The sequence below is a fragment of the Gracilinanus agilis genome, chromosome 2, assembly GCF_016433145.1.
Source record: "Gracilinanus agilis isolate LMUSP501 chromosome 2, AgileGrace, whole genome shotgun sequence".
NCBI classification, from domain to species: Eukaryota; Metazoa; Chordata; class Mammalia; order Didelphimorphia; family Didelphidae; genus Gracilinanus; species Gracilinanus agilis.
Window position 1 is genome coordinate 274,116,660 of NC_058131.1, and position 144,179 is coordinate 274,260,838.

The 144,179-nt window shown below is 39.7% G+C and overlaps 4 protein-coding genes, 1 long non-coding RNA gene and 3 other non-coding genes across 12 annotated transcripts; 2 read left to right on the plus strand and 6 right to left on the minus strand.

Annotated features, from left to right (window-relative positions):
* The first annotated feature begins 9,621 nt into the window (after positions 1–9,621).
* On the plus strand, positions 9,622–49,695 carry DIPK1B (divergent protein kinase domain 1B). Its single transcript, XM_044661275.1, has 5 exons — positions 9,622–9,827; positions 17,058–17,192; positions 43,214–43,321; positions 44,475–44,651; positions 47,893–49,695. The coding sequence occupies exons 1-5, from the start codon at positions 9,765–9,767 to the stop codon at positions 48,703–48,705; spliced, it is 1,296 nt and encodes a 431-aa protein (XP_044517210.1). The 5' UTR covers positions 9,622–9,764; the 3' UTR covers positions 48,706–49,695.
* A 4,848-nt stretch (positions 49,696–54,543) lies between these two features.
* On the minus strand, positions 54,544–62,637 carry LOC123235185. 4 transcript variants are annotated; one of them, XR_006505372.1, is made up of 6 exons: positions 62,589–62,637; positions 61,346–61,398; positions 60,554–60,595; positions 59,010–59,132; positions 55,997–56,064; positions 54,544–54,832 (listed from the first exon to the last, which is right to left on the minus strand). It is a non-coding gene; the product is annotated as an uncharacterized LOC123235185 (long non-coding RNA). The 4 variants fall into 4 exon arrangements; XR_006505369.1 differs by having other exon boundaries at positions 59,010–59,163; XR_006505370.1 differs by having other exon boundaries at positions 59,010–59,163; positions 61,346–61,395; positions 62,589–62,612.
* LOC123238495 lies at positions 58,844–58,976 on the minus strand. Its single transcript, XR_006505658.1, has one exon. It is a non-coding gene; the product is annotated as a small nucleolar RNA SNORA43 (small nucleolar RNA).
* On the minus strand, positions 60,185–60,321 carry LOC123238494. The gene has a single exon (XR_006505657.1). It is a non-coding gene; the product is annotated as a small nucleolar RNA SNORA43 (small nucleolar RNA).
* Positions 60,696–60,828, minus strand: LOC123238502. The gene has a single exon (XR_006505664.1). It is a non-coding gene; the product is annotated as a small nucleolar RNA SNORA17 (small nucleolar RNA).
* A 10,374-nt stretch (positions 62,638–73,011) lies between the features above and the next one.
* MRPS2 (mitochondrial ribosomal protein S2) lies at positions 73,012–78,244 on the minus strand. Its single transcript, XM_044663941.1, has 4 exons — positions 78,185–78,244; positions 77,329–77,451; positions 75,855–75,984; positions 73,012–73,677 (listed from the first exon to the last, which is right to left on the minus strand). The coding sequence occupies exons 1-4, from the start codon at positions 78,222–78,224 to the stop codon at positions 73,098–73,100; spliced, it is 873 nt and encodes a 290-aa protein (XP_044519876.1). The 5' UTR covers positions 78,225–78,244; the 3' UTR covers positions 73,012–73,097.
* A 6,229-nt stretch (positions 78,245–84,473) lies between these two features.
* On the plus strand, positions 84,474–92,590 carry C2H9orf116 (chromosome 2 C9orf116 homolog). The gene is made up of 3 exons (XM_044663942.1): positions 84,474–84,617; positions 85,449–85,527; positions 92,053–92,590. The coding sequence occupies exons 1-3, from the start codon at positions 84,475–84,477 to the stop codon at positions 92,239–92,241; spliced, it is 411 nt and encodes a 136-aa protein (XP_044519877.1). The 5' UTR covers position 84,474; the 3' UTR covers positions 92,242–92,590.
* Positions 92,591–93,348: 758 nt separating this feature from the next.
* Positions 93,349–113,818, minus strand: PPP1R26 (protein phosphatase 1 regulatory subunit 26). 2 transcript variants are annotated; one of them, XM_044663944.1, is made up of 3 exons: positions 113,654–113,818; positions 106,212–107,692; positions 93,349–93,388 (listed from the first exon to the last, which is right to left on the minus strand). In XM_044663944.1, coding segments are annotated over exons 2-3 (1,419 nt in total). In that variant the 5' UTR covers positions 107,629–107,692; positions 113,654–113,818; the 3' UTR covers positions 93,349–93,386. The 2 variants fall into 2 exon arrangements, with proteins under 2 accessions (XP_044519879.1, XP_044519878.1); XM_044663943.1 differs by lacking the exon at positions 93,349–93,388 and having other exon boundaries at positions 103,732–107,692.
* Positions 113,819–144,179: the final 30,361 nt, after the last annotated feature.

Genomic DNA, 144,179 nt, shown 5'->3' on the forward strand with positions numbered 1-144,179 from the left:
GCTCTGTGTCCCTTCCCTGCCAGAGAACCACAAAAGTATCCCATCTGAGTAGTGGCATTGTAGGCAGATTAATTCCTAAAGGGTAGAGACTGACTTTATTATAATTGACTCTGCTAAAATGGAACAGTTAAAATGAGAGTGGGAGCTATAGGAAGAGAGAAAGAAAATGAATAGGAAGAGAGGCAATGGAGTCTTTCTTGTTACAGGATCCCAAATTTTGAGTTGCAAGGTACCTTAAAGAGTATCTAAGGTAACCACCTTATTTACAGCAGGAATCAATGAATAGTGTGCAAGGTCAGAAAATCAGGAAGAGAAGTTCAAATGCAGCCTCAGGGGTTTACTAGCGCTGTGATCCTGTGCAAGTCACCTTACTTCTCAGTTTCCTCAACTGTAAAATGGAGATAATAAGAGAAACCCCACCCAGAGTTTTGGTGAGGACCAAATGTGATATTTGTAAACTGCTAAGCACAATGCCTGGGACATTGTTGTTGTTCAGTCATGTCTGAGTCCTTGTGACCTCAATTGGGATTTTCTTGGCAAAGATACAGGACTAGTTTCTCATCTCCTTCTTCAGTTCATTTTACAGATGAGGAAACTAAGCCAAACAGGGTGAAGCAACTTGCACTTACACAGCTAAGAAGTGTGTGAGGTCAGATTTGAACTCCAGAACATGCCTCCAGCATTTAATAAATGTTTGTTTCCTCCCTTTTTCCCGTCTTCCCTCTTCTTTCTCTTCCTTCCTCCACCTTTGCCTCACTGCCTCACTTCCTTCCTCAACAATACACCATTCTGACTCTCACTACTTATAGCTAGGTGGTACAGTGGATAAAGCCCTGGCTTTGCATCTAAGAAGACCTGAGTGCAAATCCTATTGTACTACTTGCTCTTTGAACCCATGTTATTTCACTTACATTCTTTCAGCTCAGGTTTCCTCATTTGTAAAATTGGGATAATTAATCTCACCACTTCACTTAGTAGTTGTGAAGGATCAAATGGCATAATATACCTAAGGCACTTTGAAACCCTTAAATCTTATATAAAAGTTAGCTATTATTAGGAGAAGGCTTAGAATCTTTAATAGCCATTTGAACACTTCCATATTCATGACCCTATTCTGCTAGTTCTTCATACCTTCAATTAGGGCCTGAGGGCAAGTAGCTATCAAATTCTTCTTTTGTATCTTCCCCTAGTCTGGCACAATACTATACACTTTCATTTCTCCGTTCAATGGAATTGAACTTCAAGGCTTTGTACTTTTTAGCCATGATGGTTAAGTGGAGCCAGGGCCTGAGGGCCCAGAGACTGGCTCAGTAGCCTGGCATTATGGGAATTCCACTGCTCTTGCTGGGACCTGATTTTTTTTTTTTTTTAACCGCAGGCTATCTCCAGAGGGGCTGAGGATTACTGGTTTAGGTGAGATTAAGTACTGGCAGAGTCTGCTCTGGCTTTGATGGGAGAAGCCTCTAGTGAGAAGAGGAACAGCCTTCCCTTTGACCTCAGACCTTCCATCTCCTGCTGCACCTGGCCTTGAGGGAAGAAGAATAAAGTTTGTATGCTCTGGGATTTCCATCTCCTCTTGTATAGAGTTGACTGCCTTCTTCTCCAATACTTGTATAGGCGAACCTATGGCAGGTGTGCCGGAGGGGGCTGCTCTCCTCCCCCTCACCACTAGGCCTGAGGACATTCCCCACTTCACCCAGCAGCCCAATGGGTACACTTCCTCCCTCCCCTGTCTGGGCTAAGGGGGAGGCTCACATGCAACACGAAGGTTGCAGTTTGGGCACTCTGTCTCTAAAAGGTTTGCCATCACTGTATACTGTCTCCTGTCTAATCTCAGCCTTATAGTATAGTAGGGAAATTGGGAAATATGTTGATTAAGTACTGATAAGATAAGAACTTTAGGCAAGGGGTCTCCGAGGCTGCAGGCAAAACGTACTGCTGTGCATGAGATCAGAACTTGGAAGGAAAGAAACAGGCCTTCAGTCTTTCTTCTCTCAAAACTGTTCTCCAACAAAGCAGATATTACAGATTCTTCTCCACAATGATTTCTCATGTTAAAGAAGGTAGGAAAACCTCTTCAGATGGTTTAGAGTTCTCTCTCCCCTATGTACAGCACAGAGCAAGGTCTAAATTGTCTGTCTTCACCAGAAGCCAGAGAAAGAGTGAGTAACTCCCACAAGCTCCGACCACCAGTCAGAACTTTGCCTGTTTCCTTCCTTCCAAGTTCTGATCTCATGCACAGCACTCTGTTTTGCCTGCAGCCTCAGAGACCCCTTTCCTAAAGTTCTTATCTTATCAACACTTAATATATTTCCTAAGTTCCTTACTATATATAATTGGGAAGAGTAGTGCAATAGCGCCTCCCATTGGACCATCTGACCATATGTCTCCTCCTACATATGTTCTTGTTTCCTGCCTGATCCTCTAAGAAGGGGAGTGGTGCCCTCTACTCAGTGATGAAAATTCTGATATCTGCTCATACTTTACATGTGCCAGTGATTCTGAGCCCCTGAAAGTCATCATCCAAATCTCATTCCCCATCTCTCCAGGTTTACTGCAGTGCCTAGCATAATAGGTGCTTAATAAATGTTTATTGGCTCACTAACTATAGACAGCCATTAAAAAAGTGCTTGTTAAACAACCTCATCCTTCCCTGGAACACTTCTTTGAAGGAGATAAGGTTCCTAAATACCACAGAAAACATCCAGAAGAACGACTGGACCTGTCTTCATATTATTGGACTGACTCTAGCAGAATGTAAACTCTTTGAAGAATGGGACGTTTTTTTCTCTTTTGCCTTTATATCCCAAACAACTGGGGAAAGGACCTCCCTTGCTCATTGAATAAATTCCTATTATCCTGAATTTAATCTAGGGAGTTCTTGCCTCTCTGTCCTGTCTGGTCTATAAAATGGACTCACCCAACTGCTGCCAGTGATAATATATGAATTAAAAGATAGGAAAGAAAGACATGAGAAGACTTTCTAGAAACATTATTAACCTTAGTAGAATTGCGAAGAGACGAACAAACAGCATCTCAAGATACCAGGGGTAGAAAGAAAAGAAGACTGCTCAGAGGACAACCAGACGACCAAAAAAAAAAAAAAAAAGTGATATGAAAGGAAAAAACCTGGTAGAGACAGACAGGATATCCAGAGAATAAGAGACCCAGAGGGAAAGTGGGAATGAATATCAAAGAAGTTTAGAGAAAGGGCCAGTCTTCTAGGGAGGTGCCTCCAAGAAGTGTGGCCCTAATTGTGGTTGCCAAATTTTTATAGCAATTGTGATTGGATTAATTAATCATTCAGTGAAAACTGTTCTTCAGACATTTCAGCTTCAATACTAATCACTTAATTACTTGGCTTTTTGCTTCTGGAGGAGGTCTGCTCCTCCTAATTAGATTCTTAAACCCTGGATCCAGCAGTCACTGGTTCTCCTCATGGTAGTCTGTAGCTTGTCAGATCCTGGAGATGCTGATGCCTTCTGACTGCCTTCTGTTTGTTGTCACCTTTCATAATCTCTGCTGCTTTGGGACAGCCAATGGTCTAGCTTGTCTTAGGTGGTTTTTACCTCAGTAATCATGCTATGGATTTATTGAGGAGTGAATCACGTGATAAAATGAGTTCCTATCACAAGCCACAGGCTAGGAAGGAAAGGTCAGAGTTATATGATAGAGATAGTACTGTATGGGCCTTAGAGAACCAGCTTCCAGCCCAGGAAAACCAGAATTTAAAATCTGCCTCTGATACCTGTTGGTTTGGTGAGCAAATCATACAAATCATTTAAACCCCTAACTGTTCTAGGCAACTAGGTTTAGAATATAAGAAAAGGCACCAATCTACATTAGTAGAAGGAATGTCCTTACTAAGGAGGAATATCCATCTAGAGCAGTGGTTCCCAAACTTTTTTGACCTACTGCCCCCTTTCCAGAAAAAATATTACTTAGCCCCCTGGAAATTAATTTTTTAAATTTTAATAGCAATTAATAGGAAAGATAAATGCACCTGTGGCCATCACCGCCCTCCTAGATCACTGCAGCACCCACCGGGGGTGGTAGCACCCACTTTGAGAATCACTGATCTAGACCAAAGAAATCAAAGATTCTGTATCTCTTTGATAATTGGATGGAATGCAAAGTAGAAGGGAGTGAAATTCGAGTGTTTCTGTTACTCTACCTTCCTGGTCCCAGCTGAAAATGGAAAAGTACTACCATCACCACTTAAGAGTTTCACAGCTAAATGTAAAAAGGGCCTTGAGCTCTCCAGTGGGGAGGCATCATGTTGCCCAGGGTTAGCTATGCAAATGTATGTATGGACTTATTTTCCTAGGACATACCACGAGTTCATTAGAGCTGCAGTAGAAAATTCTTTGGGGGCTTTTCTGCTTCTCCATTGGTGATATAGGCTAGTCCCTGGCATGTTAAAAGATCTTTTGCTTCAGGCTAGTCAGAGAGGGGGATCTCCCTTGCTAATTACAAGCTAAATGCAGCCAGGCAACATGTACTGTGGTGCAGAAGGGTCTCCAGCCAGCAAGAACTCAGAAGAGTGTGAAAATAATGATCTTAGCAATTCACAGGTTTTCAATAACATTGCTTAGTAACAAGCTGAGTGTCTGCCTTGGTGACCTTTTTCCCTCCCTCCATCCCTCCCACTTCTAGCAGACAGACAGCTGAGGGGATTGTCTTTGGGGAGAGAAGGGAAAAGTCTAGATGTGATGTAGAGAGGAAAAGGCGATGAAAATTTGCGGTTGGTTTTTACTTTTAACTTGAGGTTAATTCAATTCCCACCCACCCCCTCTGTCTGTCTCTCTGTCTGTCTCTGTCTCTGTCTGTTTCTCTCTGTCTGTCTCTGTCTGTCTCTGTCTNTTCTTTCTTTCTTTCTTTCTTTCTTTCTTTCTTTCTTTCTTTCTTTCTTTCTTTCTTTCTTTCTTTCTTTCTTCCTTCCCTTCCTTTCTGCTAAAGGTTCTAATGTAGAAAAGAGAGAAGGATTAGACAATTGGGGTTAAGTGATTTACTCAGGGTCACACAACTAGGAAGTATCTGAGGTCAGATTTGAACCCAGGTCTGACTCTCTAGACACTGAGCCACCTCACTGCCCCTTATCAACTACCTTCCCCCCACCCTTTTTAAAAAGCCTAACTTCCCTCTTAGAATCAATACTGTGTATTGGTTCCAAGGCAGAAGAGAGATATGGGCTAGGCAATGGGGGTTAAGTGACTTGCCCAGGATCATATAGCAGGAAGTATCTGAGACCAGATTTGAATCTAGGTGCTCCCATCTCTAGGCTTGGCTCTCCAATTCACTGAACCATCAATCCCCATACCAACTACCTTTCTAAAGAACTTCTCTCGGTCTAGAAAAGGCTTTAGAGGAGAATATTATTTCTTAATGGTTCTAAAGAAACCAAGGATGTCTTTATGCTTCCACAGTAGTCATAGGATTCAGAGCTGGATGAGGCCTTCAGATCATCTATTCCTTTCTTCTTCTATACCTTTTCATATCTAATTAAAGAGGAACTCATAGCTTAGAGGTTAAGTAATTTGACAAATACCTCTCAGTTAAGTAAGTAGCAGATTCATTGTTGTTGATGTTCAGTTATGTCCAATTCTTTGTGACTCCATCTGGGTTGGCAAAGATACTGGAATGGTTTACCATTTCCTTTTCCAGTTCATTTTGTAGATGAGGAAACTGAAGCAAGCTTAGGTGCTGTATGAGACAATATGGCTTAAAGAAATGGAGACCATTTAAGTGAACAGAAGCAAGGTTTAATCTGTCTCATGAGAAGGGGTCACGCCCTAAAGGTGATGCTCAATGCATGGGTGCAGATACAAGCATTTTATAGATTCCTGATGCAAACCCCCACCCACTCTGTTCGATACCCATGGTCTGGGGTGGAACTTACAATCTAGGCGTGAAAGACTACCCAATCAGAAAGCAAAAACTTACATAGCATGAGTACTCCCCCACCCCCACAGCATGAGTCCCATCACAAGTTCTACCAGATTGGGGGAAGGGGGGGCGGTTATGAAGAGGTAGCTATGTCTTCAGGAGGGACTCTTCTGACTTCTAAAGGTCAGAGGAGATAAGGAAGCAGGTTATCCTAATGGTTTTCTTTCTTTGAGATAAGAGCTCTTTGAACCCACTGGGCTTGTGGCAATAACAAAATGTCCTTTAGATGCTATTCTGAACTCCTAAACAGATTTTCCTTCTCTAATGGAATCCTACCCTGAGAAGAACAAATTAATTCTTTTCTCTCCATGCAGGTGCCCTAAATAAGTAGCAGAACCAGAATTTAAACCTTGATCAGTCATTCAGTGAGCCAAAAATCATTTTTTTTTAAGCTCTTACCTTCTGTTTTAGAATGATCACTTCCAGGGCAGACGAGTGACAATAGCTAGGCTTTTGGGATTAAGCGCCTTGCTCAGGGTCACACAGCTAGGAAATATCTGAGGCCAGATTTGAACCCAGGACCTCTTGGCTTTCTATCCACTGAGCTAACTAGCTGCCCCCTCAATAAGCATTTATTAGATACATACTATGTGCCAGGCATCTCCCATCATAACATGCTACCTACATGCTAGGGGATGCTAGGGAATACTATGTCCTTCTTTTTTTTCTAAGGAGAACTGAAAAATACTACTAACCTTTTTCTTGTTAGAGATACTGGTGTGTACATATGGCCAATCCACTGTTTTAGACCTGGAAGAGCCCTATCATGCACTCTATCTATGTGGTGTGATCTTCATTGAATCAAACAGCTTGTTGCCAGCAGAAAACTGATTATAAAGGCATTTGGGTGGGTGGAAAAATACCCAAATTCTTCACCTCAGAATTTCTTTGAACCTGTCCTTGATTTAATAAATCAGAAGCTGCTCCAGAACCAAATGGGAATCTTAATAAAAGGGTATTACTACAATGACAATGGGTTTTATCTTCTGGAAAAACTGGACTATTAAAGTAGAGAATGTCAAATTAGAGCAGATATCTATGAGCTCTTCTGAAAACAAAAGAGAACCTATAGCCTCCTTGTCACAAGGGGATTTCCCAAAGACTGGAAACAGCATGTTTTGTTTTGTTTTGTTTTGTTGTGAGGTATATGTATTTCTTTAAGATTTTTCTGACCATTTGATTTTTTTTAAATTTGGACAAAGGGTTGGGATAGGATGTCATGCATAACTGATGGATAGTAATCTCTTTCTTGAGTCAAGCTAGAACCAAGCTAGAACAAGGTTAAGGTTGGAGCAAGCCTCTCTCCCACCTCCAGCTTTATCATGGAATCCAGGTCTTTACAGGACACTAGCCCTTGCTGGCCTGGCAGGTAGACAAGGAAGAGAATAAGATGCCCCTCGGAAAGACAAAGAAAATGAAAATCTCTAAGGACTGCAGGGGCAAAGAAGAGAGAACGGAGACAGGAACCAGCCCATGGCCTGTGGTCTTTGATGTAACCTCTCAAACAGTTTAGGCCAAGGATAAAAAGTCACATCCATTAAAATCTGAAGAGCAGGCACAAGGCATGAAAGGAGGAAGAAATGTACCACTGGTTCCTGGGTAGCCTACTTGGTCAATTACTGGAAAATACTCATCTTTAGGGAGGTCCCTGGAGAGGAATGGTAGAATGGGGTTTTCCAGAGAAGATTTTTTGATCTCTTCCTCTTGTCCTCCAAACTGTTAATCAGCCTCCGGGATTCCCCTGTATCTTCCACTGAGTCCTATATCCAGGCAGAAACACTGTGATATAGTACAAAGAATTCAGGCTCTGCTCTTCTCATTCACTAAGTAAGAGAGTAAATCACTTAAATTTTTGGAGTCTATTGCTTCCCTATCTTCAAAAAAGGGCTAATAACACTTGCATCATCTAACTCTGGGAATTGTGGAAGATTAAATGAATTAATTTGCCTGGGGGAGAACACTTGGCAAAAATAAAGGCCTCTACAAAGGTAAATCATTATTCGTTTTCCTTTATTATGGGTAGAGGTTGGGGGTTCAGGGAAGACTAGCACTTCTGGTCTGAGGGCTTGCTCAGTCCTTATCAGGCTGATTGTCCCCTTTTGGTGTCTACCTGTCACCCAACACTCATCTATGGCTCCAAGAAGCTGTAGCATATGCAGGGGCCATATCCTGGTAAAACTTTCTCCAGAAACAGACTAGAGCAGTGGTTCCCAAACTTTTTTGGCCTACTGCCCCCTTTCCAGAAAAAATATGACTTAGTCCCCTGGAAATTAATTTTTTAAATTTGAATAGCAATTAATAGGAAACATAAATGCAGCTGTGGCCATCACCGTCATCGGCTTTATCCAGGGACATCACCAATCTTCCTGACTTCTGTCCTGAAACTGGGATTTAATGATGCCAGAAAAGAGAATGAGACTGACAATTGTGTACAGAGTTGTCACTTTAATCTAATTCACAGACAAATCAAGACCACCCCATGATGTCACTGGCCCTCTTCCAAATGAAGGATGAATAAGTATGGGTAGAAGAGATACTTCTGCCATGAAAGGTCATAGAGTAGGTAGCTAAAGAGCCTAAATGGAACTCAGGTCCTTGGGCTCCAAATGCAGGGCCCTTTCCTTTGTGCCATGCAATGAACTATTAATGCCATTGTTAGTTACAGTAATGTCTATTCTTCTTGATAGTAGCCATTTACAACATACTGGTGGTAGAAGTTGCTCAGGAGAGGGGATTGGAGTAAATCTACTTGATATGATGGGGGTAGGGAGATGGGGCAGCATCCTCAAACTGGGTAGGAAGGAGGCTGTGGCTTATGCCCTATGCCTTTGATGAGTTGTAAGTGTCCTATGAAAAGGTCAGGGCTGATTGATCTTTCATGAGGACAACCAGCAAAATCAAAATTTGTAGGGATAAGGGTGAAGGTTTCATTAGCTAAGGCACCCAAAGAAGGATGAGGCCTGGTTTAGAAGCAGATAACTAAATCCTCACCCATTCTTCACCCCCCCCCACCCCACCCCCCGCACTCCCCACTCCCACCAGACAGCTTCCACCATCGCAACCCCACCGTCCCCTTTGCATCGGCAGTCAAAAAGTCCCGGCTGCCAAACGCCCTCCCCTTTAACTGGAGCGCTGCGCCGGGCTCCGGCAGTGGCTGGAAAGCTCTGGGGAGTCGGAGCATCCATCCCCTTGCAGTAGCAGCAGCAGCACCCGCGGCAACAGCGGCAGCAATAGCAGAAGCAAGCATCAGCTGCTGCTGCAGCCTCCCCCTCCCCGCTTCTCGCGGCCCGAGCCGGCGGCGTGCGCCCGGTCTAGGGGCCAGCGGGCAGGCTGAACGGCTCGGATGCGGAGGCGGGGAGGGGGCCGGCGTGGCTGGGCCAGGCCGGCGGGACCGAGCCGCTGACAGGAGAGCAGCACTGCAGCAGCCGGGGGGGAGCTGGGGACGCCGCGCCCGGCTGTGGGCTGCGAGGCGGCGCTGGCTCTTGCCTCGTCCAGCTAGTGCTCAGTGCCCGCTGCGGCCCCGGCGGGCGGCCGGGATGGAAAGGGAGCGGGGGCGCCGGCGGCTAGGGGCTGTCAGCTCCAACCGGGGCTGAAGGCTCTCGTCCCTCGAGGGGCTCCCCGGAGCGAGGGGTACCCAGAAAGATAGCAGACGGTCACAGGAAGAGAGGCGAGGTGCACCGAATTCCTCTCCCTCTCCCGTGCCCAGGGCCGCGCGGAGCTTCCCAGCCCAGCTGTGGGCAGCTCCCGAGGGCTCCGTGCCCCTTTATTGCCTTTCCCCTGCCCCCGTTGTCGGGCTCTGAGCCCCGGTCCCTGCCAGGATGAGGAGGTTGCGGCGTCTGATACACCTGGTTCTTTTCTGCCCACTGACCAAAGGCTTGCAGGTAAGGCTGGGCAAGAGGGGGCACACTGATGGCCAGAAGTTTGGGAGGGCGGGGGAAGGGTAGTTGGCCGGTTCCCAAGTGTGGGTCGGGGTCGGGGCTGGGCAAAGAGGGAAAGGTCGCCACCGCTAGGCAGGGACCGTCAGATGGGCTACTTTCAATATTTGCTGGGGCCACTCTATGGCGTGTACTCTGTGCAAAAGGAAAGTCATCAATCAACCATAGGATTTCCTTAGTTCTCCACCTTCCCAATCCACCCACTCCCCTCCCCCAAGTTGGTATCACCCGGGAGATTGGGTACGCCAAAGTTGTTTGTTCTTATTCCTTTCAGGAAGGGAAAATAAGGAAGGTACATTCCACACTCCCTTCTGCTCCACCCCCATCCGTGGCTAAGTCTTTGTACCCCCTGCCTTTTCCCAAGCTGTGTAGCCTTGTCAGTCTGCCCAGCCCCACCCCAACCATGATTCTTCCTCAGGCCAAGAAGTGAGGAGGGCAAGCCATCACATACGCTTTTCTGCTGTCCCCTACCTAGGAGCTAGATTCTGGACCCAAACAGCTGATGGGAAAGATACCTCAGGCCAAAATGGAAATCCTGCCCTCTGCCAGGTTAGACACCTTTCCCAGGCGGGGTAAAGGGCACAATTATTCATTGGCAGCCTAGAGTCCTCTAGGTTTTGGAGAGATGCTTCTTGCCTCTCACATACTTGCTCTCATGTTTCTTGCTTCTCATTCAGTAGAAATTCTGCTTTGTTTTTAGAAAGGGAATCTGTGTTACATTTCATCCAGGCAGAAGACTGGACCCTTAGCACAGGCATTGCACAACTCTAGCTCTTTCTTTCCCTCTGGATTAGCTTGTAAGTGGCATTGAAAGAACAGGTTCTCGAGGTGGGGGTTGGGGCAGGGAGAGAGGAGGGAACAGAAAAATAATTGCTGCCATTTGGTTACTTTTACTCCTAAAGACTGAGGTCAAGTCTATGTTGATAGGTGAGGAGGAAGAGAAAGGAAATGATTTGAGAAAATAATTGTGAGGTGTAAAGAGCACAGAAATTGAAGAAGTGTCTCCTACTTACCCTAAGTTTGACAGAGGGGTGGATTGTGTGTTACAGGGATCTGGTGCTTTAAATAGGCAGAATTCACAACCAGAAAGAGGGCAAATGTCCTTTAATATTTAGTGTCTTCCCACAAAAAGGGGTTTGAAGTTGTCTAATTTTTTATTCACTGAATCCTCAAGATAACTAAATAGTCAGAAATCAGTCCAACTAAGCAGGGTTGGGGGAGAATGTTTATAGGTTAGTTGCAGTGATAAAGATCAATCTAATATCTTTTGTATTATATCTCATGTATGATTGATACCATATTGCTTCCCCTTTCATTGAGTGGGGGATGGGTTGAAGGGAGAGAGAATTTAGAACTCAAATTTTTTTAAATGCTAAAAATAATCAAATGATAAATTATTATTATTATTAAATATAAAGATCAGTTTGGTTTTCTGACTTGGATGAAGATCTAAGACCATGGAGGAATGATTCTGGCCAGTAACAGATAGGCCTTCCTGGCATACACATGCCTACTGCTTCTCCTTCTGTTTAGGGAAGAGAATAGGGTAGAGATATAGTGGGATCCAAGGGCCCTTTTTTGTGCTCCAGATCTGGGGAGGGGAGTAGATATGTCTGAAGGCTTTCCCCTTCTCCATTTTACTGTTTTTTGTTCAAAGCAGCTAACATCAAATAAAATGTGCATTCTCATATACACTGTAGTAGAGAAGCAGAAGGAGAAGCAGACTTATACATGAAATTGTAAATCTTTATTATCTAGAGATTACTTTTCTTTCAAGTATATAATAAATTCAGTATGTAACTTTCAAAGCTGCCTTGCTTTATCAGTGATCCCTTTGTGGCCTTCCTTCTGTTTTCTTTCCACTTTTTTTTTTTTGGAAGAGCGACCTTATCCCTACCTTCCCTGTCCCTCCTGGTATCCCCCAATTTAAAATAAAAGGAAAATCAAAAGCTCATAATAAATCTGCAGTCAAGCAAAACAGAGCTTCATATTGGTCATGTGCAAAATAAATGTTTCATTCTGTATCTCACTGTCTTTGAAGGTTTTCCTTTGGAAAAATATCATGTTTATATCTATGCTGGGTTAATATATCAACAAGCATTTATTAATCACCTACTACATGTCAGGCATCATACAGAGCATTGGGGATATGAAGAAAAAGTCAAAAAACATCCCCTGCTTTCAAGGAGCTCACATTCTAATGGGGAAGGTGGCATGTACACAAATGGGTATATACAACTTACATAGAGAGTCTGTGGAAGGTCCCTTTAGAGGGGAAGATAACTGAGGAGACCTGGAAAGCCTGCTGTAGAGGGTACCCATTGCAGGAATGCTTTGAGGACTAAGGGAGAGGACCTGCCTGCTTATCTTCTGACCAGGAAGAGGCAGGCCTTCCTGGCATATACTTTCCCACAGCTTCTCCTGTTTAGGGAAGAGTTAGAGCTGAGTCTTGAAAAAGCTGGGGGTTCTAAGAATTAGATATGAAGAGAGAGAGCCAGGCATGGACAATGCAAAGGCACTGAGTGGAGAGATGAATTGGTATGTGTAAAGAACAGCTACCACCATTCTGGCTGTGGAGCAGGTAGAAAGGAAGAACATGTAAAAAGCCTGAAAGTACGGAATACTTCACACATTTTTAACCACAGCAGCCAAAATCTTGTCTGGCTCCAAGGAGAGTCAAAACTTCTCTCTAAAAAGAGCACTGAGGCTGATGGGCATTGAAAGCCTCATACTATGTCCAGGGCTGTAAAGGCACCAGGATACTTACTTAGGTAATTGAAGAGTCTAACAGCTTCTGGGTCCTGAGAGCCAGTGAGACAATTTTGATCGCCTATTTCTTATTTTTTTTTTCTACCAGCCTCTGAGCTGCCAACTGTGTAGCCTGAATGGCATGGAAGTGAACTCTCTTGGCATGTGTGTTAGTGTGCTTCATTTTCTCTTTGGTATTTCCACCTCCAGTCTCACCCCAATAGATGGGGGCTACAGGAAGAACTGTTTGCATAGGTTTGAGGACTAAGGGAGAAGACCTACCTGCTCATCTTTTTCCCTGGAAGGGAAGCTGTATATATATATACTGGATATGATTCTGCCTGAATTGGTAGCCCGAGACTTCAGGCTACCAATGACTCTTTGCCATATGAAGCAAGGACCTTGAAGGAGTTAAAACCTTATAATTTTCTGCCACTTTGGACACTGGCTTTCTGGGCCCCCCTGTGTGAGGCAAGAGGATTGTGTTCCCAGGCTAGTGTCACCTCAGTGATAGTAGGGCTGAGGGAGGTGGAAGGGTTTGGTGGGCTGATTATCCCAGGCTAAGCCTAATTAACTCAGCCTCTGCTTCCATAATGCAGGACTTATGTCCTGTCAGGGAGAGGCCTTGGGGATGCAAGAGAGTCAGCTAGAGTTTCTCATCCCTCGGGAAAAACCAGCAGATAAGGAAAATACATGTGCTACAGCCTGGGAAGCCCCCCACCCTCTCACCCCTTCCCATGTTCAAGTCCTGCCTCTGCATTTCAAACCTGAGAAGGCAGACAAGTCTGAGCCTAGCCTGACAGGTAGAAGAAAGCTGTGGTAAGAGATAGAGAAGAGACCAGCTGCCAGGAAATGCAGTTTGGTGGTATGAAAAAACAGCCATGCTCCCCTACCCCCATCTCTTTACCCAGTTACAAGTGCTCCCTTACAGCTGGCTGTAAACCGAACACTTACCTAGTGCTTAGTCACTCCACAATAGAGGACAAGCCTGAACCCTCAGGAACACCCAGATGTGCCTTTGAAGAAGCTACAATCCATGCATGCTAAATTCCCATTTCCTTTGGGGCTCTGACCACTGCCAGGACCTGAATTCCAGGCCTCTCTCTGGCCCCCCCAGGAGAAGGGGTACAGACCTAACCCATGTGAATCTTGACCCAGGATGGGATTTCTTCCTGGTCCCAGTCTGCCCAGTTTTGAATCTCAGCAGCCCTGGGGTTTTTTGCCACTTTCCTTGGAAGAAAGCCGGTCCCCTAATCAAATGGCTGGCTTTTCTGTCTTCTGGATCATTAGCCACCCCTTCCAATTCTTGCTTCATATCATGTTCTCCTCTGGCATTGTTCACAGTAACCACAGGGATGTTAGCTCAGCTTCTCTCTCCTTGATCAGTTTCCCAAACCTCCTGAATCTCATTCATTTGTCTAAAAGGCATCACCGAGTGCCAACGAATGTACAATACTGGATTGGTTTTAGAGAGGGTGGGGTATAAAGAAGAGGACTGTCCTAGTCCCTTAAAAACTCTGCCCACGTGCTTTGGTTTCAATCGCCTCCTTGACATTGTGCTCAGACATGAAGACGCAGGTCCTCTTTTACCCAGGATTGTCAAGATGTCCTTTGTATAGAGGTACATTTCTTTTGGATTCTGACATTAGGAAGTGCCACTGAAAATAGAAGAAATAAAAAGGATTCTTTCTCCTCCACATAAAATTCTGATTTAAGACTCTTCCCCACAGTTTCCCACTGATAATTCCCAGGATTCATCTGGCACAAGATTTGCCCAAAGAGACACTAACCAACAATGGACAACAAGTTATAGAGTTAGTTAATTGAATCCAATTCCCTCATCATATAGCCAGGGAAACTGAAGCTCAAATGGCTTCTCCAAAATCCTGTGGGAGGTTAGTAGTAGAGCCAAGAATATCTATGTTTTCTTTTCCCTGTCAAGGTGTCTTTTCTACTTTCACCTAAAATGCCAGGACTTTCAGAAAAGTTAAGTCAATAAGCATTTATTTAGTGCCTACTGTCTGCTGGGCCCTTTGCTGAGGATGCAAAGAAAAGCAAAAACTCTGCTCTCAGAATCTTTTGGGAGAGTCGGCACACCAAAGAGCTACGTGCAAATAAGATACATACTAGATAAATTGTACGTGTCTCTCAGAGGGAAGGCACTCAAAGAAGAAACATCTACTTGGGGATATGGAATCTGCTACATTCTGTTTTCTGATGTAACCAGAGGGACTTGATCCTTGACAGAAAATTCCATCCATTACATAGTGAGAAAGGATAGACGCATTGGTGTGCAGGAGGCACCTTGGAGATTATTACATTCTCAGTACAAGCATTTGCACTGTGGAAATAGGCAAATGCTACAAATTGGGGCATGATTTATTATTTTGTTGATTGCTTAGGCTTAAGAAAGTGATGGAGAAATTTTTCTTAATGTAGATTAATCTTAAAGGTATGTGGTTACATTCCCCACCCTGGAGATCCAGTTGTTAAATATTTACCAGTATGCTACTAGAGAGAAGGCATAAATATAAACAATATTAAAAGTCCTTAAAAACTATGAAACTTCAGGCAGTTAGTTCCCCACTCCACACCAGTAGCTCATTGTTTCGATTTTTATTAATGTTTTAAAAAACCCTTACCTGATACTATGGATTCTAAGACCAAAAAGCAAGCAAGGGCTAGGCAATTGGGGTTAAATGACTTGCCCAGGGTCACATAGCTAGGAAATGTCTGAATCCAGATTTGAACCCAGGTTCTCTTGACTCCAGGCCTAGTGCTCTTCCACTGTGCTATCTAGCTGCCCCAAGCTCATGCTTTTAGCCAATTGGAAGTCAGATTGTAATTCATTAAAAAAAAAAAAAAGTTTCACCAAATCCCAAAGCCTCTATATCTCTTGCTTTCCTGTTTTTCGAGAGGATAGGATCATGTGGAAGCAGGAATTAGTGCTCATGAAGATGGTGGGGTTGTTGATAATAATAAGCACTGAGTGTTGAATCCTAGTGGCATTTCTAGAATCTTCAAACAAGGCTGCTCCGTAGAGGACACACTTTGCCTTTGCTATGGGAAGCACACTCTGCTTCTGTTACCTACACACATCTTTGCTGATGCTGAGGGGGTGGGTGGGTTTGACTGCTAACATCCTCCCTGAAACTGAAAATAATACTGCTAGGGATTTACCTAGCACCTTTTCCTTAGAGCTCCTGGCACACACACACATATCCTGTATCTACAATCTCCTACATCCCCACAGATGTTGAATTTCAACCTTTGGCAGAGATGACTCAGCACCCCAAGAAGAAGGGGAGGAGGAGGCAATGATTCAATTTTCCCATAAGGCAGACACAGGAAAGGTTAAGAGACTTGTCCAAGGTCACATAGGGCTTGAAGTCAGATCTCTTGCCTCTCCCCCAACTGACTCATTCTACCTCTGGCAGGTGCACAAGAGAGAGAAAATAATTTTGATTGCAGGCTCTAATGAGGGGAACTGAAACCAGAATCAAGGTTTCAGGCCACCCAATGTTGGCCATCAAGTTATACTGCCTTCCCCAAAATGTCATTTGGGGAACTTTACAGTAGAAAGTGGCATCATCTTGCTTTATTTCTTCTATCTGCTCCTGTCATTTAGGCATCCTTAGGATTTAGAGATCAGGCCTGTGATTGGCAGGGAAGTCAAGCTCTGGGTTTATCAGAAGAGCAGGTAGGGCCCAGTGGTAGGTCAAAGAACTGGTGTTCCCTAGCCCTCTAGGGGGAAGCCCCAGCCTCAGGCATCATCAGAACATGATACTTTGGCCAGGTGCTGCTGGAAGAACAGAGGTGGTTTTTCTTTGGGACTCAAGTATTTCAGTCTAAGAAAGTCTGAGGCTTTTTCATTTGACAAGCCCTCTGTGTAATTAGATTCTCCCTTTGGCAGGTATCAGTCTAGGGCACAGTTTCTGGGATAAGGCTGGCCCACAATGGTATACAGTGATTTGCATGTGGGGACTTGGAATGAGCTTCCAGTTGGTTCATGATATAATTCCCCCAGGTCTCATGTATTGGGATGGGAGGAGGGCATCTAGTAAGTGGATACCCGATACCTTTACACAGAGAACAGATTGCTGGGAAACTCAGTTTGCCCTAGTTACTGCAGCAAGGAGGGCCTAAAGCTGATTTCCAAATGACGAGCTAATCCTGAAGGTCCTTCTTTTTAATTTCTATCAAGGACAAGCCAATCTTCCTTTCCCCTAAACCAAAAATTCCTTGAATAGGAAAAGTCCAGCACATTACAGATATTTCCCTTATGGGCTGGAGTAGTAGCTATCTGGGAGTTTGCTAGGGAGAACTTGGCTCTGATTCTAATAAGGCATGAAAAATCCATAGCCATATAGTAAAGAGTTGACTGTATAGTCCTGTATGTTCAAACAGCCATTTTTTTTCTTTTTACAGAATCGTCTTCCTGGCATCAAGGTGAAATACCTCTTCCTGGCATGGCTGGGCATCTTTGTGGGAAGCTGGGTGGTGTACATGCATTACTCCTCATACTCAGAACTCTGCCGAGGGCATGTCTGTCAAATGATCATTGTAAGTGCTGCTTTTCCCCTCTACCTTTGCAATTCTCCTGAGCTTTCTGTGTGTGATAGGCAACAAGGAAGAAGAGGATGGAACTGTGTTAAAAAATATTGGATCCATTTCACTTGTGTTCTAAATATAATTTCACCTGGTCTATAGGCAGCTGCCCTCCCTGGGAAGACAGATGATCTTTGACTATGGTTTTGTTCAGTCTCTTGTACTGGAGTGATTTGCCATTTCCTCCTCTGGTTTATTTTCCAAATGGGGAAATGGAGACAAACAGGGTTAAAATGACTTGCCCAGGGTCACACAGCCAGTCTCTGAGGCTGGACTTGAACTCAGATCCTCCTTACTCCAACTCCAGGCCAGGTACTCTGTTTACTTCACCACCTATGCATGGGGCAGGATCCATCATCATCATCATCATCATCATCATCTAGCTATGAGATCTTTTGCATACAAAAGGTTAAATAGAACTCTAGACATTGATTTTCTCACTTGAGAAATGAGAAAATTGAACAAAGGGACCTTTTTTCAGGTACTTCTGGATTCTAATATTCTATGAGATGAGACTGTGTTTTCAAGTCCTCAATCAATGAAAGCACCTCATCTTTCTTGACTGGAGAAGCAGCTGAGTCATTGAACAGTGTGTGGGGAGAGAGAGGAACAGGAAGGAATTGGATGCTATCAGGACTGACTCAAGGTAGATTTGGAAGCTAAACACTTCAGACCTGGAGGGACAGGATCAAGGGAGGGAATGAGTTGGAGAGAAAAGGAAAGAAAGAGAGGCAGAGATAGAGACCCAAAGAGACAGAGATACTGGCTCCTTCAAAATCTAGGCCAATGGACTTAATTTTAATTTCCGGCAAATTTCTAGCAGCTATCATTAAAAAGACAGTTTCTAAATATTTAAAAGGGAAGCAGAGAACTGTAAAAAAATGCATGGATTTATCCAAAATGGATCCTCTGTAGATAGAACATACTTGGATTTTGCTATGGAATTGAATATGACATCCACGTGGGCTACATGATCATAAAAGGTTGGTTTGTTTGTTCTTCCCAGACCAATGATTTCATTGGTTTAGGAAACTCCCAGAGAGGCAACTTTCTTTACTAAAGCAGATCAGCAACTTACCACAGTTGATCCTCTTGGTGGATTGCCTGGGGCACTGTGAGGTTAAGTAACCATTGCAGTACTCCTCCAGCCAAGTCAGTAACTCCAGCTTGGCATTTGAAAGCAATAAGGTGATTGTGGGCCATAAAATACAATAAAAACAACTTTACTTATGATGAGATTAAAAAGGAAGCAATTACTAATTAAATTCAAATAAAAAGCTGCTCCCCACAGCAGTCCACAATATTCACTTAGGAAAACATCTTACTGAAACTTCTGGGGCACCAATTTGCCATGGGCTGGCCCTTTTCTGTCTCTGGGGCCACCTAAGAGCCATTTTTCAGGGATGAACCTGTTCATATATGACTTTGATTCAAAGACTTTTGAGGTCCTTTTGAGGTTGGATAGTCAGGGATTCTGCTTACTTTTGCTATGAAGCCCCAGTACTTGAATGTTGTCCCTAGTCCGCTCCCGTCTCACATCATGTTCTAGGCTCTGTGTCCTGAAACTGAAGCTTTTCATCTACCTTTCTCCTCCCTAGAGGGGGCCAGGCTAACCCCTTAGAGAGGTAATAAGCATTCGTATAGTGCCTGTGGCACAGTGGATAGAGCACTGGCCTTGGAATCAGTAAGACTCATCTTCATGAGAGTTCAAATCTGGGCTCGGATACTTACTAACTGTAAGTTAGACCCTGGGCAAATCACTTAACTCTGTTGGCCTCAGTTTCTCATCTATAAAATGAGCTGGAGGAGGAAATGGCAAACTACTCTGGTACCTCTGCCAAGAAAACCCAAAAATGGCATCACAAAGAGTAGGACATGACTGAAATGTCTTAACAACAACTATGTGCCATAATTTGATGCTCCTGACAGTCCTATGAGGTAGTATTTCCAGCTTATACCTGAGGAAACTAAGGTAAACAGAAGTCAAGTGATTTGACCAAGATCACACAGCCAGTAGATGTTTGGGGTCACATTTGAACCCAGGTCTTTCAGATTCCAGGCCCAGTGCTCTATCCTTTGCTACACTTAACCTCTTACTGGATATTAATGGAAACTGCAGTTTAAAGAATGTTCCCCAAGCTCCAGCCTCTTGATAACATCATCTTTCGCCATTTAATTAAAGAAGCTTAGTCTAGCATAGCCTTCCTGACCCTCTTTCACCCACACAAGGAAGTGGAGAAATCTGAAGTCAGTTTGCCATTGCCCTGGCTCAAAGGAAGCTTTAGTTGACAGACAGAATCTCCCTCAAGTCTTGCATAGACTTGGAAAAGTGAGGGACCTGGAGGTGGGGTGGAAATTTTGTGGCTTAAGAGATTTAAATGGGCAGCTCCATGGCTCAGACAGCAAGGGGGTTGGGTTTGGGGCTGGAACAAGGTCATCTGATGTCAGTGCTTACCAGGGTCCAGCAAAGGAACACAGAGCAGTGCTAGGCTGAGGCACATGCTTACTGCAAGTTTTCTTGGTGTTTATTAATAGACATAATTACAGAGAACACTTAAAAAAAATCTTCCAACCCAGATGCTAACCAGCTCTTTCCATTTCCCCCCTCCCGCCCCCCCCCCAGCACTGCAGACTTCCTACCTGCTAAGGGCAAACCTACTTAGCATTCACCCCATTGCTGTAATTAGTGGAAAATCAGGGATTTCACATGGCATGGTAAGCATAAAGAAGACTGGGCAGTAATGTGATGCATCAGGCACAAACTGAGTGTTTGCTGCTGCTTCTCCACCCCCCTTCCCTCTCTGCCTGCTTTCAGCAGCCAATAAGCACCATAGAAATCTCTGTGGGGGACATAATGTGATGAGAAAAGCCACTCTGAGTACCTCGGGCTGTTGGAGCATGGGTATAGGGATCTGGGGGTGGGGGGATGCTATGCAGGTGTCCCCAGACACTAAAATGCAGCTTCTTTGATGAAGGTCAGAAAGTTGAAGGTGAGGACTTGACCACAGGAATCCCATAGTTACCCTCTGGCTCTTGGTTGTAACTTATGAGAACCTGAGTTAGATTAGGGATACCCGAATTGGAGTTGGGGGAAGGAGGGAGGGAGGAAGACAGGGAGATGGGAGAAAGGGAAGGAGGCTGAGCAGATTTGAGAAAATGTCAGAATCTGTCATCTGGCTGTCAAATAGAGTTCTCCATCTCAGCTGGGCAAGCCCATGAGCTGTTTAATACAAAGAGGGGTTGGTTAAGGGGAAAGAGTGAGAAAATGAACGCGAAGCTTTTTCCATTTAATTTGTTGGTTGATAAACATTTATTAAATGCTTACTGTGTACCAGGCAGTGAGCTAAGGGCTGAGGATATGAAGAAATACAAAAGACAGTCACTGCCCTTAATCTAATAAAAGAGACAATATGTAAACAACTTAGTACAAATAAGCTATAAACAGGATAAATACAAATTAATTAAGAGAGGAAAAGCACTAAATTAAGGGGAGATTGGGAGAGACTTCCTGTGGCAAATGGAATTTGTAAGGGGTAAAAAGGAGTTTTGATTGGGTAAATATTAAAAGGTTGGTCGCCAGGGGATTGAACAATTATTAGCCCCCAGTTAAAGAATAACCTCAAGTTAAAATGACTTTTATGGAAATTTATTTACAAGTGAGAAGAGGAAATAGAAATAAGGAAATAAGAGAGAGGATAAAATAAGATAATCTAACACAGTAGGTAATTTGCTCTGATCCCTAGTTCAATCCAGGTAGACCTAATTAACCCTCAGCCCAGGGAAATCTGGCCTTGATCCCAAGGTCGGGCCTCGAAGGCGAATGAAGCAAAAGCTTCAGCTATAGAGTATTAAAAGGAAGTTCCTTAAGAGAAGTTCAGGAAGATTCAATCTTAACACTCACCACATGGAACAGTCTCAACAGATCCAGACCTCTTCCAACTCCAGTCACAAACCAGAAGAAGAGAACCCAGCTGACTGAGGTCTCTTTTTAAAGGGGCCTCTTTTGTGTCACTTCCTGTGGCTTCCTCTTAGTTTGTGCGTCCAATCACAATGGACAATTTTCTTAGGCTTGCCCAGGAGGCAGTCAGTAAATTCTGATTTGTTACTCTAGCACACCTGGGTTACAGACCACCCAACTTGCTCGTTAAATGGAGATGTTTTCACCTTTGGTGATTAAATCTAAAGATGGGCAAGGTAGATTTAATCTTGTTATCACAAATTTTAGTATAGACTTAAAGGAAGCCAGGAAAGCCAGAAGAGAGATTTAATTATTACTAAATGCTAATAATCCCAGACTGCTTCGTTGGAAACCCAACTCAATCACCACTTTCTTCCTTGGTATTCCTCAACTGTTAGAGCTTCCTCCTCTAAAAGTGCCTGAATCTTGCATGCATACACACACACACACACACACACACACACACACGTTATTTCCTTTGTTAGCATATAAGCTCTTAGGAGTAACTAAATAGCTCAGTGGATAGAGAGATAGAGAGCCAGGCCTAGAAACAGGAAGTTCTGGGTTCAAATTTGACCTCAGATATTTCTTAATTCTATGACACTTGGCAAGTCACTTAACCTCAACAGTCTAGCTCTTATCACCCTTCTGTCTTGGAACTTATACTCAGTATTAATTCTAAGTCAGAGGGTAAGGGTTTTACCAAAAAAATTAAAAGAATATAAGCTCTTTTGGGGGAGGCTTTCTTGGTATTTTTCCTTGTATCTCCAACACTCAACACAGTGGCTGACCCATAGGAAACCCTTAATAAAGGCTTGTTGGTTGATTGAATTAATGTCCATAATTGCTTTGGTTCCCTTCAAATGGAGGCATGGCTGACAGTGAATTACTGCCCAGTTAGTTCAGTGAATAAGATGTCTAATCCTCATGTCATTATACTTCACAAGATTATATTTATAAAATTACAAAATCAGAGTTTTTGTCACATTTTCTAGTTGTGTGACCACGAGGAAGAAATTTAACTTCTCTGAGCCTCAGCTTTCTCATTCGAAGTATGAGGAAGAAAGTGCTTTGCAGACCTTGAAGCAGGAACCTAGATAAAATAGATCAAGTACCTGGCCTCTGGAGTCAAGGAGACTCATCTTCCTGAGTTCAAATCCAATCTCTGAAACTTACCAGCTGTGTGACCCTGGGCAAGACACTTAACTCTGTTTACCTCAGTTTCTTCTTCTGTAAAATGATCTGGAGAAGGAAATGGTTAACCAGTCCTATATTTTTGCCAAGAAATATCCAAATGGCAAAAATATGACTAAAACAACTGAAGAACAACAAAAAACCTTGAAGCATTTTCTAGAAAAACAAGCTATTAGTGGTATCTGGCAGTCCATTCCCAAAGCTGAGGACATAGCCCCATGTACAGTGATGCTCTTGGTAGATACTTGCCTCAGGCCTGTCCCAACTGGCTTCTAGAATGTGTGCTCTAAAGGAAATGCTAATCTTTGTTTTCCAGGACTCAAATACCATAGGGCCACTATAGGCCTCTCTCCTCCAGCAGAGCAGAGTACAAAATAGGTCATAGGAGGCGAATGAATGGTCAAAATGATAGAACTAGGTATTCTTAATTGTTCTGCCTTAGGTCTAGTAGGACAGATTTCCTGTCAGTAGAGTGTGTGGCTAATGGGTAGAGGGTTAGTTAAACAGGTGCTGATTGAAGAGAAGGAAGGGAAGGAGGGAGAGAGGGAAGGGAACGGGAAGAGAACATTGCCAAAGCACCCACCAAGGAGTCTCTGAGCACAATACAAGATATAGGTGATTGAAATGCTTTTAAAATCCCTCAAAATCCTCTCCTTCAGCTAGAAGGTGAAGTAGCCAGAGCGCTGAACCTGGAGTTAGGAAGCCTTGGGTTTAAATCTTGCCTCACACTAGGCTTCAACAGTCTGCCAAATGGGCTCCATGACAGTCCCAAAAAGAGCTAAAAATCCTTGATGTAGAGATTCTTCTCGAGTGGGTCAGGGCATGAGCACTCCATAATTAAGTCTCCCTTTGCTTCATGTCCAAGGAACAAATCAAGGACATGAGAATGAACCTGACTGGTGGTACAAAGAAACTATGTAATGGGTTTCCTAGTCCTTTCTGCTAAGCTGTTAAGGGCCCTATTTGCTTTGAATATATTTTGTATAATGCATCTGTGTTGTTTTCCTATTAGAATATAAACTCTTCTAGGTTAGGTACTAGAATACCTTGCTTTTATCTTTGTACTCATCACATGTAATAGATGTTTAATGGATGCCTATTAAATTGAATTTCAATCTGTACGGGTGAATGGGTGCTCACATCCATAAGATCACAGATTTGTTGGCATTTTGGAATATGAGTTTATTAGGTCCTTTTCTAAGGGCAGATTTTGATAGGGATTGGTGAACATCTTGAACATCTGAGGCAATGGGGTAGACTTCTTTATAGTTTTGCCTAGATCTGATCCTGAATTCCTTCTTGAGAAGAGGTCGATGGCCCTAGCTAGATTGTGTGTGTGTGTGCATGGCCACTAAGCAGAAAGAGGACAGTCCATCTGCAGTTGAGGGCATTTGGTGGATGGTCTTCCAGTCACTGAATTAATCAATCTGTAAACATTTATTAAGCATTACTATGTTCCAGATCGTGCTAAATACTAAAGATACAAAGACAGAAATAAAAATAGTTCCTCTCTTAAGGAGGATATGTTACACAAGAAATACTTGTGTAAACGTCATCTTCTTGATGGTTGGTTCCTCTTGAAAATGAAATCAGTGTTAAAGGTGAGAGCCCTTTTCTTCTCTCCTGTGGGCATCTGGGCATACCAAGGGACTAAGGCTCTTCTTCTATGGCAGCTGAAGGGTTAAGCACATTCATTTTCCTAATCCCTGGCTAGACTCTATTGGATGCATGTTGGCTGGCATAGACAAAGCCTCTGAAGACAAGGTTTCCTGCATGTTCCATTTCAGTGCCAGAAAAGTGCATTATGAATCATGGTTTCCATAAACACAGAGGGAATTCACAGCACTGGGGGAAAACATCGTCAGTTTAGTTTTCCTTTGCCCAAGGGTCATTTGGCGAGTCAGAGATTTAGTCTCCACTGATGTCGTTCTATATCCAACTTGGCAGTGTCTGTTTGGCCCCATTGGCTCCATTGGCTCCCTCTTCCAGGCCTTTATGGCACACAGTGGAAACAGGAGAGTGACCAAACCACTGATACCATGACACCAAAGGACAGCAGAACTCGTGCATTTAAACTTACTGCCATATCACACTGAGACAAGTGAAAGACTGGTTACATAAGACCCCGAGTAGGAGAATCCCTGGACATTGGATGACTGGCTTGGCCAGACTTGAGCTATCATGTCCCCATCTCAAGTGCCAATATGTTATCCATATATTCTAGCAACTTCTGAAGACGTATCTTCTTTTTAGTCATTCTTCTTTTTAGTCACTGAAGAGCTGTGATTGTATAGTAGAGAGAATATCTACACCTGTGAATCCATGAAGCCTAAAACAATTGAAGTATTGATGTGTGCCAAAGACTGGTTTTATTAAGAGGAAGTGAAGGGCAGGGGGAAAAGATACTGATTAGAAGTTTGAGGCATTGATGTAATGACGAAGTTTTCATACAACTTGATTTGTGACTAAAGGCAAAATGGCATAGTGGTTTGTTGGCAGTTGCTATTGGGAGCTACTTGAATGATTATTTTCTTTGGATCCCCTAGTATTAGTAAAGACCAAATCTGCTTCCTGCTTCTAGATAATTGAATTTAGCAATGACTTGCTTTCCTGTGATACTTGGATGGACTGATTCTAAGGGCTTAGAGTTGCTTCACTGTCTAGCCCTGTAAATCTAGCCAGCACCTAGCTCTGAAGCTGAGGTCCAGTCCCTGGGCTTTTGTTATTCAGTTGTTTCATTGGGTCTGACTCTTCATGACCCCATTTGGGGTTTTCTTGGCAAAGATACTGAAGTGGTTTGCCATTTCCTTCTCCAGATCATTTTATGGCCAACAGGGTAAAGTGACTTGCTCAGGGTCACACAGCTACTAAGTGTCCGAGTCTAGATTTGAAATCAGGGCTTCTTGAACCTGGACCTGGCATTCTATGCACTGTGCCACGTCACTGCCACCTTCTCCTTTATTGAAGCAGCACAAGGCTTGTCTCCCTCTCTCTCTTTTGACTTATTTCTTCCTTTCTCTTTCCTTAAATTCTGGTACTTTGAACAGGACATTTCAGTTCCAGAAACATGCCGTCATAGCAACTGCTGATGTCCATTCAGGAATGCACCTAATAATGCATGCTTCAAACAATAAACGATTTTCACCCAATGGGAGAAAAGAACACAGTTGGGTTTTCTTCTTCCCTCATCCCAATTCAGCCCTTCCTTCTGTGTGTCTAAGAATCACAACACAGACCAAGGAGGTGGGGGGAAGGGAACGGTGCAGCTGGGCATAGGAGAAATCAAAGATCAGGAGTCTTTCCTTTGCCAGCAGACCCCCATTGGAAGAGAAACCAGATAGCTGTGAGATGCCATTCAGAGCTTGGGAAGGGGTGCTAATTGTTTTCTAGGTCTTGATTTAATTACTGTTAAAAGTTTCTTCCTTTTTCTCTACCTTGGAGAAGGGAAAACTGAGTGACAGCAGGGAAGGATGTTCCTAGGGGTTATTCCATATTTTCTGATCTAAATAATATTGAGATAATAATGAGTTTATATATATATACATAATATATATTATATATAATTATAATGTACTTTGCAAACCTTAAAGTGTTATATAAATGCTAGTTATTATTGTTACTATTATTGAATATAGCTATTTATCCCATGAGTCAGCTTTGTAAAGAGTGCTGAATATGGAGTCACAGGACCTGAATTTGAATCTTGATTCTGCCATTTATTACCTTTGCAACCTTGGGCAAGTTACCTAAGATCTTTGGATCAGGAACTACCTAAGAAAGGCTGGGCTGGGTCTCAAAAGATCTTCTTCCCAACTCATACATCTGCTTCTAGGCATTCCAGAAAGCCTGACATGTTTTTAAATATTTCTAGTCATTACCTCCTTCCGTGACCTGATTTAGTGCCATTTTATCTCTAAAATGCCTCTAAAAATGTCCAGTGATGATGGTACTTAATCCACCATCATTAGGGCGAATAGTTTAGTAATGGGGTTGAGCTGTACAAAGCCATTTCTACTCTCTCACCCAATTCCCCTTATGATCTCTACCCCCAACCCGCCCTAGCCCATACCTTCTAAGACAGAAAAGTGGCAAGGGCTAGGGCAACAGTTAAGTGACTTGTCCAGGGTCACACAACTGGGAAATATGTGAGGTCGGATTTGAACCCAGGACCTCCTGTCTCCAGGCCTGGCTCTCTATCCACTGAGACACCTAACAGAAAGACAAACTTCACTGGCTTCTAGTCAATTAGCATCCTTTATAAACCAATGCCTGCAACATCCAGCTTCTCAGCTTCTTATGCAGTCAGTTAGTGAAACATTTAATAAGCACCTACTATGTTATGTAGTCATTGGACTAAGTGCTTGGAATACAAAAAAAGGCAAAAACCAATTCCTGCTCTCAAAGAGCTCATAGTATAATGGAGAAGACAAAACAAATGACTATATGCTATCTATCTGAATTTATGGTATGTTATATACATATAATATATATAATATTGTATACTTAGAAGCTTATGCTTTTGTCTAACCTATATCTCTTTTGCTGCTACTTGAACAGGGAGAGTTGAGAGTTATATCATATGATATATGTAATGCAATGATATCATATACTATTTCTACATTATATAGTATGATATGCTCCCAAATATCTCTATATGACAAATTGAAGATAATCGGTAGAGGGAAGGCACCAACATTAAGGGGGATGGGGAAAGGCTTCTTGTAGAAGATGGGATTTTACTGGATCTTAAAGGAAGTCAGGGAAGCCAAGAGGCAAAGATGTGAAGGGTGAGCATTTCAGGCAGGAGGGACAGCCAGAGAATATGCCTAGAGCTCAGAATTACAGTATCATATTTAAAGAACAGTCAGGAGGACAATGTCACTGACGAACAGAGACTATAGTGGTGGTGGTGGTAGGGAACTCTTGTTACCTTCACTCCTCTCCCATTTGAGCACAGTCCAGTCTCTTCATTTACTGGTAAGAAAAAAAGTCCAGGGAACTGACTTGCCAAAGGTCATAGAGCTTATTAGTAGCAGCACTGGAATGAAAAGCCAGGTTTTCTAACTTCTAACTCACAAGAATTTGGGGGGAAATAAGTTATACAAGTATTTTAATGGTAAATTATTTTGCTTTGTAATAATTTTAAAATGTTTCTCCCTTCCCTTCCCAAAGAACCATCCCATGTAAGAAAAAGAAGACAGTTAAGCAAAACTAAGCAATATAATATGGAGCCATATTCAGTCTCATATTCGATATTTCACACCCATAATCCTCTACCTCTGCAAAGAAGGGAGGGAGGTGTGTTTTTTTAATTTGGGGGAGGCACAAGTTTGAATTGAATAATTTCAGTGTTCAATTTCTATTGTTTTGTTGTTTCTGTTTCCTACTTTGTAGTCAATGTGAATATTATTTTCCTGGTTCTCTTTAACTTCATTTTGCATTCGTTTATATATCTTCCTATATTTGTTGTTTCTTTCTTTTTTTTTTTTTTTAAATAAAAATCCTTACCTTCCATATTGGAGTCAATACTGAGCAAGTCACTTTACCCCAACTACTTATCCCTTGCCCCTCTTCTGTGTTAGAACTAATACAAGGACAGAAGGTAAAGGTTAAAAAAAAAAAAAAAAGATTATACACCCTTTTGGTATTTAAACTGTGGAGTCCTTTTTGACTCATTTGTTCCATTCCAAGTAGATTTTTTTTTTTTTTGCTTAAGGTTCAAGAGTTGAAATCAGGGAGGCAAATTCCACTTGCCCTGGGACTTATCACCTAAGAAATAGCACTTTATTTTTAGCTTCAGCATTATTATCGATTTCAGGAAACTAACACCTGAGGAGCATGCCTGAAATGATAATCATGTTCATCATAATACTCAAATTGTATTTATTTCTGCAGAATTTTCTGTCCTAAGTGTGTTCAGAAATTTTTATTTAATATTAGGATTTTTTTTTTGGAGGAGGGGAGTTGGGGACAGAGACTGGATCTGTGACTTCACTAAAGGAAAGAATTCTTAATGTGGAAACAACCTCCTGTGATGTAGCTTATCATCTCTTCTACCATGTATGATCTTGGAGAGTTGATTGGGCGCCAGCAGGTTAAGTGGCTTGTGGGTGCTTGCACAGCTGATAGGTATCAGGACTAGACCCTACATCTTTCTGACTTCCACACCAGCCCTCTATTCGCTGTGTTATCATACTGCCGTCTTCACACTAGATCCTTTAGACTAGTGATGGGCAAACTTTTTAAAGAGGGGGCCAAAGGAAAGGAAATGCTCATCTGTCACTCTGTTTCTAAGGCAACTCTTTCGAAGTTTCATTGTATTGTATCCTACTCATTGTATTCGTCAGATTAGAAATAATGTCGTGGGGCTGGATAGAACATTTCAGGGGGCTGCATCTGGCCCTCAGACCATAGTTTGCCCATCGCTGCCTAGGCAATAGAGATATGGAAAAAGAAACCCTTGAACCCAATTGCTTAGTGTAGGGATGAATTTCCCTTTCTGAGAAATGAAGATCTTTTGTCTGTGCTAAAAGGGGCATCTCTTATCTTTTTTTGGCACCTGTTTCTACATTCTACTCTAAAGTTAAGGACTATCCTACTAGCTTAAATAATGTGCTCAATGAGGCATCTGTATTTCCCCTTTGACCAGTCCACCCAGTTTGATCAGAGTTAGGATTCCAACCACCCTGCACACTCTTATCCAGGCTAACCAGGGATGGGTAGCACATTTTCACGGACAAGACTTTCCATGGGATAGGAGGTGAAATCTGTGGCCAGGAGCTTGTATGAGTTTGTTGGCTCGAGGAGGATTGAATCTCTGCCTTTAGTCTTACCAGGATCAAGCAGGAGTAAGCCAGGCTTTTGTGGCTCTTTTCTGAACCCCCCATAGCATTCTATTATTACTCTTTTGGCTATCCTTAGCCATCTCCCTTGCTGCATCGGGAAAGATAATCTATTCTAGGACTCCCAGATGTCTTACTACACAATCATTTATATCTCAGTAAGTGAATGGCTAGCTATTAGGGCCAAGACTTCTTGGCCTGTGTCCCACCTTTCTACCAGTTCAGCTTTGTTTCTGTCAGGACTGCCCAGCTCTTGACCTTATGTTTTTTGGAAAGGAAAAAGAAGAGAGAGATTGATTTCTCCTTAGTTTAGCACTGTCTATGGATAGCAAGCTCCCAGAAGCAAGTACTTGTTAATCTTAGTAAAGGCAGTGGAAAAGCCCTTATATAGTGGTAGTTTTCACAAATAGAAGTTCTATGCCATAAGCAATTATTATTATTATTATTATTTTAAACCCTCACCTTCCATTTTAGAATCATTACTGTGTATTGGTTCCAAGTCAGAAGAGTGGTAAGGGCTACGCAATGGGGGTTAAGTGACTTGCCCAGGGTCACATAGCTGGGAAGTGTCTGAGGCCAGATTTGAACCTAGGACCTCCCATCTCTAGGACTGGCTCTCAATCCACTGAGCTACCCAGCTGCCACCTAGTTCCCCCCCCCCAAGCAATTATTAAACACCCATTATATACATGGTGGGCTTAATGGTAGAAGCTGGGCATTCCAAAGTAGAAACAAAATAGTCCATGGCCTCAAGAAACTTACATTCTACCTAGCAACAAGCAAAGTAACTTGGGGAGCAAGGAGGACACTGACAACTCAGGAAACTGATAAAAGCCTCTTGTAGGGGGGCAGCTGGGTAGCTCAGTGGATTGAGAGCCAGGCCTAGAGATGGGAGGTCCTAAGTTCAAATCTGGCCTCAGACACTTCCCAACTGTGTGTCCCTGGGAAAGTCACTTGACCCCCATTGCCTACCCTTACCACTCTTCTGCCTTGGAGCCAATACACAGTATTGACTCTAAGACAGAAGGTAAGGGTTTAAAAAAAAAAAAGCCTCTTGTAGCAGGTGGTGTGTGGACTGAGCTCTGAGGGAAGCTAGGTTTATTTGTCAGGTTCCTTTTGCTGATGCTCTGAATTTCTTCTGGGGAAGGAACATCTGTGTCTTTTAAAAAATATTTTTATTTTCCTCCCAATTACATGTAAAATTTTTTTTTAACATTTGACTTTTTAAAAAAAATTTTGAGTTTCAAATTCTCCCTCTTTTGCCCCCTTTCCCTTCTCTGAGACAGTAAATAATCTGATATAGATTTTATATGTGAAATCATATAAAACATTAAAAAAAACCCCTTACCTTCCATCCTAGAATCAATACTGTACTTTAGTTCCAAGGCCCAAGAGTGATAAGAGCTAGGTGATAGGGGCCAAATGACTTGCTCAGGATCACACAGATAGGAAGTCTGAGGCTGGCTTTGAACCTGGGTCCTCCCATATCTAGGCTGGCTATCTATTCACTGAGCCCCCTAGATGCCCCTCACATAGAATTTTAAGGGAAATCCATTTGGAGAATGACTTTGTGCTTGTGCCATCTCAAGCTATTGTGCATCTCGAATGACTTTACAGCTAAAATGTCCAAGGCTTGGGCAGTAAAGATATCACTTGATTTCTGATCTTGTCTTTTCTCCTCTCTGTAACACCTGCCAGTTTGGGGTTTTCAATTTGCTGTTGTATGGTTGCTTAGGAAAAATGAACTGATAAAGTTTAGCTTAATGCTAATGGTACTTAAAAAACAAACCAACAAACAGGCTAGATAACTCCATAGCAGGTACGAAGAAAAGCAAAAAGAACTTAGTTTTTTAAAAAGAGCATCTCACCATAGGCCAAAACTAGAAGCTACTGTCATTTATAAAGATTTTCATGTTTTCTAGTAAGAAATGTAAGGCAGCTCACTGAATTTGGAGCCTGGTGGTTCCCTGGGTTTCATCATTTAGCTTTCTTTTTCTTAAAGCAGCTATAGGGAAGGCTGAAAAGAAAATTAAAAGGTAATTTTTTTTAAGATGGGAATTGAAATTTTGCTTATCTCCAAAAGTTTCCTTTTAAGACTTTTCCAAACATACTTTCTTTTCACTAGTTGAAGGAATAAGGTTGATCTGCAAAGTTTTTCCTTCCACAAAAATTAAAATAGTTAGGCATGCATACTCAGGATAGTGCCATTTTGGGGGGAATATAGCAAAGATTTTAAACTAGGTCCAGTAATGAAATTGATAGAGAAAAGAATACTCTGTAGAGTGTTGAAGTAAGATAAATAAATCTACTAGATGCTGGTTTATCTTACCTCAGCACTCTCCAGAAGAATTTTTAAAGGCTAGATGCCATAATGTGAAAAAAGAAAAAAAAAGAATACTTCTTGTATGTCCCATTTTAAGCTAAATTAAGTTGTTAATTTTTAGAAAAAAAAAGTTTCATTCTTTTGATTTCCTTAGTTTGATGAACTTTGATTGAGCAAATAAACATTTTCCTTTAAAAATTCCTAAATCAAGGCAGATAGTAGATAGAAAGCCAGGTCTGGAGACAGGAGGTCCTGGGTTCAGATCTGGTTTCAGATCATTTCTAGCTGTGTGATCCTGGGCAAGTTACTTAACCCCAATTGCTTAGCCTTTACCACTCTTCTGCCTTGGAATTAATTAGTATTGATTCTAAGATAGAAAATAAGGGTTTAAAAAAAATTCTTAGTTGCACATCCTAATAAAATATGCTGAGTATTCTTATTCCGTTTCTTTGTTTTAGCTAAAATAAAGTGCTGATAGGTAAACCGGATTGGGGGTAGGTTTGTAGAATTAAATAACCCAAACTGGCTCTTGTTGCTTTCATGAGTGAGAGGCATGTCCTGTTTGCCAGCTCTGAATTGTGTAGGACTGGCATATTGTTTTGTTGCCCTGATGCAGAAATAAAACTAGAAACAAATGTATTGTTTAGATGGTTCTCTTGTCTGGTCTTGGGCCTTTTAGCTGCTGAAGTTTTCATTGTGAGGAGTGTCTCTGTCTTCCTTGTTTTAACTACTTCCATCTCCAGAGAGGTTGGACTAGACTTCAGGGTCAGGTGAAGCTGAGACCTAGGTGTTCCTTGATGCCAAGTAGTTTTCACTCTATAACATCAGATAGGTAAGCATTGGGAGGGCTGATAAATAATTATACTAACGATAGTTATTCTTGTAATTTGGAACTTTTGCTTTGAAAAACCCCACCTTCCCTGTATTCCCACTGCCCCTTATAATAAGAGGACAAGTCACCTTTATAATATGATGTTTAAAAACTCACCAGAACGGTCAGCACCTCCTCTGAGGCTGCTGAAAGTGCCAATCCTAGAGTTCTTGGGTTTGCATTTCATGGTCGTTTACTCTTTATTTTCTCTGATTTTCTTTTTTAATCATAAGTAATTATATTGCCACAGGGCTTAGAACTGGAAGATACCTTAGAAATGGGAGTCCAGCCCCCTGATTTTATTTTGTCTCATTGACACTTTGTTTGAAGCAAAACCAATTAATACAGGGATTATTTCTGGCAACATATATGACATTCAGTACCCATAATCCCCTACCTTTGCTGAGAGGAGGGAATTGTTTGATCATCTCTCCTCTGGAACCATGATTGGATATTGCCTTGAATCTGTGTTCAGCTATAGTGTTGTTTTCATTTATATTATTGTAGTTATACACATTCTCTTATTTCTGCTTCCTTTGTTATCTATCAGTCAATAAAGGAGTTCTTATGTTTTTCTGAACACATATTTTTATTTCTTATACTACAAGAGCATTCCATTCCATTCACATGCCACAAATTATGTGGCTACTCCTTAAGTGGACAACCATTTTGTTTCCAATTATTTGGTACCATAACTATTGTTATAAATATTTTGGCATTAAAATTAAAATTAAAATAAATATTTCAGTATATACAAAACCTTTTTTTTCTATCACAGACCTTGCAGTATATACCAAGTTGTAAGATTCCTGGGTCAAAGGGTATGAATAGTATAGTAACTTTTCTTTTTATCTAGATTACGTATTTTTTAAAACCCTTACCTTTTGGCCACATGTAGCCATTATGTGCTGCAATCAAGATGTGCAACACAGACCTTCCTTTCAAGCCCAGCCCTCTCTCCATTATGTTGTACACACCACCACACTTAAAGATGCATAGTTACTGGGAGTCTTTAAGCCAATGGCCAGTGGGAGGAAGAAGAGGAATGGAGAAAGATTTTCACATTTAAAAAGTAGGAAATTAGAGGAATAGTGAAATACAATGCACTTTTTAAATGTCCTTTAAAGATTGCAGAGATTCTTGGTCATTCTGTGCATGTCCTGAAACCCTTTGGAATAAAGCCTATGAACCCCTTCTTAGAATAATGTTTTTAAAACAAAATTTTAAACTGATAAAATAAAAAATATAGAACTATAATGGAAATTGCATTAAAATGAAGTAATTTTTTCTATTCAACATAATGGAATCCTTGAAATCTATTCATGAACTTGATGGACTCCAGCTTAAGAACCCACAATCTAAAATAATTGTTAGTTTCGAAACACAAAATTTTATACTGCATAACTTGACTTGCTAATAAAAAATATGGCACTTTGAATAAAATTCTAGACTTGGAATCAGACAGACCCAAGTTTAAATTTAGCCACAGATATTTATTGGCTATATGAACCTGGGCAAGTTAGTTGACCTTTGCCTCACTTTCCTCATCTGTAAAATAGGGATAACTTTACCTTCCAGTGTCATTGCAAGGGTAACATGGGACAATATTAGTAAAGCTCCTGGCAAACTTTGAAATGCTCTATGAATATTAGCTTTATGGAAACTTTAAAAAGAAAAGAAAAAAATCACTTAGTGCAAATTGGCATTACTTTCTTTTTTCTCAAAAATATATTCTTTTTGGAGGAGTAACAAACTTCATAAAAAGCTTATCCCTCACTCCTGACTTCCTATGTTTCTGATTTTTTTTTCTCTGCATATTCACATCTCAAAGCTCAGGGTGCTTATCTCCCTGTACTGGCCCAAAGTACCCACGTAGTGAGGTAGAGTTTCCCTCATGGGTGTTTGTACCTATATTTCTTAAACCTACCCCCATGGCTTGATCTAGGACCAGCCTTCTCAAAGGATTTCCACCCCCTCTGTCCAGACCTTTCTTTTTTCCTCTTTTAAATGTTTTATGATACCCTCATTTTCCAAAGGATCCCCTACCAGAGCTCTCCTTGGTACCAAAAAAGGACAAATATCTCTTTAAAGCCAATATAGGAAGAAAGGCTAGACACTGCACTCGGTACAGAAGAGCCCTGATGTCTTCTCACTATAAGAGAGCATAATCATCTAATAGACTCCAGTCCTAACCTGGGAACCCAAAAAACTCCTACCTTCCAGATCTACCTCTAACCTCTGCCTTTGGTTTTCTTTCTTTCTCCCCCACTCTATCCACTATTACCTTTCCCCATAAGTCCTCTATTATTTTGATGCTTAATAAATATTTCTTCCCTTTTTCTCAGAATAAGGAAGATATTCTCCTTCCCTTAAGCATAGTTGGCCTCAATAAATATTTGTTGATTGCTTGATCTCTTTCAGGTCCTAACCAAATTCTAGAACGATTATTCCTTCCTTCCCTAGCATTTTCATAGCTACTTTTTAAGAAAATTCAGAACACAAACACCAAATAAAGCCTTTTCACTCATAGAAGATCACAAAAAACAGATTCTCTATGTACCTGGGAAATCCATTTTACACTGCTTGCTGTTTTAAAAATATATATAATAAATCACACACGTTCCTTTCAAAACTGTTCCACCTATCTGGGTTTCCCTGTTTCCTTCTTCTGCATTAAAAAAAAAAAGTTTCAGTGGTCCTCTTTTCTTTTACATCACTATTGCAAACTTTTCTTTCCCTTAGCACTTCCTCAATTAAAAAATTAAGAGAAAGAAGAGCAAACCCCCCTTGTAACAAATAAGCAAAGTTTACACGACAGCCTTATCCTTTTCCAAAACTATGTCTCTCTCTGCACCTTGCGTCCTTCACCTTTCTGCCAGGAAGTATTCTGGAGACATGGTTGGTCACTCCAGTGCCCCCAAAGTCCAAGTCGATGGCTCATTCTAAGAGCTCTTTCAGTTTGCCCTCCCTACTCTCCCCCAAAACCAACATCCCCTGGGACATCTGGTTTCTTTCTCAATTTCCCCACAGCGCCAGCCAGACACACTAAGCTTTGTGGCCCCCTGGCTGCACAGAAGCAACATCAGACATGCTGGGAAGAGGGACAAAGGGTCTTGTGTGTGACTGTGGGTCATAGGGAGAGGCGGGCGCCGTGGGGCAGGGAGCTGCTCTCTTTCATGTTCCCCTCTGGGACGTGCTTCTCACCTTCCCAAGTTCTCTGACCCCCTAGAAGGTTCAAATGGCTGCCCTTCAGGGATCTTTTTCTAAGATTCCTCTCCTTTCCCCTGGGCTTCCCCTGCTCTGGAGGGGTTCAGACCTCTACCTAGCCCGAGGGCCAGGATCTGCCTGTCCTTGCAGGAGCTGGAAGCCCAGGAAGGAGCTTCAGGATAGTTTCACAGAGCCAACTCTCAGCACTGGCCTTGGTGGGGGGAAGGGACTGCTGGCATACCATTAGAAGGGTCTTGGGATGCTAAGAGAACAAGGCAGCAATAACTGTGAGGGATGCACACCGATATTTTCTCCTTCTTCCTTATGGCCGCCTCCATTTCGCTTTCTCTCTACCTGCAATCAAAACTCGGAGCTGAGGAGCTGAGTTCAGCTTAGTGTCCAATTGGTGAAAAGAAATGAAGTAAAGGTACAAATGACCAATAAAAATAGACTTAATCCTTTTAGGGAAGAATAGCTTGTTAATCCAAAGGAATGGCCAGTGGGAAGGTGAGAGAGAAGTAATTTGGAAATCTTCTACCCATATTCCTGGTGTCTGTCTCTCTCTCTCTCTCTCTCTCTCTCTCTCTCTCTCTCTCTCTCTCTCTCTCTCTCTCTAACATCTCTAAACTTGGCACTTGCCCTACTCTTTTGGGCCCAGGTGTCCAAGTAGTGAAGTGTTCAGTAGTTATTAATTACCTTGGGCAGGTTTCTTAACATTTTTTCGTATCAAGGACCACTTTGGGAGTCTAGTGAAGTCCAAGGACCTCTCCTTAGAATACTGTTGCTAAGTTCATAAAAGAAAAGACATGATATTACAAAGGAAATCAGTTATGTTCAAATACATATACAAATATGTTAAAATATTTTAAAAAATAAGTTGATGAAAACAGCTAGGTAGTTCAAGGGATAGAGTGCAAAGCCTGGAAATGGAAGGTTCAAATTTAGGCTCAGATACTTCCTAGCTGTGTGACCTTGGGTAAGTCACCTAGCCCCATGGCCCTAGCCCTTACTGCTCTTTTACCTTAGAACTGATATTTAATATTGATTCTAAGACACAAGATAAGGGTTAAAAAAAAAAACCTGATAGATTTGAAGTTAAGAACTCTCTTCTAACACTAATGCCACACTTTCCCCTGTCCCACTATCCCAAATAAAAAGGGCAAAATACTTGGAAACAGTATTGTTTAGCAGCACAAAGTTACAGACCACTATCATAGACTCTCACAGCTGTATGGGAAAACAGGTTAAGATTGACTAGTGCCACCTCCTCATTTCCCAGAGGGCCAGATACACTGAAGCACTGGGACATGATACAGGTCTCACAAAGCTTGGGATTTAGTCCTTTCAGTACAGTACTCAACTATTCCACTCTGTTTTCCTCTCTTGGAAGCTCTCAATTAGTGTTTTTTTTTTTTAAACCCTTACCTTCCGTCTTGGAGTCAATACTGTGTATTGGCTCCAAGGCACAAGAGTGGTAAGGGTAGGCAATGGGGGTCAAGTGACTTGCCCAGGGTCACACAGCTGGGAAGTATCTGAGGCCAGATTTGAACCCAGGACCTCCCATCTCTAGGCCTGGCTCTCAATCTCAATTAGTTTTAATCAAGAGAATCCTTTGAGCAAAGCAACTGTCCATCTTTGCTTGTGACTCTACCTCTTAGAGTGCAATAAAAACTCTTAATGAAGGAGAAGGTGGGTTGTTACCATCACGGAAACAAAATGGAGAATCCAAAGATATGGAGAATTTTCTGTATACCTGAAGCTTTGGGCCATGGTCCTTACATGGAGGGTTCTCTGTAAGGCAATTGGGCTTTGTTGACATGGTGTGGGTTTAGCTTCTAGGTGGAGTAATCCATGAGATATTGTCTGGAGGCAGTCTCACAGATGAGCTAGTGCCACTGCACAGACCCAAAGGACACCATTTCAGTGGTGTCCAATAATTAGCACATTCTTACTGGTAGAAGTAAAGGAGGGCCAGGGGAGAGAGGGATCACTGGGGGCTGGAGTGGTAAGGAAAACCTTCCTGGAGGAGGTACAGACTAAGATGGGCTTCACTGCTAGGTAAGATGTGGCTGGGTAGAGGGGATTTTTTGGCAGAGGAAATAACCATGAACAAAGAAACTAAATGATGCGAGATAGATAAACCTACTTTCCCTCCATTCTCTGCCTATCTTCTTCTTCTTTTTTTTTTTTAGTCCTTACCTTCCTTCTTAGAATCAATACTAAGTATTAGCTCCAAGGCAAAAGAGTGGTAAAGGGCTAGGCAACTGAGATTACGTGACTTACCCAGGGTCACACAGCTAGGGAGTATCTGAGGTCATATTTGAACCTAGGACCTCCCATCTCCAGACCTGGCACTCTATCCCTTGAGCCACCTTACTGCTCCCACACCTACCTTCTTTCTAAAGCAGTTCCGTACCTGGAAATACGATCCTTCTTCCCACCCCAATCTTTATCCCTCCTCCTCCCACAAAGCAATGGAGTCTTTAGCTGTCTCTCCCTCTGATCCTAACAGATAGTGGACTCTTTAGCCCTAGAGCCTTGAAAACCACATTTTAATTAAGGTCCTGGCTCCATCTGTCAAATGGAAGCTGCTGAGTGATAACTAAGTATTGACCACCTCCCCACTGGGACTAATTTATTTATCTTTCTCTTAGATCTGTGTGGTGATGGGGAGCCTGGGATGTGGGGCTTTCAGGAGGGCTTACAGGAGTCATCTGGAGAGACAAGTGGGCAGTGGGATCTCTCTGTTGCTCCCCCTCTAGAGGTTCAAAGCAGCTTGGGAGAAAGGGCAAGGACTTGACACTTAAGCCCTCGGGTGTCTGCATTGTCTGCAGCGAGAGTCTGGGTATGATGGATGGGAATGGAAATGCGGGCAATCTGCCTAGTATGATGGAAGCCTGAGACTCACAGAGAGGTTAGGATCATTTCTGTCAGTCATTAATTTGTTCATGCCAGCCCCATGCTGGGCACTGGTGACATAAACCAAAATCAAGGTTCCTTCTCTCACGTTCTAATGAGAGACAACATGTAAATAAGTGGGTTCATTTATAGGTGTGGGTATATATATGTATATATGTATGTATATACATACACAAAACCACACAAATGTACATTTATATACACATGTGCATATACACACACGTGTATATATATGTTCATTCAATATATATAGGGCATATGGAAAGCAACTGAAAGGGAAGGTGTTCACATCTTGGGGAGACCAGGAAAGTCTCTTGAGATGACCTTTAAGAGGATTCTTTTTTTTTTTTTAATTAAAAATTTTTTTTCAGAATACTTTAGATTTATTGATTAAGAAAAATTTTCCATGGTTACATGACTCATGTTCTTTCCCTCCCCTTCTCCCGCCCCCCTCCCATAGCCAACACACAGTTCCCCTGGGTTTTACTTGTGTCATTGATCAAGACCTATTATTATTTTCATATTATTGATATTTGTACTAGGGTGATCGTTTAGAGCAGTGGTTCCCAAACTTTTTTGGCCTACTGCCCCCTTTCCAGAAAAAATATTACTTAGCCCCCTAGAAATTAAAATTTTTAAAATTTTAATAGGAATTAATAGGAAAGATAAATGCACCTGTGGCCATCAATGCTCCCCTGGATTGCTGCAGCACCCACCAGGGGGTGGTGGCGCCCACTTTGGGAATCACTGGTAGAGTCTGCATCTCTGATCACAACCCCATCAACCCATGTGATCAGGCAATCATTTTTCTTCTGTGTTTCTGCTCCCACAGTTCTTTCTCCAGATGTAGATAGTGTTCTTTCTCATAAGTTCTTCAGAAATGTCTTGGATCATTCCATTGCTGCTTATAGCCTTTGAGCTGATTCTTGAAGGAAGACAGGGAAGCTAAGAGGCAGAAATGCAGAGGGAGAGCATTCCAGACAAGGAGAGGGAGCATTATATTTGAGGAACTGCAAGTAGACCAGTGTCACTGGACCATGGAGCATGGAGGGAAGTAAAACTATAAGGGGAGCTAGGTAGCACAATGGATAGATCACTGTGCCTGGAGCCAGGAAAACCTGAGTTCAAATCCAAATGCAGACACTATCTATATGACCCTGGGCAAGTCACTTAACCCTGTTTGCCTCAGTTTCTTCCTTTGTAAAATGAACAGAAGAAGGAAATGGCAAACCACTCAAAGATCTCTGCCAAGAAAACCCCAAATGGAATCATGGAGAATCAGACACAACTGTAGGAAGACTAGAAAGATAGGAAGAGGCTAGATTATGAAGTGCTTTAAAGGCCAAAGAAAGGAGTTTAAATATGATTCTGGAGATAATAGGGAGTTCACTGAACAGAAGGGGTGGCATTGTCAGCTCTACCTTTAGACAAATCACTTTGGTAGCTGAGTAGAGGAAGGATCAGAAGAGGGAGAGATTTGAGTGAGGGATACCAATTAGGAGACTCTTGTGATAGCCCAGGTGAAAGGTGATAAGGGCCTAAAACGAGGATTGTAGCTGTGTGAATGGAGACAAAAGGACATAAGTGAGTGATGTTGTGAAGGTAAAAAAAGATTTGGGAGCAGAATGGATATATTTGGAGTAAGTGATAGCAAGTTATGATGACAGTGAAGTTGCAAGCCTTGAGTGATTGGGAAGATGATGGTACCCTCAATAGTAACAGGGAAGATCAGCAGGGGATTTTGGAAGGAAAAGAATGAATTTTGTTTGGGACTTGTTGAGTTTGAGATACCTACAGGACATCTATTTTAAGATATCCTGGAGGCAGCTGGAGATGCTCAGCCACTAGGCGCCTTCTACAGTGAATAATAAATAGCAGGGAGCAAATTTTTTTCCTTAAACCCTTACCTTCCATTTCAAAATCAATACTGTATATTATTGGTTCCAAGGCAGAAGAGCGGTAAGAACTTGGCAACTGGGATTAAGTGACTTGCCCAGGGTCACACAGCTAGGAAGGGTCTGAGGCCAGATTTGAACCCAGGACTTCCTGTCTCTAGGCCTAGCTCTCAATCCACTGAGCCACTTAGCTGCCCCTCTAGGATGGTAAAGTTTTGGCTCTTTGGGGTCTCCCTATAACATTGTTTATTATATATTATAGGATTTGATATAAAGTGGACACTTCACATGCGTGGATAACAGCTAACACTAGTGTAGCTACTAAAAAGTACCAACAGAATTCCTTCAGCTATCATCCTGAAAGACTCAAAGAAGGTTTTCCTCTGGAGCTGATCCTCAGTTAATCTTGGCCCCTTTTCTCCTCCTTGACAACTCCCAGGAAGCAAGAACGACCAACTCAGGACCCCATGGTTTATTTTTCCCCAAACAGTTCTGACCAGATGTGGTTTTATCCATGAACCTATAATTAAATGTTTCTTACTGAAAGAATTACTTCAATAAAAGTCTCATTGAACAATGCATTTGCTGGATGGAGAAACTGGAAATTCTCTTTTGGTATTCTTGGCCAGCAAGCAATTCCACAGAAACACTGTCTTGCAATGCCTTAAAATAGTCATTTTGGGGGTAGCTGGGTAGCTCAGTGGATTGAGAGTCAGGCCTAGAAACGGGAGGTCCTAGGTTCAAATCCGGCCTCAGACACTTCCCAGCTGTGTGACCCTGGGCAGGTCACTTGACCCCCATTGCCCACCCTTACCACTCTTCTGCCTTGGAGCCAATACACAGAAGTTAAGGGTTTTAAAAAAACAGTCATTTTTACTCTCACTCAGGAACTGACAGCTTGCAGACCAAGCCAGTGGCATAGCTGGGCCAAAGATATCTTACTAGTTCTGAATCAAGATACAGATATGAATCTCCTAGGGAACGGGGGAGGGACCATTATCCTCAGAGAGAGCAGCAGGATTCAGGACCTGAATGTAGAGAGCCAATTGGAGAAATAGGGTCAAGATAGGGCCTGTTATCTGGATTCCCTACATGACCAATCCAGGCTGAGGCAGTCCTTGTGTTTGGTCCTGGTCACTTGAGCCCTGAAAAGCTGGCTCTCTATACCTGAAGGTGTCAGTCACTTCTAGGAGGCATATCCCAATCACCTCTGCCTCAAGTCTTTTCATTCTTATTAACTTCACATACCTCCTCTTCCAGCAGCTAGGGGATAGAGTGTCAGGTTTGGCATTAGAAATACTCATCTTTCTGAATTCAAATCTGGCCTCAGACACTTACTAGCTGTGTGTGACCCTGGGCAAGTCACTCAATCTTGTTTGCCTCAGTTTCCTCACCTGTAAAATGAGCTGGAGAAGGAAATAGCAAGCCACTCCAGTATCTCCGCCAAGAAAACCCCAAATGGGGTCACAAAGAGTCAGATACCACTGAAAAAAAGAATCAGCAGTACCTCCTCCTACTATTCCTTTCTCCTTAATCATCTTCATCTCATCTACTCCAAAATCTTATCTTGTTATCTAATTAGTTGACCAAGATACAATTAGAACTTTCTCTGCCCAAAGCCTTCTGTGAGAAGACAAAGAATAGCACAACTTGTGATCAGAAAGATAGAGACACACATGTATAACTCACAATAAATAATGATAGTAATAATAACAGTTAGCATTTATGTAGTATCTCCCACGTGCCAGGCACTGTGCTATATGTCTTACAGATATGATCTCATTGTTTCCCTCATAACAACCTTGGAAGGAAATACTAAATAGCTACCTAGCTACCTAGCAAGTTGAACTGAGGATAAAATGAGATAATATTTGTAAAGCACTTGACATAATACCTGGCATGTATAAGCACTTAATAAATGCTTGATGACTAGCTTTTGTTTTTTCAATCCTTACCTTCTATCTCAGAATCAATACTAAGTATTGGCTCTAAGGTGGAAGAGTGGTAAGAGTTAGGTAATGGGGTTTAGTGACTTGTCCAAGATCACATAGCTAGTGTAAGGGTTAAAAATTAAGGTTGGACTAAATATAAGAGAATGTGGTCACCAAAATTAATATATCTCGTCAAATGACTTTTTATCAGTTTTATTTACAAAATAGAGGGAAAGAGTGAAAGGAAATGTCTGAAGCCAGATTTGAACCTAAGACTTCCTGTCTCCAGGCCTGGCTCTCTATCCACTGAGTCACCCAATTTCCCTTTGACTAACTCTTCAGTGCCATCTTGTACATGAGTCCTTTCCTGACCCCTTCCCAACTGCTAATGCTTCTCCTTTACCTTTTATTTATTTTAAACATATATACATTATTGTCTCTCCGAATAGAATAGAAGCTCCTCCAGGGCAGAGATTCTTCTTCTTCTGTTCTTCTGTTCTCTTCTTCTGGTTTTCTATCTAGTGTCTACCACAGCAATGAGTATTGAATAAATGCTTGATGATTAATCTCCAAAGATGTTTTGGAGGAAATGGGACTCGAACTGAGTCTCTGGAGACAGCTTATAAAAAGACAGAAAGGATGGGGAAAGGTATTCCAGGCAGAGAAATAGAAAGGCCAAAGCTTCGGAAGTAGTAAAGGGCAAGATGGATTGGGCAAATGGCCTAGGGCTCTCGGGGATGTGTCCATGTGGCGTAGGAGGTTTGGAATCGTGAGCTTTGTACCCTCTTGATTAGTCCTGACCCCCTAACTCCATGTCCAACCTTCTCTGCCCACAGTGTGATCAGTACAAGAAGGGCATCATCTCAGGTTCTGCCTGTGCCAGCCTGTGTGATGAGCACACCCTGGTGTTCCAGCAATGCCTCTCCCCATCTCCCACGAAGCAGGTAAGGTGAGATCTGGGGCCAACAGAGCCCAGGGCAGAGCTCTCTACCACACCAAATGGTCTGGGGATCAGGGGCTTTTCAAACAAGGGTAACATCAGCTCCTAAGCCATGAAACGTCCCCAACATACCCAGGGGGGTGGAAATGGAAGACTGTGACAGAACTTCCAAGGATTTCCTTGACTTTTTGCCTTCAACTTCTGTGGATGACTTAAATGCATAGGAATATGTTTTGAAGGTCGTTGATTTAACCCTCTGTGTCTGTGCTTCCAATCCAAGAAAAAAAGGAAACCCCAAAGTCAGATGTAGACTAAGCGCTCTGCCCTTAGCCACTGTGTGGATTCTTCACTCTCAGCACCGACTACCTTAGGTGCTTGTCTTCACGCCACTGACCAAACATAGGGTCCTAATCAGAAACCAGATAGCTAAGGGCAGCCCTTTCCCATCGCTGGAGGCAATGTCAAAGCCTAGGTCACACTGTCCACTGCTGTGCCAAGAACCTCATTATACTGCAGCAGGGATACCCAATGAATCACAGACTGCTGCTCCAAGAACCAGAAACCTTGTCCCAGGCCTGATCCTTGTAGGACTGAGGACCTAGTGCTTTCCACTGGGGATTGCCACCTGCTATTTTTCTTTAACCCCTTATCTTCCATCTCATAATCAATACTAAGTAGTGGTTCCAAGGCAGAAGAACAATAAGGGTTAGGCAGTGGGGGTTCGATGACTTGCCCAGAGTCCTACAGCTAGGAAGTGTCTGAGGCCAAATTTGAACCCAGGACCTCCTCTTTTTAGACCTGGCTCTCTATCCATTGAGCCACCTACCTGCTAGCAGGAGGAAGGAAGGTTGCAGAAAGGTTCTCAGAGACCAAGAGGTTCATAATCTGTATAGTTTCTATGTCCCCACTGGCCACTCAGAGGGAAGGAAACTCGGGAGAATCTGTGCTCCTGATGGCTCCAGCTATCCATTAATTATTATTATTATTATTACCCTTACTACTCTTCATTCAGTTCTGGATCTGGAAGTCACTAGGTATATATCCAGTGATTTTCATAGGTACTTTTTGGCAAGAATCTATTTTGGTGGTTGTGAAGGGAGGAAACAACTTTCTATTGGATGGTTCCTCACCTCTTTTTTTTTTTTTAATTTGTATAGGTGTACAGTGGGATTTGGAAGGGAAAATCGGTGATCATCAAATGTGGCATCACAGAGGCCTTGAAGGCTGAGAACAATCCTGACACAGCCCCACGAAGAGACCTGGTTCTGTTTGATAAGCCAACGAGAGGCACCTCCATGGATGAGTTCAGAGAGATGCTTCTGAATTTTCTCAAAGTTAGTTGGCTTGTTGGGACTGAAGATCTGTATTTTGCTTTTTCATTAAGGCCTGAGTACTTGGCCCTGGGCATTTGGGTTTGGGACTCTGGACCTTACAACAGACCAAAAAGATGGCCTCAGGCTCTTTAAAGGACCCAAGGCCAGGGGCAAACCGTTGTGTTTGTGCTTAGGGCAAGCTCTCAGAATGGCATCCATCTCCTGCTCACAGTCCTGACTTGGGCCTCCTCTGTCTGTGACCTTCTCCCTCTCCGACCTGTGCTTCCTTTGTCCCTAATGTTGGTCTCTTGTCTCTGTTGTCTCCATCCATCCCTGACTTTTATAGCTGCCCCAGTGATGTTGCTAGTTACCCCACTGCCTGGGCCTTTTGTCTTTAAATGAATGAATGGGGGGCAGCTGGGTAGTTCAGTGGATTGAGAGCCAGGCCTAGAGACGGGAGGTCCTAGGTTCAAATCTGGCCTCAGACACTTCCCAGCTGTGTGACCCTGGGCAAGTCACTTGACCCCCATTGCCTACCCTTACCACTCTTCTGCCTTGGAGCCAATACATAGTATTGACTCCAAGATGGAAGGTAAGGGTTTAAAAAAAATGAATGAATGAATAAATCTACCAGTTCATGTTTAGGAAATATTGATTGGGTGTAAGGCCAACAGAACCTAAACAAAGCTGGTCATCAGAGGCAAAAAGGTCAGACTAGTGGCTTCAACATTGATTGAGTGGCTTCTAGAGAGGCATATTTATAGTTGTTAAAACTAGAAAGCACTTCCAAGATCACCCAGAACAGCCTCTTCATTTTTCTAGATGAGTAAATGAAGGCCTAAAGAGACCATGTGACTCACCTAAAGTTATATAATGAGTTAGAGTAAGATTTAGAACTCAAACCCAGGTCTCCAAGGCTAGTCCAGGGCTATCTGACACTTTTCCTCTTACTAAAAGGTGCATAATTACTTCTGGCCCTACCTGCCTTATAGGGATGCAATGGGTATGCTATGGGAAGTACTTTCCCAGCATTGGTTCATTTTTTCTTTTCAATTACACACCCATTTTCTTTCTTTCCCATTTATTAGAAAAGGACAGAGGGGGCAGCTGGGTAGCTCAGTGGATAAAATCAGAGCAGGATAAAAAAAAAAAAACAAGACAAATTCTCATATGAGCAGTGTCAAATATGTCTATTCCAAATCTTGAGTCCATCACTTCTCTACCAGGAGTTTAATAGCATTTATTATTATTGGGTCCCCTGGACCCATGGTTGGCCATTGCATTGATCAGAGTTCTTAAGGCTTTCAAAATATTTGTCTTTGCAGTATTGTTGTTATTGTATAAATTGTTCTCTCAGGTTGCATCTCACTTTGCATCAATTCATGACTTCCCAGGTTTCTCTGAAACAGCTCCTTACATCATTTCTCACTGATCATAGTATTACATTACATTCATAGATGATAACATGTATAGATGATCCCTGGTTTTTCAGGTCTGTCCTACTATGAAGAGATGTTATAAATATATTTGTACATATGATTCCTTTTCCTCTTTCTTTAATTTCTTTAGAGTATAGGCCTGCCTGGTAGTGGTATTAACTGGTCATAGGGTATGTACATTTTGGTACCTTTTGGAGCATAGTTCTAAATCTAAATACTTTCCAGACTGGTTGTGCCAATTCACAGCTTCCACAACAGTGCATTTCTGTGCCTGATGGCCCTCCATCATTTGTCATTTTCCTTTTTGTTAAATTTTGGCAAGGGGGCAGCTGGGTAGCTCAGTGGATTGAGAGCCAGGCCTAGAGACAGGAGGTCCTAGGTTCAAATCTGGCCTCAGATACTTCCCAACTGTGTGACCCTGGGCAAGTCACTTGACCCCCATCGCCTACCCTTACCAATCTTCCACCTATAAGTCAATACACAGAAGTTAAGAGTTTAAAATTTAAAAAAAAATTTTTTTTGGCAATTCAATGGATGTGAGGTAGAACCTTAGGATTACTTTAATTTGTATTTTTCTAATTATTAGTAATTTGGAACACTAAAATAAGATTATTTCTAGCTTGGATTTCAGTATATTCTAAGGACCCTTTTTGAGATCTTAGGAAAAAGATTCTCTAGTGTGGGAGAGAGAACATTTTATGAATGTTAGAAATAAAAAAGACCTTTAATATTGTCTAGTATAACGATCAACTGTGATAGAATTGACTATTCTGAGTAATACGATGATCCAAGAAATTCCAAAGGACTTATGATGAAAAATACTATCCACCTCCAGAGGGAGACCTGATAACATCTGAATGCAAATCGAAGTATGATTTTTTTTTACATTCTTTATTTTTCTTGCTTTTTTTTTTAACAAAGAAATATTTTGCATGATTTCACATGTATGATTGATATATTATTTGCTTTCTCAATGGGTGGAGGAATTTGGAACTCAACATTTTTAAAAAGTGAATATTGAAAAATATTTTTAAAAATCTAATATAATACTTTGATTTTGCAAATGAAGAATGAAGGTCAAAAGAGGGACAGGGAGCGACTTATCCCAAACCACTGAATAAGTTGATTAGGAGAGCAGGATTATAACCACAGTCTAGTGTAGGTAATGTATAATTGGAAATTCTTGAACCTTTAAACTACATTACCCAAAATTCCTTTCTGTATTACCCAGAATGCTTTTCTCTTTGTCCATGTTTGTGTCTTCACATATTGGATATAAGTTCTGAGGCTCTGTCTGCGTGTTTCTCTCTTTCTCTCCCTCCCTCCCTCCCTCCCTCCTTCTCTCTCTCTCTCTCTCTCTCTCTCTCTCTCTCTCTCTCTCTCTCTCTCTCCTCCACGAGCGCAACTGGGTTAGTTAGTTGCCTTTTTAGCTTTTTTTTATGTTAGTTATTATTAATGAACTTTACAAAATATAATACTTAGAATATTGGATATTAATTTAAAAACCTACAGTAGCATTATCTATCTTTTCATGTTTTTCTGTCCTTTCTCCCCTACTAGACTATGAACTCCACGAGGGCAGGGTCTATCCTTTTAATATCTGTTTCTCCTATAGTACTGAACACAGGGGCCTACATGTGGTAGATACGCAGGAACTCTTCTCTACTGGCTGATAGGTTAGGTGGGGACCAAGTGATGGAGGGCCTGGGGAGCCAGGCCGAGACTGCCCTGCCTAGTGGTTTTTTTAACCTTCTTGGCTCCAGTTCATCGCATAGCTTTAATTGCATTAGAAATAATTTGGTTTCTTTGGTTCTATCTGGCAGGCTAACCTTGGAGATCAACCTTCTCTCGCTGGCCTGGTAGGCCAGATCATCACCATGGCAGATGTCAACCAGGATGGGAAAGTGTCTCTTGCAGAAGCCAAGTCCATCTGGGCCCTGCTGCAACTCAATGAGTTTCTGCTCATGCTCTCCCTGCACGAGAAGGAGCACACATCCAAACTGCTAGGGCACTGCGGGGATCTGTACCTCACTGAGAAGATCCCCCATAGCTCCTTGTACGGCACCGAGGTGCCCCCCTTCCTGAGGCCGCTGCTGCCCTCTGCCATCCACAGGATCATCCAGCAGTGGTTCGCCCCGGCCTGGCCTCGAAGGGCCAAGATAGCCATCGGCCTCCTGGAGTTTGTGGAAGAGGTCTTTCATGGCACCTATGGGGTCTTCTACATCTGTGAGACCAGTTCTGCCAACGTGGGCTACAATGCCAAGTACGACTTTAAGATGGCTGACCTGGGGAAGGTGGCCCCCGAGGCGGCTGTCCGGGCCTTTCTCAAAGGCCGCCACTGTGAGCAGAATGCCGACTGCACCTATGGCCAGGACTGCATGGCTCCATGCGATAAGCTCATGAAGCAATGTAAGGGGGACCTGATCCAGCCCAACCTGGCTAAGGTGTGCGGCTTGCTGAAGGACTACTTACTGTCGGGCACCCCCGCAGACCTCAAGGATGAGCTCCAGAAGGAGATCCAAATATGCATGACTCTGAGCGGCCTGGCCAGCCAGATGGAGGTGCACCATTCATTAGTGCTCAGTAACCTCAAGACCTTGCTCTGGAAAAAGATATCTAATACCAAATATTCCTAAAAGGACAGGGGCTTGTTCTAGGGACAGCCCACCTCTGCTGTCCTTGGTGGGTAAAATCTCATTACAACAAAGGGTTCTGTAGGACAAACATTTCCACAACCCCGTGGAGAGCCCAAGGTAACAGAGCTCTGTTGCTCAGGCTACACAAAAATTCTATGCCACTAGTAGAGTAAAGTGCTTTCTCTAATTTCTATCCACACCATAGCTACTTTCAGTCAGGAAAGATTTTGGTGAGCCTCTATTAGGAGAGGAGAGCTGAGCTCTTTTCTTTTATCTGATCATTTGAAAAGCATTTCTCATTTCCACCTCCATGATGAGCATCTCACAAATTTTATCCAAACTTCCCAAATGCAAGTTGAAACAAAACAAGAGCTCAAGGATCTTAAAAAAAAAAAGAAAACACAAACAAACAGAAAGAAAGGGGTGGGATAGATGGACTTTTTGCTACCAGCCCATCCTCTTTTTCTGGTACTAGATACAAAATGTGCGTTTGTCACTTGCTAAAGGTCAGCTTTCATCTCCAGCTCCAGCAGATGTTGATTTTAAACAAAAATCAAATACGACAAAAATAATTGGGACCCCTTCCTACCCCATATCCCAGTAAGAATTCATTATTTGCTTACTTTTCTCTGCTTTCCTCTCTTCTCCTTCACTAGAGAGAGCTTTCCACCAATAGGAAGTTTTCATAGTTATAACCCCTTTTCATCCATGGAAAAATGTACCTGTAATCCTGACAAGATTATTGTCCTGAGCCCTTCGGACTCCCAGGCCAATAGTGTGAGAACTTGGAAACCATTCCTAAAAAAGCTGGTGGAGAAAGTAGAAATCAACTGTGCAGAGGAATTAGTCTTAACTGTGCAATCTTTCCTAATTAGGGGAGGATCTGTATTAGTATAGACCAAGGGAATCATAATGCTGTTTTTAAAAAAAAAATCTTTTTTTTTTTTTGTTGAATACTGATGTAAATAAATAGCTTTTATGTGACTGCCACTGGTCTATCTGAGCTGACACTATTGTTCGTGACCAATGTTCCAAGGGTATTTCTTAGGGGTATCACTCTTCTTTTAATGTCAAAGCTATCTTACCTACAGCTAGTTGACATGCCATAATGGCAATCCTTTCCTCCTAGTATTCCCAGCTCTGGGTTATTCAAGTTATGGAGGGTTAAGTTGTCATTTTAGTCCCCTGGTATCTTAGTGCTGATAAACACTTCCTGATAAAATCCCTCAGTTGGGCAGGTCTCCTCAGTATCCCTCACTTGACTCGCCAACCTGGTCTCTGGGAAAGGTTAACAAATAACAAATCCTTCCAGATTTCTCTGACAAAGATGAATGGTGTAAATCTTCAGTCTCTTTATGGGTTGTCTCAACCACTATTAAAATGGCGTTTATAGATACATGATAGATACATGATGTCTAAGCAGCCCTGTGTATCCTCAAAGGAGAGGGAACCTTCCTGAGAGGCACATTTGGAGGTGAAGTTTTTGGAGAAGGGACGGGGCTTCACCAAGGTTTGCATGGAGGTACAGACTAGAAACTCCCTTCCATTAGCTGGAAGGATTAATAATAATAAAGTACTTTTGCTTCACCTAAGGGATTATAAACATTTGAGACTTGGTTTTTAAATGATCACATCCATTCATCTCAACTACAATGACCCCTACAATGGTCTTGTATCTCTTGCACAACTTGCACAACAATCTAGCACTGGAGTTGAAAGCAAAGTCACATTAGATTTTCTCTCGCCCTATTTCTGTAGTTTCCCCCTTTGCTTTAGTAAAGTTATCCTCTCCCTTCTCCCCATGCTCTCCCTGCCACCCCCAACCCCCCAACTCCCGACTCCCTCCTCTTCTCTGGTGCCTCCAAATTCTCATGAACATTTAAAATGATTGGTTCCCCAGGATGAAGGGCTCCACTGGCTCCTCTCCTACTTAGATAGCTCACTGTAGGGTAAAGGCGGATGTTTAACGTAGTCTATAAAGTATGAGCTATTTAATAGGTGAAATTTCATTTTGTAAATTGGGCTAAGACAGTTATTAAAAATCTTCAGCATTGGGGGCAGCTGGGTAGCTCAGTGGATTGAGAGTCAGGCCTAGAGACGGGAGGTCCTGGGTTCAAATCTGGCCTCAGACACTTCCCAGCTGTGTGACCCTGGGCAAGTCACTTGATCCCCATTGCCTACCTTTACCACTCTTCTGCCTTGGAGCCAATACACAGTATTGACTCCAAGATGGAAGGTAAGGGTTTAAAAAAAAAAAAAGCAAAACACACACTTAGATAATGACAGAGCTCAAACCAGCACTGTATTGGCTCCAAGTGAGAAGAGCAGTACGGGCTAGGCAATGGGGGTCAAGTGACTTGCCCAGGGTCACACACACACACACAAAAAAAAACAAAAACAAAAACAAAAAACTGGAACTGACCTTGTCCTAAGAATTCTCTGATTTTTCTTCTAAGATGAACCTCTCAAACACTCCCTGCCTAATTTTGTAGTCTGGACTGAAAAAACATGCTGTAGGGATTTTTCTTTTTTACTTTTAACTACTGACCAATGTAAAAAGTCACTACCCAGGGTTACTAAATTATACAAATATTCATACATGTATACATACACACATTTACACACACATGCATTACCCCTTCCACATCGTAGGAGTTAGGGGTGCAGTACTACTGTGATCTAGAAATTCCTTGCAAACTTTTTTGGCTTCCCTCTGCATCAGAGAAGGAGTCTGAATCTGTCCTTTTACGATTATGGGGTGTTTACAGTACCGTATTGTAAAATTTGGATTGAGCATTTGGTCACAGGCTATACGTTCTGAGTCTCTAAACTTTGTGTTGTCTACTGGCCCGTGAGTGTTGTCTGAGGCTTCCACAAAACTCAAAAACTCCCCCTTTGACTTCTTGTGCTGACCCGTGATATATGGAAACCTCAGTGGGGAAAGTCAGACTGGGGAAGGGCTGTCCAATTGCACATATACATAGTGTTAAAACTTTTCTTTCTCTTCCCAACCTTCTAGTGGTTCTGGAAGGACAAAAATTTAGTGAGCCACACTCAAGCCATTCCATGCTGAAAATTTCTTTCTAGTTTCCATTTGGTAAACAGTATTTAAGCTCCTTTCCCAATAAGCGGCACACCGATACAATAGTGGGAGAGGTGTGAAGATCACCCCACCACATAGAGCAAGCTGTTTCTTTCTTTTGTACAGACTCCACTAATCAGACTGTAAAGAAAATTCAAAGCGAGATTCAAAGGACCAATTTATTTTCCAGTTTTGCCAACATTAAAATAGAAATGCTCTTTCCTTGTAGGAAAAATACAGTAAACACATTTCTTTCATTTTCTTTAATACTTTAGACTCTAAAATTTCTTCATTACAATAGTCATAATTTTAAAAAATAGCACCTGTCAGATTTTCAGTGCTAATTTTTAACATTTTTATTGCTGGAGTTCTCCCCCTCCCCCCCACCCCCGAAAATGTAAAAGGTTCAAAGTACCTCTTGGAAATTTCAACAACATAATTCAAATACAAAAACCTATTAGCTCTCCGTTATGTTGAGAGCTGGTTAGTCAAGAATTCTGCTTATCATCCATATCAAATATAATGGCTGACTACCCACTTTCAAAGAATTAGAACAGTAGGGAGAGATACAGTATATGAATTAGAGAGGTACATTCCTGGCAGGTTTCTTTTGTCTTTTTTTTTAATCCTTATCTTCCATCTTAGAACCAATAAAGGCAGAAGAGGTAAGGGCTAGGTAATGGGGGTTAAGTGACTTGCCCAGGGTCACACAGCCAGGAAGTGTCTGAGGTCAGATTTGAATCTAGGACCTCCCATCTCTTGGCCGGGCTCTCAATCCACTGAGCCACCCAGCTGCCCCAGAAACTGCTCTTTTAGATTAATCCCTTATATCAACTTCTACCCTTTGCATACAGAAAGCTGGACATGCATTTCATGAGCTTCTGGGGAATGTAACAGGATTGCCTTTCTGCAAACCTTCAAGAATTTCATCAAAAGCAAAGATGGCATCTCCCCAAAGTCTTCATTGTATTTAGTGTTATTGTTGAGATTTGAAATATAGCATTATCCTTAATGGTAACTTCAGCCCAATAATCTATTTCCTTAGGTTTGTCATCTGGGGGTTTAGAGGATTCTTTCATTTCATGGCACTATGACAAGGTCTCCCCTCCATCTTCACCTCCCCACCCCACCAGCCCTCAAATTCCTTTGCTTCTCTCTTCAGATCCCTTGCTGGAGTGAAGGCCCATCTTTCTGCAGGCTGTACTGGTAGCATAAGCTATTTTTTTTTCCTTTTTAAAAATTACTAGTTAAAAAAGACCAGAGGCAAACTTAGAATATGTCCTGCAATGGCTTCACATATACAAATTGGGGCTTTCTGGGAGTCTGAGGGGCTCCTGAAGGCTGTTGATTAAACGAGCCTACGGTTTTCTTCTTTCTCAGGTTCTCTTGGACACGTTTTCTGTAATACCCGAGTCCCAAAGATGTTCACTCATCTGCTGGATACAGCAGCTTATCTCACTCTATCTGCCTCCTGGGGGAATATTTCTCTGAGCTTGAGATCCCCTAACCTGATTTAGTCTCTAGAATTTCTTTGGGACACTCCCAACTTCTTGTAGGTCCCCAAAATTCTTCCCAACAATGAGTAGCTGCTTGATAGTGCTTCAAAAATGGTAGTATTTCTATACATTTATATGGCTCATCTTAGATTTTTGGCAAGTGATTTCCAGGGTACGTAGACCAATTGTGGTGGACAATGCTGCCAAGGAAACTCTCTAATCTGCATACAAGTGATGGGAAGGTTATTCGGTCCTTCCTTACTCCTTTCCCTGACCTGTATCCATGTGGGATCCAGTTTGTATGGATCTTGGACATCACTTGGGATTCCCTTAGATCAGTGATTCCCAAAGTGGGAGCTACCGCCCCCTGGTGGGTGCTACAGTGATCCAGGGGACCGGTGATGGCCACACTTTTTTTCTATTACATTCTATTGAGTTCAATAAAGTTTCATAATTTCTAGGGGGCTAAGTAAGCCAAAAAAATTTGGGAACCACTGCCTTAGATCTTCATTTCACAAGTCCTCAGGCCTGAGGAAGACTTTAAAAGGACACTCAGCAGGTACCCATTTTTTGTGGTAACTATTCTTTTTTCAACTGGCCCATTAAACTAGCAATTTTCTATCAGTTTAAGTTTCTCAAGTCTTTCATTTCAAAGGAGCCTTCCTTGGGGAACCCCAAAGTAAAACTGTAATGTCACTGATATAAAAATGCCCCTGGGTTGTAAAGCTTAAACATCTTATCCACCAATGGGCCCAAAGTTTTGAGCTTCTCTTACTAATCTGGGGAATCCTTTATGAGGGTGCAGGACCGGTGGGCAGACTGGCTTGTGCCCTATCATCTAGTCTAGTAAAATGTAGGATGCAACAGGACAAGGCACAGAAAGGCAAGTTCAATTGGCAGCTTTTCGGTTCTGGATGAAAGCACTCGGATCACCAGGGATATTGGCCAGTGTGTAGTTTCAATTACTACCAATAGGAGGGTTGAAGGGAGAAGACTAGACAGAGGACCAGCTGAATCTAATGTGCAACTAGCTACCAAAACCCTCTGGTGATCAGTCTGAAAGGACTAATGTGCAAATGAAGGCAGCCAGGCTCATTTTAATCTTAGTCCAGAAGCTTAAAGGCTAGGGGTAGTTTGACTATGTTCTTCCTACAGTCTAGGATACTATTCATTGAATTTCCAATGATTCAACCAATTCAGACTCACCTCATTGGGGCCTTCTGACACCAAATTATGGGCTGAGAATGACTCCGAAACATGAAAGTTTTAGAGAGTTTATGAAGTCCTCCAGCTGAGGGGAGATACAAAACAGGTGGCCAGATTCACTCATCCATTAGAGTTTTACATCATATAGACATTGTAAACAGAAAAAAGTGAAAATAGAGATTAGTTGCACACAGGCCCCCATCCAGAGTATGGCAAGTATAATTGCTGATGGGTCATAATTTGTTGGGAAATCTTAGTCCTTGAGCAAAGCTTGGTTCTGTGTTCTTCCTCTTCTGTTCATTCCACATTTCCCACAAGCCTATCCTTCTAGAATGTTCTTTTACTGCAAGAATAAAAACATAAGAAAATAATTAAAAAAAAACAAAACAAAACAAAACAAAGCTGTCTTTATAAACAAGTAAATGCGCAAGCACCTTTGAAAGATTTGGTTTGGATTTTCCAATCACCAGAAGTGACCCCATAGGCATTTGAATCCATGCCTGTGTGTGCGCGCACACACACACACACACACACACACACACACACACACACACACAATCAATCTACATTTTGTTTAAAAAACAGCAGCACTATATTCACTTGTACTAGAAGTACTACAAATAGGCAAACACAGGCCTGCTATTATTTCATCAGCATTATAAATCTGTCTCCCCTCCCTCTTCTTGGTATCTTGGAAATCAAAATAAGAGTATGAATTATGTTTTATGATGGTCCTCACAATAACTAAGAGTTAAATAACTTTAGGATACAGATTCTGGTTACTACTAAAGATTGGTTGACAAAATATGAAACACCACTTTTAACTCAAAACTATTTAGAGGTGCTATAGAGCAGCTTCAGTATAGAAGGCAAAGGCCAGGATGGCTGAAAATTATCTAGTTACTGACTTTTCCAACTATTGCTAGTTGGAAAACAATCACCTCAAAAATAACTCATTAGTCTATGTAATATTAAGCATGCACATGGCAAGGAATTATATAGAACAACTCCATATACACAGCTCCAAAATATTCAAAAGTTCAACCTCTCCTGGAAGGATCCTTGTATACAAGTAAATTTCAAGCCTATTATGAACTTATGCTAAAGGCACCCATGAAATGGCATGCTACACTACTATAAACTATAGGGAAATGTGGCTGCTAACCAGGCTTGTCATTTCCTTGACAGGTCCAAAAGGGTCTAGACTACAAAGGTACTTTTGGGTAAAGGAGATGGCCAAAAGAATGAAAAAGCTCATGGCAGAGCCTAGCTCTAGAGTTCTATTAGGGGAACAGGCGCTAAACAGAGGTGAGTCTGTTGACAATGCAGAAATTGATCAGATTGCCCAGGTCATTCTTTTTGTCCTGGACACAAAGCATCCTTTTCACTATACATACTCATTTCAGGGGCACTGCTGACTCATTTATTACCCTCTTCACCTACACAGAACAGGGCCATCACTTATTCAAAGTGTTTAAAGTAAAAAAGACCTGGAAACATCACTCACCTTTGAGGTACCAGTGGCTCATACTGCTGGAGTTCAAGTTTCCGCTTCTTCCCCTTACTACTTCATGTCTGGAATTTAATGACAGAAACCCCATAAAAATGGCAGATAAGGAATTCGTGGTTATTTTGTTAATAACATAACAAAACCATAAAGCCAAGTTTGGTTTTATTTATGTTTTTTGGATGTTTACTGATAGTACATTCAAATATTAAAACTATGAACCCAATTATGCATTTGTGGATTATTCATGGAAAATCTGTTACGCCAGGCAAACAATACCATTGTGATCATTAGATTAAGTCTACACTGCCCATCTTAGATTTAATCACCAAAGGTGAGAATACCTCTAATTCTGAAGAATTAGAATCAACTGATTGCCCCCAGGCAGTACTATGAGAAGTGTCTATTGTGATTGGACATGAAAATTAGGAGGGAGGCACAGGAAGTGCTGCATAAGTGACCCCTTTAAAAGGAGAAGGTCCTCAGTCAGCTGAGGGCTTCTGGTGAAGGAGATCTTCTAGCTCTTCTGATCTGTGGAATTTAAAGACTGACTGAATCTTCTTCCTGAACTTCTTTAACTTTGCTTCATTCACCTCTGGGCTAGATTCTTATTTCCCCTCTCTCTTAATTGTAAATAAACTTCCAAAAAAGTCAATTTTGACGAGATTATTCTTAATTGAGGATTGATAAAAGTTCAATCCTCTGGCGACCATCTTAATATACTGAACCCCAAAAAAACCCTTTCTCCCCCTTATACCATACCCTAATATCAAATGGTATGGGATGTGAAGAGAAATCTAACTTTTTTTCTTCCAGCAAACCTTTGCCTGCCTACCTCATGGAAGCATTTTGTAGACCAAATGGAAATAGCAAAGTCCAGCAAACTCCAACATTGTATATAAATAGTGGACCACAAGGGCTCTCCCAATTAAATAACTGAATAAGATCATAAAATTCTCCTTCCAATGCCAATGTGCTGGTTTCTCAACAAGAACCACAATTTCATTAGTATTCTCTTAGGAAGCTACTATTAGGCAATGCCTTTTGCCCAATTAAATGGCTCATTTTCTAGCCAACCAGCCAGCTACCTACTTGGCTAATAACATCTCTGATCACAATTATGTCCATTTAATTTTCCCTATCACTCAACAAATTTCACAGAGGACTCTTGTTCACCTCACAATAGGGGAATCCCACAGTAATAAAAGATGTACCCAGGTCTTACTGTAGTTTTAAGCCATAAAAGCTTTAAACATTTAAAGTTTAAAACTTTGGAGAAACTCTGTATAATTACAGTGTAGATACATTCCTCTATTAAAGAGAACAAAGGGCTAGTTCTTTGGTACCAGATAAGTGAGAGCTGCTGCCAGAAAAAAAACAAATGAAGTACCTGATAATCCTTGGCATACAACCTACTAAAATGAGATTTCCATGGCTGAGGTGGCCATTTTCTTTTGCATTTTAAAAGCCACCTGTATAAATTAATCTTGTACCTTTGTGTTAACTCTGACATAAAAAATTAGCACTGGTGTAACATATCCAATGCCTGGGTGTTTAGTCAAGCTGAGATGGAGAAAGCTCTGGAACTTGACCTAGTTCAAGAAAGTCACATTAATGACAATCATCCCAGTTTAACTTACCCTTTCCTGGCCCAAAATAACAAGCTCAGATACAGAAGCCAGAGTAATACACTAAGACAAACTGAATTGGGCATGGCGTGAATGAGCATTTTGTAATACATGGAAGCCAAGGCGATGGATATTCTATTTCTCCTATGATTTCATATTTTCCCTAAATATCCCAAATAAATTGTCTCCCTTTTCTTTATTGCCACTGACATCTCTTTGAATTTAACATATAATACAAAGAAACACTATGCCTATTAATCCATTCTGAGTGCTCACAAGTTTAAACAATTTCTTCCTAACTTAACAATCACTCAAAACCTCACAAGATAGGCAGTGCTTGGAAACAACGTGATCTCTAAATAGCCAGAAAAACCTTCTAGGTCATCTCCTACTGTCCTTATACTAATGAAGACCTTTTATTCTCTTAGAACAAAAAACATTGGGGGGGGGGGGCGTAGCTATCAGGTGCTTCAACAAGTTTATGTTTCTGGGGGTGTTTTTGCAAACACAATATACTGGTGCATAAAGGAAAGAACAAATCAAACCTAAAATTGGCTATGCATTGTGGGATTTGAACCTAGTCCTGCATAGCTAAGAAAATAAACCTGTTGCCTAGAAACCACTATATCAAGTATAAACTTATATTCAGAAGGTAGTGGTATATACTTTTTTGATATAAAAAATACCAGACTTAATTGATAATCTATTCTGAGAAGCAAATATTTGGTGCCAGAGTGATTTAGGGTGTTGGAATCTGACATTTGAGTCTAGAAAAGCTTGGGTTGATGCTGGTAGCTCAAGCCAAATCGACTTAAGACTTGCATCCAGAAGCTATCTATGTTATTTGATATAAAAAGGTTGTTTATGCTTATTGCAGCTACTAAGAACCACAAAGTACAAACAGGGAAACTATTAAACAAGTATAACAACATTTTAGAGATGCTTGACCAAATCCTTCACACTGACAAACTGTACTCTAATCAGATTCATTAATTGTACTTTGTCTAGTTTCTGAAACAAAAACTTTATAGGCAATTTTACTATATAAATGAGTTAAAATCAGGCAAGAAAATTCAGAATCAGAACCGCAATCATTTTTTATCCTAAGAGTTACTTTTGCTTATGGGATCCATAAGAAAATGCAAAGAGACAATGGTCCTCCATTACCACTGACATTCCTTTAGATTAACTGGGAAAACCTATATACAATACAAAGAAACAGTGTGAGGCTATTAATCATTCTGAGTGCTCACAATTTAAGAACACTGAGCGTAGACGTAGCCTTTTTCTCTTTGCCACCTAATTCCAAACATGACACAGCAGTCACATTGGTAATGCCTCTAGGGGGCAGAACACACACACCTGGCCTTCCCTGTTGTACTCACCTGTGTCTGAGGCCATCAGTACACCAATCTCTGGAGCATTGATCCCATAGATGACATGCTATTAGGCAAGGCTACAGCTGTACTGAAGGGATGTTCCTCCTCCTCAATCAATAGAAAATGTACCTGAAAGTGGTCCTTGTTGTCAGACAACTCACTGTCCAATTAAAAAAAAAAAAAGTATTTACTGACAGTCCAGATCCCTACTCTCAAGGACAATTTAGTCTAACACATCTAGGATGGATAGGGATTCAGATGATCTTGACCCAAGTTCTTTCTTCCTAGGGAGTCTGGCTATTGAATTAATCTAATTGGGGACACAAAGTTACAGAAGACCAAAGATTCAAACAAGTTTAAAACAGCTTTGTCCCAAGTCAATGCTCAAAGGGTTAAATAGGTAAGTGCTAAAGAATGTAAGGGCAGGGAGCTTCCTCATGTTTGTCTTTGAATCCCAGCATATATTACTGTTGTTTCTTTGTTTTCAAAGAGGATCAATGACACTGACATTACAGGGTCTTCACTAGTACATGAATTGGATTTAAGAGTGGCAGAGTACAGTCTTCTGTCTCATTCTTTTCTGAAGTAATCAAAATACAGTGGGTATACAAGTCAGGATGACCCTGGCATGTTCAATATTTGACCCAACTCTAGATAATTAATTGCTCTAAATCTTCTGCCATTTTTATGGCTACTGGAATAAACAGTTCTCATCTGCCCATTCTGCCAGGGCAAGTCTTCTTGTTTTGGATGGACACCCCCTTAACTCACCACTTATCCTTAATCTGGCTTAGCAACTCTGCCAAGATGTGACCACTATACAGCTTTTTAGGAGCCATAGGCAAGAGTTGGGTGAAAGGTGGACACTAAAGGTGAATGAACAGCCCTGAAGAGAGCATGCCAAGTCCCACACTAGAAGTGCTAGTTCTTTCTGATCACCCACACACCATGGCATATAACCAGTGTCTGGCACAGCAAGCTCTTATTTAACAGTGGTTCAGGAGACCACTCTTGAGTAGCAGTGGCAAGAGCCATTGAGATTTCTTATGAGATACTGATTTGCCCAGTGACCCAAAGTCAATACCTTGTTCTTATCAATTGAACTCATCTGCTTATATCATTTAAAAAATGTAGCCAGGACCCATAAGATCAGGGACCCACAAGTGTTGGGAAATCCAGAAAAATGTCAGGCAATCAACCATTCTTAGTGCTCACAGATTTCTGAACACTGAGCGTAGAAAAAGCCACTTCCTCTTTGCTACCTAAAGACACAGGTACAGCCCAGCACTGCAGCAGCAGCAGCAGCAGCAGCAGCAGCTGTATGTGTAAACAGTAATGAATCTAAGGCAGCATTTTTCATTAGCAACAATCAAGGATTTCTTGACCTCGGTCTCTAGGCCTGGCTCTCAATCCACTGAGCTACCCAGCTGCTCCCTACTGCTATCATTTCTATATCTTCTTGTGAGTCCTGAATTTCCAAGACATACCATCATAGTTTGACTCACAACACTGTCTTTATCCAGATGGAATCCCCATGCAGTTTCACTCACCATTTAAAAATATTTTCTCAGTTTGGCCTGTTTCACTTCCTCCTGTCAAAAAAAAATTCCATGAACAAAGCCAAGCTTCATGACAGTTCAAGTTGTCAATAAAAATGTACCAAAAACATAAGAAAAAAGCAGGCATTTTTCAAGTGTCAGGCTATTAATCATTCTGAGTGCTCACTGGGTCAGAGCACCGAGCGTAGACATAGTCTCTTTCTCTTTGCCACCTACTGACACAAATGAGGCACAGCAGCCAAATTTGTAACGCCTCTAGGGGCAATTTATGGTTATGATTAAATCAGGAATTTTCTCTCCCCTCTATATGGGTGTAGTTTTACTAACTGTCCTACAACATAGGCATAACTTAATTCAGCTTAAATAGGACCTAGGCCTACTATGAAAGGAAGCAAATTTGGAGAGAAAAATATCTTGAAGTTTCAGGCCCATTCAGAATGAGCCCCATGAGGGGATACTCAATGCACAAGAAGTTGCATGTTATTTCCTAGTGATTACCAGAATGAACACTAATGACTATGGATTCATTTGTTGGGTCTCAGCAGAAACTCCAGCACGAATATGTAAACTCACTCAACATTCCAATGTGGTCTCCAAAATACCAAAACTGAGGTAAAAGCATAACTGGAACCTCATTTTATCTGACTTAACTTCTTTAAACATTTAAAATTAGTTGAACGAACAAAATATCAGATTTTATCACAAAGGTCTAATAACTGGTGCAGTCATATAAATCAATTGAACCTGTTAACTGTGATGGATTTATAGAATTCTCAAACCTACCTGCCTCACCTCCCTGCGGGAACCATTCCCGGGTCCATGGCTTTCCCATTCTGCTAGAGGGAGAAAAATCAAGTAAATCCTCCAGTCAGCCTCAATAAGGGAAACAAATAACTGTAAAACAGTATGACATAGAAAAAGCATTTCACCTTATCTTCAAGTTCTTTTATTAACACATATAAGAGCATAAAAAATGGACTTAAATATTTTATGCATTTCACCTAAACCTAGACCATGGATGAACAAGTCACTTAACCTAGCTGCCTTGGTTTCCTCATTCTTAAAGTAGATAATACTTGAGTTGAGGATCAATTGAGATGTTAGCACTATATAAATGCTATTATTACTACTTTATCCCATCAGATTTTGATTCTAAGGGAACATAGGGTGCTGGCTTTTGTAAAGAAAAATTTTAATTTCTTTTCATTCAATCAGGCTATTATATTGTGTTCCTAGCTGTTATCCTAAGCAAGCTGCTGCCACCTAGAGATAAAAATATTAAAAGCTGGCAACTTCACTCTAAATAATGACAGTATCAGAAAGCCTTAATTTCTTCAGTGGGTCAAGTGTGGAGAGGAAAGGAAATGGGAGTTTTAAAAGTTAGAGCAGATTACTTGTAAAAAAGACAAATGTGAAAAGGAAAACGGAAGATTTAAGGATTTAACCTGACTAAAGGAGTTTAATCTGTCTCACGGACCTCTTTTGCAGCGAATGTTATCGATGGTCTCCTAATGTTTATAAAAGGTATAAAGTACACAGACTTACCAATGATATTTAGTTATCAAGAAATTAGTTCACACACTTCAACCTAAGAAACTGCTCGGAGTACTCCAAGGCACTTGAAAAGTTTAGGAAAAAACTGCGGGGCCAACTCTGGAAGGCTAGCAGAGAAAAGGGTACACTAAGGTGGTACTGAAATTAACTTTCACAACCTTCCTTTCATTTAAATAAAACGGCCCTGCTAGATTAAAAGTAGGAGTAGGGATGGGTGGGTGAAGAAGGAATTCTGAACAAGTCAGGAATTTGGATCCTGCTGGCCCCAACAGCTCAGGGAAGAAATGGAAGGATGGACACGTGGGGGAACACGAGGGCTGGGAAATACACGTCCAAGGATTAGAGGTGTAACATGTCAGGGGAAACCCGAGGAAGAGATTCGGACTACGCGAGGGTCTGGAGTCCTGGGAGTCGGTGGGGTTGGGAAGGGTTCTGTGCCAATCCAGGGGACTTTAGGGCCCGTTTGCCTTACCGATGACGCAGCACATCCCGCTTCAGTTGCTCCGAGAGAGAGAACGTACGGCGGCGTCACTACCTTTTATAGATCCTACGGTGGCCTTCATGGGACATGCCAGCAAACGCATGCGTATTTCTTTCGGACGCACGGACGCGCTCAGGTTTTTGCCGCTCCGCCCCTCACCTCCGTCTCCCTAGAATGTATGCGCAGCCGCAATAGCGTCCCATTCGTAGTTTCTCGAGGCACCCACCAACCAAGAGTTCGGCTTGGAAAGCAGGTGACCTGCATTTGAGTTTTCTTCTTCCCTTTCTCTGTCCGGAAGAGCTTTAGCAAACATGTTTTATAGAATGTGCTCCCTTTGGGCACAGATCAGAGCCTGGGAGCTTTGGACTTTTAAATAATGAAAACTTTTATGGGCACTTAGGGTTACCTAGGATTTTTAATGATTCGAGAGCTATAGAAGTCAGAGCCAGCCGCCACTGTTTTCGCATCCTTCCTGTGTGCTGATTGGGCGGCAGAGAGCCTACATTCAAATTACCCCACCTAAGACGGTTTATATGACCTTGGTCCAGTAGTTTGCCTTCGGAATCTCAGCATTTGTAAAATAAAGGGATTGGCGTGGATTAGATATACTTAACCTTTTTAGATCTTTAGGTGTCTGGTGAAACCCGTCGACCCCTCCGCAATATTTTTTTTAAATCATAATTAAAGGAAATATTAACTTTCAATTAAAGCTAAGAGGAAATAGAGATGTGATTTTCCCCCCACCCCACTCCAATCCAAGTTCAGGAATGCCCTTACCCTCTTTAAAAAAAAATCTTGCCACCAATTCCAAGTTAAGAACTACTTTAAACAGTTGTACACTATCTCAAATCTTTTAATCTCTTCTGCTGTCTACAAACTTGCCCAACTGTCCAGCATCCTTTAAAGAACAAAAACACTCCCTTCCCATCCCATCATACCTGCTTCTATGCTATAGCTCTACTTTCTCAACAAAAGTCCTTGAGGAAAACTATTAGTATTTCCAATTGCTCTCCTTTCAGGCTCTTCTTAAACTGGCATTTTGACTTCCAATCTCATTTCTCAACTGAAATTTCCTTCTCTGAAGTTACCAATGACTCTTAAGAGCAGGGACTTTTCTTTTGGCTTTTTCCCAGCAATGAATACTACTCTTGGCATATTAAACAGGTGTTTAATAGATGCTTGTCAAATTGACTTTTTAAAAAATCCCTTACCTTCTATCTTAGAATCAATAATATAGGTTCCAAGGTAGAAGAGCAGTAAGGGCTAGACAATTGGGGTTAAGTGACTTGCCCAGGGTCACAAAGCTAGGAAGTGCTTGAGGTCAGATTTGAACCCAGGACCTAGCCTGTCTCGAGGCTTGGCTCTCTATCCACTGAGCCACCTAACAGCCATGATTTGACTTTTTTGAAAAGACATTTGCCCATCTTCAGTTTTGTGGTACCGCTTTGATTTTCCATGAATTTTTCAAATATCATTATCAATTGTTTAGCAATGACATCTTTCAGGTTTTTTAGTAGCCAGGGATGTAGTTCATCTGGGTCAGATGACTTGAATTCATCAAGTGCAAGAACCTGCATTTTTGTTGTTATTCAGTTGTTTTCAGTCCTGTCTGTCCCTTCATGACCTTATTTGGGGCTTCCTTGACAGAGATACTGGAGTGGTTTACCATCACCTTCTGCTCATTTGACAGATAAGGAAACCAAGGCAAACAGAGTGGAGTGACTTGCCCAGGATCACACAGCTAGTGTCCGAGGCCAGATTCCAACTCGGGAAGATGAGTGTTCCTAACTTCAAGCCAGGCACTCTATTCACATCACCTAACAACCTGACTTTTTTTACTATCTCCTTTACGTTGTGTATCAACTTTTTATTCTTTCCTTTCCAGTGCAACACTCATTCTCTTTGGCAGAGAAAACAGAAAGAAATGGGAATCGGAGAGCTCTACCTTTTTTCTGATTCCAGTTATTATCATCCCATTCCTTCCAAGCACAGGCCTTATCTTTTCTTTGTCCCTCCTTTTTTTCTTAGTATAGTTAAAAAAACAAAAGAAACCCACTCTTGTTATTCTCAACTTCCCTTACCAGTTTCAGCTCACTGAATTTTATCATCCTTTGACACTAAAATTTTTTAATTGAAATCTTATTTTTATACCATTTCCATTTCCATCTTCTCTTTTCTCAGCAAGCTACCAGTTATAATTAAAAAAAAAATAGGGAAAAAATTCAGCAAAAGTACTTAATACAACTTCCACCTCTGCAAAGAAAGGGAGAATTCTCATATCTTTTCTCTTCTGAGATTGGCCATCATATTTTCACAGTACTGATTCAGATGTTTTGTTCTTTTTCATTTGCATCGTTATAGTCATGCTTAGTTTTCCTTTCTTTACTTTGCATTAATTCATAGTTCTTCCCTTGACTTTCTGTATTCATTATATCTGTTGTTTCTTATGGTACAGTATTATTCCATTATATTTGTTTACTATGATTTGTTCAATTATCCCCCAGCGGATTGGCATTATATAATTTCCTTTTCTTTGCCAATATAAGTGACATTATGAATATTTTGACATATAGAAAACCTTTCTTTTATCATGGATCTTGAAGTACAGTTTATGCCTAGCAGGAGAATTTTTTGGAGAAAGGGCATAGACATTTTGTTCACTTTTTTAGCATAATGTTAAACTGGTTCCAGAATGGCTAGATCAATTCAAAGATGTAGAAATATGCATGGTTTTGCACAACCCTTCCAACATTCCCATCATGTCTTTGCCAATGTGTTGGTTATGAGATGAGTTCTCAGAATTATTTCATTTTACATTTCTCTCAGTAATTTGTATCACTCTTTTATGTGGTTGCTAGTATCTTATAATTGGTTTTAGAATCCTTTGTTCACATCCTTTGACTACTAAATCCATTTGGAATTACTTGGAAATATGTCTTGGTCTTATATATATATTTTTTAAACCCTTAACTTCTGTGTATTGGCTCATAGGTGGAAGAGTGGTAAGGGTGGGCAATGGGGGTCAAGTGACTTGCCCAGGGTCACACAGCTGGGAAGTATCTGAGGCCGGATTTGAACCTAGGACCTCCCGTCTCTAGGCCTGACTCTCAATCCACTGAGCTACCCAGCTGCCCCCTATATATTTGTTTTAATTTCCTCTGAATTGGATATCAGACTCTTATTGGAAATATTTGATGTGAAGATTTCTGCCAAATCAATCACTTCCAGTCTTATATTCCTTGCATTAATTTTGTTGATGCAAAAGGTTTTCAATTCCATGTAATTGAAATAATTTATTTTATCTTTTGTGATCACCTTTATCACTTTTTTTTTTGTATTTTTTTTTAACCCTTGTACTTCGGTGTATTGTCTCATAGGTGGAAGAGTGGTAAGGGTGGGCAATGGGGGTCAAGTGACTTGCCCAGGGTCACACAGCTGGGAAGTATCTGAGGCCGGATTTGAACCTAGGACCTCCTGTGTCTAGGCCTGACTCTCACTCCACGGAGCTACCCAGCTGCCCCCACCTTTATCACTTTTATTTGATTAAGAATTCTAACTGTGGTTGTCAAAGATATCCAATCTGGTTCTCTTCTAATTGTTGATTGATTTGTTTTTTCACAATATGACCATTATTCAAGACACATACCCATTTTTTATCATATTACATGGTGAAAGATGTTGAAATAAAATTTCTGTCAAAATGCTTTCTTTGTTCTACAGTAGTTATCTTAATAGTTCCAGTAGTTCAGTTTTCCACACTGTTTTTTTTACGAGACCATGCCATCCTCATGTTAATCCTATTATCAGTCATTGCTTTTATCATCTGAACATTTCTTTTTAAATTTAAGTAGGCTGTTGAGGTCCCTATGCATCTATTGGTCTCTTCAGATAACTACTATTTCCCCTCCTCATTGTAATTGTTTCCTTTTGCCTTCTGAATCTAATTCCTGAATATCATCTATTCCCTTGGAACTGACTAAAGAATTAGAATTCATGGAATCTTGATTATATTTCCTCTGAGCTTTTTGAATTCTGCTTTCCCAAAAGTTTAGGACATGTCAGAATAGACTTAGATTCCCTTTCCTGACACAAATTCTAGAAGGGAGTGGTTACTTCCCCTTAGGGTTCTCAAGAGTTCAACCTCAGGAACCAGTTTAAAATTTCCCTTATTTGGTTCCTCCATTTTTTGAAGGATGAAATAATCATTAAGGCAAATCAAGATGCAATTTGCAAGGGGCATATAGGTGGCTCAGTAGATAGAAGGTCAGGCCTGGAGGCAGAAGGTCCTGGGTTCAAATGTGACCTCAGACAGTTCTTCATTTAAGAAAGTCACTTAACTCCAAATGCCTACAGCTCTTACCACTCTTCTGCTTTGGAACTGGTTCTTCTATAGCAGGGGTTGGCAACGTATGGCTCTCGAGCCATATCTGGCTCTTTTGAGGGCCAGATGTGGCTCTTTCTGCAGGAGCCATAAAGTCAATTTTTTTTCAGGCGCTGTTACAGGAGCGCACTGTGAGCACTGTACGGCTCTCACGAAATCACATTTTAAAAAATGTGGCTTTTATGGCTCTCACGGCCAAAAAGGTTGCCCACCCCTGTTCTATAGATTCTAATACACAAGGTAAAGGGTTAAAGAAGCAATGAACACCCTGGCAGCTTTCTGAATAACTGAAGTCCCTCTGCAATTGTCTATATAACTGAAGCCTTCCACAACTATTATATCGTGTTTTTGTGCCAGACTTGTGGTCTGCTTTGAAATCCCATATATTTCTTCTTTCTATTCTGGTTGAATACTCTGATGACAAAAAAATTACTTCATTCTTGCTCTATTGATCTCCATGCAAATGCTTTCCAACTATGCTTCTCTCCTTTGGTTCCCCAACTTTCTCATATATCTTTTTTTTTTTAAACCCTTAACTTTGGTGTATTGTCTCATAGGTGGAAGAGTGGTAAGGGTAGGCAATGGGGGTCAAGTGACTTGTCCAGGGTCACACAGCTGGGAAGTGGCTGAGGCCAGGTTTGAACCTAGGACCTCCTGTCTCTAGGCCTGACTCTCACTCCACTGAGCTACCCAGCTGCCCCCACTCATATATCTTTTTTAAAATAAGATTTTATTTTTTCAATCAGCAAAAATTCTCCTTGATTACATAATCTAGAAAAACAGACTTCCTCATTGTCCATGACCAAAAAGATACACATACACATCATTCAGCTCCATGAGTCTTTCATCTATCAAAAGATTTGCAGTATGTTTCATCAATCATCTTTTAATAATCATAGTTGTGATTATACTCATCAGTTCCTAAGTCTTTCAAACTTTTTTTGTCTTCCCATTACTATTGCCATTATATAATTTGTTCTGTTGGTTCTGTTCACTTCACTCTTTATCAGTTCATATAGGTCTTCCCAGGTTTCTCTGAAACTATCTTCTTCATTTTATTTATAGCACAAGTGTATTATCATATTTATACACCATAACTTGGTTTGCCTTTCCCATCATTTGATGGACACTTCTCAGATTCCCCGTCTTTGCCACCTCAAAAAGTTATATTTTTGTACATCTTTAGTTTGTTTTGCTCCAGAATAATCCCTCTTTTAATCTATCCTTCCCCTAATTCTCCCTTCTTCCCTTTACCTCCTATTTTTCTGTTGAATAAAATGTAATTCTATATTCAATTCTTTGTGCATGTGTATTCTTTTCTTAAACAAGTTCAGATGAGAGTGAAGTTCAAATGTAAGCTCCTTTCCCCTTTCCTCCTTGTTTGAATAGACTTAAAAAACAAAAAAACCTTTTACATATCTTCTTAGAATCAATACTATGTATTGGTTCAAAGTAGAAGAGGAGCAAGATCTAGGCCCATGATGGCGAGCCTATGACATATGTGCCAAAAAGGGCATGCAGAGCTCTCTCTGTGGTCATGCAAGCCATCACCTGCCAGAGTTTGTTACTAGAAAGGCAGAGGGACTTGGGCGGAGCTTCTCCCTTTCCCCTCTCCACTGCACTAAGGACATTTTTTTTTCACTTCACCTTCCCCTCTGCTCATCAGCCCAATGGGAGTGTCTTTCACCCTTTTCTGGGGTAAGGCAAGGGGTGGGTAGGGAGGGGCCCACAACATGGAATCTTGGGGGGTGGGGGCCAGGGGAGGTGGAGCATGGCACACAGTTTCTAAAAGGTTCACCATCACTAATGTAGGCAATGGGGGTTAAGTGACTTGTCCAGGGTCACACAGCTAGGAAGTGTCTGAGATCAGATTTGTACTCAGGTCTTCTGGGCTCTAAGCCTTGCTCTTAATCTACCAAACCACCTAGCTTCTTGTATAGACTTCAACTTAACCCACTTTGAGATAATTTCCCCTCATTGTCCTTTTTCTTCTGCATTGTTCTTCCTTTCTCTTTCCATTCTTTTAAGATCATCAAGATATAACAAAATCCGTTCCAATGCCTTATTTAATTAGACACCTTCTCTGACCCCAAAGATAGAGTATAAAGGAGAAATAGTATCTTATTTTTTAATGTAAATAATTAATCTTTGTTAAGTTTCTTATGATTGTTAATTTGTATTTACCTTTTTTATGTTTTTCTTAATTCCAGTGTTTGAACTTCAAAGCTTCCACACAACTCTGACCTTTTCACCTGGAATCCTTGGAAATTCTCTTTAAAGATCATTTCCCCACCTTGTAGGATTATGCTTAGTTTTACTGTTACATCATGTATGATTCTGACTGTGGCACCTCAGTACTCGGGTACTTTCTTTCTAGCTGTTGAAAGTATTTTTTATTTGATCAAAACATTCTGGATTTTGGCTATGTTTCTGGGAGTTTTTATTTTGAGGATTTATTTCAGAAGAGGATCTCTGCATTCTTTCCATTTCTACTTTGCTCTCTGGTTCTAAAAGATCTAGGCAGCTTAAGATTTCTTGAAATATGATATCTAGGCTCTTTTCTTTTTTTGTCATAATGTTCAGGAAGTCCAAGGATTCTTAATTTTTTTTCTCCTTGATTTGCTTTACAGGACATTTGTTTTTGCTATGAGGTAAACTTATATTTTATTTCTTTTTTCACTTGCTTAACTTTATTTTGATGCTTATTGTCTCATTGAATCATTGGCTTCTTTTTGTCCCAATCTACTTTTCAAAGTTTGTTCCTAGGGCAAGATTTTATATTGTTTATGCCAAGTTATTAATTCCATTTCCAATTCTTTCATAGGTCTCGTTTCTTTTTCTATTTTTTTTCTTCAAACATTCATTTCAGATGAAAAAAAATTTTTTTTCAAACTCTTGCTTCATGTCTTCCAGGATTCTAGTTGAATTTGTGCCTAAGCTGTGCCTTTTCTTTTACTTTCCCTGTAGATGTTCTGTTCTTCTGGGTTTGTCTTTGGCGTCCCTGCCATCATAACTTTTTATGATTTAGCTCTTTTTTTGTTTGCATAGTCTCCCAGCCTTTTTCCTGACTTTAGACTTAATGTTAGAAATGGGCTGTATGACCTTTTGGAGGGAAGGTCTGAGCTAGTCCTCTTACTGCTTCTTGAGGTACTGAGTGTTGTGTTTTTCTAAGCCTTCAAGGACAGTTGAAGCTGGGGACTTGCAAGCTATCAGTGTTCTCAATGTCTGATGTCTGATCCAGGGTGAAATTTGATCACTTCCCCTGGTCTGAGATATTCAAGTTCCTGACTTGGGTTTGAATCTGTCCAACAACAGTGGGCTGCTCTTGGATTTAGCCACTAACATTCAGCTAAAAAGCTTTGTTGGTTCAGTGACAGAACTGTAAGCTTCCCTTTGGTCTGAGATTCCTGCCCTTTTACTCCTCTGCAGGCTTCAGATTGGGTTACAGAGTTGGAGCTGAGACTTCGCTCCCCCTGCAGGCAGTCATGCCACTCACACCACTGCTGCTTATTTCCACTAAACTTGCTTCTCTCCACAGCCTAGGGCCTGCAATAACTCCACAGTGACCCTTAAAAATGAGTCCCCCTTAAGCCCATTCTGAATCTGTGATTTGGAACTGGTTAGCAAACAATACAATTGCCAGCAGGCACCTGTTCCAGTGCCCTGCAGATTGTGCTGCTCTGTAATGGCTTTGGAACTTCTTTTCGTCAGGTGCACACCCTTTTTTAGCACTGACTGTGGTGTGCCCTTGGTCTTCTCCAGTACCTGGCCTGGAATAGTGGCTTTCCCCATTTAGATTCAGTATAGTGTATTTTCCAGATGTTTGGTTTTTTGGGGAGGCAGCTCATGGTACTTCTTCCTGCTAGTCTCTCACCCTAGCTCAGCTCCATCCTGTTCTCCACCATGGATATGTCTTAATGTGCAATGCTATTCTCTCTCCACTGTATATGTTGCTTCTTTTTAAAATAAAGCATACCCTTTGAGAACTATATTCCACTAATGGGTTTCATCTTAAGTCTTAGTGGTATGTGAGGTCCACTAGTTGCTCTAATTGCCTCAACTTTGGGCATTTGAAGTGGTGCCTATTTATCTATGCATCTCTAGCTATATGCTATTATTACCTCAGCTAGAAAGATTAGAAAAGATAGAAAAGATTAGAAAGATATTAGAGCAAGAAGGGACTTTGGAAATTCTCTGTAAAACATTTAGTCCAATTACATATTGCTAGTTACCTCATGCTGATGTAACCAACCATCTCATTGTCTCATTTTACTAATTGGCTTGTAGGCTCCTGGAGGATAAGGATCATAATATTAGAGAATCTAGTAAAGACCCGGATTTTCTGCTGTACCCAAGGTGCACTCCCCCGTGTTCCAGTTAAATTTCATAAGTTTTTGCTCCTCAAGCATGTTCTCCTCCTGCTTTAATCCATTTGCCTTATTAGTGTCCTGTTCTAGGAATACTATTCCTTTCTTTCTATGTATTGAATTCCTACTCTTATCTCAAAGCCCAACTCATAGATAACCCATAGTCTTCCCTGCTCTCATCTGTAATGGCTTCCCCCCTCAAGACTACTTACAAAGAATTTGGGACTAGAAATTTGTACACAACCTGGAAGACCTGTGTCTAATTTTCCTTTAGATCAGTGATTCCCAAAGTGGGCACCATCTCCCCCGGTGGGTGCTATAGCGATCCAGGGAGGCAGTGATGGCCACAGGTGCATTTGGGGGTAGTGAATAACTGTAAGGGGGCGGTGATAGTATGTGACTGGGGGGCGGGGCTAAGTAATATTTTTTCTGGAAAGGGGGCGGTAGGCCAAAAAAGTTTGGGAACCACTGCTTTAGATATTGACTAGTTGTGTGAATTCTAGGCAGGGGGACTTAACCTCTTAGTTTTAGTCTCCTTATCTATGCAATAGAGAAAACAATTTTGAGGAAAAAAATGTCAGCTGCTTCACCAAGCTGAAAGTAAATAGAGGTTAAATGCCCTAGGACAGTGATGGGCAAACTAGGCCATGGGCCACATGTAGCCCCCTGAAATGTTCTATCTCACTGACCAACATTATTTCTAATCTGACAAATACAATGAGTAGGTTACAATACAATGAAACTTTGAAAGAACTGACTTAGACACAGACTGAGAGATAAGCATTTCCTTTCCTTTGGCCCCTCTTTAAAGTTTGCCCATCAGTGCCCTAGGAAACTGAAAGTTCCAGAGGTACCAATCTGCACTGGTAGGAGTTTCTTCTTCCCAGAGTTCCCTAGAGCAATGAAATGACATTCCTATACCCTACTGCATTGGCTACTTTTTGGTATCACATATGAGTATTATCTGTTTGCCTTATCTCCTTAGCATGACTGCAAACTTCATGAGAACAAAGGCTGTGTCTGGCCTGGGTACTTCTTTTTGCACTAGGCACAGCAGTGTTCTAAACATGAGACAATCGATACTCGTTGAATGAATCAGTAACTATTTGCTAGTAAATTTAAGTTCCGTGAGGAAAAAGACCTTGTTGACATCTCTCTCCCTATCTTCTCCATATATATGTATATATATGCATGCATCAGATCTATGTAGACTACTAATGCGTCTATGACTGAGGTCCTCAAAGCACGTTAAAGTATTTCCCCCTCTTTCCCAAAGCTGTATTTAGTCCCTTTCTTTGTCATAACTTAAAATATGAGCCTTATTTCTCTCAAAGTGTGTCCAACATAACTGTAAGAAAGTGTTATTATAGTGCAAAGCACACTAGATAATTAGAAATCTACGTTCTAATTCGAGCTCTGTCATTATTAACATTACATGATCTTGAACTAGCCAAACATTCTTTTACCTGAACTCCAGCTTCCTTATCCATAAAATGCAGATAATACCACTTTCCCAAGCTAGTTCAAAGGCTTATTAAGGATCAAGTGAGATAATGAATATGAAAACACTATGAGAGGTTCGAAGTGGCATCTAAGTATAAAACATGCCCATTATTAGGTAGCAAAATAGTTTCCTTCTTTTTTAAACTTGTATACATTGATAGGAGAGTGTTCAAGTCTAGTTTTTATTTTGATAGAAGTCAGCTAAACCTTTACAAGACTTGGCTTCCTCAGTCCATCATAGTCTACATCCTAACTGAGCTGGGCTTGGGGGCTACTGGGAGGTATCTCCTGTCTTGTCTGTTTGCTTTGCAGGCTGTAGAGGAATTCCATTTGCTTCCTTTTTGCCTTAGCTCGCTTGATGGCCATTCCAAAGAGATGGCAGAAGAGCTTGATGGAGTCAGGGGAATCGTCATTTCCGGGAATGGGGTAGGAAATAAGGCATGGGTTGCAGTTTGTGTCCACAATGCCCACAGTAGGGATGTTCATCTTAGCAGCATCTCTCACAGCCACATGTGTCTCAAAGACATTGTTGAGGGTATGGAAGAAGATCATTAGATCTGGCAGACGGACTCCAGGGCCAAACTGGACAGGGGCATTGGTTAGCAGGCCCCCTTTAAAATATCGGGTGTGGGCATACTCTTCACAGTCCACGGCCAGTTTTTCTATTAAGTGGGTAAACTGACGGTTTCGGCTCACAAACAAAATAATTCCTTTCCGATAGGCCACATGGGCGGTGAAGTTCAGAGCCAGCTGGAGATGCTTGACCGTTTGGTCTAAGTCAATGATGTCCTGTTCTAGGCGGGTCCCAAAGATATATGGTTCCATAAACCTGTAAAGGGCAGACAATATGAACACAGAGTATATAGTCAACTATCAATCACCAGCAACAACCAAAATATACTGAGTATTAATTATGTGGTTTCTGTAGCAGCTAGCTGGTGCAATGAAGAGCACAAGGCCTGAAGTCAGGAAGACCCAAGTTCAAATCTGACCATGGATACTTGCTAGCTGTGATTTTTTTTTAAACCCTTATCTTCTGTCTTAAAATTAATACTAAGTATTGGTTCCCAGGAAAAAGAGCAGTAAGGGCTGGGTAACTAGGGTTAAATGACTTACCCTCGGTTATATAGCTAGAAAACATCTGAGGTCAGCTCTCTATCCACTGAGCCACCTTAAATGTCCTTAGCTGTGTGATCTTGAGTAAGTCACTTGTGTATTCATTTTATTAGATTCTAGGCAGTCTATTAAAGACTAAATATGAAAGATGAGTGCTTAGAAGCAGATGTGTTCAGACCTCAACCTTTAGTCAAGTCCTATGGAGAGGGGCCCATGGCACTTAAGCTAGACTGAGAAGTAAGCCATCTTTGCTCTTTACTATATAATTCCATACCCATTTCCTTATGTCTCCCTGCAATTGGAGACACACTTAACACTCTCACAAAGTAAGAGAAAATCAGGCTACATCTGAAGGTAGAGAAAAAAAATCACAGTCCAGCTCGGTCCCCTGTAGGCTCAAACACAGTTCTTTTCTTCTTTTATGGGGGATTATGAGGCACAGAATTCACCTGGAAAGTGGTTCTACTTCTCTTAACCTCTACCTCTTTTCTTTCAAAGGGGCCAGGCCTCAGGAAAAGGAGTCAGTTTCCAGAAACATGGCACCAATAAGGTAAGAATGGTAAGTAATACTGCAGACACAGAAATAAAAGTGCTTGCCCCTTAAAAGCTTAAAGTCTAGGAACAGAGAAGAAAGAAGACATGCACATAAAATAATGATAATAACTAACATTTACAAAGTACTTAGTATGTGCCAGGTATTGTGCTAAGTGCTTTATAATTACAGGTATCCCTTCTCCATCATGGGGTTAGAAGTATTGGCACAACCAAGATTTGGAAAATCCATGTAAAATTTTTTGGCCCTCCTTCTATACCAGAGAAGTCTGAAATTTTTTTTTTATGGTCCTTTATTGTACTTTATTATAAAATTTGGGTTAAGTACAGGTATCTCTTCTATACTGCAGAAGCAAACTTTAATTTTTTACTTATTTTAAATTAAAAAAAGAATTTGTATATATTTATGGTATTAAAAGATAAAATATGTTGATATTACTCAATTCCATTTACATATTTTATGCATTTTTGAGTTTCTAAACTTGTTCTATGCTGTCTGGTGGCTTGTGTGTTGTCTGCAGCTTCACCGCACCATTTACCATTTACTTTTTTTTTTCTTTAGACATTTATTAGTATTCGTTTTTAACATGGTTACATGATTCATGCTCCTACTTTCCCCTTCACCCCTCGCACTCCCCCCACCCAAGGCCGACGCACATTTCCACTGGTTTTAACATGTGTCATTGATCAAGACCTATTTCCAAATTGTTGATAGTTGCATTGGTGTGGTAGTTTCGAGTTTGTCGAATGTCCACCTCAACCCATGCGTTCAAGCAGTTGTTTTTCTTCTGTGTTTCCACTCCTGTAGTTCTTCCTCTGAATGTGGGTAGCATCTTTACCATAAATCCCTCAGAGCTGTCTTGTGTCATTGCATTGCTGCTGGCACAGAAGTCCATCACATTCGATTTTACCACAGTATATCAGTCTCTGTGTACAGTGTTCTTCTGGCTCTGCTCCTTTCGATCTGCTTTACCATTTACTTTTATTATGCAAACCCGATATAGTGAAACTACCACTGGGAAAGTTCAGATGTGGAAGATACTTACATTACCTCTTTTGATTCTCACAACAACCTTGGGAGGTAGGTGTTATTATTATTCCTATTGTACAAATAAGGAAAATGAGGCAGAGAGGTGACTTTCCCAGTGTCATATAGCTAATAATTGTTTCAGGCCAGATCTGAACTCAGGTCTTCCTGACTCCAGGCCCAGAACTCTATCCACTGCTACTATATAGCAAAAAGAAAAATATAATAGAAAGCAATACATAAATGCCTCATAAGTATAACAGACTTAATAAATATCCATTAAATTAATCTGGATAGTAGGTTGGGCATACCTGTGACGGCAACCTTTTTTGTGTCCCAAGTGTACTCTTGCATCAAAAAGGGTTTTGAGGGAAAACAGTTCCTTTATATTAAAGAAATCAGAGTGTTTGAGGGGTTCAGACAAAATCTTGTCTTGGATATCTGGAGGAAGAAAAAACTGGTGAGGTTTAAAAGACTACACAAAATAGATTTGCTTATTGCATTAATATCTATTTTTGAAAATTGACAAGAGCATCTTCTATCAGTTCCATACTTTGTGAGGAAGTTGTGGGAAGCATCTGACTTTATGAGACACTCTCTGTTCATACTATACCTCTAACACATTCTGCCTGTGTGACTTTGGCATACTTTAATCTACCTAGGCCTCAGGTTCCTCATCTATAAAATGAAAGGGCTTCTCTTAAGCTTTTTACAGCTCTAAATCCTATAGACCCATGTTTTCTAAAACAGGATATCCTGCTTCTCTGAAAATAATTGTGTACCCCAAGATTTCAAGTCAAGAATTTATTTCAGGAAAACTAAAGGCTTGATTTGGAATCTATCACAAATTAGCTGTATGACTTAAGGTGAATCACTTCCCTTTTCTGAGCTTTGGTTTTCTCATCCACAAAGAGGAAGGGAAGGGAACAAACTTTTATATAGTGTTTACTATGTGCCAGGCATCATGCTAAATGCTTTATTATCTCATTTAATCCTCACAATAATCCTGAGGTAAGTGCTGTTATGATTCTCATTTGACAAATGAGAAAACTGAGTCAGACAAAGGTTAAATGACTTGTCCAGGGTCATACAGCCAGTAAGTGTCTGAGGCCAGATTTGAACTCAGGTTTTTCTGATTCCAGACCCAGCATTCTATCTACTGTGATACCTAGCTGCCTAAATGTCTATGTGCCAGGCACTGTGCTATGTTCTAGAAAGTGCCCCCTGGCATGGAGATTAAGTTACTCCATTTAGAATTCTAGATCTATATAGAATTTTAGAGATGAACTGAAAGGGAAGAGAGAACTTCCCAAACTTACATGTCTATTAGTAATGGGTCCAGGACCAACATCCTAGATTTAGAGCTAAAAGGCATCTCAGCCAACACCCTCATTTTATAGAAAGGTCAAGTACTTATTCCAAAAGCATACAGGTAGTAAGTAGCAAAGCCAGAATTAGATTGCCGTGACATCAAGTTCAGTGTTCTTTCCCCTGAACCCACTGTAGCATCCATTTTTAAAAAACTCTTACCTGCTGTTCTAGAATTGATATTAAATGTCAGTTTCATGGCAGAAGAGTGGTAAGGGTAGGCAATTGGGGTTAAGTAACCTGACCAGGGTCACATGACTGGGAAGTGACTGAGGCCCGTTTTGAACCCAGGACCTCCTGTCTCTAGGCCTGGCTGCACTCCTATGTCACCCATTCTAAGGCATCTCTGCTTCCCCCTATCCTCAATAATGATTCCTGTTAAGATCTCTTGTTTTCCATAATTAAATGAAGCGTTACCGTCATCTTCTTGCTGAAAGATCCCTGGAACAGGAACACTTCCATACATCCGCAGGCTGTGCTGTGAAGCCCATGGGGAGGCCTTTCCCAGAAAATCCAGCCAGTGCAACCTGGATAGGGTGCCTGAGGAAGACACAGATGAGTTGGGTTTGAGAGCCCCTAACAGGCACTGGGCAGATCTGCCACAGGTTCCTTCACCTTCTTGGCCTCCCTTTGGCAGACAGGTGAAGCCTATAGACCTCTTCTTGGAATACTGACTTTTAAAATGCATAAAAAAGATACAGGAAACCACAAGGAAAATCAATTATACTCAAGTACAGTTATAAAAATAAGACAAAAGGAGCAAATGGATGGATTGAGAGCCAGGCCTAAAGACGGGAGGTCCTGGGTTCAAATCTGGCCTCAGACACTTTCCAGCTGTGTGACCCTGGGCAAGTCACTTGACCCCCATTGCCTAGCCCTTACCACTCTTCTGCCTTGTACTAATACACAGTATTGGTTCCAATGCAGAAGATAAGGGTTAAAAAACTACAACCAGCACACTACCGCTTAGGAACCCTTGGTGTGTAGAATACATATGAAGTCAGGGTCCTGCTCCCCTACGCCAAAGAGCCCTAGTTCAAGGCCATTCCCCTTTCCTTCTCCTTCCCGGACTCTTCCCCACGGCCTCCTTCTCTACCCCCACGCCCCGTCCCGCCTTTTCCTCCTCCTCCTCTCCTCTCCCCTCCCTTTCTCCTGGCTTCTTTCCCCCTTCTCTCTCCTTCCCCACCCTATCCCCCGCCCGGGCTAATCCCTCAGCTCCGCAAGGGGCCGGGGTGGTGCGGAGCAGGACGCACCGCTGGGTGCACTCGCTTACCCGCCCGGAGGAGCGGCAGCAGGGTTGGAGCCAGAGCCATGTTGGGGGACGGGCCCAGCATCCCGGCACAGGAAGGACGTCGCACTCGCTGGCCGGGACAGAGGGCCCCTTCCCGCGGCCGAGCTCTTGACAGCGCCACCTGCCGCTCCAGCGGAATCACTGTAGGTTCCCACGAGCACGCTCCCAGGAGGGAAATGTGCTGCCCTAAATTATACATGTAACTGTTTCTACAGAATTATGTGATAGTGATACGTATTATATAATAACATCATTACGTAAATGTAATATAATTTTGTGCTATATGATAGAGAACATAATATAATTATATAGATAATATACTTTTAAAAAACCCTCACTTTCCGTCTGAGAGTATCGATTCTAAGGCTACAGAGCAATAAGGACTAGCGAATGGAGGTTAAGTGACTGCCTGAGTCTAGATTTGAATCCAGGACCTCCTGTCTTCAGGCCCTACTCTTCATTCACAGAGCCACCTAGCTAGCCCAACAATGTACATTTATAAAATAAATAAGAGTAACAATCTTTCTCCTCTTAAAACTTGGCTATAAAAGTGCACACCTCCCACGCTGAGCAAGCTCTCAGGGGAAGGGAAATAAGGTTTCTATAGTAAAAGGTATAGGCCCTTGAGAGCAGGGACTTAAACGTTTTTCTTCCCTCTTCTCACCCTTCCCTCTTTTCCTGCTTCTCCCTTCTCCCCTCCTCTTCCTCTCTCCTCTGTTCCCCTCCATCACCACCTGACCCATCCCCTGCAGCCCTCTCATCAGCAAAGGCTCTTGCCAAAGATTTGCCGATTGCTCATACCACTAAATGCAAAAGATCCCAGGCTACACTCTCATGACTGTTAACGACCTGCTTAAATCCAGATTGTCAGAGGCCCTTGGAAGGGATCAGTTTTGTCAGGAGAACCAAAGTGACGAAGAGGTTAGGGCTGAGAGGCAAATGCTGTTTCTTCTTTCCATCATCTCCAAATCCTCACCTCACCCCTTCCCAAACAGTACTGACCAGTTAGAAGATGTCAGCATCCCCTTTCTCTCATTAAATACTTTAGTCCTAGAATTAACTCATTAGTTAATTTAGTTCATCCAAGAGTTATACTGATGTCAACAAGCCTTTATGAATAAGCACTGTGGGTCAAAACACTGGGGATCCAAGAAAGGCAGAAAGCAGTCTCTGCCCTCAAGGAGCCCACTTTCTAATCAGAAGGACAACACCAAAGGACTATGTCCAAACAAGATATATACCAGGTAAACTGGAGATACAGCCATTTCAAAGGGGATTGGAAGGAAGGAAACACTTAATAAGCTCCTACTATGTATCAGGCATTATTATATTAAAGGCTTCTTACAGTAGATGGGATTTTACCAGGGATTTGAAGAAAGCAAGGGAAACCAGGGGCCAGAGTCCAAGAGGCAGTGCATTTCAACCACAAGTAAAGCAAGGGAAAGAAAGACAAGAAAATCTTGTGAGAGAAGCAGCAAGGAGGCCAGTGCCATTGGATAATGGAATATGTGGAGAGGTAGCAAGATACAGGAAGACTGGAATGATAGAAAAGGGACAGGTTAAAAATGGCTTTAAAAACCAGAGGATTTTATGTTTGATCCTGGAGTGATAGAGAGCCACTGGAATTTATTGAGTGATAGGAAATGGGAGGGGTGAGGTGTTGTGGCCAGGTCTGTGCTTTAGGAAGATCACTTTGACAACTGAGTGAAAGATGGACTAGAGTGAGAAGGCAAAACATTTCTCATCAATTCGGAAAGTCTTAAAAAAAATTGATAGTCTTTTTTATTATGAAATTGACATGCATTAGCAAACAAACATTTTCATAAGACAAAAAAATGAAGATTGCAAATGAAAGTTAATTTTTATTAACAGCTTTTTTAAAAAGTACATGTTAAATTTAATACAATAATATCCACATTCCCTGTTTAAATAGTCTCTGTACAATGGTCAATAAAATGAAAGGGTTCAGCTAGGTTATTCTTTCTTTGAAAGCTCAGCTCAAATGTCATATCTACTCCATAAACTTTTCCTGATGTCTCTTATTCACATTGTTGCTGCTCACTCATGTCAGTTGTGTCTGACTCTTCAGTGATCCTGTTTAGAGTTTTCTTGGCAAAGATACTAGAATAATTTGTCTATTTCTTTCTCCAGCTCATTTGACAGAGGAGGTCCTGGGGCAAATAGGGTTAAGCGACTTGCCCAGAGTCACACAACTAATAAGTGTCTGAGGCCAGATTTGACCTCAGGAAGATGAATCTTCCTGATTCAGGGCCTGGTGGTATCTACTGTGCCACCTAACTGCCTATCTTTTTATTACCTTATATTCTTGACATATTTTATATGTACTTTTATTAGTAAACATTGTTTCTTTAGATAAAATATGATATGCTTGAGGGCAGGGAAAATTTCATTTTTATCTTTATATCTCTAGTTCTTGGCATGTAAGATGTGATTGATGAGGTTTTTATTGGTTGATAATTAATAGCCTCTTCACTACTATAGATAGGGTAGGTGATTTGAGAAGCATCCAAGGAGTCTAAGTTTCTACCCTCAGGGTATATATAACAAACAGTATGGTTAGGCAATACAGATATTACTTCACTAAGAAACTATAAAATATAAACCAGAGGGCAGCTGTTTCAGAATGAGTAATATAAATAATTAAAGACTCTGGAAGGATTAAAAAGGGAGGGATAAGAATGGACTAGAATAGGCAGTCAAAGAATAATTTTTAAGCACTGGCAGCTAGATGGTGAAGAGGATATAAAACTGGGCCTAGAGTCAGGAAGACCCATTTGGCAGATTGGTAAGAGGGAGAAACCCGGAGAAAGAAGCATCATGAAAGCCCAGACTGAAGAGATTATCAAGGACAAGAGATAGATAAAGAGTATCAAAGGCAGCAAAAGGTCAAGAAAAAGAACTAAGCAAAGGTAATTAGATTTTCCAATTCCAATTCCAAGATCATTGTGAAGGGCTTAAAAAGCCAAATATGACTTTACATGTGATCTTGGAGATAATAGCTAATCACTGGAGTTTATTGAGTATATAAGAAGGGGATATGGTCAGCCCTGCACTTTTGCTCTGTTTGGTAGCTGAGTAGAGAATAGACTGGGGGTGGTATAGAGAGTTGAGGAAGATAGATCAATTATTGGGAAGTTGCAGAGATTCAGGGGTAAGGTGATAAAGGCCTATGCCAGTATGACAGTTGGGTAATTGGAGAGAAGGGCTTTACGTGAGAATTGTGAAGGTAAAAATAACAATATTTGACAACAGAATGGATATATGGGGTGAGTACTAGGGAGGGTGAGTACTAAATAAGTTATGAGCCTAGGAGATGGAAGATTGATATTGCCTTGGGCAGTCATAGAGAAATTGAGAATAAGGGAAGGTCCAAGGGAGTAATATTGGGACAGCTAGGTGGCTCAATGGGTAGAGTACCAGCCTTGGAGTCAGGAAGAGTCTTCTTCCTGAAGTCAAATCAGGCCTCAGATATTTACTAGTAACAGACCTTGGACAAGACGCTTCATCCTATTTGCTTCAGTTTCCTTCTCTGTAAAATGAGCCAAAGGAGGAAATGCCAAATCCAATGTCTTTTACAAGAAAATCCCAAATGGGGTCATGAAGTGTGGAATGCAACTGAACAGCAACAATAATATGATGAATTCTATTTTGGATATGTTGAGTTTAAGATACCTAAGTGATATCCAATTTGAGGTATCCAAGAGTCAGTTGGTAAATGTGTTCCTGGTAATGTGTTCCTGGCAAAATTAGAGATCTAGGAATTGTTGGAATAAAGATGATAGTTGAACCTTTGGAAGCTGATGAGATTACCAAGCAAGATAGGATAGAGGCAAAAGAGAAAAAGGTCCAGGTTAGAGCTATGGGGGATACTCAGAGCTAGTGGGCACAATCTGGATAAGGATCAGCAAAGGAAACTGAGAAGGAACAGTTAGGCAGGTGGGAGGAGAATAGGGAGAGAGCAGCATCACCAAAACTTAGAAGTATCCAGGAGGAGAGGGTGATAGAGAGTGTCAAAGCCCTCAGAATTCTTAAGACATATAAGAATGAGCTGGGTCTTGAACAGTGAGAAAGCTTTAGATACCTGGAGATGGAATTAAAGAAATATGGAAATTTAAAATCTACCTCCTTATAGGTGGTTAACATAAGTGGATTCAACATACACCGACATACATGCATCCACTAGCCATTTGAGTATATGGCTAGCTATAAACATATACACACAAAACCAATTAAAAGAAGGTAGGGAGACTTAAGTTATTTTTGTTTTTGGTCAAAGTAGATATGCATGATAAAAACAGGAATTCGGTCTAGGTGGGTAGATAGTACAGACCTTATCTTCTAAGGTTACCTTCTGTCCAGGTTTAAATTCATTTGTAGCTAAGGGAATGTGTAAGAGTGGCTAACCCTTTTAAGTAGTTACCTGTAAAAAAAAGGCTTTGATCTCTAGGGTAGGGAGGGAGAAGGAGACCCTTTTCCTGGATTTTGTTAACCCCTTGTGGTGACTATCACTAAAAAATTTTGAGCAAAATCTAGACTGAGGGGTGGACCTTAACATTAGACCTTAACACAGGGGTTCTCAATTTAGGGTCCACAAACTCATAGATTTCAGGGCGGTCTATAAAATTTGGATGGTAAAAAAATTCATATTTCTTTTCTTTCTTTTTTAACCTTTACTTTCTGTATTAAAATTGATATTGAGTTGAGGTGGACATGATTGGAGACCTGCTCCATGGCAGAAGAGTGGTAAGGACTAGGCAATTGGAGTTGTGACTTTCCATGGTCACTCAGCTAGGAAGTATCCGAGGTCAGATTTGAACCCAAGATCTTCTGTCTCCAACCCTGGTTCTTTATCCACTGAGCAATCTAGCTTCCCCAGCACATTTATTTTCATTAAATTTATTTTCATTAAACTTTAACTGAAATGTAGTATTTCCTTCAATTATGAACATAGGCAACAAATATTATTCTGAGAAATACCAGAATCACCAGGCTCCCAAAAGGCTTCATGACACACTAAAATATTAAGCCCTCCTTCTTCAGCAGAATGAAGACCAAAAGGAAAAGATGCCACATTCAGCAAAAAGGGGCTCATCTCACTGCAAGGCCACCAAACAAGAGGAAAGCCCAGCAGCCTACAGGCCCAGAAGAAATGCTTTGCTGTTGGTGGAGCAGGCATCCTATGCAAGGATCCTCCTTTGCAAGGATCATGCCACTGCATGAGACATATGAATTCCCCCTCCACACATATTATTCTGGTGTTTTAGTCCCTGATGCTTTGTCCTTATATATGTTTATCTCTCCACTCACTGATGTCATATTTTTTTGTATGGGAAGAGTGATCTACATTTGTGGGGGAATTGTTCTTTTGAAAATCTTTTTAAAAAATGCTATTTCATTAAATTACTTTGTTTTCAACTAACTGTCTTCTGGCAGATTAGAGGAAAAACAGACACTTCAGTGGAGGCTTGTGATCTGTTATTTTTTGTGTGGATGTGAACCAACGAGCATCTTGGACCTGGGGCAGCTATGTGTGTGCATGTGTGTGTGCGTGTGAGGTACCCCAGGTGCTACAATAGTGATGATGAAGAAAGTCATGTAAAGATAATGATTTTGGTGACCTGGCATTTACAGTTTCATTAGATTATTGAAGAAATAAGGAATTATATTGGGATGTCTATCTAGAGAACTGTTCTTTACAGACATCTGTCATATCAACAAGAAATTTCCACCCTAAGAACAAATGACATTAATGTACTAGGCTACTTAGGCCCACAGAATCAGAAAGTCTTAATAAGAAAAGGAGGAATATTAATTTTAAATTTTATTTAAATAAACATTACATTTAAAATTAATTTAAACATTAAATTTAAATTTAAAATTAATTTAAAGTTAAAATTAAAATAAAAAATTTTAAATAAAATCTTAAAATTAACTTTAAACTTACAGTTCTTTGATTCCACAAATATCTATTGGGATCCTATGGCATTTTCTCCAAGAAAAAAAAGGATTATTATTTCACTATATTGAAGAACATAGTTCGTCGATCTAAAATAAAAAGTGATTCAGTACATAAATAGAATTCTGGAAACTACATAGAATTGTATTGCACCTTTAAGAACAAGCTACTTTCAAGTCAAGTTCCAGGTTGCCTAGCAACAGAACGTTTGCTACACTGAAAAACTCGGCTTAATTTTGCCCGGTCTATTTCTTGTGTTTCCTCCCGAATAGGTTCTCTCCCGCTCCGCGAGGAAATGCCGGAGGAAGCACCCGAACAATCTTCTCAACAAGATGAAGAAAAGGCAGAAGTTTACTTGGAGAAAACCAGTGATTATTACCGAGTGAGCAAAAATTTGCCAACCAGGTTCAATAATCCTGGGTGGTTTCGGGGCTACAGGTGAGAGAGAAAACCTTACAGAGATAAATATCGTAAAGAGATGGAAGGTAGGAAGGCTTCTCAGACTCGAAACAAGTGATGAGCTGGTTAGAAGCAAAAATATTATGGTCTAGATTCCTAGGCTGCCTCATTCGAAGGCAGAGAAGGAACGTGATCAATACTATCACCAGGCTAAAACAGGAGAGTAAATGGTTCCGGGCTTCCTGTTTTCATAGAGTGTCTGCTTTTAAACCGCAGGACGGGGTTCAAACACATTTTTCTTGGAAATTAACCCCTGAAAAGCCTCTGAAGTCAAAGAGGCTCCGATCAGATGGACTTGGAAGCCTCTTGAGAATCTGTGGCCATCCCCTCTGACCTACTAAACCAGACTTCTGCCTCTCCAAGAAAAGCTATCTGGGGAGTATTGTCAGAGTCCTCCAGGAAGACGCTGCGTTTTATAACCAATGTTTATTTGAGCTAACCTCTGTAAATCTAAGGGATCTGGAGGGAGGGCTGGCCTAAGATAGGAAATTACTCCTCCAGTTGGTTTGTTTAGGGGGATGGGATGGATGGGGAGGGGGCAGTGGGAAGGTCCTGGAGACAAAACTCGGAACAAGCAGGGACGAGGAAAATGTGCCCTTCCAGCTGATTTCTTTTTCTTTCTTCTGAGAAGTCGGTGCTGCACAATGGTAGTTCTGGACTTCCCTAACACTTGTACACTCTCCCCTCTTCTAGAACGGACCCTTCTAGGAGATTTCTCTAGTATTTTTCTAGAAAATTTTTTTGTCACAGATATGGTTTGCTTAGGTGAAATAATAGAATGCATAGTAAAATGTGTTTTGTATCTAATAGGACTAAGGAAACTCATCCACTGTACAGGACAACTAACCAAAATTATGGTAGCAGAGCACCTACTGTACATGAAATGCCAGTAAGTATGTGATGGGTTCAGAACAGATAGAAGGTTTCTCTGGGAGAAGAGCCTAGAAAATTTAGGCTTTGGTTTAAGGAAAGACAGAACTGGGGGCAGGAGATAGAGGTGGAAACCACAATATGATGGGCAAGGGCTCAGAACTGAGGATACCTGGGTTCTACTCTTGGTTTTGCCTTTGACTCCTTCTGTGACATGGCCCTTCCACCCCCCAATCAGCTCTCCTGACTAATCTGAATTAGTCTCTGTTTTCAAGCCAAGTAAAACATAATATATAGACTATTCAATGAAGCAAGCAAGCAACAAGCATTTGTTATCATTACTGGATGGCTGGATTAAGTTTTCAAAGTTCCCTTTCCATGTGAAAATAGGAAATAAAAATGTGCTGTATATAAAAAAAAATAAGGCCAGAGGAGATTGCTCTCTGTTGTTTTGAGTCTTGGGAAGCAAAACATTATATAGGCTACTTACGAATCATTAAGAGAACCAATTAAAAAAATGTAATAGATTGAATAGAGACCTCCTTCCTATTTAAAGTTTGAACTCCTTTGCCTATCATTCCCAGATTTGTTCTATAATCTGTCACCACCCTACTTTTTTAGACTTAAAACTCCACTTCTCATCTTCATTTCATTAGTTTTCTCTGATGCCTGGAAAGCTGGAATTGCCTCCTGATCTCCACTTCTTAGTTTCCTGGACTTCCCTTAAGGTTCCCACCTTCTACAGGAAGCCTTTCCTGTCTCACTACTGCTACCCCCACCATTTTGTGCTTTCCCTTTTCAAACTACATTTCATCCACTCTGTATAGATATCTTGTATATTTCTAGCTATTTAGTTACCTGTTATCTTCTTTATTAGAATATGAACTTCTTGAGGGGACCATTTTATTTTTTTTGCCTTTCTCTTTGCAGCATAGTACCTGGCACATAGTAAGTACTTAATAAATCCTCCTTGACTGACTTATCCTGAAGGCAGGTGTCAGTGTTACCTACACTTTGCATCTCCCTCAGTTATAGTTACAATCACTTTTTTTTTAAATTTTTATTATTATTATTTTTTAAACCCTTAACTTCTGTGTATTGGCTCCTTGGTGGAAGAGTGGTAAGGGTGGGCAATGGGGGTCAAGTGACTTGCCCAGGGTCACACAGCTGGGAAGTGTCTGAGGCCAGATTTGAACCTAGGACCTCCCGTCTCTATACAATCACTTTTAAATACAGTCTAGGGAATATATTGTCCAGGATAAAACAAAGTCATCAATCATTTTTCAGTTGTGTCTAACCTTGTAGGACCCTATTTGGGTTTTTTTTTTTTACAAAGATATCAGCGATTTTTGATTTCCTTGTCCAGCTCATTTTACAGTTAAGGAAACTGAGGCAAATAGGGTGAAATAACTTGCCAGAGTCACACAGCTGCTAAGTATCTGAGGACAGATTTGAATTTGGGAAGATGAATCTTCTTGATTCTGGGCTGCATGCTCTAAACATAGATATATTCTACCACAAATTATATTGTGATGATTCAGAACTCATTTTATTTCTGAAAAGACTTTATCTCTTAAAAAAAAAGGAGAGGGATCACGGGAAGATGGCAGAGTAGAGTAAAAGACTGCCTCAACTTCCAAACTCCCCCACAATCAGAAATAACTCCACAGAATCAATGCTAAAAGTGGCAAAAATGGAAGAGATGGGAGTGAAGCAGAGCAGCCAGGGACAACTTGGGAGGGGTGTCTCTGACCTCCCTGGTCTCAGTATCACCTGGTGGCTCAAGCACAGGAGAACAAACCCTGAAGAATAAATAAACTGCAAGTCCTGGGGGCAGGCTGGGCATCCTCACCTTGTCTGCTTAACCTAGGAGTCTTTATTCCAGTGGAGTCAATAGGCAGCAAGTCCTAGGAGTAATTGTACGAGCTGTGGCCTTAGCTCCAGAGATCCACACTCACAAGCCCTACAAATGGGGGTTGATCACTGAACAGGGAAGGACTTTGGGCCCAGGCAAGCTGACCAGACTTTGGCTGTGTCTTTGGGAGAGGAGGATTGAAAGGGAGCGCATGAAGAAGCACACACTGGTAAGAGCAGTTGCTGGGGGCCCTGCTGGCTTCTGGGTACCCATAAGAGAATGGAGTCTCTGCCTGCCATCCCAGTGGGGAGATGAGCTCTGTGTTTATAGGAGTAGAATTACAGGGAGCAGAGACTACACCTGGCCCTTGATTATAGAAATTGGACTAAGTACAGCTCAGGAAATAAACACAAGAAATCCTGAAACCTGAGGCATTACTCCCTGTTCCCCACCCCCTGCTGTAACAGAGCCATACAACTATCAATTAAGCCTATTGATTTGGCCACTAAAATGTGAAAAAAAAAAAAAAAGAATAAGCCAAAGAGAAAGATCCTAACTATAGATAGCTTTTATAGGGACAGAGAAGACCTAGGTTCAAATTCAGATAATAGTGAAGTTAAATCACCTACTTCTAAAACAGCAAAGAAAAACACCAAATGATCACAAGCCCAGAAAGAGTTTTTGGAAGAGCTTAAAAGAGATTTCAAAAACCAAATGAAAGGGGTTAAGGAAAAACTGGAAAAAATAAGATGCAAGAATGCAAGAAAATTACAAAAGCAAGATGACCCAATTGGAAAATGAGATTTAAAAACTCTTGGAAGAAAATAATTTACTAAAAAATAGAATTGGTAAGATAAACCTTTGGTTAATATAATTAAAACATGAGAGAAAAAAACCAAATCACCAGCATTAAAGATGAAAAGAGTGAATGTGCTACCAAATAAAGATGAAATTAAAGCAATTACTAAGAGTTATTTTTCTTAATCATGTGTCAACAAATTTCATGTGTGAAACGGAAGAATACTTCCAAAAATATAAATTGCCTAAACCAGTGATGGGCAAACCACAACCTGCGGGCCAGATTATTTATTATTTATTTCCCATTCCCAGTATCACCTTTTTCAAGATGCAGCCCCCTGAAATGTTCTATCCTGCAGCCGACATTATTCCTAATCTGACAAATACAATGAGTAGGATACAATACAATGAAACTTCGAAAGAGTTGCCTTAGAAACAGACTGACAGATGAGCATTTCCTTTCCTTTGGCCCCCTCTTTAAAAAGTTTGCCCATCACTGGCATAAACTATCAGAGAAGGAAATAAAATATCTAAATAAACCTATTTTAGAAGAAAAAAAATTGAACGGATTGTAAATGAACTTCCTAAAAAATAAGTGTCAGGACTAGATGGACTCACAAGTGTATTCTTCAAAACATTTAAAGATGAACTAGTTCAATATTAAATTATTTGAAATAATAAAGTTTTACTAAACTCCTTTTGTGAAACAAATATGGTATTGGAACCTAAACTAGGAAAAAATAGAGAAATAAAATTATAGACCAATTTCATTAATGAATATAGATGCAAAAATCCTAAATAAAATATTAGCTAGCAGCCTACAATAATACATTATGACCAAAAAGGATTTATACCAGGAATATAGGGATGGTTTAATATAAGGAAAATTATCAACATGAATGATTATATTAATAACAAAAGTAAAAAAATCATATGATTATATCAATAGATGCAGAAAAAACCTTTGATAAAATACAACACTCATTTCTATAAAAAAACATTGGAAAGCATAGGTATAAATGGAGTTTTTCTTAAAATGTTATGAAGCATCTACCTAAAGCCACCCACAACTATTATTTGTAATAGAGATAAGGTAGAAACCTTCCCAATAAGATTAGGATTGAAATAAGGATGCTCATTATCACCAATATTATTTAACATAGTATTAGAAATGCTAGCAATTGTAATGAGAAGAAAAAAGAAATTGAAGGAACCAGTAATAAAAGCTATCTCTTTTTGCAGATGATATGATTGTATACATGAAAATCCTAGAGATTCAACTAAAAAATTAGTTAAAACTATCAATTTTAGTAAACCCACATAAATCATCAGCATTTTAATATATTAATAACAAAGTCCTGCAAGAAGAGCTAGAGATACACCATTTAAAGTAATCATAGATAGAATAAGATACCTGGGAGTATATTTGCCAAAACAAACTCAGGAACTTCATAAACATAAATAGAAAATACTTTTTATACAAATAAAATCAGATCTAAATAACTGGAGAAATATTGTTTATGGATGGGCCAAGTCAATATAATTAAAATGACAACCCTACCTAAACTAATCATTTGATGCCATCCCAATCAAATTACCAAAATTTTATTTTATTGAGCTAGAAAAAATAATAATTCACTTGGAAGAACAAAAGATCAAGAATATCAAAAGAATTAACAAAAGAAAATGTAAATGAAGGCAGTGTAGCAGTACCAAACTTTAAACTATTATAAAGTAGTAATTATCAGAATTATTTGGTACTGGCTAAGAAATAGAAAGGCAGATCAGTGGAATAGAACAGACATACAATAAAGTGTAATAAAAAGATTATAGTAACTTTGTATTTGACAAAAGAAAAATCCAGGCTATTGGGATAAGAAATATTTGATAAAAATTGCTGGGGCTACTGGAAAGTAGTTTGGCAGAAACTAGATATAGACCAATATCTTACATCATTCACTAAGAAAAGATCAAAATGGATACACAATCTAGATATAAAAGGAAATGGCATAAGCAAATTAGAAGAATGGGAACATATTACCCATTAGATTTATGGATAGAAGAGGAATTTATGGGTAAACAAGAAATAAAAGAGCATTATGAGATGTAAAAAATAGGCAATTTTTTGTACACTAAATTGAAACATTTTTGTAAAAATAAAAGTATGTTGCCAAGATTAGAAAGCAGAAAATTGGAGGAAACTTTTCAGATATTTCTCAGAGAGCTTATATCTGAAATTTATAGATAACTGTCAAATTTATGGGAATAAGAGCCATCATCAAATTGATGATGATGAACAAAAGATATGAACAGTTTTTGGATAAAGAAATCAAAGTTATATATAAGTACATGAATGAATGTTTTAAATCATCATTAATTAGGGAACTACAAACCAAAACAATTTTGGGGTATCATCTCATACCCTTCAGATTGGCTAAAATGATGAAAGGGCAAAATGACAAATGTTGGAAGGGATGTGAAAAAGTAGGGACATTAGTACACTACTGGTGGAACTGTGAACTGATCTGACCATTTTAGAGAGCAATTTAGAATTTAGAATTATACCAGAGAGCTATAAAACTGTGTCTACTCTTAGACCCAGCTATATCATGGCTAGGACTATTTTCCAAGGATATCAAGGGAAAAGGAAAGGAATCTGCATGTTCCAAAATATTTACAGCAGCTCTCTTTGTGGTGGCAAAGTATTAGAAATTGAGAGGATGCTTATTAATTGAGGAATGGCTAAACAAATTGTGATGAAATACTACTGTGCCATAAGAACAATGAGCAGGTTAGTTTTTTAAAAACTTTGAAAGAATGCATTAGATAATGAAGAGTGAAGTGAGTAGAACCAAGAGAACATTATATATAGCTATAATTTCATATTTGAAGAATAGCTTGTGAATGTCACCTCCAGAAAATGAACTGAAAAATGGAAACACAAAAGACATAATTTAAAATATATATATATATATATATATATACATCTCTTTGCACATGATGCTTTCTTCTATGGTATGTGGCAGTGGGAGGGAGAGGCTGAGATGCCTGCAAATACATTCTATTAGTAAACAAGGAAAAACAACCTGGAAATTTGGAGGGGAACATCATTTGTGACAGGCCTCCTGCTTTACCTTTAGTTGTTTTTAACTTGCACTTATTTCTAAAGTATATTCTTTTATTTTGTTCCATATAAAATACCTATGACTGGAAAAAAAGACTTTATCCCTGATACCATCTACATATGGTATATCCTAGTTATTAGCAATGCAGCTATTGGGAGAGTTTCATAGAGCAGAAAGTATATCAAAGAGAGCCAGAAAAACTGGGTTCTAATTGTGACTTAGGCTACCAATTTTTAAAAAAACTTTTACCTTCTTACTAATACTTACAAGTATTGGTTGCAAAGCAGAAGAGTGGTAAAGACTAAACAACTGGGGTTAAGTGACTTGTCCAGGGTCACACAGCTAGAAAGTTTCTGAAATCAAATTAGAACTCAGAACCTCCACTTCCAGGCCTAGATCCACTGAGCCATTTAGCTGTTCCACCTTAGCTATTACATGATGAATGGAAAGTTACTTAAATTTTTAAGGATCCATTTTCCTTACTTATAATACCTTTCAGTGCATGTATGATATTCTGGGAGTGAGAGTTATGAAAGAAATGCTTTGTACCTAATTAAAATCTGGCCTCAGATACTTCATAGCTATGTGACCCTGGGCAAGTCACTTAACCCTAGTTGCCTAGACCTTACCACTCTTCTGCCTTGGAACCAATACACAGTATCAATTCTAAAATAGAAAATGAGGGTTTTTTTTAAAAAAAAAAAGTGCTTTGTAAAGCACTATAAATTGTTATCATTACTAATTAAAGTTTTTTTTTTAATTTCAGAAAAGTTTTCATACCACACAACATACCTTTTCTAAACATTATGGAGCTTGTGGGATGTATAGAAGTAATGGTTTTAATGTCTTCACTGACAAGAGCATTGTGACAGGCCCTGATAATTTCATCACGTATTATGATCGACTGAACTTCCATCCCAGTTACAATGCTAGCAAACCATCAATCTGTGAATAATGAGCACATCCTCCTCTCTTAATGGTACTCCTGTTTCTACATTGCAATATTCTGAACAATCAGTGTAATCAGTTCCTGTTCGAATGACTGATTTTTTTTTTTTTAAAGTATGGCTATACTGAAGTTTCCCAAGAATTTCTGCATATTTGTGAAGCACTAAAATGAACAAAGCACCAATTATCTCCTATTTTTAACTTCATTGTTATTTTGGGTATAGAAGAAAATAATCTTATACTAAACATTTTGACTAAGAATCAATAGAAATATACTGAATTTGAGGACTTGACTGAAATGAATAATCAAGGCATAAGATCTTACACAGTGCTTGGTTCTTCAGTTAATAAATGGATATACAGTGATAATTGCTTTCCGTGGTGTTACTTGGAAATATTTTCATGTGCATATGGAACTGCCACTTAGAATAAAGCATAATGGAAAAGTTCTGGATGATTTCCTGCCATTCACATTGTACTTGAGTGCTGTATCATGACATGGTGACAGCCAGTAGGGCATACATTCTGGCAGGGTCTACCAAGCTTAAAAGTCTTTGAGGACAGGCTTGGCTGTTGTTGGAAGATCAGCCTAGCCAAGTTTGGAAAGACTCCTGGCCAGGATAAATGCAGGGGAATGGATTTTTCTGCCATAGTAAATGGTCTTTCAGAGTTGCTAAGTCAGAGAGAAAATGAAATCTGAAATCTGAATGCCCACAGATGCTCACTGAAGTATAAATATATATATATATAAACACACACACACACAAGGATGCATTTATGGGGGCTGGAGTCTGGGCTTGGCTTGGTTTCATCTGACTATGAGGGTGATATTGTCTGGTCACTTCCTTCAATTCAGAAGATAATTATAGGGGTTGGAAGGATTGGGGAATAGAAGGGAACTGATATCATACACACACACATATACATACACACATATATAAACATATACATATTTATATTTTAAAATCGTTTTCTGTTCTTAAAAAATAGACAAATGAAACAGTTTAAATATCTCAAGAGGGGAAAAAATCTCTTAACTAAGTTGCTTTTTACATGGGATGTAGTCCTTTATTAATGCTTTCTCAGTAGTCTCTGATAAATATGAATGTTCTTCCATTATATTTTGTTATGCATTTCCTCCAAAAGGCTTCTTCCTTAAAAAGATGAGAAGAAATCAAACATCATGGCTGGTTACTTTTTGGTAAATTTTTTATTAATATAAAGAAAAAGATTTTGGAATCTTAAAGTCCAATATGAGGAAGAAACTTACAATTTTCATAAGATCTAGAGAAAACAAAAAACTATAAGTGTGGGTTATATAATTTGGATAACAAATAGAAGATACATAAAATAAGATCTGAAATCATATCTATATATATGTATGTACATATATACACATTAAAAATAAATTTTATATCTCTGGTTAGAAAAACAGTTGGAACACCAACCATTAAACTGAAATTACTTTAAAAAATCTATATTATCAAATAAACTTTAACATTTCTATTTTTAGTCTCTGTTGAAATTACAAAGATCAAATATAAAAATAGTCGTTATTGTTAAAATTTCCAAAATGTTTCCTTAACATTAGAAATCCAAATAGTAACATTGATTCTGATCATCAACACTTTAAAAGAAAGAGGTTATTAGGAAAATCAATATCCTTTTAAGCTAAACTGATTAAATAATTACTGTGCCAGGCTGTGTTAAGGCATAGAATTGAGGCAGTCTTTAAAATAAAAGCAAAAATTAAAAATTGAGAGTTATACAAGTAATTTAGGTAAACTCTTTATTTCTCTCTAGAGGTAAGCCCTGTATATTATGTAGACCTGACCTGAGTTTTTAACACTAGCTCAATTTTTATTCTTAATTAGAATATTTAAGTACAAGTATGTATTTCTAGTTGGTTTCATAGAATGAATTATGTCATAACTGGCCATATTAAAATTATCTAATGATCTCTAGCATACTAGTGACAGTGTTCTGCTTCTGGCTAATGGAATCCAAACCTAATGAATTATCTCAGATTCCTTATAAATTAATGAAACTTGCATTTGTCACAAGCACAATATTTTGGAAAGTAGTTCTAAAAAATCAAACAACTCCCAAAGCTCTCAGTTCACACATTGTTTTCCTAAATGTTGTTGAGATTACATTTTAAGTTGCTTGTATTTCTATTGTAGGTCATTTGATGGAATATATATGATAGTAATGATGTCAAATAACATTAAAAGGATAATGCAAGGAAATTTATCAACTTAATAAATATGCTATACTAAAATATCAATAATCTAGTTTTTGGCAATTGGCATAAACCCTGGTAATTATATTTTGAGAATTTAATTTTCCTAAAGTATCTGCACTAAAAATATCTCTAAGTGCCCAAAAATAAATGTTTAAACTAAGTGTACTTAAAATAATGAATATTCTTGTCACTTTTTAGTCAAAAGTTAAAAAAAAAAGTATGATGGTGATGGAATACTATTGTGCTATAGGGAATGATGTACTGCTTGATTTCTATATGAACTGGAAAGACCTCCATGAACTGATGCAGAGTGAAATGAGCAGAACCAGGAAAACATTGTACACAGAAAGTGAAACATTGTGGAATGATCAAATGTAATAGACTCTGCTAATAATAGCAATACAAGGATCAAGAACAATCCTGTGGAACTTATGAAAAAGAATGCTATCCACATCTAGAGAAAGAACCATGGGAGTAGAAATGTAAAAGAAAAATGTGATTTATCACTCATTTACATGGGTATATGATTTGGGGTTATTTTTAAAAAGATTACTCTATTGCAAATATGAATATTATATAAATAGATTTTGAGTAATAAGACATGAATAAACCAGTGGAATTGCTTGTCAGCTCCGGGAATGGGGAGAGAACAGGGGACATGTACCATGAATCATGTAACCATGGAAAAATATTCTAAAAAAACATAAAAATATAAAAATGGTCAAATAAAAAATAAAAAAAATGAAAATATAGTTGCCAGAAATGGATATATTATAACAACAAAATACTTTGTTCTGAATGTTCCCCCCCCCCAAACAACTCTACTTTATGCTTCTTGCTACAAAGAATCCAATTTATCACAACTCACCTTATTATGTGGTATTTGTGTACTTATTTACTTACTAGTACTTAGACTATAAACACCATGAGGTCAGGAACTATCTGTCTTATATTTATTTCTAGGGTCCTTCAGTATGTAGCTCAGTATCTTTTCAGTAGGCAAAGAATGACAAAATGTTCTGTCCCAAGAATCTACTTAATTACACATGGTGCTTGATCATATGCATTGCTGGAATAGTATTCCCTTAAAACAATGCTTGATCATGGTCCAGCACCATTTTTTCCCCATTATTTATTTATTCATTTTGAAACTGGATTTGAACCCAAGGTCTATCATTGTACCATCTAGCTTCTTTCTATGTATTTCCCAAGAGTCAGACAAGATACCTTTACCCAAATCAGAAGGGAAACAGTACCAGCACCATTTTATATAAGACAAGCATTAACCTAGAATTGTAATTTTTTCTCCTTTCCTAATCTAAAAGAGAATCTACATTAAGAGGTAATATAAAAATATGATCAGTAATCAATGAAAATGTCATATTCCAGGTAGAATAACAACAAAATTATCTTCAAGACATGGAGATTAAAAAACAAACAAAAAAGCCCCCACCCAAACTTGACTCGATGTATGACTTCCTGCATAGTTATTCCCATAATGGGCCTTCAAAGAGCTTCATTTGGTGAGAGAGACTATCTGCCAAGCTTTCTACTGAAAGACGGGAGGTTAAACTTCTTACACAGCAGCCTTGAGGGATAGCTTGACATAAGGCAGTACAGGAAGAAGTGGAATGAGAGGAACTGTAAACCATACAAGGAAATATCAGTCATTGTAAGTAAAAGGTCCAAGATTTTGCTAGCGCTCTCCATATATACATGAAACAGTAAACCTTAGTTACATAAGGTAATTTGTTGTTTAGCTGTTTTCAGTTGTGTCTGATTTTTTGTGACCCTTTTGGGGTTTTCTTGGCAAAGGAACTGGAGTTATTTGCCATTTCCTTCTCCAGCTCATTTTACAGATGAGGAAACTGAGGCAGACAGGATGAAATGACTTGTCCAGGGTCATGCAGTTAGCATCTTTTCTAAAAACAGAGAATTTGGTTAAAGTTTTATCATCTACCTTGAAAATGTTTTCCGTTTGTTATATAATTCATACAACCATTCCAGTAGTGTCTGATGATGATGACATGTTTATCTGATACTTTACAATTTGCAAAACCTTAGGCAGCCAGGTGATACAATGGATAAAGCTCTAGACCTGGAGTCAGGAAGACTTGAATTCAAATTTAGCCTCACACTTATTAGCTATGTGACCTTGGGCAAGTTATTTAATTTATTTGCTTCAGTTTCTTCAACTGTAAAATGAGGATAATAATAACACCTTCCTCACAGGATTGTTGTTAGGATCAAATGAATTGATTTTTAAAATCAATTCATTTGATCCTAACATTTACACTTACTAGCTAATTAATTATTTAGCACTTAGCACAGTGGCTGACACAGGCATATAGCAGGCACTATATAAATGCTAGCTATTCTCACATAGGTAATCTCATTTGATCCTTACAACCCTGTGAGATAGGTGCTGTTATTTCTATTTTACAGATGAGAAAATTGTGGCTGAACAATGACTTGTCCCAAGTCACATAGCTAGTAAATATCTGAAGCAGGATTTGAACTCGGGTCTTCTTGACTCCAGATCCAGTCATTTAGCACACTACCTAGATCTTCTGTATTTGTCATCAAATTATTGTTGTGATTCAGTTGTTTTCAGTTGGGTCTGATTCTTCATGACCCCATTTGGGATTTTCTTAGTAAAGATACTAGAGTCATTTGCTATTTCCTTTTTTTAAACCCTTAACTTCTGTATATTGGCTCCTTGGTGGAAGAGTGGTAAGGGTGGGCAATGGGGGTCAAGTGACTTGCCCAGGGTCACACAGCTGGGAAGTGTCTGAGGCCGGATTTGAACCTAGGACCTTGGGTCTCTAGGCCTGACTCTTAATCCACTGAGCTACCCAACTGCCCCTGCTATTTCCTTCTGATCATTTTACAGATGAGGAAAGGCAAACAAGGTTAAGTGACTTGCCCAAGGTCAAAACACCAGTAAGTATGAGGCCAAATTTGAATTCAGGTCTTCCTGAATCCAAGTGTAGAGCTTTATCTAAGGCCAGATTTGAAATCATGAAGATGAGTCTTCTTGACTTCACTTTCAGTCCTCTGTCCACTGAGCCACTTACCCTGATAACCAAATAATTTCTTTGTCAATTTCCAAGGACAATTTGTCAAATATAAGGACAACTATATCTCCATACCAATGAATTCACTTCTACCTGAGTTATCATTTGAATCAGAAAGAAAATGAGGTACAAGGGAACTTCAGAGCAGGCAAAAAACAGTGCATCAGAAGGAAAATTATTCTAATATTGAGAGTAGCAATAATTCCCATACACTATACTCAAACTAGATTGCTTGCTCTTTGCTGAACACTGCTTGCACCTTTCTCTTTCCCTTTGTTCTTGTTTTCCTCACTTAAAAATTGCCCGAATATCTAGCTATTCGGTTCTCTAAGAGCCTGACAAATGCTTCCCCCTCCATTATTCCTAGATCTTTTCACAACACCAGAAACATTACATATTTTATGACATCTTGTGCCATTTATCATATCATATCTACCTTATATGTTGCTTGCCTATCTTAAAAACAATAAAAACCTACTAGATTGTGAGTTTCTGAGCAAAAGTCTTTCCTCATTGTGGTCTCCTAAAGTAAGGTAGGATATTGAAAAGAAAAGATGCTCAGTAAAAATTTGAAGTATTCTTATTTATCCAAACCTTACTTTTCCTTTAAGGCCTAATTAAGGTTTTATCCTATCCTAAGCAGCTTTTCCTCATTGATGCCTTTTAGTTCCATACCCCTGCTGCTCCCCACTCCCACCCCCGCCCCACTCAACCTCAAATTCTTTGCTTAATTTATTTTCTTTGTAATAACATCATAGCATTATGCCATAAGAAATGATAAGCAGATTAATTTAAAAGAACTTAGAAGGACCTAATGAAATAATGAAGAATGAAATGAAGAGAGCATTACATACAGCTACAGAATTAATATTTGAAGAATGACTTGTGAATATCCACCTCCAGAGAAAGAACTGATAAACGGAGGCCCAAAAAACAATTCATCTCTCTTTATCTCTATATCTTTTTGTTGGGTATTACTTCTGTGGTGCAGTGAAGGGAGGAGTCAAGATACCTGGGAATAAATTCTATTAAAATAGAGTTGATTTTCTTTATTTAAAAAGTCACTGGTTATTCCCACTAACTGTATTTTTAGCACCTGCACCTGTACTGCTAAATACTTTTTTTTTTATCCTGGGACTCCATTCTAGGAGCATAGGGCCACAACCAGTAGGCAATGGGTCGCACAGTCGCTCAGGGTCACCCAGCTGGGAAGTGTCTGAGCTCAGATTTGAACCTAGGACCTTTCGTCTCTAGGCCTGGCTCTCAATCCACTGAGCTAGCCCAGCTGCCCCTACTTTAGGTTGCAGTCTACTTTAGGTTGCAGTTTCTTTAGCAGACGTAGTTTTTACAGGGTGGGGTTGCTAGCCCCACGCCCAACCCTCCTCCTTTTTCATCCGGGCTAGGGACCGTCCTTGGCCCAGGAGTGGTAAGGGTGGGCAATAGGGGTCAAGTGACTTGCCCAAGGTCACACAGCTGGAAATGTCCGAGGCTGGACTTGAACCTAGGACCTCCAGTCTCTAGGTCTGGCTCTCAATCCACTGAGCCACCCAGCTGCTAAGTATTGCTTTTTTAAAAATCCTTTTTCTTTTTAATTGGAATTTTGCAAAAAGAGAGTGTAAACAAAACCAGTGCAAACATACATGAAGATGTTTATACAATTCATCTGAGATGAGCCTGAGTATTGTTAAAAGAAATCATGAACTTATGCTAAGGAGGTACACTCCAAATTCATTCTAACAAGATAAGTTAGCCTTTGACAATCTATAATTTATTGGTTAACTCTCATTAATACTCACCAAAGAACCTATTCTAAATGATGTCTGCTTCATTCATACATCCAACTGTAGTGTCATCGGATTCTTTTTCAATAAATTACCTCATTTAAAAAATATTATAGCATCTCTGCATATTATTTTATATCAAGTTATCATAGAAACATAACATCTGGAAGGAACCTTGGAGATCATCTAGTATAAGTCCCTCATTTTAAAGATTCAATGCAATTAAAAAAAGATGAAAGGGGGCAGCTGGGTAGCTCAGTGGAGTGAGAGTCAGTCCTAGAGACAGGAGGTCCTAGGTTCAAACCCGGCCTCAGCCACTTCCCAGCTGTGTGACCCTAGGCAAGTCACTTGACCCCCATTGCCCACCCTTACCAATCTTCCACCTATGAGACAATACACCGAAGTACAAGAGTTTAAAAAACAAAACAAAACAAAACAAAACAAAAAAAAGATGAAAGACCAAAGAGAAAAATGATATATGTTGGAGGGAGTATGGGAAAACTAGGTCAATAGTACACTGTGGTGCAAATGTCAACTGACATTACCATTTTGGAAAGCAATATGAAACCAGGTTCAAAGGGTCACAAGACTATGCATACTCTTTTGTGCCCCAAAGAGATCAGATAAAAGGGAAAAGGACTTACTTGTACCAAAATATTTTTAGCAGTTTTTGTAGTGGTGAAGAATTGGAAACTGAAGGGGTGTCCATCACTTGGGGAAAGGATGAACAAGTTGTGGTATATGGTTGTAATAGAATATTACTGTACCATAAGAAACAATGAAGAGGGTGAGTTCAGGAAAAATCTAGTAAGACTTATATGAATTGATACAAAGTGAAGTAAGCAGAACCAAGAGAACAACATAAACAGTAACTGAAATATTATACAATGACCAAATGTGAAGGACTAAACCATTATTAGCAAAGCAAGTCTCTAAGATTACCACAAGGGACTCATGATGAAAATGCTCTCCATAGCTAAAGAAGGAACTGTTGGAGTCTTGAGTGCAGATCAAAGCATGCCATCTTTCACTATATTTTCTTCATGAGATTTCAATTGTATATATGATGTGTATCCTTTATCATGACATGAGCAACATGGAAACATATATTACATGGAAGTATGGGTATAGCCTATATCAGAGTATTCACCACCAGGGGTCGGGAGTAGGGTAGGGAGGGTGAAAATCTGAGTTCTAAAAATGTTGAAAAACAAAAAAAAATGTTTCTACTGAAAAAAATTTAAAAGACTGGAAAAAAGATTCATTAAATGCCTATCAATCAAATCAAACGTTAAATGTCTACTGTATGCCTCAGTGCTCTCAAAGAGTTTACTTTCTAATGGGGGAAGACAACAAATACATGTATAAGTATATTCAGGATAATTGTAAGGACAATATCTCTGCAAAGATATGGAAAGGGGAAGAAAGTATGCCATTATGGAGAAAGGTAACAGACCAGTTGGATGACCCAGAAAGTACCAAATGCTTTTTATAGTTTATAGGTAACTTTATATTATTAAGAATGTGACAAGCTAATTTTATTTTGTTACTTAAAGGCAGTTATTAGGACTGTTTTGTGATTATTCCTAGCTCTTTTATCTATATCTTGCCTCTTCTAATGGACAATAAATTCCTGGGCAAAAGGTCAATGCCTTTTATTTATTTTGTATTCTGCACTGTGTCTAACACAGTGCTAGGCATGGATAAGTTTTTAAAATGCTGGCTGAATGAAGAAGCAGTGTACAGGATTAATGAGGTCAATATAAGGTGGACAGAAGCTGGCTTAACCTTGTTTCTTCCTTTACTGCATAGGGTTTTTTTGTTCCCTATTAAGACCTTAATGTTGAGAGATATTAATACTCAAAGCATTATGTTGTTCTAATACTGTGACCTTTGAGATTAGTGAATTAAGTCAGTAAGATTCTAAGTATAAAGATTCAATTTTTACATCATACCTTAAATAACTAAGATTTTACTATGAAGCTTTTAAGGCAAAACTTAAAATTACCTTTTGAGATAACATTAAGTACATAAAAACTGGTTTTCATGGTTCATGAACAGTCCTTAGTTTATTAGTTTTTAAAACTTATGAATTTGTCATTTCTTATATACAAAACAAGTTGATTTTCATTTTAATTTAAAAAGTGCTCTTTAAAAATGAAATGACATTTAAAGCACAGATTACATGGATTTGTATTTTACTTGGAAGCACTTAAGTGAACCAATATCCTACAAAAAAAGATATAAACACACAGACATTAATTGGAGCATCAGATAGAAATTTCAATCCTAAAATTCATTTACTAAAACTTTTAAATAAGGACACATTCAACACAGATAGTACCTTGTTTCATATTTAGGTATTAATATGAATTACTGCTTAAACTTGCGGAAAAATAACATACAGAAAAACCCATCTGACTTTTAAAATACCAACTAACTCCCATTCTAAACTTAGGACAAAACACTGTTCTAGGCACAACATATCTAAGTTAAGCAAAAAATTTTATAAAATGAAATGTTCTGCAAAATCCTGGTCAGACAACATGTTTAGTGATGACCAATACAAGTAGGATGAATGAATGCCCATAATTTAAATGTCCTAACATGTTGATGCTTTGCAGCCCTAAGCCCACAATGGAAGTAAAAAAGTTCTATGTCTTTCACTATAATTCCATATGATTAATATCTCATTTTAAGAGTTTATAATCTTTTGGCAGAATACCACCCTATTAAGAGTACACGATGAAGCAAAGAAACTCTCTTTGACTCCATTTCTTCTATTATGGAAGCCCATTCTCATTAAATAGTTTAGTCACTGTATAAAGAGCTTTGAAAGGCAATTGCTATGACAACTGAATTACGATTTGAAAATAAATTTCTAATATAAGGAAGACATACTTACATATCTGGTTTAAGCTCCATTAGGGCAAGGATTATGCCTTAGTTATCTCTATCTCTCTTAGCACCCTGCGCAGTGCTTTACAGATTGAAGGTGCTTATTAAATGACTGCTAAATGGATGAATGGCATGTATCTCAGGACAATATATACATATAGCCACTGTGTGCATGTGTACATACACACCTGTGTGATTGACTTGGGGCATTGAAAAACATTTGATAAGATTATAGCTCAGGATGCCCCAGAAAATTATTCAAAATATGTATATGCATTTCAAGTGTTTTAGGTTTTCTATATCCAATGAGATTTAAGTTCATTTAAAAGTAAGAGTTGAGTTTCTATTTCTTATTAATCCTGCCACAATATCTAATATTGCATTTTGCACACAGCTGGTGCTCAAAAATGTTTGGTGACTGACTTTCCTAAAGCAACTATAAACAGTGCTTATTTTATTGCACATATCAAGAAAAGGGGATGAAATTTAAAATACATATATAACCTTCATATTTTACAACCACTATTAAAAAATTAAAAAAAGTAGCTCCAATACAAAAAGTAGTTAATTTAGATCTTAAAATTGTTCTTTTATGGAACAAGATTTTACATTAGAAAACTTCAGATGACTTTTACCAGACATACTCTAGAAATATGAATTGAATGGTAGATATAATACTGCCACTGAAATAATTTTATTTGGGATTTCCCAGCTTAAAAGTGGAGAGCTCAAGCAATTGTTCAACTGTATTTGTGCTTTGAAACACTGACTGTTCAAAAGTCCTCCCTCTCCTCCTTTCTGACCTGTAATTTTATTGGTTTAGAGAGATCCTGTATGGGATAAGTGAGAAAGTCTTCTCTTCACCAATATAGGTCACCACCTGCTCTGAAACAGTCTTAGAGGGCTGTTTGAATCAGTGAAAGAGTTGTCATAAAATATGCTAACGATTTTATTGAAATTAATGGGATTTGTATTTAAGAAGTTATAACCTCAAAGTCTGTTTCACTCTAGCTAGAAAAAATGTTCCATAAGAAGTTTTACTAACATGATATCTTTGCCCCAAAACACGAAAGAATTTGCTACTTAAAGAGGCTTATCAATGCCTTCTTAGGCCTCTAAAGCTGGAGAGCTAAAAATTTCCATCAGTAATCAGTCAAAAGTTACATACATTTAAACCTGGCAGTGTTAGTAATTACTGGAGAAGCCTAGGTTTGCCTATTCTATTCTGGGTCCTTCACAATCACTAATCCACGTGGGTGTTTTCCCATCTATAATAATACATGACCACAGAATACTGGTTACACATATTCTAGAAAATTAACTACTAGATTCTCGAAAAAATATTTCATTACAGCACTTTAAATAATTTATAAAATGCTACAAAATTATATTTACCCAGGACACATCTGTTAATAGAAACATTTGTTTCACCTTAGTATACATATGTACATGTGAGTGTATATTAGCAACTCCAGACAACTACCTTCTCCCCTTTAAATTCCAAGCTCTCAATAAACTATTGAGCTCTTTTGCAATTCTAGCTCTTTATCTACACTCCACTAATTTATACAAAGACTCATGAAAACCATGGGAAAATGTACTTACAAATTTAGGATCTTTCCCTTTACCACTGAACTTCTGTTTTCCTCTAGGGATATATCATCAAATTCACTGGAATCATTCTCTAATACTTTCTGATCTAGGATGTCTTTATCAACAACCTTTCTATTTCTTAAATCTAGTATTTTCCCTTCTGGACTGAATTTCTTTACTCCAGGTATGCTTAGCTCTGCCTGTGTCTTTCTATTTTGCCAGTCAGATCCTTCCTTCTTCAAAAGTAAGTATGAACTTCCAAATATTCCTGAATCTTTGCTCAATTTGTTCTCTTTTAATGAGGTGAAGAGGGGCACCTGCAAAGGGACGCCCTGGCTTGAATCTAAAAGACTTGTTTGTTTGTTTCCTTGAGTCATACTCTTTCCAAAATTAAATACTCCAGGTGGAATCAGGGAATGAAATCCAGCCAAATGTAAACTTTGCTGATGATCTATTGTACAATTTGTAGAACTCTTGGTTTGTTCCTTTAATCCTTTCCCTCTTTCCTTCCTATGATTCCCTTTCTTGCCTGTTTCTCTACCTTCTGTGTTAAGCACACAAATATTCTGGAACACTCCTTCATGCACAAAATTACCCTGCAGAGCACACTGCCTGTTGTGTAAAGACAAATTTCTCTCACTTTCAGGTACAATTTTTTGGTCACATGTACTTTTGCTGCAACACTTTCCCTGAAAAGAGCTACTTTTTTCTGGAGTGGTAATATGATAGTTTTGCAACCTACTGACATTTTCTGTATCAGTGGGTTCAAGATTTTTTTGACTTTGGTCTTTGATACAGACTTCTTTTTTATCTATTGGTGCTTCCTTTACAGATAAACTGCCACAACTTTTAGGTGCCACTGTCTCATGTTTGGTTTTTACAGCCAAAGTAGAATGGAGGTAGATATTCCCAGGACAGGATGCACTTTTCCTACCATCATTTAAAATATTTATTGCACTTTGTATTACAGTTTTATCAGAGATTTTTAGGTCCTCCGCTTTCTGAGAAACTATGATATTTTTTGGACTTTGACTGGATAACAAGCCAGGCTGACATCCCATGGAGGGGTGCTTCTCTTTTCCACTAATAAACTCTGGTTTAGAAACTCCTCCTATTCCAAGGGCTGTTGTTACATTACCTTCCTGAATTTCTGAACTGCTCGTGGAATATTTGGCTTTTTCTGCCAAAAACTTCCTAATTTCTTGTTCAATGCTATCATCACTATCCACTGAACTACTGTCATCAGAGAGTGAGATTGTGCTGAAAGCAGAGCTCTGATTTTCACTGATTTCCATATCATCTGAAACTAAAAGAGGTTTTGAGAATATTTTTTTCTCTAATTGGAATGCCAGCTGTAAATTCTCATGTTTTTTTCCCTGTTTCCCTCTTTCTGTTCTATTGTTACAAGTGTTCAAAGGCTTCTTTATTGTGTTCTCCCTATTGTCTCTTTTAGATCCTGGGAGACAGCTTTTCAGTAAGTGAGGACTCTTATTTTTCCAGTGTTTTTGAAGCTTATTAAATTTATCTAAAAATTGGGTTCCTGTGCTACTAAGCTTAACCTTTTTTTTACAGTGACTTTTCGGGTCCCTGCATCTTTTCTTTAATTTACGTTTTGATTTTAACAGGTCCTTAATGGCTGTGTCAAGGTCTTCATCACTATCCAAAGAACTGCTTTTATCACCAGAACCAAGTCCCTCTTTTTCCAAATTTCTCCCCTGTGCAACTTTACCATGGACTTGTGATAAACTACTTCTCAAGTCTAAGGCAATGTGCTCGTCAATAAGCCCAACAAAATTGGAAGAGAGGAACTGACAAGTCATCTCATCCTCCCTGCCTTTAGATTTACAGATTTTATTTTGCCTGGTTATATCTTTTTTTTCTTGGAACATATGAATTTTCACCTGACCATACTCAGTTTCCTGGGGGCATTCTCTTTCTAACCCTTTAGTTTTCTTCGGTGTTGGTTGTTTTATCACTTTCCTTTCCCCTTTAAGTTTCCTTTTGCAACACAGTGATAACTTCAGTGTCTTAGAAAGAGGGGTTTTGGGGCTATTGCCCTGATTTCTGTGTTCAGGCAATAGTGGTCCCTGCCCAGACTTGGAAAGGTTTTCAGATTTGGCCAGCAAATGTTCTGATTGTGCCTTTAGAGCCAAAAAGGTTCGGATTTCTTGTTCAATGCTGTCATCACTATCTACCAAGCTGCTATCACTGTCAGGGTGGGAAGGCACATTTTGGGAAGAGAAGAGAGGGTTTGTAGAAAGTGATCTGTCATTGCTTTCCACATGGGAAGGCATGATTGTTTTGTAAATGTCAAGTATAGCTTCTGCACACATTAACTCAGCAGATGTTTCAGCCTGGAATGAGGGCTGTACTGTAAACTCACATTTGGCAATTGTATTCATAGGAGGTGTAGAAACTTTGGTTTCTTTCAGTGGTTTTAAGAGTTTGTTGGAATCACAGCTAATATTGCTCAGTTCCGTAACCTTTGTAGCAGTCTGTTTCCTCTTGCTATTCAATGTTTTTTTGTGGCTTTCAAGCAAGGCACTTTTTGAAGAACCAACTGCAATACTTGAGGCAAAGTCTGATACTTTGTCATCTCTGGGCGGTATTTTTTGCAATAGGTTATTATCTGCTGTAGAACTGGCTTCCTTTCTTGTTTTCTCCAATTGGTACATCTGAATGGCTTCTTCAATGCCATCATCACTACTTGAATCAGATATATCATAAACAAGAGCTGCACTTTTGATTCTTTGTTCCCTTCTGTTTGCCCAGGAATGCTTTTTCTCTACACCTTTATTTTGTGCTGTTTCTAAATGATGGCAAGCACCTGCCAGTTTAGGAGGCGCCAGCCTTATATTACTAAAGTTTTCAGATTCTGTGCTGATTTTAGGTTTGAAGTACTTGGGATGTACATTAGTCTTCCCCAATTCTGGATACTGCTTGGAGATTAACTCCTTACATCCCTGCTTTAAATCTTGGCGATTTGCTTTCACAATAGATTCTTTATTGGATTTAGATGCTGCTTTCACCAAGACCTCTTTTTGCTCTGTTCTTTTATCCAAAGGGATACCATATTTATGGACTTCTTGTTGCTTCTTCTCATTTAGGAACTGTTCTATTTCAGCTTGTATGCTCTGCTCAAAAGAGTCATCACTACTTACACTAAGAGGAGAACTAGCCCTTGGCTTATCATGGATTTCCTTGGGGTTGCAAATGACACCTTCTGATACCACATCAGATTTAAATTTCATAGGAGGTAGGTGAGTGGTCACATTGTTTTGAGGGAGATCGTGTTTGACTCTGTTATTCCCATCTGTTGTTCCAAAACAAGTTGCATTGCTGCTGGGTAATGACTGAATAGTGTTGCTTTTCTCCTTTAGATATTCCTGTATTGCTTGCTCTATCTCTCTGTCCACAGAATCATCGCTATCTGATTCTAATACGAGAGGTCCAAAATCAGAGGAGTCTTCTTCCATGCGGTTATATTCAGTAGACAATTCACTTTTGGCATATGTAGAGTGCTCTTTGAGCACAATCGTATTAGCAGCTGCAATTCTGGCTCCTCTGTATTTACCTCCCCTTTGATTTTTCTGCATAATGTACTCATTGTTCATACCCAAGGAAGCTTCCTCACTTTGCAGGTTGTTTATGATCATTTGAACTTTTGCACTTACAGATGCTCTAGCAATATCCTCTTCAGATTCTGAGAAACACACAGGAAATCTAAAACTCCCTGACTGTCCAAATGACTCCCATTTTGACTGTAGAGCAATCACAGGAGGGGCATTCATTAGAAACATTCTAGCAGACAATGATGGAGTGTGCAAAGGGACGATTTTTTTATATTTATATCCGTTTCACATCCTGTGAAGAAACAAAGGAAGGGATGTTTGTATTCTAAATATAAGAAACTCATGACGTTAATAAACAGCATAACAAAAATGGTAATGTATTCTTATATTTCAGATTTGCCATGAATATCAATAGAATATCTTAGAAGCCCACTGTAATTCTCTTATAATTCCCTAGAAGTACACAGAGAGAAAAAATCCAGAAACTTTTAAACTAATATTTGCTTAATACTGTCATTATCTTCTGTAGTCCTATTGATTTGTAAAAACAGTTACCACCAATTCAGCTCAGGACAAGGCCATACTACTTTTAATCCTGTGGTGGCATGCAAAGTTAGGAGAAAGTCAAACCACATTTAATTCTGTAGTGGAACACTGCAGTATATCAGACTAAAAAGCTATTGTGATTTACCTTAGGTGCTGAGTTCTATGTAATCTTATCAAACTGGTGAAGCCTTCCATTGATTAAATTTACTTGTTAAAAATTAAAAGTAGCTATATGCAAAAGTGATTGGATATGATAAATCATTCTATTCGCAATCTAAGGAATCCAGAAGTATTATATATGCTACAAAAAGAGTGCAGCTCATATAAAAATCATTGTGTAAGAATGTTAATAATGAACTTAACTCTTTAATCACTGGGGTAATATATAAGTATGTAGCAAGGCTCTGTGCTATCTTACATAGATGCAGGATAATTGGGTTAAGTTTGTATTATGGGAGGAGAAAATATGACTTTTTCATTGTTACTAAGCTTAGAATCATAAAATATAAGAACTTGAAGGGAACATTAGAATTCAGCTAATTTGATCTTTTTATTGTGGAAATGGAGAAATAAAGGCCCAGAGAGGGGAAAATTCAGTTATTAACAGAGTGAGACCAGAACTCTGGAATCCTGAGGCCTACATCAGGGAACTTTCCATGAATAAGTCATGCTGCCACCTCCAAGAGTGAGGATATAACATTGTGACCTACAAAATACATGGGGAAACTGAGCTGAATAGGAAGAAAAATAGTTTGCCATTACTACTATAAATTTTAAAAATCCAGGTTAGAGTTTTCTCCATTAGAATGCCAAATTTCCCTGTAAACTAGTTTATAATTTGATATTTATGAGTCTACAATATAAATTCCTTACAACGAGGGAATGAAATACTATATATTTATAGATAATGCATTTACTAGGGGATATAAAAAGAAGTGAGATGTTCTTAAAAAAAAAAAATGTTTCTGGAGTGGTGGATTTTAAGTCAGAGAATCTGTATTCAAACCTGAGCCCTGAAATTTGTTAACCTATATGATTTTGTCAAGTTACTTAACCTTTCTGAGCCTGGGTCTCCTCTGTAAATTGAAGGGATTGGACTAAATGAGCTTTCAATTCCTTCTACCTCAATCTATATAATTCTATCATCCTATGATTAATTAGCAGATGCAAAAAGAAAATTGTGAACCAAAAAATGATTTCTATTTCAAATGTAAAACTATAATGTCACAATTTCAATGCAATTACTTGAACAGGTTTTCCTCAGGAGTAAATTCTATGAAAATGAAAAGTTGATTTAGTTTTTAAAAAGCCTCGGGCTTGATTTTTAATTGTTCCATCTATGTGTCCCTTTAAATTCTAACCTTTCCTTTTAAAGAGTTATCACAGCAGGCACCTAGATGGCACAATGGATAGAGTACCAGTCCTGGAGTCAACAGGTCCTAGGTTCAAATCTGACCTTAGACAATTTGTGGCTGTGTGATCTTGGGCAAGTCCCTTAAACCCATTTGCCTAGCCCTTATCCCAAATGTTACTTAGAAAGTAAGGGTCTAAAAAAAAAAGATTAATCATAGCTGTACCTATTCAGTATTATATAACCCCCCAAATTGGAGGCTAAAAAAATTGATCTATACTAAAACTATAGGAATCACCATAGTTTAACCTCTTGTAACGCAATTTACCTTACTTGCTACCTCCCCTGTAACAAAGAGATCACAAAAATTTGCCTTTCCTCTGACAAGAGCAAAGAAACAGCTTCTTTGTGAACTTTGTTGCTTGGTGGAAAGGGACCATTTAAAAAGAGTTTAATGTTTTGTTGTTCTTAAGCATACTTTTTTGGATCAAATCCATGATACCATTTCACTAGGGAATATAAGGCATCCTTGGTGTGGAAACCTCTTGCAACTGTGTGACAGCTGTATGGAGGTACTGAGAAGTTAAAATGATTTGCTCAAGGCCACACAGCTAGAATATGTCCTGGTCTCCAGGACTGACTCTCTCTCTCTCTATGCAATAAGGTTCTCAAATAGTGCTTTTTTTTCCCTCCTTCCTTTCTGTCTTAGTAACAACTTGGGCAAGGGATAGGATAGAGGTTAAGTGACTTCCCCAGAGGCACCCAGCTAGGCACATTTGAGGTCTCATTTGAACCCAGATATTCTTGATTTCAGGACTGGTACCATATCTACTGTGCTACCTAGTTGCCTCTTCTAAAATAGTTCTTGATTTCTAGATACAAGATTTACATAAATTGAAGGATGGCTAGGTAGCACAATAGAGCACCAGACCAGGAGTCAAGAAGACCTGGGTTCAAATTTGACCTCAGATACTTCTTAGCTTTGTGATCCTGGGTAAATTAACTTAATCCTGACTGCTTAGCCCTTACTGCTTTTCTGGCTTAGAATTGATACTATGACTGGTGAAGTTAAAAAAAAAATTACATGAACTGAGATTTCACTTTTTTCTTCCTGCTTCATTAAAAGGTCCTAACTGGAATTCTAAAAAGTGTATGCAGGCAACTGTATGCATTGGTCGAGGTAGTGTAGCTTTGAATATTAAAGTTTTAGAACCATAGTAATATGAAGCTTAGTTAAAGATAACAAAAATAAACTAACAGTTCACAAAGAAGCCATTTCTTTACCCATATGTAAGAGGAAAGGCAAATTTTTTGCGATCTATTTGTTGGAGGGAGGTAGCAAGAAAGGTAAGTTACATTAGAAGTTGTTAAACTATGGTGATTCCTATGCCACTTTAGTATAGATTAATTTTTTATTCTCCAATTTTGTTGCAGAATTTAATGCTGAACAGGTTCAACTGTGATAAATTAAAAATATGAAGTTTAGTTACAGATAATAAAAATTCTTGAAAATTGGTGGGAAGAAAATATGCTTGATGAAGATTAAAAAGTGAAAGATTTTTATAAGAACACAAACTGAACTGGTCTAACCACATTGAGAACAATCTGGAATTATACCCAAATGGCTATGCTGTGCATAGCCTTTGACCCAACAATACCATTGCTATGTCTGTATCCTGAACAAATCAAAGGGAAAGGATCTATATGTATAAAAATACTTATAAGAGCTCTTTTTTGTTGTTGCAATGAAATGGAAATTGAGGGAATGCTATCAGTGCAGAATGGCTTTGTATTGTAAGAAAAGACAGAGGTTTCAAAAAAAAACTTGGAAAGACTTATAAGAGCTGCAGAGTAAAGTAAGCAGAACCAGGAGGACATTGTAAAGACAGCCATACTGTAATGTCAATCAACTGTGAAAGACTTAGCTTCTCTGATCAATGCAAGGATCCAAGACAATTCCAAAGGATTCATGATAAAACATATCCATATCCAGAGAAAGAAAGTTTGAACCGAGTGCAGATTTAAGCATATTTTCTTTATTTTTCTTATAATCAGGAATTATGTTTTGCATAACTTTAGTATGTCTAATGGGTATATTATTTCTTGCCTTCTCAATGGGTCTAGACTCAGGGAGGGAAAGAATTTGGAACTAGAAACAAACATTTTTAAAATAAAAAAATTAAAAATGAATGTACTGGAACAATATGTATTTGTTCAGAGTTAATTTACTTTTTTTAAAAATAAAAATTGATATAAGGAGATATATTCTTGGGGAAATATTATAAGCTTTGCTACATAATAGAGGTTTATGGTTTCATACAAAATCTGTTCTATTTTTCTGTGTAGATTCAAAGGTTCATGTTTGTTGCTGCTTTTCAAGTCTATGAGAGAAAAAAAAGGCCAGGGGGTAAGGTTATGAGCTCTATCTGGTCAGTAACTTCTACTTAAACTGGGCCATCACTATTGTGATAGAAACTGATGATGATTTGGAGTGTATTTTAAAATGTTTAATACAATTTGTGTTAAAAATATGAATTTTCTAAACTGTTTAACAATCTAATTCAAGAAAACAGCCCCAAAAAAGACAACCCAAAACATCTAAGATGAAATCTCCAAGCACATTTCTCTTGGAAACATCTTACTGTTTTAATATAGTCAACTGTAGTTTAAACAGACCTTAAATGTTAGATGAATCATTCCTTAAAACTGTACTGGGAATCCAGGAGGCTTTTCTGAGGCAAAACTAAAAGTGGGCTTTGCCAAAATATGTACCCACTGTGAATGCAATTGAATTGAGAGCAGAGTGCAGTCATTGTGAATACAGCACACCTGCAGTTTTAAAAGCAAAATACCAGCTTCGACAAAAGAAGTTCTTAAAAAAAAGAAAAAAGAAAAAAAGAAAGCACTTTAATCTCATTTTAGTCCAAGGGTTAAGGATGAAAAAGATTCATCAATTAAAGCAGCAACAACAAAATTTAGGAAGGAAAAAACAAAGATGAAAAATGTTCTGAAATTTTTCTTGCGTTTTTAAAATCAGTTTTTATCAAGGGTTACTATCAGTTTAGAATCTCTCACACAGTGTTTTGTACATAATAAGCACTGACTTAAACTCTTGCTGAATTGCTGAGCCTGGCTCTGATTCTAGAGATTTTAGATTTTACATTTTACCAAAGAACTCTGGAATAAGAGTAGTCTGTTTCTGGGCTTTACTATACTTTTTTTTTTATTTTTGAGTTTTTTCCTTTTATTTTTAAAAATGAAAATTTGAATTCAGTTTTAAAAGACAGTAGTAGTTAGCATTATTTCAAGAATCTCCTTGTTCCTAATTCAGGACCACGGTGAGTCAGAGAGATCCTTTCCCCTGACAGAAGGGTAGTGGTTGTCCTACAAGCAGGGTGTGTACTATATATTTATGGACGAGTAATCTTGACACTATTAACCATATCACAACATTTAACAAGTAAAACTGCAGTGAGATTTACGGTAACACTTGTAGTTAGGATGGGGAACAAAAAGGAGCAGGATTATTACCCTATTTGGGAGTAATTCCCTTGAATTTGAAATATAGTTGGGGGGAGGGGATTTCTTTTGATTCTTGATCTTCAATTTAAATTGACAGGCATTCATTAGAGACCTACTATGTGCAAAGATATGGTGTTAAAAGAAATATTTAATTTAATTTGTGTAATACAAATGCAATCGTTCTTCCATCTCTAGAAATGGCCCCCAAAGAAGTAGAAATGCCACCTCTCTTGAGGATTTGCCTCGGTCTTTGTAAAGTGTGTAAAGAGATAATCCCGTTTTGAGTGGCTTTTAATTCTCCAAAAGGTGGGACACCTAAGACTTCTTTTGGGGGCTGGAGTGGAAGAAATAACGATGTCTTTTTTTATAGAGGAAGTAACTAAGTATAGGGAGATTCTATATGGCCCCCTTCGGTTCAGAAAACTACACTACTCTGCCTCCACATCCTCCAGTGTCTAATCCCTACATGCGGGATGATAAAAATTGTTGCCCCAAAGATTAGGCGCCCCCACCCCCGACCCTCCCATCCCCACAACGAGAGCCCAGGGCCCAGAGGGATTAGTTTTCTCTCCTCTCACTTCTGGGAGACCTCTCCATAGGGCAAAACCCTCTCCTCTTTCCCCTCCCCCCAGACCTCCGCCTCCCAAAGATCACCGCACTCTCCCGCGGGGGAAGGCCCCCTTTCTACATCCTAGGACAGGAGGGCAGCACCTCCTCCAGCAGGCCCAGCCCAGCCACCTTTCCAGGCCGCGATGGACGCCGGCTTCGGGGCCCACTTTCTGACCTCCGTCCCTTGGTGTCTCCCCGGGCCCTGCCGCATTGCCCGAGGCTCACCTTAGCCGAGGCCCGGTCCGGCCGGGGTGTGAGGCGGAGCGGAGCCGGCCCAAGGGACTGAGCCTCCTGGGGTCCGGGGCCTCCAGGGCCGCGGCTCCGCCCGCTTGGCCTCCCAGTTGAGCCGTGGCTCGATCCAGAAGGCGCAGGGCGCCGCCTCCTCTCTCTCCGCCTGCCGCTGCCGCCGCCGCTGCCGCCGCCGCCACCACGGACGGTCCGGTCAGCCCCCAAAGCCCCCTCCCCTTCCCCGGGGGAGGAGGCGGGAGGGCCACGGGGCCAGCGCGCTCCCTTCCTGGAGTCGCCCCCCAGCCGAACCCCAAGCCACCTCCCCCTGCGCGCGCTCCTGCCTCGCGCCCTATCCCTCCCACCGCTCCGCCAGTCCGGGTTCCATCCGGGCGCGCGCTGAGGGAGTTAAGCGAGAAGGGCCCGGCCCCCTGCACCGGATTCGACTGCACTTATGCGCTAGCAGCTGGGAGACCAGGGACGACGATGATCCCTAAGTGCCCTGCCAATCCTGACATTTTATGAATTTATGATTCAGTGTTCAGGGTCTCCTATGGTCCCCCTTTCCCGTTTCTCCACACCTCCTTCTCCAGTCTCCCGCTCCTCCCGTCTCCCGCCTCCCCCGCGGCGCTCCTTCTAATCCAGAGTAGTGCACGCCCTGTAGACATCGGGGTGTGTGCACGCGCAACTGGCTTCCCTTCGAGATTAGGGTGCGCGCTACGTGCTGCCAAATAGGCCCTTTGTGCACGCGCTGTGGGTCTGGAGGTGGGGTTTTTTGTTTGTTTTTTACATTTTTCTACAAGGTACATTTGCAACCACCCTTCCTGTATATACAACACTATGGCTTTTGCTGCTGTTCCAAGTCCTTCCCTCTTCCCAACAAGACTCGGCACCCACTAGAGAGTTCTTCCCTCCCTTTCCCTCGCTCCTCGTGCTCATACTTCTGGTTCCTCAATACCCTACCGTGTTCCCGAAGGATGGGTGTTGGGTGGGTGTGTATGCTCACTCGCAGGCGCGGGTGCAGGACAGGAAAGATGCCGTCCGCGCACGCACCGGTTTGTCGCCCGTGAAGGATAAAGGGCAGCGATGTAGCTTTCGGGGAGTGCACACGCCCAGAGTGGAGGCAGCCGGGTGCCAGAGCTGGCGAAAGGTTGGGGGCGGATGGGGGCATGGGGGGATGGGGGAGACTAGGAGATGGAGGCAGGGAAGAGTGCGTAGTGCGCCTCTCTAGCCTTGAACCTGCAAATCTTGACCTTAAAGGAGTGTGAAACCGCAGGACTACTAAGTGCTTGCCTCGCAGCTCTCCCAACTATTTTTCATCTCACCCTGCCCCAAGGGTTTCTTTTCTGGTCCTTATTTCTCTCTTTCTAGTGGGGGCAGGAAAGCATCTGCAGTGGCCAGAGCCTCTGAAAACTGCCCAGTAGCTTGGCATCGTGGGCAAGACATGCCTGCACTCCAGTAAAGACCTGTGGCTTGGAATTTGGGAATGCACCTGTCTTGTACTAGGGCACTATCCTGGTCCCCAAAACTTCAGAAGAGAGATTACTTTTCCTTCTTGATTTGAAGTTTTTGGAACTATCCCTGGGGTATTTTGGATTGAAATTCTGATCTTTCTAGCTAAGTTCCACAAGGGAACAGCCTACCTTTCACTACTCAGTCCCTGGAACAGTCCAAGTGAATCTTCTCTTCTGGGGTCCCCTTTGCTCTTTGATGGTCTGGAAGGTCAGAGGGACAAGACTAACAAAGGGGTCAGGGAAAAGCTGGTGATGCTAAAGTTGAATCTTGAAGGAAACTATAAATTCCAGAATAGAAGTGAGAAGGATGAATAGCAGTGTGCTATGGCATGGAAAGGACTTGGGATTTGGAATCAAAAAATCTGGGTTGGAATCCCAGTTCTATTTCTTATTGCATGTGTGATCTAAGCAAGTCAATTAATCTCTCTAGGCCTCCATTTCCTTATTTGTAAAATAAAGGGGCCAGATTTGAAAATATCTAAGGTCCAATTCAGTTTTAAATCCAGGAGTTTGTGACTGCCTTCCAGGCAAGGGAAATAGTCAGGGAAAAGATGCAGAGATGGGAGACAGATTATTTTGTTTCAGGAATGGCAACTCACCCTCTATCTTTGTTGAAGTCTCTCTTTTCCTTTAAGGCCCAACTTAGATACTACCTCTTCCATGAAACATTCACTGACTCTTTCCCCTCTTTTTTTCCCCTTACCCATCAGAGAAACTGATTTTTCTCTTCTTAAATTTCTCATGGTACCTTGCCTGGCTAGTAGCTTTGCTCTTATCTCATTCTCCTTTTTCTCATAGTTAAGAGCTGGAAAGTGACTTTAGAAGCCATCTATTCCCTCATTTTACAGATGAGAAAAGAGTCTCAGAGAGATTAAGTGATTTGTCCAAAGTTATATAGTGTAAAAATGAGACACCAGGGATGTTAATTATTATTAAAATATAACCTAAATGGTTTGTGGGTACACACTGGGTTGAAGGAGAGACAGGACCAACCAGGATAGGGAGACCAGGGTTCACTGCTTTTACTGACACAGGAATGGCAGTTGGCCCAGCTTACCCTAGGCCAGGCAAAGGTAAGGTTTATGCAATTTATTTGAGGGAAACTAAATAAAGGATGGGTTAGGGGATTTCTACACTTGAAACCTAAGGGCAAAACACAGAGGGCAGGGAAGGACTTAACTACTCTATCCTAATTGAATTAAGCCAGGCAGGGCCCAAAGGAGCAGTACTGGAGTCACAGGGAAGGCTCCTTCAAACCTAGTTCCAGCCAGGTTTGGTCAGCACAGCTAAAGGGCAATTGGGGTCTCATGGTAATCCAGGGATGGTCACTGGATGCCAAGAGCCAACTCCACCAAGTGATCCAAGGTACCCAGGTAGGGAGAGTGAGCTTGAAATGCTGTCCACCACATCCCAAACCACTTCCCCACTTGGAGCAGCTCTGCAGGTCTTGTCCATTTGCTGAAAGCCTTCACCACTCAGGATCCCAGGGAATCAGGATGCAGTTTTTCCCTAACTCTGAGATCTCCCAGGGTTAGCAACAGTTATGTCCAACCACTAATGGAGTCTCTCCCAGAGCACAAGCCCACTTCCTGCTCCTTCATTCCATCTTGGAATCCTCCAGCCCTTCCTGCTAGGTCCAACACTATTACTAAATTAATTGCTAAATAAACCCTCACAACAATAGTAAGCAAGGGGGTAGAGCCAGTTACTCTGACTTTGAATCCAGTGCTGTTTCCATGGTGCCAATGGGTTTCACATTGTATGTTCTTTTCCCCTTAGGCTTGTCAACTTGGAATCTAGAAGCCCCCAAACTTGTACCCTAGAAAGTTTTAATGAACCCCAGTTTACTTAGCTTAGGGCTGAGGGCCCCAAGTTTGACCTTGTCACATGGGAGTTCACATGGAAAAGTCTAATTTCACTATAGATCTTAAAGGAGTTTAAGTGGGGATCCCATCAGATGTTAAGTATCTCTTTTGCCCTAACAGTTTCTTCCCTTAGGCCAAAGTCCTAAGGTGGCCCAGGGCTGGGTCTTTCCCTTTTGTGTCCATTGTAAAGCATCAGCCCCTCATTGTTATTCCTGTCTGAGACTCCTCATTTTCCTTTGTTACCATTGTAAAGTCAATCAACTATCCCTCTCATACTTAGTTCCCATGTTCCCCTAGAAAAGTATTTAAGCTTCCCAACTTTAATGGCTCCTTGGAGTTGTCAATCTAATGTGATTGGCTCTCCTAGGGATCAGTGACCAGAGCAACCAGAGTTCAATCCTTGGACTCTGTGTGAATGTGTGGTACGCAGCTCTGTGTAGAGGCCTAACTCAGCCCTGTATCCCCTTTCCTTAATTAAAGAGTGTTTTTTCTGACTATTTAATAGTCCTGTGGTTTTTTTCAGTCAATAGTTGGAAGTCCCCAGTGAGATTCCAAAGTCCCAGCTGCCTGAGCAGCCCTGCTAACAAGGACCCCAAGAAATGAGGTACCCACACAACTCATTTGGGGTTGAGTCAGGAGTCTGGTTAGCAGAGGGGCCAAGTAAGTGGCTCTCAGAAAAAGGACTTGGTCTCATGTATTTGGGAGTGACCCACTCTTTAATTAAGGGGACATAAAGCGGTGGTCTGTGGATTGCACAGAGAGCCACAGAATCCAGAGCCTACCTGGGGGTTGCTGGAATGGAGAACAGTTAATCTGTGGTCCCAGGAGGAGGTAGGGGCAGCTGGCAGCCGGAGGAACCACCTAATGATACAGCCACAAGTTATATGTTTTCAAAGTATAGATCTGGCGAATGCAAATATTTAGAAAAATGGCAGAAGGTGGCAAAATCTGATCCCAAGGTAAATTGGTCAAAATGGAGTCTAGTTCAACCTGACTACAAGCTCGGAACTTGGCTAGGTTTTTGAATGTGTATGTGTTGTTGCATGTGTATGTGAGTGAAGCAGTGTTAATGCTAGAAGTAAGGGCAAGGAGAGTGTAGTTCAGATGCATGAATGGTTGGCTGAAAACTTTGAATGGGAAGCTGAGCTGGAGTGTGGGAGCCTGAGGGTTCATTTGAAGTTCTGGGTAACTGCTTTAAGTAGATTAAAATAGAGAAATTTTCTTCATGAATTGAAATACCATGGCTTAAGGTTTAAATGGTTGTAAATTTTTGTGAAAGAGCTTCTCATAGAAGCTTGAGAACTTAAATTCTGCATTTCTTCTCAATGTTCTGTGGGGTTTTGTTCATGTTGTATGTCTAATGTATTTCTTCTAAATGCTGGTGATATAAATGTTAGCAAATAATGTCTATAAAGTTGTGTTAACAGTTAATTCCTCCCAAAAGCTGACGAGGAGAGGCAGGAGCTGGTAGTCTGTATGTGAATATCGAGCAGGTGGCAAAAGGAGGTCCAGATATTCATAGCTTTAAAGTCTAATATTTTCTTCCTGGTTTTGGTATAATTAATGTGTGAAATATTATATATCAAGTGCAGTTAATGTTTTAATAATGTTGGTAATGGTATGCATTTTAATATAGGTATTAACTTTGTTATTGGAGTGCTGTAATTTCACATTTTTGCCAAACTTATTTGTTTCCAGAGAGCAAGGTTTTTCTGATTAACATATGTGTGTGCTCTGAAGTAAAGAAAGTTCATTTTTGGTCATTGTGTCATTGTAAAAAGTCAAGACATGGTTGGGAAAAGGCTCTGCTTTAAATGGTAAGGAAACCCTGAATTTTTTTTAAACTGACCAACAGTTTTCCTCTCCAGGAGCTTCGCTAGCCTTAGGCCAAAGGCGTTTGAGGCAAAGCTGAGAGAAATGTAATTTGGAGCCAAATGTAAATTAGAATAAAAAGATAAAGAGAAGGGAATTAGATTGGTATTCTGATTTAAAAGTAATTTTTAAGCTTTTCCTTAGTGATCCTAAGTTTTGTGTTTAGTAAGAAATTTTATGGGTTTAAATTTTTGAAAAAGTAAAAGGATCATGATTTTTGGTGTTTTTAAGGTAAATTTAAAGAATGCAACTATTACAATAGATAAGTTTTTGTTTTAAAACACCAGTGAATCTTGATTGTTTCCTATAATGATTTACCTTTAATTTTTGCCTTTTAAGTGGAGAGAAATAATCTGATTTGGCATTTATTTATTTTGTGGGCATTATTTTTTGATAGATGATCATTGATTGGCACATGACCACTATTAAAGAAAGGAATTACTCACCTGGGAAATTTCTAGGAAATTTCTAAAGACACCCCACATTTCACCACCCTAGTTCTGGAGTGTGGGTGAGGTGATTAAAACTTACTAAGGTTGACCCTGGGCAAGTCACTTGACCCCCATTGCCTACCCTTACCACTCTTCTGCCTTGGAACCAATACACAGTATTGACTCTAAGATGGAAGGTAAGGGTTTAAAAAAAAAAAACTTATTAAGGTTAAGTTTGCTAGATTTCTTGTTAAAAGAAATTTATTCAGAACTCCTGGAGCACTATTATCTCAAGACACCACTTGGGCAGCCAAAAGCCTGGACAAGATTTTCCTGCAGCCTAGAATCTGAAGGTTCCTGAGGAAGACATCTATGAAAAATCCAAAGGAGCCCAAGATGTCATTGGAACTGATGAGTATTGCCTTTCTTAATTGCTTTCATTTTTCTGTAGCAGACAAAAAATTGGCCATTTTATTTCCACTCAGATTTATATTTACCCTGAGCAAAGTCCCTTTTAAATTTAGCTAAAGTAGGGAAAGTTTAAAATAGTAGCATTTTACCATGTTAAGAGGTTTAAAAGTAATATCTGTTAAATTTGAGAATTTGCAGCAGATTCCAGAGTGCTAGTTCAGTATTACAGAACGTGTCTGTCTCAAGGTAGTATTGGAAGAATTTAGGAAAGAAATGATGGAGCCTAGAAATATTTGTTAATAACAGACGATAATTTATTTTAAACCCTGAGCATGGTTAGAGAGGAAGCAGATGGATAGAAATTTTTAGTCACTGTGAATGAGTAAGCAAGTTCAAAGAAGTCCCTTTTCCTAAAAGGAGGAAGAATCTAGGTCATAAGGAAAACTTGGCAAAACATCAGTGCCAAAAAGGGGGGAAGCAACACATATAAAAAGTAGATTCTAAGCATCATTTTTTTTAATAAACAAGGTTTAGATAGAACACTGAATTGCTCCCTGGTACCAGTAAAGTTTATACATTTTGAAGCCTCAAGGCAGGAAACAATGAGATAAGAAGGAAACCTTTGTGACTAGGAATCCTAATGAAATCACCTACAGACTAGGCTCTGAGTTCAGTGGTAAATGAGCCCTTTATTGCCAATGAATAAATACTCAGGAAATTGAAAAGTATACTCAAAACTAATTTAGTAAGGCTAGAACTCAGTTAAATTGGAGATCCCATGATACGGTACCACAAGAGAATTATTGACACAATAATTTTTATCTACAGGCTTTTGAATTGGCTGACTCAGTTGCAACATTATTTCTTTAATACAAAGTAATAGTTAATAGGAGTAAAGAATCTAAGCTATTTAAGCATGATTATAGTTGTTAAGTAAAGGTGAATGAAAACAGTTTTTTTAAATCCCTAGCATCTCAGCCTCCCCTAAGAGGGGTGTGGGTAGGACCTTTAAAATTAAGGAAAGTTAGAAACCTTTTTAATCTTGAGAATTTTGAGTTAATTTTAATTTTGAGACTTTAAGATTTTGACTTTTAAAATTGTTTTGAAGCTGAAATTATCATAGTTTTTTAAATATGATTTTGGGATTTTTGTAATAGAATATTTAATTAGAATTTACTTGGTATTAGATGATATTTTAATCCATGTCAACAGGCTGTAAGCAGGGACTATGTCATATCTATCTTTGTATTCTCTGTGTACTACATGGGGTCTTATACATAAATGTCAGTTTACTTGAATCTAATTGAATTGAAACACGTAAACCCTATCCCTCTTCTAGTGCCCAATAGAATGTTCAGAACACAGCATACTGCAATTTATGTGTACTGTCATCAATGTGGATAGTTCCTCCAGCAATTCTGATTATAATTCATCTATGTCTTCCCTTCCTGTGTGTCTCATCCATATCCTTCTATAAGTCTAGCCAATGTCCTAGGACCTCCTTTGATTTCTTTTGACATTTCAATACCAATGGAGCACATAAGCTACACACAGTGGACCCAGTAGCTGCAGGAGTCACCACCATGTCTTAGAGGTGTAGCTGCCACATCTTTATTAGTAACAAAAACTGTTGATCTAGTATTGGGATACCCATTAACAATTATGTGCCCACTGGAAATAGAAGCACTGTTGCTAAGGCATAGAACACAGGCATTTTCTGATCAGAGAATTGCAAAGTATGAAACAACCTTATTGAATAATGAAAATATTACTTTAAAAAGTTGTACAACTCTTAATCTTGCCACCTTGCTTCCTGATTTACCAGTCTCAGGAGAACCATTACACAATTGTGAAACACTAGTGTCTATGGTAGAAAAGCCTCGAGATAATCTCCTGGACACTCTTTTAAACAATCCAGATATAGTCTTATTTACTGATGGTTCCTCTTTTATGAGGGATGGCATACACTACACAGGAGCTGCTGTAGTCACAGAATTTACCACTGTGTGGTCAGCATCATTGCCCTCAAATATAAGGGCTCAAGGTGCAGAACTCATAGCCCTAAAACATGCCTGTATAATTGCCAAAGATAAAAAGGCAACAATTTATACAAATTCTAAATATGCAATTGGAATTTGCCATTCAATGGGTATATTATGGCTTCAGAGAGGATTTTTAACCTCAGCTGGAATATCTATAGCTAATGCAAAAATTATTAATGAAGTTCTTTCTGCTCTCCAGCTACCTGAAGCCCTAGCTATAGTTCACTGCTCTGTCCATACAGGTGGCACTGACCCTATCTCTAGGGGAAATGACTGGGCAGATATAGCTGCAAAACTAGTGGTCATAGAAGGGCCTGAATTAATTTTAACATTAACAACCCCTGATGACTTAAATTTATCACCTTTCTATAATTAAAAATAAGTCCAAAATGGAAGCAAAAATTTAAAGCAAAACTGATTAATGGAGTATGAGTATCCTCTGAAGGAAAACCCCTGCTCCCTAGAACTTTTTATCACCAAATTTGCCAATCTCTTCATAAAAATGGTCATTTTGGTTCTCAGGGCAAAATGGACTCTGTTAAAAGAGTATGGATAGCTCCTGGAATAACTACTATAGCCTCTAAAGTGTGTGCAGCCTGCCCTACCTGCCAAGCATATAACCAACATGACTTTCTTGGCAAAGCTTTTGGTGGGCGTCCTCTGGCTTACACACCTTTTGAGCACCTACAAATTGATTTCATAACAATGCCAAAGGCTGGACGATATAAATTTTGTCTAGTCATAGTGGGTCAACTGACCAGATGGCCGGAAGCATTTCTTACTGCCCAAGCCACAGCGGCTTCTGTTGCCAAGGTGCTTTTAAAAGAAATCATTCCTCGTTTTGGCCTACCTGCATGTATTGATTTGAACAGGGGAAGTCACCTTGCCAATTTGATTTTATCTGAAATATATTCCTGTTTAGGGATAACTTCCAAATTCCATGTACCATATCACCTCCAGAGCTCAGGCCAAGTTGAAAGGATGAATAGAGAACTTAGAGCTATGATTGGCAAATTATGCACTGAGACACATTTAAAATGGCCTGAAATTCCTCCTCTGGCTCTATTTTATCTTAGAAGCAGGCCCAGGGGAGATTTACACATCTCACCATTTGAGATGCTTTTTGGACACCCTCCTATACAAGCTAAACCTTTTTGTCCTGCATATACATCATTATTAGGGGGAGATACTTCTATTGCTACATATATACAAGAATTACAGAACAAATTGAGAGAACTCCATGAATCTGGAGCTGTAGTACAAGCAGGACCAATAGATTTTTCGCTTCATGACCTGAACCCAGGAGACAAGGTATTGTAATAAAATAGTAAATAAGAAAAGGTAAATATGGGAGTTTTTGGCCCTTTGATGGGAAAGGAAGGTGCAATAGTGGATTGAGGTGGTAAGGAGAGATGTAAGGGAATAGCTGAGTTTAGGGAAATAGAGGACAAGGCAGTATAATGAACGGTAAGGGAGATGATGAGGTAAATAGGGGAGGCAACTGCAAGAGGGAGACACTTAGACTAGAGACAGAGGTTATAGGGAAGGAAGGCTGGACTCTTCCAGGGAAAATGGTATTTCTACAGACACAAAGGTTAGGGCCAGTCAAAAGTGGTTTGAATCTGACTAGAGGGCTTTCTATTCAGTTTCTCAAGTCCACCAAGAAGGAGTCCCAAGGCTCCTTCCTGTTAGCGAAACTGAAAGGTTTCCAGGAGGAAGTATAGAGACAACTACTTCCTCCCAAGATGGACACCTCCAGCTTCTCTCAAGGAAAATAAAGAGGATAAGTCCTTCCCTTCTTTCAACTTTCACTTATTGTTGAGCCAATGATTTAACAAAGGGTTTGAATAAGTAACAATGGGACTTATTAAAGTTTCAGGGTTGATTATCAAGGAGAGAGGGGTACAAGGTTTCCCTAACAGCCATTAGGGAGAAGCTCCAGGTGGGGGAGGGTCACAGGAATGGCTTGGACTGAGAGAATACCTGCTCTCTCTCAGCCAGGGAAGTTTGGCTGCCCTTGAGGTTAGGGAGTACTAAAACAATAGTCAAGGGATAGTTTGTTTCAAGAGTAAGCCCTACTTGTCTATGGGGAACTAAATCCTCAAAGTCTAATTGCTACAACCAAAAAATCCACCTTTCTCCCAAAGCCCACAGGAAATCAGGAAGGTAATAGGGGAATGATATAGGGAAGGTCCTGATAAGTTAGCTAAGCTCCAAATGTCAAAGACAAAAGCACAGATTCAAGGCAAGGTTTCAGCTCGAAGGCAGAGCCCAGTTCGCCCCTCCACTCTCCACAAGCTTCTGGGACCAACTGAACTTTGTCAGAGTTCTAAGGCTGATCAACTGCCAGAAGTCCTATAGTTAGGTTTTGCAAGGGTAAAAGCCTTGAATGCATCTCTGCATTACAGTATATATAAAGAATTTCCAGTGCACTGGAGCAACTCAGCCTTCCTGGGAAGGTCTGTTTAAAGTACTGTTAACCATTACAACAGCTATAAAAATTGGAAAAAAGGACTCTTGGATTCATTGCTCATATGTAGAGAGAGAAGCTTCAATTGAAAGTGATTCTGAATGTTGGTCAATGCTCTCCTCAGGGGGGACTTCAGAGGGGGATTGTATAATTACCATAAAGGATTGTAAAATCTTTTGAGAAAGAAACATTTCAAGAAAAAGAACTCGATAACTCTTTGAATCTAGGGGGCAGCTGGGTAGCTCAGTGGAGTGAGAGTCAGGCCTAGAGACAGGAGGTCCTAGGTTCAAACCTGGCCTCAGCCACTTCCCAGCTGTGTGACCCTGGGCAAGTCACTTGACCCCCATTGCCCACCCTTACCACTCTTCCACCTATGAGACAATACACCGAAGTACAAGGGTTTAAAAAAAACCAAAACAAACAAAAAAAACCCCAAAACTCTTTGAATCTAGAAGATGAGTTATTTAAAGAAGCATCATGAAGATGATCAAAGAAAACCTCCACAACATCAGAAGATCCAGCATGAACTTTGGAGTATAACTGAAACTTTGGGGGGTTGAAAACAAGTATTTTTTAATATATGCCACAGGGGATTGCCCCCTAATTGGCTTATTGTCAATGCACTTAGCAAACATTGGTTTGCGCTCTCTCTCTCTCTCTCTCTCTCTCTCTCTCTCTCTCTCTCTCTCTCTCTCTCTTTCTATCTCTTTTTCCTTCTTATTTCTTACTATTGAGTATTATATGTGCTTTTAGCTAGAAGATCTTTAGAGATACACGATGGCTATGCAAAATGATTAATTGGGGAGACCAGTCTCCCAAAGAATCACAGGGGGATTGTAAAAGGGAATTCTTGGTTCACTTTGAGTTAACATTTGTGAAAAGGGAATACTTTGTTCTCTTTGCCTAAGTTAAAGTTAAAACTTTGACAATAACTTAAGTACCCCTACTTAGTACCTCACTAGATTGTGAGGACAAGATTAGCTCTCTTTTGTCTACCTTTTGATTGAATCAACACAAGCTTGAACTAGGTGGAGGAGCTCACAAACCACTTAGTGAGTTCACACCTTACTTGATGCTAAGTGAGAACAAGCCAGAAATTTAAGAGTTCACACACTCAGAAAGGTGTGGTTCCAAAAGTGAGAACTCAGACAATTTGGAAACTGTGATTGGCCCCTGTGCGAAGGGGAAGGGACAGGAAACCACCATAAAAGCCATAAAAATCCCTGAGCAGGAAGGCTGGTGAAAAGTTCTGGTGAAGGAGGCTAGTAAAGAGTGGACTTTAAGAAGAGAGTCATTCCAAGAAGGAAGTCAGCTTCAAGAAGAGGGTTGACTCAAAGAAGAAAGTAGGCCTCAGGAGTCACCTTCAGCTCCAGTCATTGTCTTGTGTGAGTGGATAGCTGCTTTTCCCTTCCTGTATTGTGGAGGTAGTTTAATTCTAATTGAAGGTTAACAAGTTCTGGCTGAGCCAAGCACTGGAACAATATTTAGTTAAATCTTTTCTACCCTTTTGTATTTCTCTACTTTATAAATAAAAGATTTATAATTTTCATATATTTAGCCAAATCATTAATTTTAACACTTACTTTTAGTATGTTTGTTGAATTTGAGAACACTGAAGAAAGAGACCCAGCCACAGCACCCACAGCAATTGTCAATCACATCTCAAGGTTGAGGGAGATATTCAAGGAGATTTGGATCAATCCCTTTCATTTTTCATTCAAAGCCATTCTAAACCAGAGAATGGGAGAATATTACGCCTACCTTTACCTTCTTCAGTCATGCAGGCTAATTGTGATGATGAGTGAATAGAATAATTCTCCTTCATGGTCTCTAGGCTGGAAGTCACCTCATCCTAGCTGAACATGCATCTAAGAATCTCCAACAAGTGATCATTTAGTCTTTGCTTGGAAACTTCCACTGAATAGAATCACATTTTCTTCTAACGCAGGCTATGCCACTTCTATACATCTAGGTAGCACAGTGAATAGAGTGCCAGGCCTGAAGTCAGGAGCACCTGAGTTCAATTTTGGCTTCCGACACTTAGTAGCTGGGTGACCCTGGTCAAGTCACTTTACCCTGTTTGCCTGAATTGCCTCATCTGTCAAATGAGCTAGAGAAGAAAATGGCAAAGCACTCCAATATCTTTGTCTAGAAAGCCCCAAAGGAGTTGTGAAGAGCTGAGCATGACTAAAACAAATAAATAACAGCAATTATTAGGAAAATTTCTCTTACATTCTAACCTAAATTTATTCCTCTGCAGCTTCTACTCATTGCTTCTAGTTTTATCATCTTGGTTGAAAATATTCCCTGAAAAGGATTTGAAGTAGTAAGAAGTCCTTTGCAGAGTTTTAGTGAAACCTTAATGACTGAATAACCCTAGGAGAGGCTACTTAACTGTTCCCAGCATTCCAGTTTTGTCAAATCAGGCAGTTGTTTAAGTCTGGAGACACTTCCAATAAGACTCTGAATTGTTCTGTCATAGGACAGATTCCCAAATTGTAAAGGTGCCCTGCTCTGAGGATGCTGAGGCTCATTCCTTCAAGTTCTTCTATTCACCTCGTTGTGAAGTACCCTTGCTTGCCACGAGTCCTTGTATGGATGGATAACTAAGTTTTCCTGTGTTCCAGATATGGAGGTTAGCTAACACAAAGGCACAGGGGAAGGATATAGAAAACTGAGTCTGAGGAACCTTAATCTGGGTGGAATGGAGAGTTCATGATGGTTGCTAATGTAAAGCATGAAGAAGGGAGGGGAAAGGGTCAGTGAATCTTTGGAAAGACAAGTTGGATTTTCATTGTTGAAAGCCAGTCTGAGAGTTTGCATTTTATTTAAAATGAAGTAGGGAGATAATCCAATTTAACTCAATAAATATATGTTAAGGGCCTGCTATGCTCAAGGCATTATGCATAAAGGCCTTGGAGATGAAAAAATAAAAACCCAACAGATTTTGTCCTAAAAGAGCTTACATTCTTTTGTGGGACCCAATATATGCAGAGCAGGGATAGCTTTAAATAATTTTGGTACAAAGAAAACCTGTATTTATACAGATGCCATTAAAAAAAAAAACCCTCTTACTTTCTGTCTTAGGATCAATACTACATATCAGTTCCAAGGCAGAAAAGCAGTAAAGGCTGGGTAATTGGGATCAAGTGACTTGCCCAGGATCCCAGAGCTAGGAATTTTTGAAACTAAGACCTCCTGTCTCCAGGCCTGGCTCTCTATCCACTGAGAAGTAAAGGGGAAAATTAAGGTTTGGTTGACTGAATATTAAAAGTTTTGGTCGCCAAGGAGTTGATTCAATTCCTAATGAAAAACCTCAAGTCAAAATGACTTTTATGGTAGTTTACAAATTAGGAGAGTGAAAGTAAGAAAATCAGAGAGAGGATAGGGTAAGATAACTAATCTAGCACACTAAGTAATTTGCTCTGGCCCCTGGCTCCACCCAGGCAGGGCTGATTAGTCCTCAGCCAGAGAAGGCTCATCCTTGAGCCGAGGGCCGGGGATGAACGAAACAAAAGTTTCAGTAATGAAGCCTCTCTTGAAAAGTCCAGAAAGAGTCAGTTTTTACATTAGTACAAAGGGAGAGATTTAAGAACAGACTCACCAAGGTCTCAGGTCTCAGATCAAGCAAGCAGCGTCTCCAATTCAAGCTCCAGCTCCAAGAAATGAACAAGAACTGCCTTACAGGAAGTTGTCACTTCCTTTTAAAGGCGCTTCTTTTGCATCACTTACTATGCCTTCCGTCTAGTTTATGTGTCCATTCACAACAAATGCTTTGCTTAGGACTGGCCAGAGGGCAGTCAGTCAATTCTGATTTGTCACCCACTCTTGCACACATGGGTTATAGACTTCCCCACTTGAGAATTAAGTGGTGGTGTATATATTTTTGGTGATTAAATCTAAAAATGGGCAGGGTAGGTTTAATCTCATTTTCCCCGAGACACTTAGCTACCCCTACTATAGTTTCCTAATTGCCATTAGATTGCAATCTCCTTGAGGTAAAGGACTATTTTGTTTTTTGTAGTTAGTCATAAGTACAATTTTTTTTCACTTGGGGCAAAGGTAGATTAGGTAGTAGGGTAGTAGATAAGATCCTACCTACAATGCATTGTGCCAGGAGAAGAACAGTCTGATTCTCAACCCTGTAAGGATTGGGAAGAAAGTTATGACCTTAGAGAGGACTACCATGGTGATGTAACTCTAGATGTGGCAGCTTAATCATATGTTGACTAAGGCTAGCAGAGGACCTCAAAATAAGGTGGGGATGGCAATTGCCACAGGGCGGAAGCAAGTCCCTACCCTTGGGATGTTGGTGCTGTAGGGCAAAGTTCTGTTTGCTCTATGCTAAATTCACTTCTGATTATAGTGTGGTGGAAAATGCATCTAAACTGAGTTCAAGAGAAATTCAAGTCAAATTTCACCTTTTTGATATTTACTAGTTGTTTAGTGAAGAGCACACTTCTCTTTAATCCCTCTTTTCTCATGTGTTAAAATCAGATAAAAGCTATATTTCCTTTTTTAAAAAAAAGACTATTGTGAAGCTCAAATGAGATATGTGCTAATTTTGTAATGTGCTTTGCAAACCTTAAAGTTACATAGTTGTTAATTATATTATTTTTGACATTATTGTTTATGATTCCCCAATTCTCAGTTCAATGACTTGTTGGGTAAGGAAATTGTTTCAAATAGGAGTCTTGAGTCTTCATGATTTTTGCTGCTCTACTCCCCCCTGCTGGTAAAATGTATCAGGAAAACTTTCCATGAGCAACAGTGAGGAATATTTCTATTCATAGAATAAAAAAAAATTAAAAGTTGGAAGAGACCTTAGGACACCAAGTTCAACCTTTCTCACTGAGGTGTCCCTGAGATAGTAAGTAGCAGATTTGGGATTTGAGCCTTAATTTTGGGTTTGGAGGCTTTCTACAGACTCAATCAGATGCTTCCTTAGAATTAACCAATCTCTTTGAACTTGACTTTGGTTGCTTCTGGGTCAAAGAAGTTGGCAGAGAAAAAATAGATTTTCTCTCTCCTACTGTATGAAAAAAGGTACTAGAACCTTATCTGATTTCTAGATTCTGCCCCTTTCTGCCTCTCTTCTCTGGGATTCTGGTGGGATGCAGCAGTACGACAATAAGATGATTCCAACCAGGCCCACACAATTTCTCATTCAATTAGAGAAGGAAGAGACAGAAATCTGACTCCAAATGTTATGTGCTCATTTATACTGTTTATCTTCTAACCCTTCACATTGTTATGTATATCCTGTCATATTATAAACAAAGATAATCGAGCAGCTACAAAATCCTTGTCTGATTTGAATAATACTATGTCAGGTAGGGATGAGGGGAAAGGCTTTTCTCCCTTTCCAGAGATGGATCACACACATCCCTGCTTCAGCATGACCTGAGGCACAAGTGAGCTCTTACCTCTTTTGGAACAACTACGTGCAAGAGAGATATACCAATATGATACTCCTAGGCAAGTACAAATTTCCAATAAATAGGAGAATCTATAGTTAGAGAACCAATGTTAATGGGCATTTTTATTCCACAGAAATGGTACTGCCTCCCACATAAATTACTAGGAGCATACTCCATACTTTGTTACAAACAGTCTTGCTACAAGTGGGCCACTTCACTTAGCTTTATCATGTAAAATTTAGGGAAAACAATACTAGAGGTATTTGCTGTCAGGATAAACCTGTTGAATCATCAATATTTTACCTCTATGGCTGGAGAGATACAAGATGCAACATGGGAAGATCACTGTTTCTTCAATTATGGGTTCTGGTTCCAAATCCCAACTCTGCTACTGATTTCTTGGGTAGGGTTTTAGTTTTCTCATTTGTAAAATGAGACTTTTTTTTGTAATTTGTAAATTTGTAATTGTAAAATGAGAAGGGGTTGAACCAGATGTTCTTTGGGTCCCTTACAGATCTCTGAAACTTATAAGGCTTGAGTTCTAGTGCTTGCTCTGCTACTAACTAGTTGTGTAATCTTTGGCTGGTAATTTCACCTTTTTAGATCTGTTCCTTATTCATGAAACTAGGGTGTTGGACTGGAAAAATGGATTTTAATTAGAAGGGATGTAAGAGGCTATCTGTCAAAATCAATTTATCATCTCCAGATAGTCTGATAAGGAAGGCTTAGTTGATAAGACAGTAATGGGACATGGGAGATGATCTTTCTGTTAGCTCATAGCTGCTTCTCCAAAGTGCCATTGAGTCACAAGTTTATTATATATGAAAATTCAAACTCCCTTTCACCCAAAAGTACAGAGAAAGATTTGCAGCTGTGTAGAAATGCCATAACAACTTAGACAATACAAAGAGGCTTCAGAAGCTTTAAGGTAAAGGTAAGAACCAGGCTGGACTTTCAGCTACCTGATTATCAGCAAGCTAAGTCTGAGAACACTTTTTTCAGGGGCAAAATGCCCCTACTAAACTGAGGTTTTGACCTTGACTTGCCAAGCAGCTGCATTCCTGACCAAAGGGAAAGAATGTTAACCTCTTGACTGTTGGTTTGCTAAGAGCTTAAAGCTTTCCAGTAAGTCTATATTGCTTTCTAATAAGAAAAGGTGTGGATCATAAAAGGGGTCAAAAGAAGAATCTCAGATTTTTATCTATTTGAGACTGTTTCTTTTATTGGCCTCCCACAGCTATCTAAGGATTTCAGAGGCCAATGGTATAAAAAAATCCACAAAAAATTTACCACAATGGTGCAAAAAATCCTGGGTCTTTGCATGCTATACCACTGGAGGGCAAACTCTGGTAATCATCCACCAGGATGCCAGGGCCTCCTCAATCTGGCTGTCTGCCCTACTGTCATGTTTGTCTCTTCCTCTCTTCTCCATATCTCTATCTTATTTGCTGAGAACCACTTGTTGAGGGATTGGGGATAGGGACTAGACCCTGGTTGGTCTATACACTGGTATAGGGAATTCCCAGGGAGGAAACTTCCTCAGCTATTGCAGATCATAAACTTCTCTGCAAGTCTCATAGGTTTTACTTTAAAAACACTTGCAGGTTAAGTTACTTGCCCAGGTTCACACAGCCAAGTCCTATCATGCTATTCAAAAAGGAACAATAATGAAATCAACGTTACTATTGCAATGTAAAGGATTTGATAATCACTTCACCTCTGGTTCAGAACTTAATCTCTGTGACAAGAGCTCGACAAGGGCTCTCCTCTCAGGCCCTGCTTCCTGATATGTAGTATATTTCCCTAGTCTTTAAATAGCATCCCAGTAAATATGGGAAAAATGGACATCTATATACCCCATTGGTATATTGAAGATGTCAAAAGAATATGAGAATGACATCCAACCCTCAGTACATTAAATAGATTCCCTGGGTCCCATTAAAGGAAGACATGGAGAAGAATTTCCTTGAGAGGAGGGACTGTCTTACTTTTGTATTTGTATCTCTAATACCTTGCAGAGTGCCTTCCACACAGTAGATGCTTAATGCATGTTTTTTGATTGAAGTTTCTGTCATGCCAGAAAGACTGTGTATGGTCTAGCAGTAGACCACATATGCTTTCTGAAGAACAACCTAGCTTATTATTTCTCCATAATAATGCCAGTGTACTGACCACCTGGTGATGAATTTACTGTCCATGGCAACTCATGAAACAAAGGAGAAACCATTTGAGTGCTTTAAGATAGGAAGAAAAGAATCAGAGGGAGAGTTTTGGCTAGAATTGGTTATATGGTATTTTCAACAAAGAACTTGTAGTCAAATATGGCAATAACGGACAGCTAAATATTCCACTGGTATCCTCAAGATGTTGAGAGAGTGTAAAGGAATTACAATGATAAAACAGGAGGCTGAGGACACTCCGTGTCCACTATTATAAGAAGATATGGGGAAGAATTTCACAGAGTGGGCAGGAGTGAAGAGAAGAGGAAAGGAGAGGAGAGGAGAGGAGAGAAGAGGAGAGGAGAGGAGAAGAGAAGAGAGGAGAGGAGAAGCATAACTGATCCAAAACTGTCTGGTAGGGAATAAGGTATAAGAAGTCTGGAAAGGTTGGGAGGAGGACCAGGTTGTGAATGGCTTTTGTGAAGATAGGAAAACTCTCCCCTTGTCTATTTTTAGCTAATCAAATCAAGAACTTAAAGTACCCCTACTTACCATTAAGTATGAGAGTTCACAAGTCATTTTTCTAGGGTAAAGTGGCAACTTCAAAGGCCACTGCCCCCTCCTTGGGCAGTGCTAAGCAAATTGAAAGACTGCCATTGGTTTCTGTGAAGAAGGAGGAGTGACAGGAACTGACAGGAACTGACTTGGAAAAAAGGGGTATAAAAAGAGACCAACATGTTCATTCCCTTTCTGGCATTTGTAGAGATTGGTTCTGGGTATTCCTTTCCTGGCTTTTGGAGAGATTGGTTGTGGAGATTCCTGATTTGGCTTTGGAGGAGGCTGCGTTGGTGGAACCCTGGTCACTGGGACTTCTGGTTTGGAGAGATTCCTGCCTTGGTGGCTTTGCAAAGAGACCCTCAGACCCTCTCTGCTTGTTGGAGCTTTGGTGGGACACTCCCTTCAGCAGGAGTGAGGACTTCCACCTGGGGATTGGAACTTTGTTGGGGAGTGAGCTGAATTTCATCAGATCAGCACTTAGGGTAGGCTAGGCAACTCTTTTCCTCTTTCCCTCCTATATTTCATACTTCAACTTTTTCTTTTCCTTGTTATAAATAAAAGCTGATAACATTTTTTTTCTGGCTAAGGGATAATATTTTGAATTCAGTGACCACAACATTGAATTTATAACTCTTATTTAGTCAAAACCCCAATTTAACCCTTACACTTTGAATGACAGAGGATTTTATAGTCAATCTTGGAAGTGATTGGGAGCCACTGGTGTGTTTATACAAAAGGGGTGGGGGGTGTAGGAAAAGCTGTTCAGTCATTTTGGTCATCTCTTTGTCACCCCATGGGGTTTTCTTGGACAAGGCATTAGAGTGGTTTGCCTTTCCTTTCTCTAGCTTATTTGCAGAGGATCTAACTCAGGGCTTCTATTTTGCTGTGCTGTCTGCAGAAATCTCTCACAACAAATGCTGGTAGTCTTTCAGACATACTAGATTTTGTGTTGTCCTTGAGCTAATCAAATTCCATAGGTTAGTGGTGAGTGGTATTATATTTTAAACATTTTTTGTACCCTTTTTTGTGTGTGTTTTGACTGCAGTGTGGGATCCCCGAATGCTTCAGCAAGTGGGCCAGGGGTAGATGAAGTAGATACTTTTTAGGGCAACTTTCTTAGACCTTTTCCTCATGCCAAGAGGTGAGCAAAGTGGTCCTTAAAAAGATGGTTTAGACACCCAGTCAGCTCCCAAATCTATTACTGCTTCAATCCGGTGAGAAGCTGACCCTATGCCCTGGGCCACCTATGTTCGGGGTTGTGACTATAGCTCCCAATGTATCTACATCTGCTGCTTCATCACTTGCCTGTCACCACAAGACTTCAAGGTAGGTAAAGTAGTAAAATAGTAATATAGTAAAATAGTGAGATAATTGAAAAGTTAAATAATGAAATAGTAAAATACTAAAATAAAATGGTATGGGTGATGTTTTTTGCCTTGAGAATAAATTGAATTTTAGTGAGGTAGAGTTGCACAAAGGCATCAGCCTCACTTCCTCTTCCAGAATCATTACAGTCAAATGACAAGGCAAAAGTCAAGAAGACTGGTGATAGTCCAGGATGCCATGGATGACTTTGGCATCTTTGATATCTGACCAAACTCTTCATGGCCCATTGAAACAAATTATTCCCACCTACCTATTCCACTTTGGGATGTTTGCACATACATGGGCTAGAAACTCCCCTAACTCACTCTCAATCTAGTTTAATCTGAAGGTTTTACTCAGAGTATGGCCATATCTTCTTGGAGACACACATGAGTCTTGGAGACATACTTGGTTGGCAAGTACCCAACAAAGGTAGATAAGAAGTCCTGAAAAAGTCTTAGCAGCCCTCACACCAGAGATAGTAGTCCTCCCAGAACACCCTAGGCAACCCAAATCACCAAATGAAGTAGTATAGAAAAAGGAAAGAATAGGGCCCTATTTTCTGGAGAAGGTTTTTCCTAATCCCCCCAATTGCTATTATCTTACTTCCCAAACTACTTTGTATTTAATGACTTTGTATATGTTTGTACTTAGTCACTTTAAATTATATATTATAATATACACTTTAAATTATATATTATAATATATAATGTTAAATTATATATTACTATATTATGTAAATTGAAATTTACATATATAGCTATTGTTGTCTCCCCTTAGAATGTAAGCTTCTTGTGAGTATAAATTGGTCCTTTCTTTGTACTTATATCCTTGGCAGCTAGCACAATACTTGGCAAATACTAGGGATTAATAAGTATTTTTTGATTGATTAAATGATTTGCTTTGATCTAATTATGTGCCTACTTGCTGACTATTAAAAATAAACATACTAGGAATAGCTAGGTAGTACAATGGATAGGGCTCTAGGCCTGGAATCAGGAGGTCTTGGGTTCAAATTTGAACTTGAGATACTTCCTCAGCTCTGTGACCCAGGGCAGGTCACTTAATCTGAGTTGCCTAACCTTGTTCTTCTGCTTTGGAACCAATACTTAATATTGATTCTAAGACAGAAGGTAAGGGCTTAAAAAATTAACATATCTGTGGTAGCTTGTGAACTATAGATTTAGTAGTGTACATCCATAAAGTACCATGGACTTGAGGTAGTAGTTACCTTTGCCCTGAGGATACCACCAGATATATAAGTAAAATTTGAGGATATAGCCCCTGGTAGGACACTATGCAGGTAAAGGGGAAAAAAACCCAACAGGGCAAGATAATCTCAAAGTATAGTTTCTATCATTGATAAAGGGAAAGTTGAGGGCTCAAATTAATAGCAGGAGAATTTTTGTTTAGAGTGGTTTTAAAAATTAAATTTGTATTAATCACAATAATTTTAAAAAGAATATCTTCCTTCTGATAAACTGAGTAATAATTTAACAAAAAATGATAAAAGAAAGTGTTAGAAGTAGGTCTAACAGATACTAATGCATGTTTGGTAGAGTTGTGAACTGATCCAGCCACTCTGGAGGGCAATTTGAAACTATGTCCAAAGGACTATAAAGCTGTGCATACCCTTTGATCCTGTGATACAGTGGTTCCCAAACCTTTTTGGCCTACCGCCCCCTTTCCAGAAAAAATATTACTTAGCCCCCTTGAAATTAATTTTTAAAAAAATTTTAATAGCAATTAATAGGAAAGATAAATGCACCTGTGGCCATCACTGTTTCCCTGGATTGCTGCAGCACCCACCAGGGGGTGGTAGCGCCCACTTTGGGAATCACTGCTGTAATACCACTACTAGGTTCGTATACCAAAAAGATCATAAAAAAAGGGGGGAAGGACCTACTTGTACAAAAATATGTATAGCTGCTCTTTTTGAGGTGGTGAAGAATTGGAAATTGAGGGGATGTCCATCAATTAGGGAGAAGTGAACAAATTATGGTACATGCTGGTGATGGAATACTATTGTGCTATAAGAAATGATAAGCAAGATCATTTCAGAAAAAGCTGGAAAGACATACATGAATTGATGCAAAGTGAAATAAGCAGAACCAGGAAAACATTGTACACAGTTACTATGATGATCAACTGTGAAAGACTTGGCTACACTCAGCAATACAATGATCCAGGACAATTCTAAAGGATATATGACAGGAAATGTTATCCATCTCCAGAGAAAGAACTGTTGGAGTCAAATGCAGATCAAAGCATACTATCTTTCACATTAGTTTATTTATCTATTTATTTTTTTTTGTTTTTATGGTTTTATTATAGGGTTTTGGTTTTATATGAGTATTGTCTTATAACAATGACCAATATGGAAGTGTTTTGCATGATAATATGTGTATAACTGAGATCAAATTGTTTACCATCTCAGAGAGAGGGGAGAGAAGGGAGGGAGGGAGACAATTTTGATCTTAAACTTCAAAAAAACATATGTGGAAAATTGTTATATGAAATTGGGAAAATAAAATATCTCCAAATAAAAAAATAGAATAAAATCTTAAAACAGAAAAAAAAAGTGGTTGTAACACCAGCACTCTCTTAGTTCAGGTTCTAGGCACTTGAAAGTCATTGAACAATTAATAAAATAAGCTTAACCATGCCCTAACACAGCAAGGATACACAACAAGAATTAAAGAAGCCCTTAGCTTTTCTGGTTGTAGCCCATATAGAAAGATATCTAATCAAGCAGAGTGATTCATAGTTCACAGGTGGGACTTTTACATCCTTAGGTGACCAAATAGCTGCATCAAAAGAGCCAGGGGGCAATCAAGGCCCAAGGATCTAGTCCTACCACTGTTAGGATGAACAGGAGTCATAATAAATATAAATGATAAGCTGATAAAAGGTTACAAAATAAAGGTTACACATTCCAATATCTTATTGGTCCATTCTTCCAGCCTATCTCCTGACTTCATTTTTGATGTTAGGACTGAGCTCTGTCAAACTTCTGGAAAGAAGACATGGACTGGTCCTGTTGCTGCATTCTTGGAGTAGGAAGTATTGTGTTTTTGCAGGATCTCAGGAATAGGCTGGGGACCTGAAAGCTTTCAGTGCTCCCAAAGTGGTCTTATTTAGGTCTGATTTAGGCCTGGGTTTGGGCCTGAACAAGAATAGACTGCTGTGGAACTCCACCCCTATAAACTAGCTGGAAAGCTCTTTTGGTTTACAGAGTGGTCAGTTTGCATCTATCTGGGGCAACTATTCCCCAGTCTGGGTCTAGGTCTGGGACCTCTGCTTGTTAGAGTGAGAAGTTTGAGGATGACACTTAGGTTGCAAGCTTGGGGAAGTATGGTGGTACCCTTGAGAGCAACAGAAGATTCAGAAATGGAGAAGTGTTTATTTTTGGGATAGTTTATGAGTCAGTTTTGGACAAGTTGAATTCGAGATGTCTTTGGGATATCCAGTTGGATATATCTAATTAGTGCCTCAGTTTCTCCAATAAAAACAACTTATAACAACTTTAGCTTCTATTGGGTTAGAGAATCTGTCTTGTTTCCCTTGCGTAGCCCTAAGGAATTCATTCAGTTAGTATATGGACTAGATGTACTTTACTTACTGGGATTCTAAAGTAAAAATATAATCAAGTTAATGTACTAAGCAGATGCAATTAAGCTACTAAAAATTCATCGGCTCAACCATGTCTCAATCTTTGTGACGCCATTTGGAGTTTTCTTGGCAAAGATACTGAAGTACTTTGCCATTTCTTTCTCCAGCTCATTTTAAAAATGAAGAAACAAAGGCAAACATGGTTAAATGACTTGCATAGGGATGCGCAGCTAGTAAGTATTTGGCTTCAGATTTGAATTCAAGTCTTTCTGACTCCAAACTTGATTTTATCCACTGTGCAAAATAGCAGCCCCAACCAGAAATATAGTACACCCTTAATGCATGCATATTATTTATATATCTAATCTTTTGTTCCTTATTCTGTGGGTTATTTGATTATTGGTTTAAAGTAATTAAATGTTTTATTTTTAAAAATTAAAGAAAATTCCAATCTCAAAGATATTTGCTCTCTAAGAGAACATTGTGATAATTGACTTTTTTCTAATAAAAATGCTTCGCCTGTCTTTATAATGGTCCACAGGGCAACAAACTCAGAGCTAAGTTTTCCAGTTTTTTTCTCCTTCCTAATGAAAGAATAGCCATCAAAAGGGAACTAGAGGCAACCAAGCCACAGAATTTACACTGTGAAAATTCTTTGTAAAGTTTTCTCCAAGTTATCACTTTTAATTTGGAGGGTAGGATATTAAGAAAGGGGAGAAAAAGGAAAGAAGATAAGGAAGAGAACAGAAAGTTACCCATCTGTGGGCCAGTTATTCTGTCATCCTAAGACTAGCTAATTAAAACCAATTTTAGTTTAACTCACTAACAAACCTACAATTAACCATCCTCTTTAAGTCTTTGTCCTTCACCTCAGCAACCTTCCAAGAAGTCATTAGTCAGTAACTGGTAATTAGTCAGAACTAGGGAATAATTGGAGCAAGAGAAAGGTTCTTTTGCTTCTAGCCTGCAGGATTGATGTGGTAAAAATGGAATGGAGGAACCTGGGTTCAGATTCTATTTCTGTTACTAATCCTCTGGGATACCTTAGAAATATCCCTTTCCATCCTGGGGCCTTGGAAAGTCAGGGAATGGATGATACGACCACTCAGGTCTCTTCTAACTCTTAATACATGATACTTCAATTTGCAGCTTTCCGCTTTACTTCATTTAAATCAGGCTTATGCAGCAAGAAGTTCAGCCTCCTTCCATGGCATAATCTCCTTCCCATCTAAGCTAGATGGAATATCCTTCTAGTCTTAAGGAAACCACATTTTCTGAAGAGAAAATTAAGTCACAACATGCATCTCTGAGTACCATCTCATAACCCCTGCAATGAAGTGGAGAGAACACGATATTTTTACCGAGTGGTTTTAAAAGTAGTGGAATGATTATTAAATGTGAATACTGGAAAAATGGTTTCAAACATGTCAATCAAATCCCTGGGACATGTCTCCCCACAGGACAATTTAACCTCATTGGTATAGCTGTGGTGTGGTGGCAAGAGTGCAGCATGGAGTAGTGGATAAAGGATAAAGATAGAATCAAGAAAAGCTAGATTTGAATCTCACTGCAAATACTCATTAGCTGTGGGGTAAATTATTTAACTTCTGTGGTCTCATTCCCTCATCTGTAATATGGATTTGACTCCATAACTTGTCTAAGACCACTTCTACCCTCTAAATCTATGATCCTACACCTAGTAAACAAAATCTATATTATAATTCCAACTCTGCCACTAACAAATATGTAACTTGAGGCAAATCCCCCCACACTCTCTCTAACCTCAGTCTTCCCAACTCAGTAACTATGTGGGGCATGGAGCAGATGATTATTAAGCTTCTTTTTTAAAACCCTTACCTTCTCTCTTAGAATCAATATTATGTATTGGTTCTAAGACAGAAGAGAGGTAAGGGGTAGGCATTAGGGGCTAAGTGACTTGCCCAGGGTCACACAGCAAGTATTTTGAGGCCAGATATTAAGGTTCCTCTAACTGATAAATTCCACTTATCTATGTGCCCATCATGTTCTAGATCTCTTCCCTCCCCCTTTTTCTCAATCCCAGCCAATTCACTATGACTTTCTATATAATGGTAATTATTTTGAGAATCATTCCCCTTCCATTTTCTAAAAAGAAAATAGTAAACAAACCCTGAAAGCAACTACAATAAAACAAAAGGACCCTAAAATAAACTAGAATGCAGAGTAAAATAGAATGTCCCCAATCATCTCATTTTACTTGAATTTAAAACTCAAAAACCCATAATGAATCCTTTGCTTTAGGTCTGTATTTTCCACCCTAGCAATCTCCCACTTACATGAAAGTGTTCTACCAGATCTCTTGAATAGGAATGTTGCTCTCAGCTCTGGTGCTACCATTTCTTGGTGCCCAGGTCTTTGGCTGAGTTGGTCTAGCTTTCACAAAGGCGGTCTGCTATCATGAGGTTCAACCTCGGTCATTCTGTGTCCTCACAGGTATTATAAATATATAATTATAATACCTGTAGTAAATATAATACCTAGGTATTATAGGTATTATATTTACTACAGGTATTATAATTACTGAAAAAAATCTTGACACACATTAATGGTTAAAAGAAGATGCAAAAACATTATGTGATGAAAAAATTGTTTTATTCCTCTTTTCCTTTTGTTGTTATAACTGGCTATTTTGTTAGTACCAGTAACACCTTTGGCAACAAATAATGGCATTTCCAACCAGCTTCCAAAATATTACATACCTCTAAATGCAATTGAGGGATATTCTTTAATGAGATAATTAGCTAAATATAGCTTAATTGGATATGACATAGAGAGATAATGAAGGGGAAAAATCAAGAAAATTATTTATCTAAATGCATCTAATTAGGAGAGCTAAATTATGACAACCCCATCACATGCATACAAGTGCACACACACACACACACACACACACACACACACTTCTGCTCTTCTTATGTTGAAACCTCAAGATACCAAAAAACACAGAAATAGAAATTAGTGATCTGACTGCCACAATCCCAGGCCCACCCAACCTTACTTTTTTCCCATACCATTGATGCAGGGCCAATTTTATTACACACAGCCACAAAATCTTAAAGTTGCATAGTTCCTTTTTTTGGGGAATGTCATTGTGCTGATCAGAGTTCCTAAGTCTTTCAAAATTATTTGTTTTTACAACATTGTTATTATTACTTTAATCATTCTCCTGATTCTTCTCACTTTACTCTGTATTAATTCGTACCCATTTCCCCAGATTTCTTTGAAACCAGACCGTTCATCACATTTTTTTTTAAAACTTTACCTTCTATCTTAGAATCAATACATGTGTATTAGTTCTAAGGCTGAAGAGCAATAAGGGCCAGGCAATGAGGATTAAACTGCCCACAGTGAAGAAGTGTTTGAGGTCAAATTTGAATCCAGGACTTCCCATCTCTAAGCCTGGTTCTCAACCCACTGAGCCACCTACTTGCCCCATTTCATTATGACTTATAGCACAGTTATTGGTCAGAATAATTTTTCTTTTTTTTTTTCTTTCTTTTAAACCCTTAACTTCTGTGTATTGACTTATAGGTGGAAGAGTGGTAAGAGTAGGCAATGGGGGTCAAGTGACTTGCCCAGGGTCACACAGCTGGGAAGTGTCTAAGGCTGGATTTGAACCTAGGACCTCCCTTCTCTAGGCCTGGCTCTCAATCCACTGAGCTACCCAGCTGCCCCTGGTCAGAATAATTTTTAACTTTAGGAATTATATTATTTTTAACCTCATTCTAAAAGAAAGTTGTTTTTACATTTTATAGTCCGTGAGTATCTCTTTATATTCTAATTCTGATTCTGAATCATTGGATTGGCCTGAGCTATGGTTGTCCCAAAATAATGTCACCAAGACTAAGCCTGGTCACTAGTGTTCAATTATTTTTTTAGTGCACACCCAGTTATAATAGTCACAATATATTATTCTCATTCCTTCTTGTTACTTTGTTCCGTATCAATTCACACAATTCTTCCTGTGTTTTTATGCAAGTAAAATCCTCTTATTTTTGTGTAAACAAATTTATAAATTTTGTTTCCAAAAATTTCTTCCACTTAATTGACTAATAATTATGCAGAAAGAGTTACTTGCTGAAAAAATCTATCCTAAAAACAAAGGAAATGAGGGAAAATACTTAAGCAATTCCTCCAAAACCACATATTTATAAATATTGCCATTTAAAATACTTGAAAGGCATGAATTCTCCATTAAAGGAAAAGCAGTTTGCTATTGGCAATAGAAAAAAATCAATACTAGAGTCACCCAATGCTTTCCATTCAAAAGTTGTATATTTCTGGTTTCACAAGGCAGCCTACTTATATTTTATTAAAATAATGACTTTAAATTGTTCCCCATCCACCAGCATTCAAGAAAAAACCTACGGATAATTCCACTGTATCTAATGTTCGTAATGTTTACAGTGCTAAATGTAAATCTAAAACCTTTTCTAAATTCAGAATAAGAATAATAAATATCTCAAAAAATCTTGCCTCAAAATACCTTATTATGTTTCTATAGAATATGAGCATCGGAAGAGAATTTTTCAAGCCATCTTTTCCTACCTTCACCTTTCAGGAATTCTCCCACTTTAACCCCCTACGGCAGCATATTCTGCCTTTGGATGGTACTAATTGCATAGGAATTGGTTTCTTTACATCAAATCTAAATTTGCTACTTTGCAATGTTTATTCTTTCCTCTTCTTTCTGAACTCAGGGGCCAAACAAATTAAGTATGCTTTCTTTTCTGCATGATAACTCTTTCATATACTTGACAGCTGTCATGTACCTCCCAAGTGTTTTCTTCTCTAACCTAGGCTAAAGGCGTCTAAAATTTTGTCATTGCATATAATATTTGCACTGTTAGCTAGCTAATGCTTTTAAATAGACATTTTTTATCCTATCACAGGAAGATTCTCCTATCCTTTCATTTTTAATGTTTTGAAGGCATTCTATAATATATTATACATTTTCTTCCTTTCTAAAAGGTTATTTTATATGTAGAACATCAATATAGTTTGTTGTAATATCTGGTTTGTGGTAGGCAGCATGGCCCAATTTAATTGTTTCCTTATGGTACACTTCTCTATTGTAGTGTGGTATAAATGGTTACAGATCTGACTTTGAAGACAGGAAGAGCAAGATTCAAATCCCACATCTGATACCTATTGACCCTCAGCAAATCATTTAAACTGTCTGCATTCTTGCCAGGGATATCAAACTTGTGGCCTAAAGACTGCTTGTCAGTAAAACAATAAGAACCAGATTAAAATATGCTTGGGAAATGTTTCACAAAATAAATAAAATTACAACATAGAAAATGTTAAATTGTAGTTTTCTAAGTCAAAATGTAACAGAAAAGGACTTGTATCTATTTGAATTTGACATTATTGCTCTAAGCAACTCTTTAATTCTTTAAGTCACAAAGTTGCCAAATATGCATTATTTTTTTCATTTTTAGTTTTAAAAAAATCCTTACCTTTCTTAGAATCAATACTGTGTATCAGTTCTTTGGCAGGACAGCAGTAAGGGCTAGGCAATGGGGGTTAAGTGACTTGCCCAGGGTCACACAGCTAGGAAGTGTCTGAGGCCAAATTTTAATCTAGGATCTCCCATCTCTAGGCCTGGCTCTCAATCCACTGAGCCACCTAGCTGCTCCTCAAATGTGGATTATTAGAGGGAATTCCCTAGCCAATGAACCCATAGATCTAATCCAAAACAATAATAATAAAAAAAGGTTTATGATGCGGATCTAAATACACTGACCATCTTACAACTACTGAATTTTCCTAAAAGATTTTTATTTAGTGGTTCTATTCTACAGTGATTTTTGAGATATGGATCCACTATTCGTTATCAAACCTTATCTTCTTAAATATAGCTGGTTCTATTTAAATGTTCTCCAGTCTATATTAATGAACCATTTCTCTCTTTTTTTTCTATGATGGGATAGTTTTATAATTATCATTCTATAGTAAATTTTGAAATCTACTGGAATGCATTCTTCTGCACTTTTTCATACATTTTCTTGGTATTCCTGCTTATCTACTTCTCTATAAAGTTTTTTGTTATAAGCTAACCAATTTCCATAAACTGGTCTGTAGGTATCTTCATTGGTGTTGTATTAAATGAGAAAGTATCATCATTTTTATTCCATGTGCACTAATCTTCAATTACTTCAGTTCTCCCTTGATTTCCATCCAAATCTCTTTGAAGTTCTCTACCTAAAAGTCACCTATAGATTTTGATAAATTTCTACCCCCAAATATGATACATTTCACTGTTTTTTATAAAATTGAATTTTATTTCCCATCAGTTTCTGTTCATTTTTTTCTTTGTGATACATGGAAATGCAGATAACTTCTGTGGATTTATTTTCTACTCTGCCACTTTGCTAAAATCAGTTATTACCTTCCTTGATAATTATTTTGAATATCCAGAGTTTTAAAAATTTGAGATCATGTCATTTGGAGAGTTAAATATTTTAATTTCTTCATTGTGGATACTTATTCTTTTTATTCATTTTTTGTGCTGTATTGTTGTTGATTTTTCCCAAGATTGTTGAATAGGAGTGATGAGAGTAATAATAATAATAAACAACTAACATTTCTATAGTTACTTACTATGTTCCAGGCACTATGCTAGATGCTTTATAAATGTGATCTCATTTGATCCACATGATTGCTCTGGAAGGGAGGTACTCTTTTCTTCTTTAAAAAATTTTTTTATTTTATTATTTAAAATATTTTTCCATGTTTATATGATTTATTTTCTTTTCCTCTTCT

Excerpts from the sequence above, each read along its gene's own strand:
- DIPK1B (XM_044661275.1), top strand. The coding sequence starts at position 9,765 with ATGAGGAGGTTGCGGCGTCTGATACACCTGGTTCTTTTCTGCCCACTG. Across the intron at positions 17,193-43,213 it reads ATGTCTGTCAAATGATCATT|TGTGATCAGTACAAGAAGGG; the intron begins GTAAGTGCTGCT and ends CTCTGCCCACAG. Across the intron at positions 44,652-47,892 it reads TGCTTCTGAATTTTCTCAAA|GCTAACCTTGGAGATCAACC; the intron begins GTTAGTTGGCTT and ends TCTATCTGGCAG.
- MRPS2 (XM_044663941.1), bottom strand. The coding sequence starts at position 78,224 with ATGGCTCTGGCTCCAACCCTGCTGCCGCTCCTCCGGGCGG. Across the intron at positions 77,452-78,184 it reads GCTGCCGCTCCTCCGGGCGG|GCACCCTATCCAGGTTGCAC; the intron begins GTAAGCGAGTGC and ends TGTCTTCCTCAG. Across the intron at positions 73,678-75,854 it reads AAAAAAGGTTGCCGTCACAG|GTTTATGGAACCATATATCT; the intron begins GTATGCCCAACC and ends TGCCCTTTACAG.
- C2H9orf116 (XM_044663942.1), top strand. The coding sequence starts at position 84,475 with ATGCCGGAGGAAGCACCCGAACAATCTTCTCAACAAGATGAAGAAAAG. Across the intron at positions 84,618-85,448 it reads GGGTGGTTTCGGGGCTACAG|GACTAAGGAAACTCATCCAC; the intron begins GTGAGAGAGAAA and ends TGTATCTAATAG. Across the intron at positions 85,528-92,052 it reads CTACTGTACATGAAATGCCA|AAAAGTTTTCATACCACACA; the intron begins GTAAGTATGTGA and ends TTTTAATTTCAG.
- PPP1R26 (XM_044663943.1), bottom strand. The coding sequence starts at position 107,628 with ATGTTTCTAATGAATGCCCCTCCTGTGATTGCTCTACAGTCAAAATGG.